This window comes from Marmota flaviventris, chromosome 17, assembly GCF_047511675.1.
Source record: "Marmota flaviventris isolate mMarFla1 chromosome 17, mMarFla1.hap1, whole genome shotgun sequence".
NCBI lineage: Eukaryota > Metazoa > Chordata > Mammalia > Rodentia > Sciuridae > Marmota > Marmota flaviventris.
Window position 1 is genome coordinate 14,711,887 of NC_092514.1, and position 144,179 is coordinate 14,856,065.

Sequence of the window (144,179 nt, forward strand, 5' to 3'; positions counted from 1 at the left end):
TCATAGGAAATAAGTCATCAGCCTTCATTGAATATTATTTCTCTCAACTAAAATGGACAAAACTCAAAACTGGGTGTCGCCACCATGTATACAGCAGCAGGAGTGCTGTCACTGGGGTTTAACCCAGAGGTGCTCTACCAGTGAGCTACACCCCCAGTCATTTTTTTTTTCTGAGACAAGTTCTTATTAAGTTGCTGAGGATGGCCTCAAATTTGTGATTCTCCTGCTTCAAATTCCCATGACTCCAGCATTAAAGTTGTGCATCACTGTAACCAGTTTGAATGTTGCCATTTTTAAAATATTTTTTTTGGTTGTAGTTGGACACAATATCTTTATTTTTTTATGTGGTGCTGAGGATCCAACCCAATGCATCCCACATGCTCAGCGAGCCCTCTACCACTGAGCTACAACCCCAGTCCTGAATGTTGCCATTTTTAAACATAATATTCTCAGACCACAAGAGAAGCTACTGCAAATGCCAGCACAAAGGTGAGCCGGAGGGAGAAATGCCATCCTTCCTGAAATGAAACAGTCTCAAGAGTGCTGCGCCGAAACAGGAACCCAGACATGTCAGATATATTGGTTTGGAAGCACAACTCCCATGTCCTCATGTCAACTGTATAGTATTCAACTTTCTCCTTATGACCCTTGCTGGCACTATGCCTTAACAATAGCCCCCTCCTGGTCTGGTTATTCCTCTCAGTGGAAGGAAGGGAACACAGGGATGTGGGAAATAACTATATCAAGAACATACCTCCAAGACCAGTCAGTATAGGAGACAGTTAAAATAAATCTTAAGAGTAGGAATAGCTAACTAGCAAATTCATGATTAATTCCTCTATTTACATTTGTAATGGTCCACAATTTTCCAAGTATTAACCCAGAGGTGCTCTACCAGTGAGCTATACCCCTGGTCATTTCTTTCTTTTCTTTTTTAAGGCAAGGTCTTACTAAATTGCTGAGGCTGGTCTCAAACTTGTGATTCTCCTGCTTCAACTTCCCAAGTCTCCAGGATTAGAATTGTGCATCACTGTGACCAGTTTGAATGTTGCCATTTTTTCTACTTCATGAAATAGGTGGGGTAGGGAGGGGGAGCATGGGAGGAATAGACAAACTCTAGATAGGGCAGAGGGGGAGGGAGGAAGGGGGCAGGGGGTTAGCAATAATGGTAGAATGTGATGGACATCATTATCCAAAGGTCATGTATGAAGACATGAATTGGTGTGAACATACTTTATATACAGAGATATGAAAAATTGTACTGTGTACATGTAATAAGAATTGTAATGCACTCTGTCATTTATTTTTTTAAAAAAATAAATTAAAAAAAAGAAATAGGTGATATGAAATTTAAAAATACACTAGGTACACACCTGTAATCCCAGCTACTCAGGAGGCTAAGGCAGAAGGATCATAAGTTTGAGGGCAGCCTGAGCAACTCAGCAAGACCCTGTCTCAAAATTAAAAAGGGCAGGAGATAGAGCTCAATGTGAGTACCCCTGCCAGTGCAATTCCCAGTACCCTCCCCCAACAAAAAAAGAAATTAAAAAATACTCATGGAAACATAAAGCACTTGTTTATTATTATTGCTATAATCAAGGCAAAAATCTCTTAAAACAATCAGCCTTGATAATGGAAATATAATCAGAACCATTACTCATAAATTTACAGTTTGTTCTCTGCTGTTGAGACTTCACTGTTTCATACACACTAACAATAACAAGACCTTGACTACACAAGAGGAAGAACAAAGAACTTGGAAGTTACAAAGCATGGCTTGACCACTTTCCTAGTTCCTGACTTCAGACTAATCACTTACCCTCTTTGAACCTGTTTCATCATGTGTTTAAAAAAAGTTAGAGAGGGGGCAGAATAACCCTACCCACCCACACAGAGGATCAACTGAGATAATACAGGGGAGAACATGGAGGAAAGTGTAAACTCTAAAAATTATACAAAAATACAGTATCACTAAGCAAGAAGGGGAAGTGATCATCAGTTTATGGAAGCCTGAATGACAGTCACCAAGAATCTTAAATCCTGGGAAATCCTGGGATGTGGCAAAGGACCTTAATGACCAAGTCCCCAGACTAAGGAAGTATCTGCCTTGACAAGCCATTTAATATGGACCCAACTGTAACCTAGAGACACTGTCAGTTTTATTTTACCTTAATATACATTTGTATAGGTAATAATAAAAAGGCTATTACACAACAATTCAGTGAGTTTTAACTAGTTTCAAGAATATCGCATGCAGTTACAAATGAGAGGTAGAAAGACACTGTATTAAAGACCTAAAAATACAAACATCATATAAATAAATGTTCAAATTAACTGCTGGAATTTCATACAGATAAATAAAGTAGAAATTACATTACTTTGTCAAAGTAAAGGAAATCCATGTTTGTTTGTTTTTATCAGTACATTAAAATTAGAGTAATGCCGAAGAGCTTCTGCACACTGTCAGTTCAAAATATTTTATGTAAAAGGCTTAAAATAATAGGATTAAAACTGGTGAATGGTTTATTTCAAGTATTCAAGCAGGTAAGTAAAAGAAACCAAATAATATACAACATATGAAACATTCCTAGAAGGATGTTAACTGCCTGCTTTTCCATTACAAGCTATTTGGTGAACTGTCAGGATTAACATTAAAAATACACGTTAGGCTGGAGAGAGCTGCCATTTTCCTAAGAGAAAACAAACCTAATTTTTCACTAACTTCATGTAGAAACTCCACATCACTAACAAGCCTTTGATCACCAACTTTGTTTTGGCCCTATGAAAATTCTCAAGAGTATCTCTTGATTCATGATAGTTTTTCTAATACTGTACAAATAAACCTATTCTTTAATAAACCTAAAGTCACAGGCATCAATGCACATTTTGCATGCACAAGGAAAAATGCAAACAAAGTAAACATCAGCAACTCAAAATATTACTAAGAAGATCTGTAGGTGTAAATAAACAAATAAAAAATGCAAAGATTCACATGAACACAAGTTTTGATCATTTAAAAGTTCAATAGAGATTACATGTGAATTCTGGAAAGGGTATATATATATAATCAAGTAAAATACTTTAAACAAGTCCATTGTGCCTCAGTTAGTTTTAAATTGCAAAATCCAATACACAGTTGTTTTAATAAATTAGTGCAATATGAAAGATTTTGGAAGAATTAACGTATGTCCATACTAGATCAAATTGAAGATTTCAAAATTTCTTCCAAGAGCCATCTTTTGATTCTTCTTAAACTATTTCTTCCTGAGCTGTTGAAAGATGCATGCTCAGGTTCAGACAAACTCACCCCAAACATCAAACTGTCTGACGAGGTGTATATTCTTGCTTGTGTACACCTCAGCAAACACATGGCATTTCATACATTGCTCTATGAACTAAGTGAAGTGCCACTTGCCTTATTTCATGTTTAATTATCCATAATAATAAATGATAATTCTAGTTCTAAGGTATGTTTATTTACCAAGTTCAAACAGGGAGCAAACTGGAATACTCCTGCTTCTGCTTCTACAAAGAAAAAGGGAAAAGGGAATATCTTCTCCAGTAAGGCAGATTTTCTACAGACATGTAGTTTTTGGATTGTTTTTCCTTTTTGAAATTGCTGCTTGTTCTTTGGTAGTCACCAGTTAAACTAGTTTCCTGGGGATGGGTGACAGAACCAAGCTGTAATCTCAAATGTATCACCTCATGCTCCCACGCCGGTCCATGGACATGCCTGCTTCTCACACAGTCACAGTGCTACAGCAGAGTGCTGACAATCTTCTTTCAATACTAGATTTATCTAGAAATAATTTTTTAAAAAATCAGAATTAAAAGTACTTATATTTTCAAAACCAAGGAAAGAACAACTAAGGGGAAAAAAATCACTAACTCTATTGGAATCATTGTCTCTTTTCAATCTTTTCCCTGAAGGTAATAGAATATATTTTCTTCTATCTGGTAATAGTTTAGATACATGATTTTTAACTTAGTGGTAAAATTCAGAGAAGCACATCGCATAGAGAACATTTGGATTTTAACATCACCTTCTCCTCGAAAATCAGATTGCTGGTCTTATATCTGATAAGTAGTAATATCCCCTGGAATCCTATCCATCTCTAGTACATATCCAGTACAGTATCATTCTCCATTACATATTCTATACAGTATCAATCTGCAGTACATAGGCTCTTTATAGGATTCTTCAGTCACTAAGCCCAGGATGCTTAAGAGAGTTATGTTCAACAATAAAAACAACATTCTCCTACATACATGAGCACACACTTGCTAAAAAGGAATGCAGAGTAGAAATCTAAAAACCATCTGTAATTTACACGCATAATCTCCAATCCTCAAAACTCTGCAAGGTAGGCAATGCTATCCGCATCATATAGTATAAGAAAATAACACAATAGAAAGGTTAAATGGTTTACTCAAGTTTGGAAATCCAAGATTCAACCCAGGCAGTATGTTTATAAACCTTAAGCTCTTTTGTTTTAATATTTTTTAGTTGTAGGTAAACATAATATCTTTATTTCATTTTTATGTGGTGCTGAGGTTTGAACCCAGTGCCTCATGTGTGCTAGGCAAGCACTCTACCACTGAGCCACAACCCCAGCCCCCCTAAGCTGTTTTTATTATATACTGCAAGAGACAACTAAATTGCCATCAATAAATATAATGGTCTTTCCTTATCCCCAACGGATATATTCCAAGACCCCCAATGAATGCCTGAAAGCATCAAGAGTATCAAACTATCTAATAGCACTGCAATACTAAGACAAGAGATCTGATAACCAAGAGAGCTGCTAAGTGACTAAAAGGTAGGTGGCATATCTAATAGCATGGATAGGCTGGACAAAGGGAAGGAGCAATTTATCACACTATGGATTGTTTGTTTCTGAGTTTTCCATTTAATATTTTTACACCTTGGTTGACCTTGGGTACTGAAAATGTGGGAAGCAAAACTGTAGATACTGGAAGACTACTGTGTAGGTCAGCTTACATTTATGTACATTTTCAATATCTGCAGGGTCTTGTAGAATCTTAGTTAGGCCTTCCAAGAGAAGGGCTGCCTTATGGTAACGATAAACAATATCTTCAGTCTGCTGAAACATCTCATCCAGGGCTGCAGACTGAACCTGGAACCAGTCAACAAAAAATTCTCAAATTTTCCAAGAAAATACAAATTCATCTTAGCAATGCAGCTTTTAAATAGCATCTACCTAAAATTAACACATTTTGATGAAATGCTATAGCCTACTAAACTATACAGAACTTAGATTCATCAGGATGAGCTACTTAAAGTAAACTTCATTAAAAGATTGTTACAGTAATATGATGAAATGATGTTAAAAGTCATTTGTTGGCTTCTTTTTCTAGTCAAAAGAATTTTCAGGTATGTGTAGTTATTCATTCATAGATAATTACTGAGCACCTACTAATGCCAGGCACTCAGCATATACATAAAGGAGTGCTCACAGTCTAAAGGAAGACACAAGTCTGCAAAACATGCATTTCTTCCTTTCTTTGGTACCAGGCATTGAACCCAGGGGCACTTGACCATCAAGCTACATCCCCAGCCCTTTTTTGTATTTTATTTAGAGATAGGGTCTCCTGAGTTGCTTAGGGCCTCTCCATTGCTGACGCTGGCTTTGAACTCAAGATCCTCCTGCCTCAGCCTGAGTTGCTGGGATTACAAGTGTGCGCCACCATGCCGGGCCAAAATATGCATTTCTAATTTTAAGGGACAAGTCTTATTTCAGGAGAAAGCATCAGGATGGTATAGAATACACAGGAAGTCCACCTAACCCTGCAAGAGGATATCAGGGGAAGCCTCCAGAAGATAATGTTTAGGCTGAATCATAAAGAGGAGCAAGAATGAGCTGAGTAATGGGAAAGGTGGGAAGAGGTCTTTGCAGAAAGAGAGAATGGTAGTGTTATTCATACGGGTTTTCCCAACAGCGTCCTTATGTTCTCTTTGATCACTAAATGCCAGAACTCTCAGTAATCTAGTATTCTAATTGTTAATATGCTCTTTCAAAAAATAATTTAAAGACATTTATAGTCAACCAAATAAAATAGATAAAGAAAATCAAAGCAATGAAAACGAAAGAGAAAAATATAACTAAAATGTAACTGTTGATACCTCTAAGCTTCCTAAGCAACTAGGGCAAAAAGAAGAACCTACTTAAGTTACAGGGCTGTTATTATCAGAAAGGAAAGAAGCATTATAATTCCTTATGAGAGGACATTTTTCTGGGCACAAAATTCTTAAAAAGTCTTTTTTTAGGGGGAGGGGGGTTGCTGGGGATTGAACCCTGGGGCACTTTACCACTGAGTTACATCTCTGGACCTTTTTATTTTTAATTTGGAGATAGAATCTCACTAAGTTGCCCAGGCTGGCCCCGAACTTGAGATCTCCTCATTAGCTGGGATCTTTTTCCCTGTTAAGAATACTGAATAATAGAATGCATCCTCATCAGAAACACTCTCTTCATTGGCCTTATGAACTCTTAATTCAGTGTAGAGTAATACAATGCATATTATTCCTATCAACAGTTTAGAACAATAAAATGGATATTATTCCTGTCATTTTATATTCTTGTTATTTTCATGTGACTATTCATTTTAATCGCTTTTGAAATAAGACTAAGAGTATAGTAATAGTACAATTCAAAGTACACAAATAGGTAAAATCAATTACATTACTATGGTTAAAAAAAAAGATTAGTCAAAAATAAACTTTCCCCACTTAATCACTTATTTAATAGCTTCTATTTTTATCTATGCTTCATAGCAATTTTTCCCCAGTAGAGAAAGAAAACAAATTATTTTTGATATTATAACCAGACAATTAGAAAAGTAGATTTTACTTGATGCTTGTACTTTAATAAGGTCAGTTAAGTGGAATCTGTGCCCATGAATTTTTATACTGGTTAACAAAGCAGTATATTTTCTAACAGTTTTACTAAGCTAAAATTTCTTAAATAATAGAAAATGTAGAAACAGGTCCAGTTAATGCTTTTAAATGCAAACTACTAAAAGATGACACCATGCCTAATCTTAGCAAAGTTTAGCAGGAGATATAAAAAAATTCTGGGCTGGTGATGCAGTGATAGAGCACTTGCCTAGCATGCACAAGGCCCTGGGTTTAATCACCATACCACAAAAATAAAAAGAGAAAAAAGAATTTTATCAAAAGTGGTAGCCAGACTTAAGGAAGTTCATTAAATATATTATATTAAATGTTACTTCAATGTTGGTAAGGCTGGGCATGGTGGCAATGCTTGTAATCTCAGCACCTTGAGAGGCTGAAGCAGGAAGATCACAAGTTCAAAGCCAGCCTCAGCAATGGAGAGGCACTAAGCAACTCAGTAAGACCCTGTCTCTAAATAAAATACAAAATAGGGCTGAGGATGTAGTTTAGTAGTTGAGTGCCTGATACCCTCAATTCCCAATACCCTCCCTCCACTAAAAAAAAAAAATGTTAGAGAACTTCAATTCCTCCTTTTGTAGGATGTTATCACAGTAATAATTATAATACTCTGGATTCAAAAGATACTCTTAAAGTACTGCCGTGCTATACAATATTAAACCTTAAAAAAGGTTACCATTTCCACAGCACAATTATAGATGAGTTTCTCTGCAGTTACACTGTTGATTTCATCAATAAATCTCTGTTTGTCAGAGAAGAAGTGAGTCAGCTTTTCTGTGATTTTTTTGCACATGGTGATGCAGAATTTATATCGCTCATTCAGATTTTTGACAACTGGAAAAAAAGTTGAGATGAGAACTAATTTTAATTTTCCTTTAGAAATGATGACACAGTGACACACACCTTTTGTGCTGATTTAAGGAAAGTAAAATTATATGATCACTGAAAGGAAGGATTGGAAATCTGGTTCTATGATCTCTATTTCAGTATGAAATGACAAAATAAAGTCCTTACAACCTTTCTGTATCAAATACATGGTGAAAAACAAAACATCAGCATATTTTTCCCTATTAGGATACTGAATAGCACAGTGCCTCTCTCTCCATTGGACAGGAAGGGACGAACTCCAGAACTCCTAAAGCCACAGCTGCCATACCTTGTTTCACGGCCGAGGATGGGCTCAGCTTCCCAGACTTGATCTGAGCTTTGGCAAGATGCAGGGAAGCTGCAAGCAGCTGTGCTGCTTTCATGTATAACACCAGCTGTTCTACCCGCCTGTACCAGGAAGACAGGAATAGAGAGTTACCTTGAGAACCAACCCACCAGACTTGGGGCTCCAATATCAGGCCACCATTCAAATATCCTTTCTATAAGCATATCCTCCTCCTAGGTTTTTTAATGCAAATATAACCCCTGAAGGGAGAAGATTTGACATGAAGACAGATGTGTGAACTTTGACTATAATAGAAATGCTCAGATAAAAATCCACACCATCTCCCAATAAAGGCAAGGCTTAAATTATAAAATTCTCTTAGCTCATACAGTGACATCTTACACAATAAAGTAACTTAGAGATTCCTTTGAAGATTTTAATAATATTTGACCTTCAGTAGCTGACAATGCCAGCAGCTCAGGCACAAAGTTACAGAAAGCATGAATATAGCAATGAAATGACAGGCGGTGGCACATACCCCCAGTCTTTGCTCAACTGGCTGATCTGGTCCACAACCACACTCTCTTGAATCTGGTACAAGGACACAGCAGATGTGCACAGCTCAGGGTTCCCCCCCCTCACAGCTGTTAGGTCCAGCACACACTCCATGAACATCAGCATCACATTCAGATGGCGTAAGGTATCTGTGTGTTCTCGCTGCAGCAAAGACACTGTCTTAGAACACTCTAGATAAAGAATTTCTGTATATAGCTGGGTATGGGGGCACACACCTGCAATTCCATCTACTTGAGAGGCTGAAGCAAGAAGACAAGTTTGAGGCCAGCTTGGATAACTCAGAAACAAACAAACAAAAGGACTGGAGATAAAGTTATGCAATTCACTGGTAGAGTGCTTGCTTAGGCCCTGAGTTCAATCCCCAGTACAGGGGGAAAAAAAAAGTTTGACTGTATTTTTTCTATACATAGTGTTTTTCCATACTTATGAATGTCAGAATGATCAAAGGAAATTGACATTTTTAAATTTCAAAAAGCTGGTAAGAAAACAAAAATGAAACCAATGTGGGTTTGTGCAAGTGTTTATGTATGTTTTAGAGCATTCACATAAGTTAGCTCCAAAAAGAGCAAGACACTGTGCTTTTACAAAAGAATTAAAAAAAAAAAAAGATAAAATCAGTATATTCAAGACAAAACAGATATCAAGACTGCAAGGACAGCTACTTGGGAGGGTGAGACAAAAGGTTCAGAAGTTCGAGGCCAGCTTGGGCAACTTATGAAACCCTGTCTCAAAACAGAATTTTTAAAAATGGGCTGAGGATACAATCTCATCAGTGCTCAGTAGGAAAATACCTGCCTAGTCTATGTAAGGCCCTGAGTTCAATTTCTGGTACCAAAAAAAAAAAAAAAAAAAAAAATTAAATGCAAGGATACTCTGCACACTAAAATCACTTTTTAAAATTTTTTGAGATGGGATCCCTGCTATGTTGCCCAGGTCGTCTCTTATCTCCTGGGCTCAAGGAATCCTCCTAAGTAGTTGGCATTACAGGTATGTGCTAGTATGCCTAGCTCTTAAATCACAATTCTTCATAGTTCAGTGAGTTGTTATTGTTATTTTAGTTTCTATTGATTTTTCAGTCAATAGTAGATTCCTAATACCAAAGCTCTAATTTTCTGTGTTCTTTTCAGTTAGTTAAAGAGAGGAGCATAGGAAGACAGAACAGCAATCTGAGGGATGCTGTAATTTTAAAATATGTACTCAATTTTTGCTTTGAGATTTTTGTTTAGTTGTAAATGTATTTTGAAATCTAAAGCATGGCCTAAAAGTTAATTGAATAACTTATTCTCCTTTTATGACTAAAAGAAGATAATAGTTTTCTTAGATACAGGAGAATAAACCATTCAATTTTTGAGTCTCTCTGCTCTGTGACAACATATTGTCAACTATATGCTCCAACATGTTCAAACATGTACTGGAATGTAATTTATGTCTAATTAGATGTAGACTAAAAAAAATACTCAGGTTTATTTTTTCCAACTTTAGATTGGACTAGATACATCTTCAAAATTACTACCACAAAATCTCTACTAAAAATTTGCATGCAATATTTTGTAATTTTTATGTGAAAAGTTAATTCTTATTCATACAAAATAGAAATATTAGAGATCCTAAATGGAGAAAAAATTTGCTCTTTAGTTGGCCCAGAAAGTTGATCATTTTAATTTAAACCTCAGGCTAAGTTAAGACCTCAGGCATTCAGGGACTGAGGACAGACACATCATCCTCCAGAGTGTTTTCCTTGAGTCAGGATTGAGGAACTAAGCATACACAGCTCTGAAATCATAAAACATACTCTGGTTCTGGATTTATGCTCACATATTTCAAGTTATATACAATATGTTTCTTTTCTGGAGAAGTGGACCCACAGAGAAAAGGTACTAATCTATAAATATGAGCATCCAGTCCATTTGGTAGGTATATTACTTTATTAATGAACAAAATATGTCATTACTGGTTTACTATTATTGTTAAAAATTTTAAATTAGCTGGGCGCCTGTAATCCCAGACTCAGGAGGCTGTGGCAGGAGGACGGAGAGTTCAAAGCCAGCCTCTACAACTTATCAATGTCCTAAGCAACTCAGTGAGACCCTGTCTCTAAACTTAAAAAAATACAAAGAAGGGCTGGGAATGTGGCTCAGGGGTTAAGTGCCCCTGGGTTCAATCCCCAGTGCCAAATAAATAAATGATGTTTTATTTTTAAAATTTAAAATAATAAATCAATTATGCCTATTTATTTTTATCAAAGAAAACTTTGAGAATAAAAGCTTACTTTTTAGGACACAGATTATGCTTTAAAATATTATAAATAGTAAATAAACTTTGGATAAAAAATTGAGAACACATAATGTGTCACTTCCTATGAACATGGTTGCTATGGATGAGTGTAGCAACATTATTTTGAAAATATAATATTAATGTTTTTCAAATAGAAAAGAAAGAAGCCAGACATGGTGGTGCACTCCTGTAATCCCAACAGCTTGGGAGGCTGAGGCAGGAGGATTATGAGTTCAAAGCAGCCTCAGCAACTTAGTGAGGCCCTGTCTCTAAATAAAATATAAAAAAAGGCTAGGGACAGGGCTCAGTGATTGAGTGCCTCTGGATGTCTGTAAACTCAGCAGCTTGGGAGGCTAAGGCAGGAAGTTCAAGGGCAGCCTCCGAAACTTAACAAGACCCTGTCTCAAAATAAAAAATTTAAAAAAGAGCTGGGGATGTAGCTCAACAATAGAATGCCCCTGGGTTCATGTTCCCAGTATGGGGGCGGGGGGAGGAGCATAATTTCAGAACTGCTCAATTTATTTTATCCTTTTGTCACCACTAGAACACTCACATCATATCAACATTATATTAACACACCACTGTAGTCTTTTCTCTACCTCCATCAGTGTCTCCTCTGGCAGTTCGGGGGCTTCAAAAGTGATAAGCCCCTCTAGGCTGGGGGGTGAAGCACCATAAGGCACATATCTCAGGCTGGGAGCTACCTCTGCTCCCGGTGGGGAAGAGCCCAAGCCCGGGCCAGGTGGGGAGCCCACACACACACGGCCACTTGCAGAGCACAGAGAGCCTCCTGAGCTGCTGGACCCCACTGCAAGGAAACATAAAACACAGCACAGCGTCCTGAGTTAGGTCACAGAGGGGCTTTTACACCCACTGCTCCTCTTATTTACTGAACAAAACCTACTGAGTAATAAAGTTCAAACAAAAGTCCCTTATCCCCACCCAACTTTACCATATGAATAGTTTTTAGTTTTCCATGTTCACTTACAATCCTTGTCTATGTGTATATTATAGATATCAGAGCTAGTTTTCTTATATTCTACTCTAAAAAATTTGTACCATAAACATTTTTCCTGGTTGCTCCATCAGTTTCATAATTATAAGATTCAATAGATATATAGTAATTTATAATCTTTATATATGTGAAGTTTATCTGGAGTCATTTATACTATTTGATTTTTTTTTTTCATGTTACAAATATCACTGCAATGAAATTAACCAAGTTTTTCCTTCTTTCAAATGACTTCTATGTGATAAATACTCAATAGTGGTATTATAAACAAGAAAGGAATTACCACAGATGAATATTATAAACATTTTTACAGCTTTTCCTAAGAATTGCCACATTATTTTCTATAGCAGCTGTAAGCACATATATCCCACTAAAGCTTGACAAGACTGGGTATTAAGTTTTTAAAAATGTCACTACAATTAACAGATATAAAATGTTACTGTTTTAAAATGGCATTTTCTTACTTATCGTATAAAATTATAAATATTTATAAAACTAAGATTTTAATTCTACCTATCTTTTTTTGTTGATACTAATATCCTGATTAGCAACTTATTTAGAATAAGAGAACTTAAATAACACAAAGCACAATATATATGATGGTATTATATACTTTGAGTCCAATCTAAATACTTTCTTAATTTCTCTATTAATAAACTACTTATAGAATATGGATAATAATAAAAATATATTAGCCTATCTAAACATAATGTGTCACTTCCTATGAACATGGTTGCTATGGATGAGTGTAGCAACATTATTTTGAAAATATAATATTAAGGTTTTTCAAATAGAAAAGAAACAGTGGAACCCAAAGTTCAAAAATAAAACTTAAGCTTCTAGAAAACTAAATAAACAATATACTAAAATAAGATTTCAAAATATAAGTTGAGAATCACTATGGTTAGACAGCTGCTTCTTCATGGATCAATTGTTTATATTTTATATTATATATATTACATATGAACATACAAGCATAATGGATATTTCTAGATTTATATATATATATATAATGTAGCACTTTTACTTTACGAAGTCCCCCCATCCAAAATGCTGCCTCATTTAGTACTTATAACCCTTGTTCACTGGCAAAGAAACTGAAGACCAAAGAAATTCAGTGACTTGTTTAAGTTGTAACACTACATTACCCTCAGAATACCACACTCCAAATACTTGCCACAGATTGAATAGGACTCACCTGAGGTGGTTCTTGTTCGTAGGACCATATGGGTACAAGTGGGGCCTGTGGCGCTGTGTGGAGGAGACCCCACAGTGAAGAGGACAGCCCTAGAATTTGTAGCGGTTCCTGCGGGTGGTGCCAGTACAACACCACAGGCTCCTGCAGGAGCTACAATAAAGAGTTTACAAAATGTCAGGTTACCTTGACAGTGTATTTACTATCTGCAGGTGGAATTACAGGGAGACTTTAACTTTTATATTAGTTTTCCTTAGCAAAAGCATTTATTACTCAAAATCAGAAAATATGATGCCACACTTCCATTAAAATATTATTATCTCAGATGTGAATCTTCTTCATACCAAAGTCTAATATTTAGTTACTTTTGTTTTGTTGTAGTGCTGGAGATTAAACCTAGGACCTTGAACACACTAGAAAAACACTTCACCACTGAGCTACATCCCCAGCCCTTTTTATTGTTTATTTTGAGACAGGGTCTCACTAAATTGCTGAGGCTGGCCTTGAACTTTACAATCCTCCAGCCTCAGCCTCCATAGTCACTGGTATTACAATTGTATGCCACCTTGCCTGGATCATCTCCAGTCCTTCATAGTTACTTCTGAATACTTCTAAAATACATGAACTGCCAAGTCACACCTGTTGAAGATAATTTGAAAAAAGCAGAAACTGAGAACTGGGAATACAAACGTGAAGTCAAAGTGAAATGGTGATCAGAAATATCTATTGTAATACAGCTTCAGAAAAACACAAAAAGTTGAGACAAGTATAGAACAAAAACCTAACATCTGTCAGGATTTGAAAACAAGTAGGACAGATGTCAAAGGGACTGAGGGACAAAGTTTGGGCTACATGAAGAGTTGGTGAAAACCCCTTCATCTATCAAACAGGCAGAATCAATAAAATTATTGATTTTTACATTCAACCATTACATTTCTGGGAACACAGAATGGAGGCAGGATTAATTTAATCATAAAAAGCACTGAACAAAATACAGAACAAGATTTCCTCAGTGCCCATCTTATCTACAGTACACAACAAAATAAGAGCACATATCAACAGAGGTAGAAAGAGCTCATAAAGCTCAATTCACAATAGTTAAATTATGGAACCTACCTAAGCCTTTCAACAGATGAATGGATAAAGAAAATGCAGTACATAAAAACAATGGAATATTACTCAGCCATAAAGAAGAATGGAATTATGGCATTTGTCAGTAAATGGATACAACTAGAAACTATCATGCCAAGTGCAATAAGCTCATCCCCAAAACGCAAAAGCCAAATGTTCTGATATGCAGATGCTGACTCACAATAGGGGTGGGGGGAAGAGGAGTTTACCAGATTGGACAGGGAGGAGTTGGGGGAAAGGAGGGGGATGGGAATGGGAAAGACAGTAGAATGAATCAGACATAACTTTCTTGTTCATATATGAATACACAACCAGTGTAATTCCACATCATGTACAATCACAAGAATGGAAAATTATACTCCATATATGTATGTCAAAATACATTCTACTGTTATATATATAACTAAAAAGAACAAATAAAAATATATGAAAAAAGTGGGAGGAAGCTCATAAAAATGTCATGGGGAGCAAGGAAACAATAAGCAGAAATTAAAGACCACCTACTGTTACAAAAGATGTACCTTCTCTTTATTTAATGTTCCAAGAATTTATTTAAGGGATGTTCATGGGTAGATTTTAAGACCCAGTGGCACAATTTTTTTCTGAAGGTCTCAAAGTTTTCCTATTTTCAATAGTTTTTGTTTTACAAAACAGAAACTTCATGGTTAGAAAACAGAAGTTTGTAATTTCAAATGATATAACAAAATTCATGTGCCAAAAAAAAAAAAAAGAGAATACAAATTATCAAAGATGCATTTTATGCCTAAATATTCTTTAAGAAAAACTTAGTTTCACATCTATTAACCCGGACTTAAAACTATAATGCACACTCACATGGAACTAGTAAGCTCTGTAAAATTCAAATTTATATGTAAAAGAGAATAAGACATAATATGGTCACACTCAGACAAGCTGTTTTCCAACTATTCTAACTCCTGGTGACTTGGTGACTTTTGGCAAAAAACACTAAGAAAAAAAAAATGATTCCATATTCTCAGTGTGAAGAGCTCCACAACCAGTTCCTCAGTGAAACAACTATACTGATGAAATGTTTTTAAGAACAACCACTTAAGGCTAGGGGTATAGTTCAGTGGTAGAGTCCTTAGCCAGCATGAGAGAGACCCTGCTTCAAATTCATAGACTGCCCAAAATAACAACTTAAAGTGTCTAGAAATTGTCCTTGAAGACATATAGGAAAAGACATTTATTCAAGAAAATTCATGTCTACACATCCAAGCACAATGACACATGCCTGTAACCCCAGTAACTTGGGAGGCTGAAGCAGGAGGATAACAAATTCAAGACCAATCTCAGCAATTTAACGAGACCCTCAGCAACTTTGTAAAATCTTGTCTCAAAAAATAGGTAGGTAGCAAATGTGCCCCTGGATTCAATCCCCAATAAGCTGCAAAAGAAAAGAAGCGAAGCACAAGCACATCTCAGCAATAATTGTGTCTGGCCTCTACTCACAGGGTGCAAGTTCTGGCCCAGGCCAGTGGACTAGGGCCCTTAAACACGCACTTCTGCTTATTTATCTAGCAGAGGCAAATCAAGAAGACCAGAGGCTTCCATCTCTGTCTAGCACCAGGCTTACAAAGCTGGGGTGTCCCTCCAAGACAAATGAGCAACTGTTATTCCTAGCTCCAGAGCAGTGGTAGAGAGGTATTCCCCAATGCTGGGGAGGCAGGGAACAGAGAATTCTGAAGCTCTCTCCAGGGCACCTGACTTTGTTTGAAATAAGAGATTCACCTAAGGGTGCTATCAAAAAGGATGAAGATTTGGGTGATGAGCAAGTAAAAGGAAGCTGGTAACTCCATGAGAGCAACAACTAAATAACAGACCAGCTGGAAGTTTATCAGACCAGGGAAAGATAGCCAAGAACCCTCCTGCGGTACATACAAGGTTCAAATACTATCCTCAAAGACTATTCCTACAAATTGGCTAGAATTTAACTAGACCTGTGAAACAATTTATCTCCCAGGGCACTGTTAAAAACAATTAAGCAATCAACTGGTAATTAGTGGAGGCAAACAGTTGAGTGTGATACCATGAGAGGTGAGAGATCACAGAACAAAAAGAATCCTGCTAGAACTGTGAAGAAAGGCCAGGTAGCTAAGTGGTAGACCACCTACTGTGTCTAACATGTGTTTAAGTTCCTGGATTCAAATCCTAACACTGCAAAACAAAACCTGAAATTACTGTCTACTTAGCCAAGGTTGTACCCTTTAAGGATTGACATCAGGCTGCATAATGCAAGACTTCACTGAAATAGTCCACCATGACTAAACAAATAAGAAAGGAAAAACCTAAGCTGGGGTGGAAGAGAGCCACATTTAGAATTACTACAAAATATTACATAAAATGTTCAGTTTTCAACAAAAATTATGATACAAACAAGTTATTAGGGGCTGGGCTGTGGCTCAGTGGTAGGGTGATCACCTAGCTTGTGCAAGGCCCTGGGTTCGATCCCCAGCCCACATAAAAATAAATAAAGGTATTTTTCTAAAGTTATTAATAAAGTATAATCCTACACAGAAAAAAAAAGAAACTACCTGAAGTCTAAAATGTCAAACTAATCAAAGACTTCACAGTAACTATTTTAAACATGTTCAAATATTGAAAGGAAATCAAGGTTTAAAAAGTAAAGCAGCCAGACATGGAGGCACATGCCTATATTCCTAGCTACTCAGGAGGCTAAGAGCTTTGGCAGCTTTGTGAGACCCTGTCTCAAACAAAAAAATAAATTTTAAGGGCTGGGTGTGTAGCTCAGTGAAAGAGTGCTCCTGGGTTCAATCCCTAGTACCACAAAAAAATAAAAATAAAATAGAAAGTAAACGTATGTATGATGATAATGTCTCATCATTCAGAAAAAATAGAAATTATTTTTGAAGTAGAAAGTCTGGAATTTAAAAATACAGCCATCTTCCCTTATCCACAGTTTTGCTTTCTGTAATTTATTATCAGTCAATTGTCCAAAAATGGAGAATAAACAGTTCATAAGTTTCAAACTGCTCTCCACTCTGGGAAGTGTGATGAGATCTCATGATGTCCAGTCTAAGATGTGAAACATCCTTTTATCCAGCATATCCAGAGTGATATACTACCCACCCATTAGTCAATTAACGGTTATCAAATTCACTGGTGCAGTATCACAGTACTTGTGTTCAACTCTTATTTTATTTAAAAGTGACCCAAAAGTGAAAGAGTAGTCATGCTAGCCAAAGAGAAGCCATGAAGTTCTTCTTTCAAGAAGAATGAATATACACCAAACCCCCAGCCCCTGCCAAAAAAAAAAAAAAAAAAACCACTAAGATAGCGAAAGAGATAACCATGTTTCACATTTTCACATAACTTTTATTTGTTATAGTTGTTCTGTTTCATTACTGTTATGGTTAATCTCTTACTGTGCCTACTTTATAAATTAATCTTGGGTATGTATACATAGGAAAATGGGACACATGGGGTTTGGTACTACCTGAAGCTTCAGGAATCCACTAAAGGTCTTAGAATGTACCCCCAGCTGCAGATAAGGGGAGACTACTATATAATAACATAAAATGAAATTCACTAAAGGGCTCAGAAGCAGATTTCAACTGGCAGAATAAAGAATCTCTGAATTTAAAGGCAGATCAATGAGAACTAGGTAATCTGAAAAACAGAGAAAGAGAACATAGTATAGTTGACCTCTGAACAATATGGAGTTTGTGGGGCAGCAGAGCACCAACTCTCACACAGCTGAAAATCTGAGTGTAACTCCTGACTCCTCCCAAACTTAACTAGTAATAACCTGCTATTGACTGCAAGTTTTACTAATAATATTAACAGTCAACTAACAAATATTTTGTACATTACATGTATTATATATGATGAATAATATGTAGGAATGACAAGAGATTACTTTGTTGCTTTTTTTTTTTGAGAGAGAGAATTTTTTAATATATATTTTTTAGTTTTCGGTGGACACAACATCTTTATTTTATTTTTATGTGGTGCTGAGGATCAAACCCAGTGCCCCGCGCATGCCAGGCAAGCCACATCCCCAGCCCAAGAGATTACTTTTTACATTTAATTTTTATTTTTTACTTGACATAATATTTGAACTTATTGAATGGGGTACAGTATTATAATTCTATACATGTATACAATGTGTTATGATCAAATTAGGCTAATTAATTAGCATTTCTATCTCCTCAAATATTATCTTTTCTGTGTGTTGAGAACCTTCAAATTCTTCTCTGGTTATTCTGAAATGTATAATTAATTGTTGTAGACTACAATTACCCTACTATGCCAAAGAACATGAGAACTACTCTCCCTGCACCAAACTGTATTTTGGTATCCATTATCTGCCCTCTATCTTCCTTCCCACTACTCTCTCTATTCTCTAGTGATATCTATGCTATTCTCTATTTCTATGTGATCAGCTTTGAGAACATGCAGTATTTCTGTCCTTAGCTTATTTTACTTAACATAATGTTTACTTGGGTTGCCAAAAAAGTAGGGATTTCATCCCTTTTACTGTTGAATAACACTGAAATATTTTCTTTATTCATTCAACAATCAATGGAAACCTATGCTGATTCTGCATCTTTAGTACTGGGAGAAGTGCTGTAATAAACATGCAAGTACATATGTCTCTTTGGCATACTTATTTCATTTCCTTTGGATATTTAGCCAGTAGTGAGATTGCTATGTCATATGGTAGTTTTCCAGTTTTAAGGAAACTCCATCCTGTTTTCCACAATGGATGTACTAATTTACATTCCCACCAATAGTGTATGAGAATTCTCCTTTCTCTACATCTTTGACAGCATTTGTTATTTTTTATATATTTATTTATTTTTGTGGAGGGTGAGGTTACTAAGGATTGGACCAGGGGAACTTCACCACTAAAAATTATATCCCAAGTCCTTTTCTTTTTTTTAAATTCTTCATTAATATTTTTTTTTTTGGTACCAGGGATTAAACCCAAGGCACTCAACCACTGAGCAACATCCCCAGCCATACACACACACACACACACACACACACACACACACACATATAGACATACACATACACACACACACACATATATATTTTTTTTAATTTAGAGACTGGGTCTCACTGAGTTATTTAGGGCCCCGCTAAGTTGCTGAGGCTGGCTTTGAATTCATGATCCTCCTACTTCAGCCTCCTAAACTGCTGGGATTACAGGTATGCACCACTGTGCCTGGCTCAAATCCTTTTTTTAATAATTGTTTTCATTCTGAGACAAGATCTTGCTAAGTTACCCAGGCTGTCCTCAAACTTGCAATCCTCCTGCCTCGGTCACTGCAGTCACTGGATCAGAGACATGGGCCACTGAGTCCAGCAGCATTTGTTACTACTTGTCTTATTGATAACAGTTATTCTATCTGGGCGAGATGTTACCTCACTGTAGTTTTGGTTTGCCTTTCCTTTATGATTAGTGATTTTGAGCAGTTTACCTCTCTTTTGAGAATTTTTTATTCAAAAATTTGCCCTATTTAAAAAATTGGATTATTTAGGGTCTTTTGCTATTGAATTGTTTGAGTTCATATTATTCTGAGTAGTAACTCCTTGCCAGATGAATAGTTTGCAAATATTTTCTCCCATTCTGTAGAGAACTAGGTATTACTGTTGTTTCCTTTGCTGTGAAGGGTTTCTTAATTTGATAGTAATCTCATTGCTCTTGATGCCTGTGTTTTGGGGGTTCTTCTTTTTAAAAAAAAATGTATTTTTTTCTTGTAGTTAGACACAATACCTTTATTTTATTAATTTTTATGTGGTGCTAAGGATGGAACCCAGGGTCTCACACATGCTAGGTGAGTGCTCTACCACTGAGCCACAACCCCATCGCTATTTTTAGGTTCTTATCCCCCCCCCCCAAAAAAAAAATTGCCTATAACAATGTTTTAAATTGTCTATTTTCTTATGCTAGTTTTAGTTCTTACTTGTTTAGGTCCTTGATCCATTTTGAGTTGATCTTGTGTGCTGTGTGTGCTACTAGGGATGCCACACAGGGCCTTATGCATGCAAGGCAAATGCTTTAGCACTGAGCTACACACTCCTAGCCTTTTAATTATTTTGAGACAGTCTCTCTAAATTGCCTAGATTGGCCTCAATCTTGTGATCCAACACAACGGACATGAGTTGATATGTTGTATATGGTGAGAGGTAAGAGTCTAGTTTCATTCTTCTGCACATATATTTTTTTTTCTTCTGTTGGTACTAGATTTTTGAATCTAGAGGTGCTTTATCACTGAACCATATCCTTAATCTTTTTTATTTGTTATTTTGAATAGGGTCTCACTAAGTAGTTGAAGCAGTCCTTGAACTTACAATCTTCCTGCTTCTGCCTTCCAAATCTCGGGGATCACAGGTGTGTGCCACTGCTCCTAGCTTGTATATCTAGTTTTCCAAATACCATTTATTGAACAGGCTATCCTTTCTTCACTGTATGTTCTTGGCACTGCAATATGCAATTCACTGGAGAGACAAACTGCTCAGGTGAAGATGATTACAGCAACACAGTAATTTAAGCAGATATTCATAATAGTTAAACTCACTGCAATAGTATCAAGTAGCTATGAAATTATTAAAGTAGTACCGTATATGCTATAGTTAACTTTATGCTTTTTATGATTTAATACTGCATTTTTATGTTTGTTTATATTTCTCTCAATAGTAAAGGCAGCCTTGTACATTTTTTCAGTATCTTTGATCAGTTTTAACTTTTCAAAATAGATTGTGTATATTTTATGGTGATAAATGATAAAATAGACTTTTATATACATGTATTTTATGCATTCATGCTACACCTGATTTAATTTTTTCAATATTTTTAGGCTACATGATTTGTCTTTTAAGTTTTTATCAAACTGTTGTAAATCTAAAAAAAAAAAAAAAAAATTTGTGTATATGTGTATAAATGGACCCAGATAGTTCAAAACTATGTTGATCAAGGGCCAACTGTACAGTGAACAGAACCTTGGAGAAACATGAGACACAATTGAGTATACCAATATAAAAATAATGAGAATTTAAGAAGAAACAGGAATAGAAAAAAATATCCAAATAAAGAATGGCTAAATACTTTAAAAATTTGATAAAAACACTAATCTACATATCAAAAAAGTTCAAGAATTTCCAAGGAGAATAAAAGCAAATACCCAAAATCATCACAGTAACCAGTGAAAGACACAAACCTTGAGAATAGAAAGAAAAAAATAATTTGTCAAAAAAGAAATCAAATAAGAGTAACAGATAACTTATGAGCAGAAACTGTGGAAGCCAGAAGGCAGTGGGATGGCATATTTAAACTACTGAAACAAAAAACTATCAACCATGAATCTTCTTTTCCTCCAGTAGTGGGGATTAAACACAGGGCTCTTACTAAATTGCAGAATCTAGCCTCAAACTTGAGATCCTCCTGAGTTGCTGGAATTACAGATATGCATTACCATGACTGACTGGGAATCTTTTATGAATCAAAACTCTTTCAAAAGTGAAACCAAAAAGATATCCCAAAATGTCTAAACAAAAGCTGAGATAATTTATTGCTAGCAGACCTGTTATTCTAACAAGAAAAACCAAGGAAAGTTCTTCAAGCCTAAAGTAAATGACCCCAGAAAGTAATTTTATCTGAGTGAAGAGAAACAAAAGAACACAGATAAAGGTAAATATATAATTATAAAACATTATAACTGCATCATTTTCTCCTTTATTCTCTTACTATTTAAAAAGCAACTGTATGATTTAAAAAGCAACTGTATAAAACAACATATCTATCTATCTATCTATCTATCTATCTATCTATCTATCTATCTATCTAATTGCATTGTTGGACCTAAATAGAAATGGAATATAGGAGGCAGATGGGAGCAGAGCTTTCTTGCAGTAAAAAAGTGACACCAGATGACAACTCAAATCCATAAAAGCAAATGGAGAGAACAAGAAATGGTAAATAAGAAGGTAAGATAACTATAAAGAAAACCATGTTTTCTTTTCCTACGGCAGCTTCTTTAAAAGACATAACATACAAAGTAATAATATAATAATGTATCACTGAGTTTCTATATAATAATAACAATAGCACTAAAAAAAGAAAGCAAAAATATAGTACTTAAAGAGGGAAGAATTATTTAGGAGTAATGTTTCTGTTTCACTGGAATCCAGTTAGTATAAATCTTAAGTCAACTGTGATAACTTACCATGATTATTATAAGCCCAAAAGCAACTAGGAAGAAAAGAACTAAATCAGGCACAGTGGCACATGCCTGTAATCCCAGTGTCTCAGGAAGCTGAGGCAGGAGGACAGCAAATTCAAGCCCAGCCTCAGCAATTTAGCAAGATCTTGACTCAAAATAAAAAATAAAAAGGGTTGGGGATGGGACTCAGTGGAGAGCATTACAAAGCATGTGTGAGGAGGCACTGGGTTCAATCCTCATCACCACAAAAAATAAATAAAGATACTATGTCCATCTACAATTTTTTTTTGGGGGGGGGGTACAGGGATTGAACTCAGGAGCATTCGACCACTGAGCCACATCCCCAGACCTATTTCGGATTTTATTTAGAGATAGGGTCTCAATGAGTTGCTTGGTGCCTCACTTGCTGAGGTTGGCTTTCAACTTGAGATCTGCCCGCCTCAGCCTCCCGGGCTGCTGGGATTACAGGCATGCATCACCATGCCTGGCCACTCTGTCATTTTAAATAAAGGGCTGGGGATGGAGCTTAGTAGTAAAGCATCCCTGGATTCAATCCTAAAAGGAAGGAAGAAAGGAAGATAGAAGTGACAAGCATCATTAAGGGGACCAAAATATGAAACTAGGAAATATTCACTTAATGCAAAAGGAAAAAAAAAAGAAAAAGAAAACAAGCCAGGCGTGGTGATGTACACCTATAATCCCAGCAACTTGGGAGGCTCAGGTAGGAAGATCACAAAGATCAGCAACTTAGTGAAGCCCTAAACAATTTAGCAAGACCTGGTCATAAGATAAAAAATTAAAAGGAGCTGAGGATGTGACTCAGTGGTTAAGCACCCCTGTGCTCAAGCCCCAGTACCAAAAACTGAGAAAAGAAACCAAAAAGTAAAATGTATAGGTAAAAACAACTGTGTTGATGATACTAACATGTAAACAAATTAAATAATCTAAACAACAGGTGGAGATTGTCAGATTAAGGAGACCCAACTCTGTGTTTACAGAGGACATACTTTAGTGTCAACGATACAGCAAGGCTGAAAGTAAAAAAAAAAAAAAATGGGAAATGACACCATGCAAACAACCATCATAAGAATTACACCGGCCTTCTCTTCAAAAACCTTGCAGACAAGAAGAGAGCACTGTGAAATATCCCTTTGGATTAGAAACCACATTCAATCAGATATTTTGTTGGCCCAGGTACTTTGTCCTTTAGATATTCAGAAGTGAGTCAATTTAAAAATCAGAGAAAATAAGAACAAAGAAGTTACAATAGACTCCAAATTTTAATATACATAATAATTACCTAGGGATTCCCAGAATCCATCCGCAGAAAATTTGGTTAAGCAAGTCTAGGTTAGGGTCTGGAACATCCATTTTGTTTTTGTTTTTGTTTGTGATAAATAGTTCACAAAATCTAGATGTGAGTGTCTATGGATGTAACAGTCCCTAAAACAACTATGAAAGGTTTAGAGATCTCAGTAATCAGACCTTTATAGGATCAAGTTGCTGTCAAAGAAATGCTCAGGAGTACATGTGTTTTTAGGCTAACTTTGGCCTATAAAATCTTACTAATAAAAAACATTTTTGGAAGGAATTTCTTCCAATTCAAAGGCTGCTGATCATCAAGATACCAAATAAGCCTCTGTCATCATAGATATGAGAAATGACTGCCAATACTTTAAGATTATACATCTGAGTTGTTTTAAGCCACCAGTTTGTGATGATTTATCACAAGAGTAATAAGAAACTAATGCATATACTTACAAATTACCTACCTAAAAAGAAACTAGATTTTTCTTACCTATATCCATAGGCCGTTCTGTATTTAAACTATCAGTGCTGCCCTGGTGTCCACCTAAAGATGCCTTTACTTGTTGATCTGATAACTTCCCAGTACTGACAGATCTAAAAAGAACAGTGATGCTATTAATGGGAAATTCACTTTTTAAAAATAGAAGGGTTAATAGGACATTATAAAGCAAGGACACAAAAAAATCGATGCCAAACAATTCAAGGTAAAGATAAACTTCCATAACAAAAAAGACAGGGGCCGGGGTTGTGGCTCAGCGGCAAAGCGCTCGCCTAGTGCATGCGAGGCCCTAGGTTCAATCCTCAACACCACATAAAAATAGATGAATGAAGCAAAGGTATTGTGTCCAACTATAAGTAAAAAATAAACAAATAAAATAAAAGACAGAAATAAAATGTTCAAATTCAGGGAAAAGCTCTGTATTCACACAGTTATAGTAAGTTTTCGGACCTTCTGAAGTACACCATGTGCATTAACAATCATATAGCTTATGCTGGCTACTAATGTAGTCTGGTTGCTTTTATAACAAAAATGTACTTATTTTGCTATTTCAGTTTTCATTTTTAAGATTAGAGAAGAAACAATATCTTACCTGCCAAACACTGCTTTGTTCTGTTGTTCAAATCGATGCCTCTCACTTCCTTGTACCAAAAGGCAATGGGAACATTCCCATGGGTCGTTCCCATCTTTGGACTGCCCTTCAGCAGGCCCATGACGAGTAACCAAGGCTAACAGGTTGGAAGATGCTTGTGTTTTAGGGATTTTGAAAGGAGCTGTGGTCTAAACAAACATATGTAAACTAGTTAATATGATGTATAAATTTTGGCAGGCTTTTAAGTTAGTCAGACTAGATTCAAACATTGGCTCTTCCATTTACAGCCTGTGTGATCTTGGACAGTTCTTTAAGCTCTCTAAATCTCAATTTCCTTTTCTGAAGATTAATGAGATCATGCACATAAAGCATTCAACAAATATTTACACAGTGCCTGGTGCATAGTAAGTAAGTGCTCATTAAAATTATGGTTATCTTATATTCTTTCCATAAAGTACTAAAGCAGTTCATGATCTACAAAAAGATTTAAGGAACACACCTTAGTAGGAGAACCAATGATTGTTGGTAAAGGAGTTTTAAAGAACCAATCAGAACTCCGTGGAGAAGATCCCATATGCTTGGTGGGAGATGTTCCAAGGCTGCCAGGCCGACTGGGCTGAGGTGAGTAGTTGTATCCAGCCCCAGTATGGGATGGGCACACAGGGTCAGAGTGCTGTTTTCTTAGCTTCTGTTTGTTCTGATAGATGTCAGTAAGGGTAGGGGCGCTCTGCAGTCTAGCACCCAATAAGAGAGACTGTGGTGACTGAGCCTGTGGCACTGGAGAACCTACCAAGAAAATGAATGAAAAGGTTAACCAATAGTGAAGTATACAGCAAAAACTTGGGAAACAAGAGGGCAAGTTTTAAAATGAGAATTCTGATGAATGTCTTATTCTTTTTAAAGTATTTTTAGTTGTAGATGGGACACAATAGTTTTATTTATTTATTTTTATGTGGTGCTGAGGATCAAACCCAGTGCCTCACACGTACTAGGCAAGTGCTCTATCTCGGAAATACATGCCGGGCATGAGATGAAATATATTGATGATGAATATATGAGCTATTTTTGTCAAGAGCTAACAACTCAGATTAATGCAAGGTCTAAAGGGATTATGTAGTAAATAGTTAAAGTTAATGAAAACAACAAACGGCAACATTAAATTTCTGTTCTTGTTTTTTTTGTTTGTTTTGTTTTGTTTTTTTTTGGTACTGGGGATTGAACTCAGAGGCACTCAACCTCTAAGCCACATCCCCAGCCCTATTTTGTATTTTCTTTAGAGACAGGGTCTCACTGAGTTGCTTAGTGCCTTGCTAAGTTGCTGAGACTGGCTTTGAACTTGCAATCCTTCTGCCTCCTGAGCCTCTGGGATCACAGGCATATGCCACAGCACCTGGTTATTGGTTCTTTTTAGTTATCTATAATGATTCATTTTAACATAGTTTTAAACACAGAATATAATTTGCTCTAATTCAGTCTCCAGTGCTTCCCTTTTCCTTCTTCTCCTTCCTTCCCTGTTTCCTTCCCTCTATTCTATTGATCTTTCTGCTATTATTATTTTTTTAATTAGTGTCTTGTGGATTCACATGAGATTCACTGTGGTATATTCATATACGTACATAGGAAAGTTAGGTCAGATTCATTCCACTGTCCTTCCCTTATTCCATCCCTCTCCCTCCCTCTCAATCCCCCTCCTAAACTCCATGATCTTCTGTTTTGATGGAATTCCCACCTCCCCCCATCTTTTAATTTTCCCCCTTTTTTTGGATTAACTTCCACATATCAGAAAAAAAAATTCACCCTTTAATTTTCTGAATCTAGTTTATTTCATTTAGCATGATAGTCTCCAGTTCCATCTATTTACCAGCAAATGCCATAATAAAATTTCACTTTCTAAATTATCATCTGTAACAATGACCAAAATTTATCTAATTGTCTAATTCCTTTGACTATTTTCTTTATTTTTTTAATATATATGTTTTTATGGCTTTACTTTATTTATTTTTAATGTGGTGCTGAGGATCGAACCCTGTGCTAGGCAAGCACTCAAGATTCTAAAAATCAGGGGCTGGGGTTGTGGCTCAGTGGTAGAGCGCTCGCCTAGCATGTGCGAGGCCCTGGGTTCGATCCTCAGCACCACTTAAAAAAATAAAATAAAGGTATTATGTCCATCTACAACTAAAAAACATTTTAAAAAAAGATTCTAAAAATCAGGATAGCATTGGAAATATTTCTTACCAATGCTGTCCTTTTGATAAGGCTAGAAATACAAAATAAGTCCATTCATAATAAAATTCAAATTTCTAATATACCAAATGTATTTTCCTACCTGAAGAGTTTCTACTTATGGATTCATGGCCCTGAGAATGTCCACAACAGCACTGACTAAACTGCTCAGGAATGGTACCAACTATGAAGTGAGACATGGAGAAAAGAAGAATAAATTATTCAAAAAACTAATTAAGAATGGAAACAGGCAATGCATGCAAAAATTGCTTGGTACATAATTTGCAAAAATTATCAAAAATTTAGTTGAACCAGTACTTACTGAATAACCAATATGCTAGGCAGTAGGTAAGCTAAGATAAAAAGTACCATATACATCCATCCTTGAAACAAAATCATTAGGAAAAAAGTCTAAATAAATAAATAAATGTCTATATAGACATGTAAGAGTTTATACAAAGTGCTTGGGGATTGTGGAGCTGCAGGACACAGATGACAGCCCAGCAGCTGTCCCTATGGATTCACATTTGTCTGAAGCCAGGCTTCCCCCAGGGGTCAACAACTGATTCAGGCATGTTGAGAGTGGGTCATAGAATTCCTCTGACAGACCAGTGCTTAGGGCTATTCCCATAGTATGGTTAAAACTTTCTTAGACCTATGCTATAGTCTCAGACTTTTCTTGCCTTATTGTCTCCCTTATTACCCTCCTTTCCCAGGTGTCAGACCTGAATCTTGGTCTGAGGACCCTCCCTGGCTCCCTACTTCCCTCAGCCTCTTACATACCTAATACCTTCTTTGCATCCACCTTCCCGAAAACCCAAACTGACACAGAGGGAGAATCCGGGACAGTACCAGGGAATTTAAACAGACAAGAGACATACCTAAAACAAGAAGGAGCAATGTCCTTGTGATAAAGCAATAAGCAGAGATTAGATACTAAGGACCTTTTCACTGACATGCAAGGATAATCTTTGTCTTTGGAGACCCTGGAGTGCCAAGATTTTGTTTAAAGATTTTTCAGCTGAAATCACTGCAACAAGTGATAAGGCAATTTAAACATTACACACACACACACACACACACACACACACACACACACCACACACATCATCTTGGGGTTCCTGGGGGACTACCTACAACCCTGCTCTGTCTACTAAGATTTCAGCAGCTTTAACTATAGATGGGGCTCCTCTGTACCATCTGTTCTTCCCACTACCTCATGGTGTTTCTCACAGATACTGCCCTCAGTGGCTTTGTTCTCACACATTTTCTGAGTTTGAGCATTTTGACTCTTACATTTCACTATTTGGTCTCTTTGGTTTTCGGCTTGGTAGGGTTTCTTTTGTTGCTTTGTTTAAGGTTCTGTTTCCAAAATCATTTTCTAGGCAAAATGGGGAGATATGTAACAAAGCTGCTACTATACTCCTATTAGAGCTGGAAGGTTGTGTAGTGAATGTGACTCAGAGATGCAATGTTAATTCTCATGTGTCTGAGCAATAAGAAAGATAGGCATTTTATGCACTTTAATCTAGAGTTTCTAACATTGTATTTGGATGCCAAAGCCAATGAGGATGCTTTTGACATGTAAAATTAATTTATATTATTATATTTTCAACATCAATCCTAACAGATTTATGTAGAGATTCTCAAGGAGGAACTGGGAATAGGGTAGTGGAGGAGGGATGGCCTCAAATCAGCTCAGAATCACTGCCATGATGAATCAATGTCCCTAAAAATAATATTTCATACCAAATTTGTTACAGAGAAGATTAAAAAACAATTGCTTTAAACTCTCCTTACCCAAAGGGGAAGGTGAATAGGCCTAGAAGACCCAATAGACAGTCTTCGTCCAACTGTCTGAGCTGTGTCTGCTGGTGCAGGGGAGCCAGATCCCAACCAGAGGAAGCCCATGGGACTGGTGTTAGACCTTCGTACCACAGCAGATCTAAAGAGAAAAAGAGAATTATTCCTTCTCTGGCAGGTTCTAGGATTTCTTCTTTATTTCTGTTTTTTTTCCCCCTCCCTAAAATTTTCTAACAATAAGCCACAAAGAAGAGCTTTTAAAAACAGGTAACAGTCACATGGAACAAATATAAAATATAAAATGATATAAGGTAAAGTCTACCTATCCCCACTGATAAATTCTAAATATTTTCCCAATCTACTGGAAAGGTTACCACTGTTTTTTATAGTGTATCTTTCCTGAGTTCCTTAATGTACACACAAGCACTTTCACCTTGTTTCAACACCAAAGGTGATATATTACATACCAATTATTTTCTTTTTTGGGTGGGGGGCAGTTACCAGAGATTGAACTCAAGGGCACTGGACCACTGAGCCATGTCCTCAGCCCTATTTTGTATTTTATTTAGAGACAGGGTCTCATTGATTTGCTTAGCACATCACTGTAGCTGAGGCTGGCTTTGAACTCACAATCTCCTGCCTCAGCCTCCCGAGGCGCTGAGATTACAGGCGTGTGCCACTGTACCTGGTTACCAATTATTTTCAATCTTGTGGGTCCTAGGTCCAAAGATCCCAGAGCATTTTGTTTATGTAACCTTATGTATTGATCTTAATGTATTCAAAATAAAATTCAGAAATTTAAAATTTTATAAATTCACTAAAAATAATTAACATTACATTTAATATAATATTATGAAAATATGTATTTTTCCAAAACAAATTAGCATGACATTATTATACATTTCTGCAAATCTCTAATATCTGGTTTAACAGAAGACATTTGGATTCTCACAACTGATTCTGCAGTCTGTTACACAATATGTCATTCTAAGGTAAGTTTTCCATGAAGAAGATCCAGCCTAACACACATATGTACAGAAAAAGGAAGGAGTATTTCAGTCTTTTCAAATCAATGATACTCTTCTTTTTGATACTAAACCAAACCTCAATAAGTGTTGGTTTTATCTAAAAGATTAGTTTGGTTGCAATGGGGAATCTGAAACTATCTCCTTGAACTCTTTCTTTTTTTAACAAGGGATTGAACCCAGGGGCACTTAACCACTGAGCCACATCTCTAGCCCTTCTTTATATTTTATTTAGAAACAGGGTCTTGCTGAGTTGCTTAGGGCCTAAGTTGTTGAGGCTGGCTTTGAACTTGTGATCCTCCTGCCTCAGCTTCCTGAGCTACTGGGATTACAGGTGTTATGGGCCAAATTATATGTGCCTTGACCAGACAAAATCCATTTTACCCCAAGACTCCATTTAATAAAAGAAATGCTTCTCCTATGAGAAAACACTGCCTCTGCCACCTCCTGCTGAGCACACACATAACAATGTATGGCAGTTAAAAAATTTTTATGTATTATTAAGAAATGCATTTCTAAGATGTTGTTTTTTTGTTCCCATTTTTCTTGGGCAGTATACTATACCCCGAACTGGATCATTCAGACCTACTTCCTAGGCTGCTATGATGTTGACTTACTGGTAGCTTGTAGGTTTTGGCTATAAAGAAGATACCCTGCCTTGTGCAAGGGGTCAAGGGGAGCAAAGTCGACTTGGTCACTGTCCCTTGGCCTGCAAACGAATAAAGTCCCATGTCCTGCTTCAAGACTGACTCGGTGATTTATTTCAAACATACCACAACATTTAGTCAGGGTTATGGCTTCCAGGCACACAGGGATTTAGAGGTGCTCTCCTTTCTAGTTGTGGGATCTCTTGGTCTTCTGAGGGTCTAGGCTTTCTGTAGTGACCGATTTGAGCCTGCCCATGAGGGAGGATGTGCAACTGCATGTGTTTGGAGGTACCTCATCTGTTCTCTCCTTTTGATGTTTCGCAGGGTGTATGAGGAGATCCAGGGCTGTGACCCAGAGGGCCGATAAACAGACTGTGATCTTCATGGTCTGACATCTGGGTATTGGAGGAAAGAGTGTCTTATCCATGCTCTGTCTCTTACCTAAATCCAGAGAGCCAATAAATAGACCATGGTGACTGTCTGGTGTCTGGGGGATGGAAGACAGGATATTGGTCTGTTTGTACATGTCTATCTCTGTTGGTCCACATCTGTTTCTTGTTTGTTCATGAATTTTTGCCTATTGTTTTAATTGTTAGCCTTGTCATGGGAAATCTAATCCAAACCTGGCCTGATTACCAACTGAGAAAAAAATGGTTAAAAAGCCCTAGCTCACTAAAGCTTACATTGGAAAGTGAACAACTACTGACAGACTCAGCAGGGGACCAATCTGAAAACTTCTCCCTGGCTACAGCTCAGGGAGAAAAATGATTTCAGGGTTGTCTTTCTCTGTCACTCTCTTTCTCACTCTCTCATGCTAAAATAATTAACGGCCATATCATTTTGTCTAGGAAAAAACTCTCAGGCCTACATTTGGCTTTTGCCTCTTAGTCAACCCCAGATATTCACAGAAAACTCCCAAACCTTAAAGGATTTGCAGTCATGAATACCTCTCAACTATTAGAGGCAGCCCAAAGGTTTTTCAACAATCATGACAGCCCAGCTGATAAAGCTGCACAACACCAGGATAAAAATTTTGGTGGCTGCTGTCCAAGAGACCAGACAAACCATTTTAGAATCAGATTTGATAGAGAGAGAGAGAGAGAGACAGACAGACAGACAGACAGACAGACTGACTTCTGGGCCCCTATGAGTCCACAAGCCCTCATTTCTTTTTTTGAACTCTTTTCACCTCTGATGAGCAAGACCACAGAGGACAGAGGCCTGGTAGGCTTTTAAAATTCTGTATTTTTTGAGCTCATCATTTTGATCCAGCATGCCTAGGTTAATGTGTTTTTCTGATCAGACCTATTTTATCCAACTATAGAGGTTCTTTTTTACATTCTGCTTCATTCAGAGGCCAGTTTTTTTTTGTTGTTGTTGTTTTTTTCCAGATTTGGTATATCCATTGGACAGAATAGGCACAATGCCTAAATCCAACGGAAATGTTTTATTTTGAAATCCTACGAAAAATAAATAAATGCACTCTGTCACAAATCATATTCATCTTCATACTAGCCCAGTAGCAAAATGTAATGTTTAAGCTTCTTTGCACAGGAAGGAGCCCATGAAGAAAGAATAAAGTGTCTAAAACTTTCTAAAGTCACAGGCCAATTTACAAGGGTTAGCTCTCAATCTAATAGGTTGGTGTGAGTATACTATGCATACAACCAGAGATATGAAAAACTGAGCTCTATATAGGTAAAAATTGTAAGGCATTCCACTGTTATGTATAAATTTAAAAATTAATTAATTCAAAAAAATAAGCTACAAGGCCTTTGTTTTTTGTGTGTGTGTATGTGTGTGTATATATTATACATACATATATATATATATATATATATATATATATATATATATATATATATATATACACCAGTTAATTTTCATGTCTACATGTGTTTAGAAAATATAAAATGGTTTTAAATTGCTTTGTGCCATCATTGGGAAAAAGGTAACGAAGAGTTAGAAGTCCCAACAGGTATAAACAAATAAAAGTCAAGATATCTTTAAAGTTACTAACTCACAGTTTGTATTTTTTTTTCTAGATGGTCAAACAACTGATAAATTGTTGATGTCTACAAAATGTCTAATATCCATTGTTTCTAGGATTTTTCTTCAATAAGGAAGAGATGGCTGATGCTGTTCAATACACTTGTCTGATATCTTGGTTTTTAAAAATAAGTAAATTAGATTTGACACACCTGAGATTAATCATAAATGTATTTGTTAAAAACATCTGATTAATTTACAAAGTTAAAATACTGTTACTCTTAACTCCTTAAATTCCATAGGGTAATATAATTAAATATTATTGGTATTTTCACAAACTGATAATAAAAAAATGTTCTAGGTATTAAAATATATTTAATAAAATATGGGAAAAAACACTTCTAGGTAAGAAAGTCTTTATGTGGTAAAAATAAAGTTGTAATACATCTACATAAACAAGAGAGTCTAATTAAGTGATAAAAAGGTCTGTATAAATAAAAGGCAAATTTCAAAAAAAAAAAAAAGGTTTGTGTGTAACTAAGTTGATTATAAATAACACAAATCAGTTAAAGCTCCAGGTTTTTCCCCAAGATCAAATATTAATGTACTAATATAAACCAAAGTTTAATCTGTTAAAATAACAAGAATTTCTTAAAACATTAATTTACTCCTAACATTGTGTCTGTTATATTTCATTCTCTAGAGCAACTAGTCTGAAAAAATTAGGGTTTGTACAACTCTGATTAAACAACAACTATTATTTTAGAGTATTATACATTACAAAGTCTAAATTTTCTTTAAAAGCTAAACTAGGTTAATAAAAAACATCAATGTAATTATGATGCTATTAATCTTCTTTACATATTAAATGTATTCATATCTTCCAGGTATACACGTCTTTAAAGTAAAAGGTTTAAAAGAGCATTTGGGAGCATTTATAAAATGGTATCTAAGAAAGAGGCAAAGATCAGTGGTTGAGTGCTCACCTTGCACATATGAGGCACTAGGTTTAAACCTCAGCACCACATAAAAATGAAATAAAGATACTGTGTACACCTACAACTAAAAAATAAATATTTTTTTAAAAAGAGCATTTTATCAAGCTGGTGTTCTCCAAACTGAAGTAGTCTGTAATTGTAATTTTAGGCTTATAAAAATAAGAAGTTTAATTGGAGATTTAGTTATATCATTTAATATTCTGTAATCAATGTTCTGTGATCAAGGGGATATAAAAAATTTAAAGGTATTTTCAAAAGACAATGAGAGATTGATCTGTTTAAAGGTTAAAAATGTAAAACAAAAATATTTTGCCACTTTTCCACACAAAAGAAAAACTTAAAAGCTCTCTCAGCCTTTGATTCATGTTTTAAATATAATGTTATATTGTGTTAACTAACATTTATATAGACTCAGGAAACAATATTATGTAAACTTTATAAAATGGATCTAAGAAAGAGGCAAAGATCAACTTCAGAACTAGAACGCTTCACCTAAGATTTGTGAAGAACCCCACCTTACCGGAGTAAAGGTTCTGCCTCCCACCTTACTACATGTTAGAATGGCTTCAAAATAGGCCAGGCTTCAGCTCATTTAAAGTTATATTCAAAAGATTGATATTTATTGTAAAAATTATTGTGATCTCAAACAGGGGATATAACATATAACCAGCCAAGGTTCAAGATTGTATACAAACTAAATATGCTTTTAGTCTTGTTAATTTCATTTTAAATTTTCCTTGCAAACTTTAACTGCTATCTGCTAATGCCTTATAATAACCTAAGTTAATGTGAGATATTAGGCCATCATCTATAGACAGTATATAATGCTAACTTCCAGTACTAATACAGACCCCAATTAAATAAAAGGGGTAAAAAATGACTGTAAAGCTTTAAACATTAAATTTAAAGCCCAGTATTCATACATTAAGACTTGTAGGACTGGGTTGCTGGATGTTTAAGACCAAGGCTTAAAGATTAAGGTTAAAATAAAAAGGGCCAACAAAACCAATATTTGGTTCTTGCCCTCTGAGTCAGCTTGAATCCAGGGGACAAAGGAACTTTTCATCAACTCTGGGTCACATGAACCTCCCAATCAGGGAGATTACTAGGACCCCCAAAAAGAAAGCTAATCAGTGCCCATACTGCAAAAGAGGAGGATAACTGGAAAATGCAGACATCCCTGACGCTTCCAAGGGAAGCCACATGGTCAGCAAAACCTTGAGTTATCCTGGTGGATGGCACTAGCAGAACTAAAGGCTGCTCATAAGTTCCCCAGAGTGACCCACAAGGGAACAAGTAACCCCCAAGGAAAAAGGTTAATTTGACCAGCTTCATCTTAAGCACCTAACAAAAAAACAGTTAAAACCAAAACACAGCCATTCCTGGACACTTATAAAACTACAGTTATCTTAATGTAACTTAGAATGTACACTTGGGTTAGCCCCCCCAAGAATAAATGAGACTGGAGGTGACAAAAGAGATTCTTAGGCAGGAGTGCCTGATAACTATCAAGAAAAACTGCCAGAGTCAGGAGTTTTTAGTCAGTTTAAGGCCTACAGATCTTCCCAACCTCCTACACAGATAGGCTTAATCAATGTTTGCTAGTATAATTATCTAGCCCTAAGTAACAAAGATAAGGGACCCCTATTAACCACACAGGTTGTGACAATAAAATATTTTATAAAAATCAGATGACATTAAGCAATTTAACCAAATGTTGTGTTTACTTTCCTGATAACTCTGGCAATGTTAAAGATTTACTTCCCAAATAAAGGCCATGTTAGGCTTTGTTAGGCCTTGTGATGGGAACAATTTCTCAGCTCTTCCACATCCTAAGGAAGAGATTATTGATTTCTATCATCTTTGTGATATTCATTGACATGTTCCAGATGCCCCAACATTTAATCTCATTTCAGTACTAATGTCTTTTTGTTTCTCTCTCATAGAAGCACCCACCCCTAGATGACTTTACAACCTGTTCTTCCCGAACCAGACTTTTAGCGTGGACCCCTTGACTGAACTGATTTCTAAAAGGGGACTCCAAACTGATTGCCCCACCCCACATCACCCCCCTCTCAGCTCAAAGCAGCAAGAGCAGTCATCGCCCTTTTCTCTACAGCATGAAAAATTCCCTAAAATTAGGAAAAGTAGACAAAAGAAAACAAAAATTAAAGAGTCAGTCAGTGTAGATATGTAATCAGATCAGATCACAAAAATAGAGGCCAGTTTGAGTCCAAAAATTTAGAAATTGCCTCTGGGGGATTAAAATGTTAATGCCTCCAGAGCCTTTCTTCCACACTCACCAAGATAACCTGCTCCTGTTGCTAAGTCTCTACAATAGGTTCAACTTAAAGCTCATAAATTCCTTTGAGAAAACCAGCCCCAAGAGACTACGTATCTCCAACAACCATTCTAGCCAGAAGACTAGTCTACATCAAATGGTTCCAAAAAAGAAGAACTAATATCCAGCTGGAGGGGACCTTATTCAGTTACTACCCCAAAGGACTCATAGCATGGTTTCACACCTGAGTCAAGACAACAAAAATGTCTCCTGCAGAAGATGGACAGCCCTCTGAGACCCCAACCACCCTCTAAAGATAAAACTGAAAAAAAATGATAATCATGTTTTTCCTCTTGTTCAGATTATGTTACAAGGCCCAAACTGCTAAAACAACATATTTTGTTAGTCAAGTAATATATATATATGTGTGGACATTATAATCCCTTACATAATCAGAAGGTAAATCAAGGGTTTGATTTTTTTTTCCAGAAAAGGGGAGAATGCTATGCCTTGACCAGACAAACTCCATTTTACCCTGAGACTCCATTTCATGTAAGAAATGCTTCTCCCATGAGAAAATCCCACCTCTGCCACCTCCTGCTGAGCACACCCTGTCTGACAATGCAGGGTGGTTAAAAAATGTTTCTGTTATTCTTATACAATGTATTATTAAGAAATGCATTTCGGGCTGGGGTTGTGGCTCAGTGACAAAACACTTGCCTCACACATGTGAGGCACTTGGATCCAAACCTCAGCACTACATAAAAATAGACAAAATAAAGATATTGTGTCCATGTATAACTAAAATATATTTTTAAAAAGAAAGAAATGCATTTGTAAGATGTTCCTTTTTAATTCCCATTTTTCTTGGGCAGTGTACTGTACCCTGAACTGAATCATTCAGACCCACTCCCTAGGTTGCTATGTATTGAATTACTGGTAGCTTGAGGGTTTTGACTGTAAAAGAGATACCCTGCCTTCTGCAAAGGGTCAAGGCGGGCAAAGTCAACTTGGTCACTTGGCATACCAGTGAATAAAGTCCCATATCCTGATTCAGGACTGCCAGTGATTTATTTCAAATGTGCTACAACACAAGAATACGGGCCACCATACCCAACCTCTGTGAACTCTTGCACTGTTACATTAAACTTCATTGTTCTGCAAAGTATCTTTCACTCTGAATGAACCTTTTATCTGTTCAATGATTTTTTTTAAATTTTTTATTGTTGGCTGTTCAAAACATTACATAGTTCTTGATATATCATATTTCACAATTTGATTCAAGTGGGTTATGAGCTCCCATTTTTACCCCGTATACAGATTGCAGAATCACATCAGTTGCACATCCATTGATTTACATATTGCCATACTAGTGTCTGTTGTATTCTGCTGCCTTTCCTATCCTCTACTATCCCCCCTCCCCTCCCCTCCCCTCCCCTCCCCTCCCCTCTTCTCTCTCTGCCCCCTCTACTGACATTCGTTTGTCCCCCTTGTATTATTTTTCCCCTTCCCCTCACTTCCTCTTGTATGTACTTTTGTATAACTCTGAGGGTCTCCTTCCATTTCCATGCATTTTCCCTTCTCTCTCCCTTTCCCTCCCACCTCTCATCCCTGTTTAATGTTAATCTTCTTCTCATGCTCTTCGACCCTACTCTGTTCTTAGTTACTCTCCTTATATCAAAGAAGACATTTGGCATTTGTTTTTTAGGGATTGGCTAGCTTCACTTAGCATAATCTGCTCTAATGCCATCCATTTCCCTGTAAATTCTATGATTTTGTCATTTTTTAATGCAGAGTAATACTCCATTGTGTATAAATGCCACATTTTTTTTTTATCCATTCATCCATTGAAGGGCATCTAGGTTGGTTCCACAGTCTAGCTATTGTGAATTGTGCTGCTATGAACATCGATGTAGCAGTGTCCCTGTAGCATGCTCTTTTTAGGTCTTTAGGGAATAGACCGAGAAGGGGAATAGCTGGGTCAAATGGTGGCTCCATTCCCAGCTTTCCAAGAAATCTCCATACTGCTTTCCAAATTGGCTACACCAATTTGCAGTCCCACCAGCAATGTACAAGTGTACCCTTTTCCCCACATCCTTGCCAGCACTTGTTGTTGTTTGACTTCATAATGGCTGCCAATCTAACTGGAGTGAGATGGTATCTTAGGGTGGTTTTGATTTGCATTTCTCTGACTGCTAGAGATGGTGAGCATTTTTTCATGTACTTGTTGATTGATTGTATGTCCTCCTCTGAGAAGTGTCTGTACAGGTCCTTGGCCCATTTGTTGATTGGGTTGTTTGTTCTCTTATTGTCTAATTTTTTGAGTTCTTTGTATACTCTGGATATTAGGGCTCTATCTGAAGTGTGAGGAGTAAAGATTTGTTCCCAGGATGTAGGCTCTCTATTTACCTCTCTTATTGTATCTTTTGCTGAGAAAAAACTTTTTAGTTTGAGTAAGTCCCATTTGTTGATTCTAGTTATTAACTTTTGTGCTATGGGTGTCCTATTGAGGAATTTGGAGCCCGACCCCACAGTATGTAGATCGTAGCCAACTTTTTCTTCTATCAGACGGCGTGTCTCTGATTTGATATCAAGCTCCTTGATCCATTTTGAATTAACTTTTGTGCATGGCGAGAGAAAGGGATTCAGTTTCATTTTGTTGCATATGGATTTCCAGTTTTCCCAGCACCATTTGTTGAAGATGCTATCCTTCCTCCATTGCATGCTTTTAGCCCCTTTATCAAATATAAGGTAGTTGTAGTTTTGTGGATTGGTTTCTGTGTCCTCTATTCTGTACCATTGGTCCACCCGCCTGTTTTGGTACCAGTACCATGCTGTTTTTGTTACTATTGCTCTGTAGTATAGTTTGAAGTCTGGTATCGCTATACCACCTGATTCACACTTCCTGCTTAGCATTGTTTTTGCTATTCTGGGTCTTTTATTTTTCCATATGAATTTCATGATTGCTTTCTCTATTTCTACAAGAAATGCCGTTGGGATTTTGATTGGCATTGCATTAAACCTATAGAGAACTTTTGGTAATATCGCCATTTTGATGATGTTAGTTCTGCCTATCCATGAACAGGGTATATTTTTCCATCTTCTAAGATCTTCTTCTATTTCTCTCTTTAGGGTTCTGAAGTTTTCATTGTATAAGTCTTTCACCTCTTTTGTTAGGTTGATTCCCAAGTATTTTATTTTTTTTGAAGATATTGTGAATGGAGTGGTTGTCCTCATTTCCATTTCAGAGGATTTGTCGCTGATATACAGGAATGCCTTTGATTTATGCGTGTTGATTTTATATCCTGCCACTTTCCTGAATTCATTTATTAGCTCTAATAGTTTCTTTGTAGACCCTTTTGGGTCTGCTAGGTATAGAATCATGTCATCTGCAAATAGTGATAATTTAAGTTCTTCTTTTCCTATTTTGATGCCTTTAATTTCTTTCGTCTGTCTAATTGCTCTGGCCAGTGTTTCGAGAACTATGTTGAACAGAAGTGGTGAGAGAGGGCATCCCTGTCTTGTTCCAGATTTTAGAGGGAATGCCTTCAATTTTTCTCCATTCAGAATGATGCTAGCCTGAGGCTTAGCATAGATTGCTTTTACAATATTGAGGTATGTTCCTGTTATCCCTAGTTTTTCTAGAGTTTTGAACATAAAGGGATGCTGTACTTTGTCGAATGCTTTTTCCGCATCTATCGAGATGATCATATGGTTCTTATTTTTAAGTCTATTGATGTGGTGAATAACATTTATTGATTTCCGTATATTGAACCAGCCTTGCATCCCAGGGATGAATCCTACTTGATCATGGTGCACAATTTTTTTGATATGTTTTTGTATCCGAGTGGCCAGAATTTTATTGAGGATTTTTGCATCTAGGTTCATTAGAGATATTGGTCTGTAGTTTTCTTTCTTTGAAGTGTCTTTGTCTGGTTTAGGTATCAGGGTGATGTTGGCCTCGTAGAATGAATTTGGAAGTTCTCCCTCTTTTTCTATTTCCCGAAGTAGCTTGAAAAGTATTGGTATTAGTTCCTCTTTAAAGGTTTTGTAAAACTCTGCTGTATACCCATCCGGGCCTGGGCTTTTCTTAGTTGGTAGTCTTTTGATGGTTTCTTCTATTTCCTCAATTGATATTGGTCTGTTTAGGTTGTCTATATCCTCCTGACTCAATCTGGGCAGATCATATGACTTAAGAAATTTATCTATGCCTTCACTATCTTCTAATTTATTGGAGTATAAGGATTCAAAATAATTTTTGATTATCTTCTGTATTTCTGAAGTGTCTGTTGTGATATTGCCTCTTTCATCCCGTATGTTAGTAATTTGAGTTCTCTCTCTTCTTCTCTTCGCTAGCATGGCTAAGGGTCTGTCGATTTTGTTTATTTTTTCAAAGAACCAACTTTTAGTTTTGTCAATTTTTTCAATTGTTTCTTTTGTTTCGATTTCATTAATTTCAGCTCTGATTTTAATTATTTCTTGCCTTCTACTTCTTTTGCTGTTGTTTTGCTCTTCTTTTTCTAGGATTTTGAGATGAAGTATGAGATCATTTATTTGTTGGTTTTTTCTTTTTTTAAGGAATGAACTCCAAGCAATGAATTTTCCTCTTAGAGCTGCTTTCAATGTGTCCCATAGATTCCGATATGTTGTGTCTGTGTTTTCATTAATCTCTAAGAATTTTTTAATTTCCTCCTTGATGTCTTCTATAACCCATTGATCATTCAGTAACCTATTGTTCATTCTCCAAGTGATATATTCTTTTTCCTTCCTTCTTTTTTTTATTTTTTTATTTTTTATTGTTGGCTGTTCAAAACATTACATAGTTCTTGATATATCATATTTCACAATTTGATTCAAGTGGGTTATGAGCTCCCATTTTTACCCCATATACAGATTGCAGAATCACATCAGTTACACATCCATTGATTTACATATTGCCATACTAGTGTCTGTTGTATTCTGCTGTCTTTCCTATCCTCTACTATCCCCCCTCCCCTCCCCTCCCCTCCCCTCCCCTCCCCTCTTCTCTCTCTGCCCCCTTTACTGACATTCGTTTGTCCCCCTTGTATTATTTTTCCCCTTCCCCTCACTTCCTCTTGTATGTACTTTTGTATACCTCTGAGGGTCTCCTTCCATTTCCATGCATTTTCCCTTCTCTCTCCCTTTCCCTCCCACCTCTCATCCCTGTTTAATGTTAATCTTCTTCTCATGCTCTTCGACCCTACTCTGTTCTTAGCTACTCTCCTTATATCAAAGAAGACATTTGACATTTGTTTTTTAGGGATTGGCTAGCTTCACTTAGCATAATCTGCTCTAATGCCATCCATTTCCCTGTAAATTCTATGATTTTGTCATTTTTTAATGCAGAGTAATACTCCATTGTGTATAAATGCCACATTTTTTTTATCCATTCATCCATTGAAGGGCATCTAGGTTGGTTCCACAGTCTAGCTATTGTGAATTGTGCTGCTATGAACATCGATGTAGCAGTGTCCCTGTAGCATGCTCTTTTTAGGTCTTTAGGGAATAGACCGAGAAGGGGAATAGCTGGGTCAAATGGTGGCTCCATTCCCAGCTTTCCAAGAAATCTCCATACTGCTTTCCAAATTGGCTGCACCAATTTGCAGTCCCACCAGCAATGTACAAGTGTACCCTTTTCCCCACATCCTCGCCAGCACTTGTTGTTGTTTGACTTCATAATGGCTGCCAATCTAACTGGAGTGAGATGGTATCTTAGGGTGGTTTTGATTTGCATTTCTCTGACTGCTAGAGATGGTGAGCATTTTTTCATGTACTTGTTGATTGACTGTATGTCCTCCTCTGAGAAGTGTCTGTTCAGGTCCTTGGCCCATTTGTTGATTGGGTTGTTTGTTCTCTTATTGTCTAATTTTTTGAGCTCTTTGTATACTCTGGATATTAGGGCTCTATCTGAAGTGTGAGGAGTAAAGATTTGTTCCCAGGATGTAGGCTCTCTATTTACCTCTCTTATTGTATCTTTTGCTGAGAAAAAACTTTTTAGTTTGAGTAAGTCCCTTTCCTTCCTTCTTTTATCGTTGATTTTCAGTTCCATTCCATTATGATCAGATAGGATGCATGGTATTATCTCTACTCCTTTATATTGTCTAAGAGTTTCCCTGTGACATAATATATGATCTATTTTTGAGACGGATCCATGTGCTGCTGAGAAAAAAGTGTAACTGCTTGATGTTGGGTGGTATATTCTATATATGTCAATTAAGTCTAGGTTATTAATTGTGTTATTGAGTTCTATAGTTTCCTTATTCAACTTTTGTTTGGAAGATCTGTCCAGTGGTGATAGAGGTGTGTTGAAGTCTCCCATGATTATTGTATGGTGGTCTATTAGACTCTTGAACTTGAGAAGAGTTTGTTTGATGAACATAGCTGCACCATTGTTTGCGGCATATATATTTATGATTGTTATGTCTTGTTGGTGTATGGTTCCCTTGAGCAGTATGTAGTGTCCCTCTTTATCCCTTTTGATTAACTTTGGCTTGAAATCTATTTTATTTGATATGAGTATGGATACTCCTGCTTGTTTCCGAAGTCCATATGAGTGATATGATTTTTCCCAACCTTTCACCTTCAGCCTATGTATGTCTTTTCCTATCAAATGCATCTCCTGTAGGCAGCATATTGTTGGGTCTTGTTTTGAGATCCATTCTACTAGCCTGTGTCTCTTGATTGGTGAGTTTAAGCCATTAACATTTAGGGTTATTATTGAGATATGGGTTGTTCTTCCAGCCATATTTGTTTATTTATGTTACTAAACATGGTTTGTTTTCCTCTTTGATTATTTTCCCCACTTTAGTGTCCTACCTCCCACTGTTGGTTTTCATTGTTATTTTCCATTTCCTCTTCCTGTAATGTTTTGCCAAGGATGTTTTGAAGAGATGGTTTTCTAGCTGCAAATTCTTTTAACTTTTGTTTATCGTGGAAGGTTTTAATTTCATCTTCCATCCTGAAGCTTAATTTCGCTGGAAACACAATTCTTGGTTGGAACCCATTTTCTTTCAGTGTTTGAAATATGTTATTCCAGGATCTTCTAGCTTTCAGATTCTGTGTTGAAAGATCAGCTGTTATCCTGGTTGGCTTATCCCTAAATGTGATCTGCTTCTTTTCTCTTGTAGCTTTTAAAATTCTCTCCTTATTCTGTATGTTGGGCATCTTCATTATAATGTGTCTAGGTATGGGTCTCTTATGATTTTTCACATTCGGCGTCCTGTAGGCTTCTAGGATTTGGGGTTCTTTCTCATTCTTCAAGTCTGGGAAGTTTTCTCGTATTATTTCATTGAATAGATTGCTCATTCCTTTGGTCTGAAACTCTGTCCCTTCCTGTATCCCAATGACTCTTAAATTTGGTCTCTTGATGTTATCCCATATTTCTTGGATGTTCTGCTCATGGTTTCTTAACAGTCTTGCTGAGCTGTCTATGTTCTTTTCAAGTTGAAATACTTTATCTTCATTGTCTGATGTTCTGTCTTCTAAGTGTTCTACTCTGCTGGTAGTATTCTCAATTGAGTTTTTAAGTTGGCTTATTGCTTCCTGCATTTCTAGGATTTCTGTTTGTTTTTTATAACCTCTATTTCCCTGTATAGTTGATCTTTTGCTTCTTGGATTTGTTTATGTAATTCATTGTTGAAGTGATCTTTCATTGTCTGATTTTGCTGTCTGATGTCTTCCTTGAGACTCCAGATCATCTGAAGCATGTATATCCTGAATTCTTTATCTGACATTCCATCTGCTGCAGCTATTACCTCTTCTAACGTTGAGTTGACCTGCATTGCTTGTGGTCCTTTCTTTCCTTGTCTCTTCATACTGTTCGCGTTCCTTTCTACTTGGTGAAACTGTTGTGCTATTGAATTTTCCCCCTATATATTTATATTGGTCTTCTATAGTTGCAAAGTCTCCCTCGCAGGCACGGGCGGCGGCTCTGCCCCTCCTCCAATTGGGGCAATGTGCCTACCGCGCCTGCAGGCCACTGGGCCTGCTCTGATGGTCGGTAGCAGGTCCGCCGACCTTGCAGGCGCGGGCGGCGGCTCTGTCCCTCTGCGGGCCGCTAGGCTTGTTCTGTCAGTGGTCGCAGTTCTGCCTACTTTGCAGGCGCAGGCAGTGGCACTGCCCCTCTGCAGGCCTCTGGGGCTGTACTGCCAGTGGGTCGCAGGTCCGCCTACCTTGCAGGCATGGGGGGGGGGGCGGCTCTACCCTTCCTCAGGCCACTGGGCCTGTTCTGTCTCTCGGTTGCAGGTCTGGCCTGTTCTGATGGTGGTCACAGTTCCGTCTACCTTGCAGGCGCGGGGGGGAGGGGGCGGCTCTGCCTCTCAGCAGGCTGCTGCTCCTCTTCTGTCGGTGGGTCGCAGGCCCGCCTACCTTGCAGGAGTGATTGGAAGCTCTGCCCCTCCGTGGGCCACTGGGCCTTTTCTGTCGGTGGTCACAGTTCTGCCTACCTGGCAGGCGCGGGGGGTGGGGGGTGGCTCTGCCCCTCAGCAGGCCGCTGGGCCTGTTCTGTGGGTGGTCACAGTTCCCTCTACCTTGCCGGCACAGGGGGAGGGGGCGGCTCTGCCTCTCAGCAGGCCGCTGCTCCTCTTCTGCCGGTGGGTCCCAGGCCCGCCTACCTTGCAGGAGTGATTGGAAGCTCTGTCCCGCCGCGGGCCACTGGGCCTTTTCTGACGGTGGTCACAGTTCCCCTACCTGGCAGGCACGGGATGTGGGGGGCGGCTCTGCCCCTCAGCAGGCCGCTGGGCCTGCCCAATGATTTTTTTTAACATTCATCATTTAGATAATAATGGTTCATTTAATTATGCAGATATTCCAAATATTTAACGTATAATGTCAAAAAGTCACATTCATACCAAAATGTCACCATCAATGTTAACAGTAATGTCTGGCAAGACTCTTCTGATCACAAGATCTTTTGATCTTCAAGATCACAGGGGTTAATATAAGTTTTCCAAAATTCTACTTTTTACTTGAATGCTCCAATTTTATCATTGACATTTATTGTCACTTATGCCACTACATGGCATATGCCTGTAATCCCAGCAACTCAGGAAACTGAGGCAGGAGACTCACAAGTTGAGGCCAGCCTGGGTAATTTAAGACCCTGTCTCAAAGTGAAAAACAGAAAGGACTGGCATAGCTCTGTGGTAGGGTATCCCCAAGTTTAATCCCTAATATCACCAAAAATTTTAAAAAGACATTTATTGTCACTTGTTTTCTCCAAAGTAATAAAACTTAGTTTATGTTTACAAAACAACTGCTAGAAACATATCATAGTTTGTCAGTCATTCATTGAAGTAAAAAGAGTGCTCTATAAAAAAAATGATTATTTAGCTTACAATCATACCAGTGCTTTTCCTAAAACTATTGTAATAGCAAAAGTGCTTTATATGCACATTCTATTCAATGATTGTGGTTTTCAATGAGAATTAATTTAGTCCTTTAATAATTTGTCAAGGACATTCCTTTATAACACAAGTATGTGGTGGTAAAGAGCCTAAAGACTGACAGTACAGTTGAGTGTCATCACCCTGGTTCAAGTTAAGGCACCAGCAGTATTACTCATCTTTGTTTTCTGCATCATCAGTGCATGTATCATGCAGTGAAAAAAGGAAACAATGTCCTAGCACTATTATGAAAACACTGTTAACCTCATGGGTCACTGCTTGATATACTATAACCATTCTTTTTTTTTTTTTCTTTTTCATTTTATACTATAATATAGTAATTTTTCTGCCTCAATACAGAGCTTCCTTACCCTTTTGGAACAGAAGATACATAGGAATCCATTGTCTTAGATGAATTATAGCAAATCAGTGAGCAGTTGGTGGGCAGTTGGCTTCTTTTTCATTCTTTGCTATCATAACAGTTAATAACTTTTTATATATACAATTTTATATTCATAGGCTATATATCTAGAATATGTAACTGACTAGGTACATGTATATGTACAATAAGTTACCAGAAGTTGAAGTGCTAATTCCTCCACTCTACTTGAGTTCTCTGAGATTCAGGTCTCTCTGGGGCTAGAGGCACAGTGATTCTCATTCTGTCAGAATCCTTGATTACATGCACATTTACGTCTGCCTGCTAAAGCAGGAACCCTTCCTCAGTCCTCTTCATTTCCAAAAAATTTACTGGAAACTGTCACCAATAAATATTTTTTTTTCTTATTTTGCTTATTTTTGTGGACTCAGACTTTGTTATTCTTTTACTATCATCTTAATGGGGTCTCAAAATGGGAAATAAACAATATATAAATAATTTACTGCAATTTGGGATTTCATTTTTTAACAAGCTCTTTCTCAAATTCTCAAAAGTAATTATACCTGTGGGCAAATATATTTATATATTTGAAATTAACAGATTTTCAGTAAGAAAAATAAAAGGTTTTTAAAGAAACAAATTTTAAAAAAGGAATCCAGACACTGCCTTACCTTGGAGAACCATGCGGATTTGTGCCAGAGCTGGCAGTAGATGTTAGATTCTGTTCAATGCGTTGATAATTCCTTATTTGAGTAGGAACTGGAATTGGAGCTGTTTCACTGGGAGGTGACACAGTTGGTTGACACTCCCTGCCACCATAATTTATCAAAAAAGGAAAGAAGTATCAGAAAGACTGCTTTTCTTTCATTTGGCCTGTCAGTGATAGAAAATTCTAGAAAGAGCCAAAATGATCACTTCTGTGTGTGAACAAGAAATAATCTTGTTAAAAATTAAAAAATCCAATACACATCCACACCAACATCCACACATATATACATCTTCATCTATAACTCTCTTGGCATTCATGTGCATATTAAGAACTAAGAATTCTATCACAAACCTGGGGAAAAATTCCCTTACAACAGGCAAAGTCAGCAAGATTTTCATCCACTCACAGTGTGCTTTTCATTAACATATGAAAGGAAAAAAATTCTATGAATAAGAATTCAAGAGCAGAGATGACTGGAATGTTTACAAGTCATGCATGGAGTAAACATTCTCAAGGAACTCTTCTTAAAGACTGAAAATATTGTATAACTCTCAAAACATAGAACTACCAGGAAGTCCACATTTTATAACTCTCAAAGCGTAGAGATGATCTGAGGTCTACATTTAACTGTCAGTTATTTGGTTTCTTTAATAGCTTCTTACTTTTCATAAATTCAGAAATAGTATGTCCTCGGACGACTTTCAACTTGTTTTACAACATATCCAGAAATATATTAAGGATAATACTGGGCCTTAAGAAAGATGATTTATTTCATTCTTCTATCCTACAATTCTAAAAAAGAGACATGCATCTCACTTTTTCTCAATTATAATTCAGACATAACGAGATTAAGCTGGGCACAGTAGTGCATGCCTATAATCCCAGCAATTCGAAAGGCTGAGGCAGGAGAATTGCAAGTTCAAGACCAGACTCAGGAACTCAGAAAAACCCTGTCTCAAATTTAAAAATAAAAATGACAGCCAAGTGTAGTTCCAAGTACCAACAAATTAAAAAATATATGTATATTAATATATATACACACACACACACACATATACACACATACCCAATCACACAGCTGTCATTCAAACAAACAATATGGTTATTTTCTGAAGTATTACTTTAGAACTTTTTGTGCCATTAAAAAGTATTTTATATTGAAATAACAATTTCATCTGTAGCACAGATGTTAGTTGTTTTTCAATATTTATTTACCCATTATTTCTTATTAACAGAACTCAGAATGTATTGATGTAATATGTATCTAGTTAAATGACATCATATCCCTAACTCCCTTATAGCCAAGGGTAGCCACATGTTTCTTAGCCAATGAGATGCAAATGGAAGTATTTTGTGCATTATTCCTTCTTCCTGCCCAGAATGTAAGTATGCTTGCTGGAGCTTTAGCAGCTACCTTGGAACCACAAAGAAAAGGTCAAGAGAACTCAAGATATTTAACTCAAGATATTCTCTTTCACAGAAACAAAGGCAACAACTATTGATCTTGGCTTTTTTATTTATTTTTTTTAGTAATATACAACACCAGGATACACCCTGAAATTATCACAAAAGCATGGAATACAATTCACTCCAACTCAGTCCCCAGTACTTCTCACCCACATCTAGCTCCCCTCCCTCCACTCAATGGATCCCTCTTCAATCCATTTACATTGTTTTTAAATTATTGTCCTGTGAATACACCCTATGCTGGGACCCACTGTACACATCCACACACATAAAAAAGTTCATCAGATTCATTCCACTGTACTTCACTTTTCTTTTCCCTTCTTTCTCCCTTTGCCTACTCTACTTATCTTTCCTCTATTTTGATGAAATTCTCTCTCTCCTTTTTTTTCTTAATTCCCATCCCCTCTTTTCATTTTGGATTAACTTCAACATATTATAGAAAATATTCAACCTTTCAAGTTTTGGGAACTGGCTTATTACACTTAAGGTCATGATGTCATTTTTCATTATGGGTAATATTCCATTGTGCATATACATCACATTTTCTTTATCCATTCATCTGTTGAAGGGCACCTAGGTTGGTTCCATAGCTTGGCTATTATGAATTGTGTGACTATAAACATTGATGTGGCTGCATCACTGTAATATACTAATTTCTAATCTTTTGGATATATATGGAGGAGTGGGATAGCTGGGTCATATGGTGGTTCCATTCCTAGTTTTTTGAAGATTCTCCATACTTCTGTCCAGGGTGGCTGTACTAATTTGCAGTCCCCACAAACAATGTATGAGTGTACCTTTTCCCCCACATTCTCAGCAATATTATTTGTAATTGCCATTCTGGCTGGAGTGAGATGAAATCTCAATGTAGTTTTGATTTGCATTTTCCTAACTGCTAGAGATGCTAAATATTTTCTCATATATTTCTTCTTTTGAGAATTATTTATTTTCCATTGCGGGGAGTTACCGGACATTGAACTCAGGGGCACTTAACCATTGAGCCACATCCCCAGCTCTATTTTGTATTTTATTTAGAGACAGGATCTCACTGAGTTGCTTAGTGCCTCACCATTGCTGAGGCTAGCTTTGAACTCACCATCCTCCTGTCTCAGCCTCCCAAACCACTGGGATTACAGGCATGTGCCACTGCACCTGGTTCTTTTCCATTTATTGATTGGGTTACTTGTTTTTTTGGTGTTGAGTTATTTGTACACTCTGGATATTAATGCCCTAATTGAGGAGCAGGTGGCAAAGATCTTCTCCCATTCTGTAGGGTCTCCCTTCACACTCATTTCCTTTGCTGTGCAGAAGTGTTTTAATTTGATGCCATCCCACTTATTTTTTTTTTTTTTTAGAGGGAGAGAGAGAGAGAGAGAGAGAGAGAGAGAGAGAGAGAGAGAGAGAATTTTTTTAATATTTATTTATTTATTTTTTTTAGTTTTCGGCGGGCACAACATCTTTGTTTGTCTGTGGTACTGAGGATCAAACCCGGGCCGCATGCATGCCAGGTGAGCACACTACCGCTTGAGCCACATCCCCAGCCGCCCACTTATTTTTCACTTTACTTCTTGCTCTTTGGTAGTCTTCTTAAGAAAGCTAGTTCCTGTACCAACATGTTGGAGAGTTGGACCTACATTTTCTTCTAGCAGTTACGGGGTTTTTGGTATAATTCCTAGGTCTTTGCAGGGTGAGAGAGAGGAGTCAAATTTCATTCTTCTACATATGGATTTCCAGTTTTCCTAGCACCATTTGTATAAAAGGCTACCTTTTCTCCAACATACATTTTTATGTGGATTTCTTTCCATGTTTTCTGCTCTATTTCATTGTTCTTCATGTGTATTTTCTTGTCAGTACCATGCTGTTTTTGTTTCTATAGTTTGTAGTATCATTTAAGGTCCAGTATTGAGATGACTCCTGCTTTGCTTTTCCAAAGACTACTTTGCCTATTTTGGGTTTCTTATTTTTCCAAATGAATTTCAGAATTGTTTTTTCCAGTTCTGTGAAGAATATCATTGGAATCCAGACCAGGATTGCATTAAATCTGCATAGTGCTTTTGGTAGTCTGACCATTTTGACAATATTAATTCTGCCTCTCCAAGAACATGGGAGGTCTTTTCATCTATTAAGACCTTCTTCAATTTCTTTCTTTAGTGTTCTATAGTTTTCATTGTAGAGGCTCTTCACCTTTTTTTTTTTAAATTGATTCCCCTTTTTTTGAGGCTACTGTGAATGGGATAGTTGTCCTAATTTCTTCTTCAGCAGATTCATCATTTAAGTATAGGAACACGATTGATTTATGAGTAATGATTTTGTACCCTACTACTTTCCTGAATACATTTATCAGTCTCAGAAGTCTTCGGGTGAAGGTTTTTTTGGTTTTTGTTTTTTGGGGGGCAGAGGTGTCTTCTAAATATATGATCATGTCATCAGCAAATAGAGATGATTTGAGTTCTTTTCCTATTTGTACCCCTTTAATTTCCTTCTCTTGCCTGATTGCTCTGGCTAGAGTTTCAAGGACTATGTTGAATGGGATTGGTGGAAATGGGCATCCCTGTTTTGTTCCTGTTTTTAAAGGAAAAGCTTTTAAGTTTTTCTCCATTCAGTACTATGTTGGCCTTGGGGTTTGTCTTATATAGACTTTACAAATGTTGAGGTAAATCCCTCTATCCCCAGTTTTTCTAGCGTTTTAAACATTAATAAGTGCTGTATTTTGTCAAATGCTTTTTCTGCATCTACTGAGATCATTATGTGATTCTTGACCTTGACTCTTTCATTTATTAATTTCTATATATTGAAGCAACCTTAGCATCCCTGAAATGAAACCCACTTGATCATGATGCACTGTTTTTAATGTCATCTTGTATGTGGATTGAAAATATTTTATTAAAAATTTTTGCATCTATGTTCATCCAGGCTATTGGTTTAAAATTTTCTTTCCTTGATGTGACTTTGTGTGGTTTTGGCATCAGGGTGATACTACTTCATAGAATGGGTTTGGCAGAGTTCCATTCTTTTCTATTTCATGGAATTATTTGAGGATTGGTATTAGTTCTTCTTTAAAGGTCTGGTAAAATTCAGCTGAGAATCCACCAATCTTGAGCTTTTCTTTGTTGGAAGGCTTTTGATAGGCCACTTCAATTTTGTTTTAGGGGACAGATGAGGCAAGACACCAAAGACAGCAAAAAACAGATTTATTTGGCTGCAGCCAAATTCAGAGGACAAAGCTCTCGCTGTAATCAATAGCCCTGAACCCCAAGTTCAGGGGATTTCAGAACTTTATACCCAGTGTGTAAGGGGAAGGGCTCAGAAGTTCACAATCTACAGAAGTTCACACAAAGGCAGCTTTTTCTTTCACCATTCTAGGCAAATTAACCCTTCAAGGACATTGCTTGAGAAGGGGAGAGCTTCTTCTCCTCTTTCTTCCCACCCCCTGCTAGCTGTTACTGTGTTACATCTCCTCTTTGAAATGTAAACATTTCTGTTAAGCTAGGAAAGGCTAGAGGCCTCATTAAAAGAAACTGTTTCCCTTATCATATTTTGCATTTGTAAACACACTCTACAAACTATTATATATAGTTCTATACTACTATATATAATAGTTTGAGATAGTTACTATACTAGATAGTCCATAAATGTTTGTGAAAAAAATAGTAAAGAGGTTTTCATTTACTTCTAAGAATTTTTTTCTCCCCTGATTTCTCTGCTATCCATTCATCATCACTAAACGCTGTATTATTTAATCTCCAGGTATTAGAGTGGTTTCTATTTTTTATCTTATCATTGATTTCTAATTTCATTCCATTACAATCTGATAGAATGCAAGGTTATTATCTCTATTTTTTATATTTAAAAAGATTTATTTTGTGACCTAAAATATGATCTATTTTAGAAAATGTTCCATGTGGCCAGGCACAGTGAAGCACGCCTGTAATCCCAGCAGCTCAGGAGGCTGAGGCAGGTGGATCACGAGTTCAAAGACAGCCTCAGCAATTTAGCAAGGCCCTAAGCAATTCAGTAAGACCTGGTCTCTAAATAAAATACAAAAAAGGCTGGGAATGTGGCTTAATGGTTAAGTGCCCCAGGGTCCAATCCAGAGAGAGAGAGAGAGAGAGAGAGAGAGAATGATCCATGTGCTGCTGAGAAAAAAGAAAATTCTGTGAGGGATGTAATATTCTGTAGATGTCTGTTCAGTCCATATTATTAATTGTATTTTTTGGTTCTGTAGAATCTTTGACTTCTCTTGATGTGAGCAAACTTCAGTGTTTAACCACACAACAGTCAGGACCCAGTTGTTTATAGTCAAGTGGAAATACTAAGTGATTCACCAATTAGTGTGCTTCTATATGCTCTATTTTTCATTTAGGTATTTCCATTAAGTATCTTTTTACACAATGTTTAGTATTTTCAATATCTGCCCATCTCATTCTGAGCTTTGCCTGCAATGGTTTGTTTTGTTTTATTTTGTTTTGTTTGGGGTGGGGGGGTGGTACCAGGGATTGAACCCAGGGGCACTTAACCCCTGAACCACATCCCCAGCCCTTTTCATTTTAAGACAGGATCTCAGTTTGCTGCTTAGGGCCTCACTAAATTACTGAGGCTCACTTTAAATTTGCAATCCTCCTGCCTCAGCCACCCAAGCTGCTGGGATTATACGCATGCACCACCTTGACTGGCTAGTTTGCCTGCATTCTAAAAGCAGGGGGAAAAAAGAGAAAAGAAAAACAAATATCCACCACCTGAAACTTTACTAACCAGCTCTGGTGCCTATAAGACAATACACACACAACCTAAGTTTCTTCATTAAAAATAAAAAGACAATCAGTACAACCATCAGTTATCAGATACAAATAAACAAGTGGTATCTTTCTATTTCAACTTAAGAAATAAATAAAAACTTGTTTGAACATTCATTCTCTAGAAGTACACTGGGAATTCTTTTAACTTACACATTGTCAAGTTCTAATATCTCCCCCATACTATTAATCTCCAAAGCAAAGTTAAGAAACTACATAAAGGTACCCTACGATTATAAACCCAGCAACCTCATAATTCAAAGTACCTCTCTCAGAGAACCCCAGTGAGCTTCTCTAATGACTCTAATTCATCTCCCTATCAGCATATGAAGAGAACAGCCATAGTCAGTATTTTGTAAATGTTGTCTAAGTCTCTGGACAGGACCTGCAAACAGGCTTGCTCAGAATCTAGACAGTCTTCCCTAGTTTCCGGAATATGTAAGAATTTCAAGCAACTCAACAACAAATCCAATTAGAAAATGGGTGAATGGGACCTGAATAGACATTTCTCAAAAGAAGATATCCAAATGGTCAAATATATAAAAACATAATCTGATGTCACTAATCAACAAGAAAATACAAATAAAAACCACAATGAGTGTCTAAAATAAGAAAAAGTAGGCCCAAATCTCCCACCATGTCAGCCTAGGATTTGACTTTCTTAACAAGACTCCTAAAGCACAAGAAATAAAATCAAGAATCAATAAATGGGATGGATTTGGGGCTGGGGTTGTGGCTCAGTGGTAAAGCACTTGCCTAGCATGTGTGAGGCACTGGGTTTGATTCTCAGCACTATAAATAAATAAATCAATAAATACCCATCAATAACTAATAAAAATATTTTTTAAATATTCTCTTTTATTGCTGAGTAATATTCCATTGTTTATAAATGACACATTTTTAATCCATTCATCTACTGAAGGGCATCTAGGTTGGTTCCACAATTTAGCTATTGTGAATTGTGCTGCTATAAACATTGATGTGGCTGTATGCCTGTAGTATGCTGTTTTTGTCCTTTGGGTATAGATTGAAGAGAGGGATAGCTGGGTCAAATGGTGGTTCCATTCCCAATTTTCCAAGGAATCTCCATACTGCTTTCCATATTGTCTGCACCAATTTGCAGTCCCACCAGCAGTGTATGAGTGGTACCTTTTCCTACACATCCTCACCAACAAGTATTGTTGTTTGTCTTCATAATAGCTTGCCGCAGCCCGGCTGGCTGGGCAAAATAACCGGGGGTGACGAGCAACTTGTGTAGATTGATACAGCAGGAGTGGGAGCCGTTTATTGTAAGAAAGGAGGGGTATATATACATTACACACAGCCTATCTTAATTAACATAAACTAGATACAGCAGTCAACCAATAAGGAATCTCCACACTTATTGGCTTGCTGGCGTTACTTCACAAACCACTCCCTCTGGCAAAATGCCAGGCGCCATCTTGACTTGTTTACAGACCCTAACAATAGCTGCCATTCTGACAGGAGTGAGATGAAATTTTAGAGTAGTTTTGATATGCATTTCTCTAATTGCTAGAGATGATGAGCATTTTTTCATATATCTGTTGATTGATTGTATATCATCTTCTGAGAAGGGTCTATTCAGGTCCTTGACCAATTTATTGGTTGGGTTATATGGGTCTTTTTTGGTGTTTGGCTTTTTGAGTTCTGTATATACCCTAGAGATTAGTGCTCTATCTGATATGTGAGGGGTAAAAACTTGCTCCCAAGATTAGGCTCTCTATTCACCTCACAGATTGTTTCTTTTGCTGAGAAGAAACTTTTTAGTTTGAATCCATCCCAATTATTGAGACTTAGAAGAGATAATGCTAAGTGAAGTTAGTCAATCCCAAAAAACCAAATGCCAAATGTTTTCTCTGATATAAGAAGGCTGATTCATAGTGGGGTAGGGAGGGGAAGCATGGGAGGAATAGATGAACTCTAGATAGGGCAGAGGGGTGGGAAGGGAATGGAGAGGGCAGGGGTTAGAAAAGATGGTGGAATGTGATGAACATCATTATCCAAAGTACATGTATGAAGACACAAATTGGTGTGAATATACTTCGTACACAACCAGAGATATGAAAAATTGTGCTCTATATGTATAATATGAATTGTAGTGCGTAAAAAAAACTAAGAAAGAAAGTCACAAATAAATAAATAAATGGGATGGATTCAAACTAAAAAACTTCTTCTCAGCAAAGGAAACAATCAAGAATGTGAACAGAGAGCCTAGAGAATGGGAGAAAATCTTTACCACATGCACCTCACATCGAGCATTAATCTCCAGGATATATAAAGAACTCAAAAAACTTAATGCCAAAAAAACCAAATAGCCCAATAGGCTAAGGAACTGATCGCACATTTCACAGAAGAAGAAGTACAACTGATCAACAAATATATGAAAAGATGGTATAACATCTTCAGCAATGCAAATCAAAACTACTCTAAGATTTCATCTTACCCCAGTCAGAATCGCAATTATCAATAATACAAACAACAATAAATGTTGGCGAGGATGTAGGGGGAAAAGTAGACTCATACATTGCTGGTGGGAATGCAAACTGGTGCAACCATTATGGAAAACAGTATGGAAATTCCTCAAAAAACCTAGAATGGAACCACTATTGGACCCAGCTATCCCACTCCTCAGTTTATACCCAAAGAACTTAAAATCAGCATATTACAGTGATGCAGCCACATCAATGTTTACAGCAGCTCAACTCACTATACCTAAACTATGGAACCAACCTAGGTGCCCTTCAACTGATGAATGGATGAAGAAAATGTGGTATATATAAATACGATGGAATATTACTCAATCTTAACGAAGAATGAGATTATGGTATTTGCAGGTAAATGGATGGAGCTGGAGAATATCATGCTAAGTTTAATAAACCAATCCCAAAAAAACAATGGTCAAATATTTTCTCTGATATATGCATGCTAATTCACAATAAGGTAGGGGCTAGGGAAGAATAAAGTTACTTTAGATTAGGTAGAGAGGAATGAAGGGAGGGGAGGGGTTATGGGGGTAGGAATGAAAGTAGAATGAATCAGACATTATTACCCTATGTACATATATACCTACATGACAGGTGGGATTCTACATAATGTACAATCAGAAAAATGAGAAATTACACTCAGATGACATATGTATGGTATTAGAAAAGTGCATTCTACTTTCATATATAACTAATTAGAATAAATAAATTTTTTAAAAAAACCACAGTGAATTAACTGTGGGAGACCAACCTTACATGTGACTGAGTCACACTCCCCGGCTGGGTGTTGAGGCGCTCAGTCACAGAAATGTGGCAGAGCTTTCCCCACCCTTCTTGGGTACGAGGGTCGGTGTTTCATGCATGGGTGTGTCTTGCTATAGCTGCATGGGTGAAGCTATGCTCACCTGTTCCTTTGTAATATAATCCCTTGCCCTGTTTAGGATAGAATCTTCCATGGAAGTGCCTTGTGTGTGTCTCCTTCTCTTACTGTGCCCTTGGGTGTGGCCTACCCAGGTATCAGTCAACCTGCTGACAGTGGACATCATGAAGATAGATTCAGCCCCCTGAAACCTGACCCCTTGCCTCATTTGAATAGTTTTTCCTCAATAAAAGGGGTCAGCGCATGCTCTCACTCTCTCTCTTTCTGAGGACCCTTAAGGTCAGAGGAGCCGTCATAACAACCCCAAAGAAAAAGGTAATTGTGTCTCTTGTATGGTTATTTCGTGCAGCCCAGTTAGCCCAGTTTAACTGGAGTGACCCCCTGAGCCTTTTAGTCACTAGAACAGAAACCCGGCAGTTAACATCTCACCCAAAAAAGAATGATTATTGTCAAAAAGACATGTATTATCAAAAAAAAAAAAAAAAAAAAACAATAAATGCTGGTAAGGATGTAAAGAAAAGGAACTCTTATATACTACTAGTGGAAATGTAAATTAGTAAACCATTATAGAAAACAGTATGAAGTTTCTTTAAACAAATGAAATAGAACTACCATATGACCCAAGAGTACCACTACCGGTTACATACCCAAAGGAAATGAAATCAGTACATCAAAGAGACATTTGCACTTGCACATTTACTGTAGTACTCACTATTCACAATAACCAAGATACAGAATCAACCTAATTGTCCACTGATATGTCACTGGATAAAGAAAATGCAGTACCATATACACAATGGGACATTATTCAGCCATCAAGAGATGAAATCCTGTCACTTATGGAAACAGACGGAACTGGAGGACATCACCTTAAGTGAAATAAGTTAGGCACAGGAAGACAAACACTGCATGTTCTCACATGTGAAAACTAAAGGTGATCTCAAAAAGAAAACAAAAAGAAAAAAAGAGTGAGAGAACAGAATTGTGGTTACCCGAGTCTGAGGAGAGTACGCAGGGGAGGGATAGTTGGAAATAGGATGGTGAATGGCTACAGAGGTACAACTGGATAGGAGGAATAATTTTTATGTTCTAAAGCACAAAAGGATAACTATGGTTGACAATAATAAATTGAACATTTCAAAATACTTGAGAGAGGAATCTGGGTTTGTTTCCTGTCTGTTCTGTTTGGTGTGGCATGGTACTAGGGAATGAACCCAGGTCTGCCTCTGAGACATATATCCAGTCCTCTTTATTTTTTATTTTGAGACAGGGACTTACTACATTGCCCAGTTGGCCTCAAATTTGAAATCCTCCTGCCTCAGCCTCTAGAGTAGCAAGAATCTCAGATGTGCACCACCATGCCCAACAAGAGAGATTTTTGAAAGATCTCAATACAAAGAAATTATATAGTTCTGCAGTTATAGGTATGCCAATTGCCCTGATCTGATCATTACATATTGTATACATGTTTTGAAGTGCCACACTGCATCCCATAAATACATACAATGAATTCATTCCAATATAGAAACTACACTAATTTTTAAAAAGAATAAAAGAAAAGAGTCTTCTCTGAATTTCCAGTTAGATAAGATCACTGCTACCATTTTTCTATCTAGCTTTATATGAACCATCATTCAACTCCATGAGCCCAACGTGAAAAGAGAGGTCTATGTATGTCCTGAGTCTCCAGAAGTCCTGCAGTTTAGATGGTTTACTATGAAGACTAAGCAGTCTGACCACAGAGTAGCACAATCACATATCATTCTATCTACTCTCAAGAATACTGAGCTGCAGAAAAAATCAGGTGAACGGTCCAGCAAGAAAAAACAGGGGCTGTGTTTGCAGGTGGCCTTCATCAATGGCTGGTAACAACTAGTCTCATAATTCTGATACACTAACTTCATGCCTTTGCCTACTTTTTGCCTGGATACACAAGGAATAGATATTATATTCCAGTTTCTACTGGACACTGTCATATACACAATGAAGAAACCATTACCAAGAAATGTTTCTTTAGAAAGAAGTTAAAGGATTATTCAAATAGGAAGAGAAGATGAGAGGAATCAAAAATTATTCAAGAAGAAAAAAGAGCAGCAAATCAAAAGCAGCAAAAACTAGCACTGTGCAATTAATGCCTTTATCCTCTAAAAAGGCAGCAAACAAATTTGTATAAGACTTGTTTACCTCCATGGAACTCACACCATGTACCAAGGGACCTCAAGATGCCACTGCTATTCAAGGGATCCCCTAGAGTACATCAAATTTTTTAAAAAGACACACGGAGACCTAACTACTATTACTAATGTAAACTAAAAGTACCAAGTTGTTTGAATGGAACTTCTTAATAAATTGTTATATTCCTATTAGCCTAGAAACATCACTAAAAAAAATTACTGAGACATTAAGGGAACCTCTAGTTGAACCTATTTTACAATAAACTAACATCCCACAATTCCAAAATTCCTAGACTCAAATTTGGAGCTCTTTTTATACTTTTTTCTGTTTTTCCTATTAAAAAAAATTCCTTCAAAGTAGTAAAAAGCATGTTATGGTTTACATATGAGGTGTCCCCCACAAAAGCTCATGTGTGGGAAAACACAGAAAAAGTTTAGAGGTACAATGACTGGGTTATGAGAACTTTAACCAAATCAGGGCATTAATCCACCTGAATGGATTAATTGAGCAGTAACCATAAGGAGTATGAGGCTGGAGGAGGTAGGTCACTGGGGGCATGCTTTTAGGGTACGCATTTTGTCCCAGAGCTTTCTCTCTGCCTCCTTGTTATCATATTCTGAACTGCTTTCCTCTGCCAGACCCTTTTGCCATGATGTTCTGCCTCATCTTGAGCCTAGACAATGGAGTTGGCCATCTATGAACTGAGACCTCTAAAACATGAGCACCAAATAAACTTTTCCTCCTCTATGTTGTTCTTGTCAGGTTTTTTGGTAATCTGACCAAAAAACTCACCAAAACAGAGCATCAATACTATTTAGAAGCAGTGTAGCAAGATTTCATGACTACCTGGTAAGCATTCATGAGTGACCTAGGAGCCATGTATCATCCAGCTGGCATCCAATGAAGGTGAGTAAGCATCAATAATGCCAAGTACATGTATATAGGGTAACAATGGCTGTCTTATTCTACCTATATACTTGTATGATTACACTGCTGGTGTGACTCTGCATCATGTATAGCTAGAGAAAGAAGTTGTGCTCCATTTGTGCACAATGTGTCAGAATGGATTCTACTATCATGTATAACTAATTAGAATATATATATATATATATATCAAGAACAACTTTCTATACCCTTTTTAAAGACAGATGAAATGAAAACCTCAGAGGAGGAGGTATTAAGTGGAACATTTTACTACTAATATTTCCAAAAGAAATAACTATCCATCTAAGTGTTGCTCACAACACTGCCTAATTATATTTTATAGCACTAAGCAATACTTTCCTGAAATGGCAGGCTAATTTTGTGCCTAATAATGCCAGAACACTGTAGGCCAAAAACTTTAGGTCTTCAAAGACTTGTGAAGGCTTTAGTTATACAACATGTGCGTGTTTGTCCTCAATTATGTTCTCTAATGGATGCTAGGAAGTAAAATTCTATATATTGAATTATGTTTTCCTAATACAAAATTCTATATCCTAAATTATATTTTTCTAAATAATATTGTAAGACTAGAACTACTGCCAAGCGCGGTGGTGCACACCTGTAATCCTAGCAGCTGGGAAGGCTGAGGCAGGAGGACTGCGAGTTCAAAGCCAACCTCAGGGCTGGGGTTATGGCTCAGTGGTAGAGCGCCTGCCTGGCATGTGTGAGACACTGGGTTCAATCCTCAGCACCACATAAAAATAAATAAATAAAATAAAGCTATTGCGTCCAACTACAAAAAAAAAAAAAAAGAATTTTTTTTTTTTTTAAGCCAGCCTCAGCAAATGGTAAAGCACTAAGCAACTCAATGAGACCCTGCTCTAAATAAAAAACAAAACAGGGCTAGGGATGTGGCTCAGCAGTTGAGTGTCCTCGAGTTCAATCCACTTTACCAAAAAAAAAAAAAAAAAAAAAAAAAAGACTGGAACTACTGTTTCTAGGAATTTTTCTCACTCTTAGACAAAAATCACTCATTTCAACAAAGTATTTCCAAGAAATTTCAACGAGCTAGGCTCTAGGAGAAGAATTAAATATACCATGTTATGGTTTAAATCTGAAATGTCTCCCAAAAACTCGTGTATTAAAGCTTGGTGGCCACTGGGAAGTGGTGGAAGTTCGAGGATGTGGAGCTAGCTGGAGGAGGTGGGTCACTGGGACATGTCTTTGAAAGGTGTATTTTGTCCCTAGCCCCTTCCCCTCCCTCTCTCCTTCAATCCGCTTCCTCACTGCCATGAGGTAAGCTGCTTTGCTCTACCAATCCCTCTGTGCCACAAAGCTCTGTTTTACCACTGGCCCAAAAACAACAAAGCAAAGCGACTATGCACTGAAATCATAAGCTAAAATACACTTTTCTTCCTTTAAGCTGACTTTCTCAGTATTTTGTCACAATGAGAGATATATTAGCACATACCACTACTAAAATTACAGAGATTGTCAGGCAATCCGAACCACTGATATGGATACAAAATCTTAATGGTTTCAAGAAAAATCTGTTTTTCACCTGTATTGACTATTTTAATCTTGTATACAGCATAACTTTTAATACTCCCTTTCTACTTCTGTTTTTAATTATATTTAACATGTTATGAAAGAATGCATTATTAATATTTTTCAAAGTATTCATAACCTCTCTCTGGACCCATTTCTACATTCCATTATTTACCTCCCACCCTGCACAATTCTCTGGAAAACAGGTTGAAAAGCAGTTCCCATTTGGGACATGCTGTCCTCAGAGTGGGGGGTGAGAGAGTAATGAATGGCAGGACAGAAGCCTTCAGGGCCACTGAAGTTCTGCCTTCACTCTTATTTCCTCAGCATGTCCCAAATAGGAGCTGATCTTCCAACCAGCAAGCCAGAAAGAAGGTAAATGAAGTAAAGTTACAGCTGATCCACAGTTGGAAGTAATATGAATAAAAAATAAGCTCCTGTTGCAAGCCAATGAAGTTTTGGGGTCAATACTATAGCAATAACCTAACAAACATCATATCTTTGGTATCAAAGCCCTCCATTCCCACTCTTTTAAAAGCTAAGAAATCCTTTATCTTACTATATTCACATCTCTCTTGTCTAATTTCCGTTACTGACTTCACCACTGTGGCCCAGGACATTTAAAACCTCAGTTCAACCTTTCAACACTTCCTTGTTGCATGAAACAAGTGTTTGAAGATAAAACATATATAATGCCACTAATATAAAACATGCAAAAGTACTATATACTATTTATAGATAACATATAAACACATTGTTTTGACTGACCTTAAGATATTTTTACCTCTCTTAGCTGTTTAAAGGCAAAATTTTAAATCAGAAGAGAATTGAGGGGTGACTATATAGGTAATATTGTGGGGGATAGTGAGGAGTACTGGGAATTTAACGCACTGAGACTCCACCACTGAACTACATCAGTCCTTTTTATTTTTTATTTTGAGGCAGGGTCTCACTAAATTTCTTAGACTGGCCTTGAATTTGCAATCCTCCTGCCTTGGCCTCCCAAGTCACTAGGATTCCAAGTTTGGGCCACCACACCTAGCTACAGATTAAATATATATCATTCTTCATACTCTACTTTTCTCCATACTTTGCTTAAAATATCACATTTTGAAAAGAATGATAACACATGATGCCAATAAGATGGAGGACTAGGAACCTACAGGTTCCTCATTTCTCCATGGGGACAATAAATAGCAATATGTATAATAAAGCATTTTGGGGGAAACTTTAGAAACTAGTTATGGGGTAGCAACACCCAGTTGAGCGCATAAACAAGAGGAGATGGTAAGGAGAAGATAAGAAAGTTCACATTTTGTTTGCCCTAATTCCTCCTACCTCCAGGCATGTTTAGGCAGGATCAGGAGAATATTAACCCAACTCCTAGCTCTTCCTGTAAGAACTTGCACCTAGCATTATGGCTTATATGGGGACTGTCTGAGGAACTGGTTTCTATCTTGCCTGGCTCAGAGTATAAATGGAAAAGGTGACACAATTTGATTACCAGATGGGAGGCCAGTGAAAGCAGAGGCAAACTCCAGAGTACATTAGAGCAGCAGAGACTGTAGTTCTGAAAGCAGGCACAAAGGAGCAAGAGATTAAAAGCAGAGGAATATAACACACATGAAACCAAAACACCCTAAGAAAAAAACAGGAAATTAAAACAGTCAGAAACAACACGTATAAGGGCTGAGACTGTAGCTCGGTACTACAGTACTTGTCTAGCATGCACAAGGCTCTGGGTTCAATCCCCAGCACTGCAAGGAAAGGACAGGAGAGGAGAGGAGAAAAGAATGCTAGGATAAAAGCACATGCACAACCCCACAGAAAACATACCCCAGAAAAGGTCTGTGGTCTTAGAATCTCTAGCCAGGCTAATTGATAAATATTTTTCCCTTTATAATGCAAGTTCATAAATATTAAGAGAGGAGACTGTCTTCAACCCAATTTTCAACAAAAGATTACAAAGCATACAAAAAAAAAAAAAACAACGACAAAAAAAAAACCACAGAAACATGATTCAACCAAGGAACAGATAAAGGTCCAGAAATCAATCCTAAGAAAATATATCTATGAAGAGCCCAAGAAAAAATTTAAAGTAATAATCATGAAGTTACTCAATGAACAAAAAAAGAAAACAGGTAGATAACAAATGAAATCAGGAAAATGAAGCTTGAAACGAAATGAGAAAATCAAAAAGAGAAAAGAAAAACTATTAAAAAGAACCAAATGAAAATTGTGGAACTTAGTGAGATCCTGTCTCAAAAGAAAAATACAAAGGGCTGGGGATTTGGTTCAGTGGTAAAGCACTTCTGGGTTCAAACCCCAATACCAAAAAAAAAAAAAAAAAAAAAAAAAAAAAAAAAAAAAAAAAACTGAAAACAGGATCTTGAAGAGATATTTATACATTCATTCAGCAGCATTATTCATAATAATCAAGAAGTAGAAGCAACCCACATGTCTATCAATGGGTGAATGGATAAACAAAGTGTCTTTTATAATGCAATATTTTTCAGCCTTATAAAAGAAAGAAATCTGTCACATGCTACAACATGAATGAATCTTGAGGACAGTACCTTAAGTGAAATAAGCCAGTCACAAAAAGACAAATACTTGTGTGATTTCACTTACATGAGTTATCTAAATTAGTCAAATTCACATAAACAGAGGGGAGGGAGAAATGGGGAGATGTTGTATCATTTAGTAAGCATCAAGTTTCAGTTTTGTGAGATGATAAAATCCAAAAGACTGGATGCACAATATATATATTTAACACTACTGAACTGTAATCTTAAAATGGTTAATAGCATAGATTTTGTGTGTTGGTTATCACATCATTTTTTCAAAGTGATAAATTTTGAAACAAAATTAAATTAAATTAAATCAAATACCAAAAGTTCTATAAACTTGCAAAAATAACAAAATACAAAACTTTTAATAAAATACAAGCAAACATACCCTCCACACACCAAGAACTCATTTGAAGCACGTCTGCCAGTAGTTCCCATTGGCATGTCATCTAAGAAGAAAGAGAAAATTACAATCAGTTCTGTTATACCCCATGCTTTGAAAAAATGCAAATTTGTTCCAACATGATTATTATAAAACACTCGGAGTACAACATAAATGATCCATTTATGTTTCAATTCAACCAATGAAAATAATAGGTGAACACAGAAAATTGCACCCATCTGAATATACAGGATGTTGATCTTTCCATGCCAGTTTTACCAGCAAACTTATGGCCTTTTCCAAGGTAAACTGCCATATCTGTTGCAGTATTTAAGTATTTCTTCACCATCCAACATGTGTAGAAATTGTGCTTTTATTTTTAATTAGATTCCTTTCCATAGGTCACTGACAAGTTTTGAGTGTTACCATTTAGCTAGCCCATAAGCTCTGTGTTTTTTAAAACCTTTCCTTTTTTCCTTCACTAGGTTTGTGTAATAGTGTGTGTGTGTGTGTGGGGGGGGGCTTTGTTGTTGCTGAGATAGGGCTCTCATTATGTTGCCCAGGCTAGTCTCTAACTCAGGGAGCTCAAGCGATCTTCCCACCTTAGCCCTCCAAGTAGCTGGGGCTACAGGCATGCTCCACCACATCAGGCTTGCTCTGTGGTTTTTATTGTACCATTCTGCAAAGAACACATATATCACACTATACCGGAAATTATCATATAACAAAGTCTATCTCAATCTATCTCAATCTAATGTTAAACTACCCCATCCTCCTGAATAACTCTTTTGAATATACTATGGAAGCTGAGGACTCCTGGACACAGTAGCACATGCCACAGGCCATCTTAGTCTACTCTTACGTTTCCTCTGAATGTGGGAGTACTGCACAGCTCAGAACTCAGGGACCCTTCTTTCCCTGCCACTGTTATATTCACTAACACACTGCTCTATGTCATTTTATGTGATATGCAACAGAAGTGTTGATCAAATAATAGATGTTTACAAATAAACCATGCTGCTAACCTATACTCAAAAGAGGGAAGAATCACAAATATTCTTTTGAATAACCCTACATAGGAAGTGAGACAGATGTTTATTTGTCACATCTCAGGTCCCTATTCTCAACAAGGGTATATTCTAGAAGTGAAAGAACCTAATAATGTCAGGTAGTGATTGGAAATATAAAGGAAAATAAATCAGGGCAAGGGAACAACAAGTAGTAGGATAAAAGAAGAGTCTATTTTAAAGATATTAAATAATTCCTATAAGTAGAAAGGAAGAAAAAGGGAAAAAGAGGCAAGCCTAGAAGCTAGGTTTCCCTTGTTTTGTAGCTTTGAGTTTGGAGCCACATATTATTATAAAACAAAATTAAATCAAAAGAAAACAAAACAATCCCTAGAAATCAAAAGTAAAATAAAGCCTGGCATAGTGGCACACACTTGTTGTCCCAGGTTTAAGGCCAGCCTGGGAAATAGAACAAAGCCCTGTTCCAAAACAAGAAAGGACTGGGGATGTGGCTCCATGATACTGTATTTGTCTAGTATATGTTAGGCCCTAGGTTCAATCCCCAGGACTGCAAGAAACAAATAAAATGAAGCAAAGGAACCTAACCACAGATCATCTTGGTAGCTTAATCAACAGCAGGAAATTATTTCAAATGACTTTAAACTCAGTAATTTGTGTATCTCTAATGGATTATTCTAGAACAAAGAAACCCAGAAAGAGATTTTAAATGACTTTAGTAATTATACATTAAGTAATATTTATATTGTTATTTCAATGCAATATTGCTATTTTGAAACTCCAAAGAGAGAAAAGATTACAGCCTAAATTCACACAGATTAAAACACACACACACACACACACACACACACAGAAAAGTCCACTGCCACAAAAATTTGGAAGATAGAAAGCTAGTGGACAAGTGATATTGACCTACTTGACCCAAGAAGATAGAATTTTTAACCCCAGAAGTAAAGCAACTTAATCACAGAACCCCAAAAGGCTTGAGTAATTAGCAGTACCAGAGACCTTGAAAGTAGGAACAAAACAAACAAACAAAAAAACCCTACAGGCTTATTTGAAAGTCTATTTAGAAGCAGTTAAAATACAGTAAATTATAACATTGTAATGTCTTTAAATTTTTTTACTAAATGAGTAATTATAACTGCTCATACCCGGGTTGGGTGGGGGGGGGGGGGGACAGGTAACTATATGAGAGGATGGATATGTCAATTTTTTTCATTAGAGTACCCTTTTTACTAAATATGGATATATCTATATCATTAACATCAGATGTGTACCTTAAATAAACACAGTAAAATTTATTTTCAAAAATACAGAATATTTTTTTAAAATACAGAATTTTTAAAAAGCATTAGAATTTCATGTCTTTTCTCTAATTCAATGTAGAAAGGCCCAGACCCCACTATTGCGAAAAACTGGATGTTTCTATTGGGACAGAGTAAAACTGGGTCTCTGGATAATAGAGCACAAGGAAGAATTAAAGGCAAAGGTACTATGGTTTAAAAAGGTTAATGAGGGAAAGTAAGTAAGTGAAATTTTACACTGACAATTGAGTCCTCCTGACATACTACTTTACTGGTTCCCTTAAACAGTATCAGATTTATACTCTTTAGGCAGAAGATTGGATAAATCTTCTTTGAGGTACCTAAGTAGCCCTTCAAAAAGGAAATAGTCCAAGAAAATGCCCCAGCCATAATACCCAGTACTATCAATCAGACCTAGCTCTATACAGAGATTTCAGTTTTTAAATCCTCCATTCTTAACTATGATAATCAAACAACAAAACAGAATATTACACCTTGAAATAAGAACAATGTCAGAGCGGGGAGACAAAGGACTGAAAATTAAAAACATGACAGCATAAATGAAAAACTCAACAGAGTGGTATTAAATAAAACTTACAGGAGGCCATTGTTTTGGTCTAAGCTCTATACTAGACCCCAACCAACAACCAGGCTAAAAATAGTCACTCATGCTGAAACTCCACCAGCAACCTGATACTAAGCTTTTATCTGACCTTCCAAGAAATCAGGATTAGAGAGATAACAGTCAAATTTCCCAACCAAACTAGTTTCAAGTGGTGTGATCATAAGTTTTCTCTGCCTTAATCCTTTCACAGGAAAGGTAACCTAAGTTTTTACTCTAGGTTACCTGATGTTGACTCATCAGTTATTTTTTCATTATTCTGTCTCCCAGTCTGAGCCTTACAGGAAAAGTAACTTTGAAATAATAATTAGCTCTTTGTTTTTTGTTTCTGCTTTCTTTTATTTTTTTCATATTTTTTAGTTGTTAATAGGCACTTATTTTATTTACTTATTTTTATGTGGTGCTGAGGATCGAACCCAGTGCCTCACACATGCTAGGCAAATGTCTGATCTACCACTGAACCACAACCCCAGCCCTGTTTCTGCTTTCTTCAGCCCTTTTCTGTCTCTAAAATCAAGCTCCTCTGCTCAGTTTATAGGAACAACACATTCTGTTTCATGCAACAAAGTGTTGCTCGATTCTAGAATTGAAAATAAATCCAATTAAGAAAATTAAACTAAATTGTTGTAATTTTATCCTTTGATAGGATTAGAACATTAATGATATTTCCTAAAATATAGAGTATTAAGTCAAACAGATAGAAAATCATGGGCTGGGGCTGTAGCTTAGTGGTGGAGCGCTTGCCTAGCATGTGTGAGGCACTGGGTTCAATCCTCAGCACCACATAAAAATAAATAAGTAAAATAAACGTGTTATGTCCATCTATAACTAAAAATATTTTTAAAAAATAAAATAACACCCTAGGAGAGTACAGTAAGAAGAAGTGACAGCATACAGAATACTACAGGGATACAGCCACAACAATGTTTATAGAAGCACAATTCACAATAGCTAAACTGTGGAGCCAACCCAGATGCTAGCGGTAAAAAAGCCCAATGGGTCCTATTGCTTAGTTCAGGACCTACAACTCATCAACACCTCCATTAGGCACATACATCCTTTGGTTCCCAACCCATACATCCTGCTGTCTCAGATCCCCCACACTGCCACCCACTTCTTGGTCACAGATTTAAAGGTATCTTTTTGCCTTTAACCTGGACTGTCCTTCCTCAGGGATTTTGAGATAGTCCACACCTCTTTGGACAAACCTTGGCCTCCGACCTTCAATCTTTTCACCCCCAGTGCCCCAAATCCACCCTTTTGCAATATGTTGAAGGCTACAGAGGCCCTCAGGGACTATTATCGTCTGGCAAATCTCCTTGCCCACCTGCGGGGAGGAAAGCACCCCACCACAGCCTTTAAGGCTATGGTAGCCCTCAGGGACTCCCTCCTTGGGCAGATTCCTAAAGTCCTAGTCCTCTCACCTTCAGGCTGCCAGAGAGACACTTACCCTCCCCTTCCTCTCTGCATGCCCTGCCTCTCCCCCTCTTTCCAGCCCTGGGAGTATCCGGCCTCTCCAGGAGGGGTCCCGAAAAGCCTTGGCCAAGGTCTCCCACGGTTCTGGCTCTGTCCAGGACAAGAGCTTCGACTGTCAGGATTTGGTGACGACCAATCTCTGCAGCTCGAACCTGCCACTTAGGCACTCCTGATTTTTTGGCTCTAGCAGGGAGGCCACTTTTGCCAAAAAATCAGTTTCCTCCTTCTCTGTGTCCTCTTCCCTCCTCCTTACATGGGTAATGTGTCCTCTCTGCCAGTCAACTTTCCCCTACAATGACTTTTGGATCAAATATAGCACCCAGGCCTGGCTCACTTATCCCTTAGACAACCAAAGCAGATGACACCTTTTTGGATCCCTGGATCCCTCCATTCTAAGGGATCTCTACAATTACTGTGCAAAAAAATGGGTAGAAATCGCTTATGTCCAGGCTTTCTTCTTGCTCTGATCTAACCCTGCTCTCTACACCTCTTGCAAACCTCTACAAATTCTTCTAGCCCATCCAAAGGGCGCTCAACAGATGACACAGTTCTCCTACTTATATCGGGCCACTCCCCAAAAGGCCCAAATAGCAGTAAATAGGTCACACATCTAGGGTTCTCTATCTCTCAAGGGAAAAAGGTCATTACAGTAGACAGAAAACAGCTTATTGTGTCTATACCTACACCAAAGACATACTCTCCTTCTTGAGTTTGGCTGGGTACTTCAGGGCCTGGAATTTCTCCCACCTTGCCAGGCCGCTCATCTGGCCAAGGGCCCCCAAGATGAACCCCTACCCTCAGCGATAGGGAAGCCCTTTACAATCCTTAAAAAGGCCCTCCTGGGCTGGGGATGTGGCTCAAGCAGTAGTGCGCTCGCCTGGCATGCGTGCGGCCCGGGTTCGATCCTCAGCACCACATACAAACAAGATGCTGTGTCCACCAAAAACTAAAAAATAAATATTAAAAATTCTCTCTCTCTTTAAAAAAAAATTATTAAAAAAAAAAAAAGGCCCTCCTTCGGGCATATGCCCTGCATCTCCCCGACCCTTCACCCTCTATGTACATGAAAAACAGGGACAAAGTCTGGGAGTTCTGGGTCAGAAATATGGTCCCACATTTGCACCAGTGGCCTACCTATCCAACCCCACCGTCAGGGGCTGGGCCCCATGCCTCAGAGCCCTAGCAGCAGCCCATGACCTCCAGAAAGAAGCACACAAACTTACCTTTGGCTCCCGGGCTACGCATCTTATCTCCTCACCATCTAAAGGATTTCCTCACTTACAAGGGGCTACAGTCACTTCCTCCTTCCAGGGTTCTATCCCTCCTTGTCTCATTCCTTGACTCTGCCTCCCTCCTCCCATTTTCTCCCTCATAAGATCCCGTCCACAAATGCCTGAAGGTATTAGAGTCGATTTTACCCTGCCCTACCACCATTTCTGAGGGACCCCTGCCCTCTTATATACGAAAGGGTTGAAGTGGCGGGTTATGCTGTCATTTCCCTCTCATCCATCATAGAGGCAAAATCTCTCCCACCCAATACCACCAACCAACAAGCTGAACTCATAGCTGCCACAAGGGCATGTGAGCTAGCAGAGGGAAAAACCCTCTCCCTATATACAGATTCCATAACCTGATCTCCCACGCAGCCATTTGGAAAGAAAGAGGGCTATTGACCACCAGAGGGATAGCAGTCATTAATTCCACACTTATTTCTGGCCTACTCCAGGCTGCCTTCCCAACTGGGAATAATCCATTGCAAGGGCCATCAAACTGACTCCTCCCTTACTACTATGGGGAATTCCAAGGCCAATCAAACGACTCAATCAGCCACCCTACAGAGTTTTACCTCCTCTCGGCTACTCTTTGTTACCACGGGGGATCGGCCCAAAGATCCCCAACAACTCTTCCGGTTTCTTCACTCTCTATTCCATTCAAGTCCACAGAGTCTCACTACTTTCCTTCACTCCCTTTTCACCCTTTCCCCACGTGATAAGACCCTCCTCCAACAGATCACTTCCGCTTGTCAGATCTGCCAGAGAACCAATACCAATATCCATTAAAACCTAAACCTTTCCCAGCTTGTGGTCATTCCCCGGCTGCAGACTGGCAGATTGATTTCACCAACATGCCCCAAGTAAAAAACATAAAATACCTTCTTGTATTGGTAGATACTTTTTCGGAGATGGGTAGGGGTTCTGTAGGCAGTTCAGGAGACGCCAGAATGACGCCTGGCATTTTTGCCAGAGGGAATGGTTGAAAGGTGACCCTGCTCCGGGATTAGGGTGGCTCCTGATAGGATTAGGGTGGATCCAGGATTAGGGCGGATCCTGCTGCCTTGGTGCCCCCTACTTTGGAGTTCCCCGGGTTCCGGGAGAATTGGCGTGTGGAGCCTGGTGGAGGGAGTGTGTTACCGGGAAGTGTGTGTAGAGTGCCTGTGAGAGTTTGGGAATAAAGAGTTGCTGTTTGAACCTACAAGGCTTTGTGGTGGCTCAGTTATTTGTGCCCAGCCAGACTGCTGCATTTGGTGGCCCGTGCGGGGAAAGCTTGAAGCTTGGAGGTAAGTGAAATTGCTCGCCCCTGAGGAAGAGCGAAAGAATGGGTGACCATAAAAACAATGTGTTCTTGTTTTGATTTATTTCAAGTTAACTTTCCCTAGTACTTTCTTAGGCAAACTGGGGAAATGGTTGACTCAAGGTTTGAAATTGTTAGAGGAAGGAGGCACCCCAGTAAGAACCAAGAACAGTTAGGGCGTATGTTGATACAATACAAAAATGTAGCCCATGGCTTTTTAAAGAGGAGTTGTTGAATATATCACAATGGGACCATCATGGTATCCTGTAAAAATATTTTTATTCAACAAGAAAGAGATGGCTAGTTCTGTTTACTACACTTGTCTAAGATCTTGGATTTTACAGACATCTGATTAATTTACAAAGCTAAAGTGTTGAAACATCAACCACTAAATATAAAATCAAGTACTCTTTACTTATTAAGTTACATAAGGTAATATATTTAAAATATTATAAAATAAAACATGTGTGTTTTCATAAATTGGTAAATGGAAAAAAAAAGTTTAATATTGCTTTGTGTCTGTGTCTTTGCTGAAACAAGGTTACTAAGAGTTAAGATTCTATCAGGTGTAATTTATATACAAAGAGTAAAAGAAGTTTCAATTATAGTATTATAGTACCATAAAAAACATAAAAATATTTCATCTTATTAAAGTGGAGTAATTTGTCTAAATTCAGAAATTTTATAAAGGTTGTTTCAGAATGTGAATTTATAAAAAGGGTTAATGGCTAGAAAAGAGATATAGAAAGATTCAAGATGTAGAAATATATTTTAATTGGATGGTTAAAGGAAAAAGAAATGTTTCTAGATGAGATAATCTTTGTGTGATAAAGTAAAAAGTTATAAAATGTCTAAGTAAGTTGCAAAAGGCTTTAAAAGGTTAAATTAAAGGTGGTTAAGATGCCTTCATGGCAGAGGAAAGATTGCATCATTCGAAGCCTAGTTAATCTTAAAAGCAATACTTAAAAAAAAAAAAAAAACAAAACATGAAAATGGAAAGATAATAGGATAAAAGCAATTTGGATAAAGAAGATTAAAAATTTAAAGTGGAAAACTTTAAAGACAAAAGTACAGAAAGGTAAAAAAAAAAGAGAAAGAAGATGTAGGAAGACAAGAATTTTAAACCCACAAAATAGGAAGCAAAAAAAAAAAACCAAAAAACTAGGAGGAAAAAAAGCAACTAATGATGAATGTACAAACCTTAGAAGAAAACTAGAAGATAGAAACATAAAAAAAGGTTAAAAATGTCAAATAAAGGTATTTCAGATAAAAAATGCAAAAAGCTAAGACAACTATTAGATACAGACATTCAAGATAGAAAAAAATAAGAGAGAGAACTTTAAAGTCAAATATTGGATAAAATAGAAGAACAAGGAGATTATTAGTAACTTTTTCAAAAAGCCCATCAACTTTAATTTCTGGTGGTGCAGAAATTAGAAGTCTCAGATGAGGGTGTTAAAATTTATAGACAAGAGCCAATTTAGAAAACATTAAACTAGAAGGAAATTGGTTTAAAACCGCATCAAAAAATTAAAAGGACTAAAGTAATTCTAAAAACTAAGGCAAAATGCTTTTGGAAGACTTGAATTTAAAAGGATCTTTAAATTTCCAAAGGATGTATATAGGATATTTTGAAACATCATCCCTGAAGAAAAATCAGTTAATGTTTTACTTAACAGGAATCCCATACAATCCACAGGAAACAAAGCATAGTTGAAAGAGCTCATCAAACTATTAAAATGTACTTATTAAAACAAAAAGAGGGAATTGGAAAGGGGTATATATTCCCCAAAGATAAACTTAAAATAACCCTTTTTACTCTAAACTTTTTAAATTTGGATTCATCAGGGCTTAGTGCTGCAGAAAGGCATATGTGTCCAAAAAATGTACATAAGCCCAAGGTACTTTGGAAGGATATTCTAACAGGACAGGTCCTGACCCAGTGATTGTCTGGAGTCGGGGGTCTGTTTGTGTGTTTCCACAGGGAGAACAGCAGCCGATTTGGATTCCACATAGATTAACTAAAGCGATTTCTACAGACTAAAAAGAAGACAATTTGGCTCAAATCCATAACAGCTGATATTCAGAACTCCAGTTTGGCTATTCTTACATCTGCGACAGTGATCCTCCCACACCTGGAAACTAATGAATAATGAACACCATTAAGGCCTATTTCCAATGTAAGAAACCTTGAGGCTTACTTGTGGGAATACCTTCAGACTCATATGCAAGTTATAGGAAGAAGGATATCATAAGAAGAGTCAAACCCAGGTGGTAACCAGGATGCTTTTTTTCCCAATATCTATTTTATTATTGCCTTTTCCCACATCATGAAGTTCTATTTTATTTTTTGAGCTCATACAGACCTAGGTTAATATTTTGCTGATCAGTTCTATTTTTTGACTATGGAGTTTTTAAACATTGCAATGGAGATTTCACCTGTGAAAAGCTACAAGGACTTTACTATTATGTTATGTGTTGTATGTATTGTGTTATGTGTGCACACTTCTGTTTTGTGTTGTATGTCTGTATGTGTGTACGTCCATATATATGAGGAGTGCTCATGAAAAAATGGATCCGAATATTTTTTTTATTCACGTGATTTAAATGGTTTAATTTAAATTGGGTAAACAGCTGTTGAGGATTGTTTTAATATGTGAACAAAAAAGGAGGTTAACAGATCTGTTTATTTTTACCTTTCCTTTTCATTATATTTAATAATTCTGTTCAGGATAATGTAAATTGTTCAGAAAATTGTTTTCTTATTGCCTGCTGGAATGTTACATAATTTTTTTTTTTTTTAGCCATTGTTGCCAGAATTCCTATCTTCATCCCAGTGCCGGTGAAGACAAAGATAAAACTAAGCTACAGCTTCTTCGAAAGCTATCACAGTAAACTGTATAAACTGATGCATCAATGAATAATAACTCAGCAAGTGATGCTCAATCAAGGAGTCGATTTACTTTGGGAGGAAATGGACATATTAATACATTCCTCTGCTTTAAACTGCTTGCAGAACTTCCATGGACTATGTATCACTTGCAAACATTGTGAACGATCTGTTGGTACAGTGAATTGTGGTATTGCTGGGGTATCTTTGCTGATGGTGTCATCGGTGGTACAATTTTTCCAATAAGAGCCGTCATTTGGCTTGGTGCCATGGCATTTTGCATCCTCCTCCCTTTCTGCTTGTGATGGTCTAAAATTTGGGGGCCAACAGAGGTGAGGCAAAGAACCTCACCCCCCCACTGGCACCAAGGCCAAATTTGGGGGCCAACAAAGGTGAGGCAAAGAACCTCACCCCCCAACTGGCACCAAGGCCAAATTTGGGAGCCAACAGAGGTGAGGCAAAGAACCTCACCCCCCCACCCCACTGGTGCAAAGGCCTATCCACAAGTATGGCTGTATGCTGGACCGGTAGCCAATGACGGGTAAGATCCAATTACAATGGTACCAACCTAAGACAGGAGGCTGACGCCTTGAGGTCAGCTCATCCGATGACGGGTAAGGACCATATGTAGTATTGGACAACCTAAGACAGACACGGTCCCTAAGCCACATGCTTGTTGCTTAATTAAACAGAAGGGGGGAGATGTTGAGAGCCACAGTTTAGTCAGAATGATGCCTGGCATTTTTGCCAGAGGGAATGGTTGAAAGGTGACCCTGCTCCGGGATTAGGGCGGATCCTGCTGGGAATAGGGCAGCTTTGGGATTAGGGTGGATCCTAAAAGTAGCACCCGCTACTTTTGAGTTCCCTGGAGTTCCCATTGAGTTCTCACGGGGTTCCGGGAGAATTGGCACCCATAGCCCAGTGGAGGGAGTGTGTTCCCGGGAAGTGTGTTTAGAGTGCCGGTGAGAGTTTGGGAATAAAGAGTTGCTGTTTGAACCTACAAGGCTTTGTGGTGGCTCGGTTATTTGTGCCCAGCCAGACTGCGGCACTTAATTCCATGGTGAGCTTGGTGAGGGTCTCTTTAAGGTACCAATTGGTCCTTTCAACCTTTTCAGAAGCCTGGTGGCGGTAAGGGCAAGGGAGTGATAACACGTGAGCCAGTCCCTGAGTTATCTGCGAGGTGAATTCTGGGCCATTGTCTGATTGGATAGAAATGGATTTATGTGAGTAAGCAACAGATCAACTACCATAGAGGCCCGCTTGTTAGAAGTGGGAAAGGCTTCAACCTATCCCCAAGTCTTGCTGGTATGGCTACAGTGATTAAAGTTGCTTTTCTGTCTTTCAGTATTACTATTGTTTGTTTGGGGCAAACAGGCCAGACCTGTGTTTTGTGGACCCTAAATCCTCACTAAAGTCAGCTCTTTAGCCTAAGACTCTAGTAACACTAGCACAAAAAATAAATTAAAAATTAAATACTTTCATATAGGAACATATAAAATGATGTATCAGAAAACATTAAAGAGCACATAACATGGTGGGACGCTTCATCATGTACAATCAGAGAAGTGAAATGTTATGCTGCAATTATGTACAATGAATCAAAATGCATTCTGTGTCATATATACCTAATTAAAATAAATAAACAAATTTAATTTTTAAAAAGCATTAAAAAATTAAAGAAACTTAAACAATGGAGACACAAACATCTTGATGATAATTTAACACTGTAAAAATCCTAACTATCCTTGAACAAGTCTATTGAATCAATGCAAAATCCCAAAATGGTTTTTTAAGGCATTTTTTATGGAAGCTGATACTGAGAAAAGCCAATTGCCAGAGTGATTCTTAACAATACTATCACTCCCTTACCACCATTTCCAGATCACACATATGCTTGACACACAAATATAAAAATTATTATAAAATAATACAAATAGACCAATGCAATAGAATGGAGAATCTCAAAAGAAATTCAATCCTATATTCAAACCTGAAATGACAACTCTGTCACTGCATGATCAGTGGAAGAAAGATAGAACATTCAATAAATAATACTGATATAATTACAGATCCCTACACCTTACTCTATTTACAAAAATGAATTCCAGGTAAAGTTAAATATGAAAAAAACTAAAAACCTTCAGAAGGAAATATAGGAGAATACCATTCTAACATTGGAGCAGCAGGATAAAGATCACCGGTACAATTTGCTTGTACCAATATTTTATAGAGTTGGAAGTTGTCCCCATCTAGTGTATCTACTTAGAAGAAATTCTGGCACATGTATACAAGGACACCTATTAGAGTACAATTTAAACAGTGAAATGGCAGAAATAATCTAATATAAATCAGTAGGGAAATGGGCAATCTGGGCTTTAGTTGTGCTATAAGATTCAAATATGAACAAAACACAAACAGTATGTATCCAGATCTATAATAAAAACAGGAAAAAGCAAACTAGAGAAGTAAGCATTCTATAAACCATTTACTTAAAACTATGAAAAGATTATCTGTATATGGGGTAAAAATGGGAGCTCATAACCCACTTGAATCAAATTGTGAAATATGATATATCAAGAACTATGTAATGTTTTGAACAGCCAACAATAAAAAATTAAAAAAAAAATACTATCTATTATATATGAATACATATTAAAGGATAAAAATATCTATAGGAAGAATATCTGTCTAGAAAAAATAGAAAGTAGAAAATGTGAATGTTCCTATAGAATTTTTATACCTTTAGGGAAAACATTTAAAACAAATATGGCAAAATGTTGACATGTATAAAAAGCAGCATAGGGGGGTGGGGTTGTGGCTCAGCCACAGAATGTTCGTCTAGCATCTGTGAGGCACTGGGTTCAATCCTTAGCACTACATAAAAATAAATAAAATAAAGGTATTGTGTTCAACTACAACTAAAAAGTAAATATTTTTTAAAAAAGCAGCATAGCATGGGGGAGGTAACTTGAGTGTTATTTTCTGTTTAAAATATTTCATAATTTTAAAAGTTTTTAAAATTTTTGTAAAGAAATCAAACCACTGTAGTGGATGATTTTTAAGGGTAACTTATGATTCTCACAGCTCTGACTATAAATTGTACATATACTTGCTGTGGTCCATGTTTTCCCTCCCTGGGTAATAAAATCCTTAAGTTAATCTGGGGATTTTGACCTTTGCAATGATGAACACAACACCTGGCAGTACCTATGAAATAAGTATTTGACAAACAACTAAATAAACCTCTTAATGCAAACTTCTGCATATAGTTAGTACTTAGTACTACTCAACTGCTAAAGGAATCAGATCTTCTAGCTTCGCTGATCTATTCTTTCATACTCAAATCATGGTTTTCATCTAACACTTTTGTCTAATTTCTCTCTCTTGTAGATTTTCTGGTACACTTTACTATTCCAAAGAACACTGACTATACTTATAGTATAAATCTTCATTCTAGTTCCTTTATAAAAAATTCTTTCTATATATTTATGAAGCTTGTTCCTGAACTTACTCCTGAATGTATTTCCTAAAAGACTCCAATCTTAGGTTTTGTTCTTAAATGAGTTATTCCTTTAATTCCTTCCCTTAAAGTTAATTTTACTTATTATGATGGCTTCTCTCTTTTTTTCTGTTTGGATACAAAATTTGAGATAATTTCTTATAAAACTTTCATGTAACTTCAGCATCCAAAATTGTTTTATAGATGACTGAACAGATCTTAGAAAGGCAAGTGAGTAATTCTAAGAACTCAAACAACTAAATAAAATGCCCATTTGAAAAGGTGTCCTACACAAGAAAGTGTGATACACAGGTTAAAAACTGCTAATTTAGCAAATTAAGAAATATAATGTGTACAAGTAGAAAGATTCTCACATGAGTGGTCTGACGAGATGTTGTGTGGTACCAAAACAAAGTCATCCGTGTCACAAGAAGAGTTCTTGCTACTAGTACTGGCAGAATCTTTAGACACTTGTAGATAGTTGGGAGGACCCAATGGTGGGGAGGATAAGTTTTCTTCCTGAATATGCTGCATATCTGGAAGGGACTAAAATTAACAACATAAAATTAAAACTGGCCTAATAATCAAATGCAAGTCAGATTAGCCATTAGATTAAGGAATTTTTTTTTTTCATGAAATGGGGCACAAAGTTGAATTCATCCTAAGATTTAAAAAAAAAAATCTCTCTGGAAAGTTTTTCTTTTAGAAGAGCACAGTTTAGAAGTATTGCCATAAAGACTTCTAAAATATTTTCCAAAAATGATACTTAAAAATACAACTTATCACATGTACCTATCTGCCTCTTGTGAAGCCTTTGAGGTGAATTTTTAATCACTGAAATATCTCCTGCCCAAGCTTGTGGCCCAGCAAAGCAGATACTCAATAACTATTCACTTAATAACACAAAATGTCCAGGGACTTTAAATTAATCACATCTTGCAAACAAAAACAAGTTCTAAATCTGCCGTGAAGAAAACATGATAAACAGGAAGTGAAAGACTAACATATTATGTAAGATAAAATAGATAAGTCAATAAGGGTAACTATGTTAGACTAGAAATTCATTTACACTCACAGAAAAAAATATTGGAAAACTTTACAGGTGTGGGTGTGTTACTTTTGTTTGTATTTTGTTATGAGGTGAGGTAGTTTGTGGAAGACAGGTCAGGAAGAGAAGAAAAGCAGAGAAATCTATTTAAGCAAATACTTAGGTATCACTAGCTATGTACTTTTCAGCAATTGCCTCAATCAAGTTCTCTCGTGATAGCTCTGAATGTCTTGATTATACAATGGTTTTCTAAAAAATTGAATTTGCACTACATCATGCTGTTAACATCAAGCTTTAAATGCCCAATTTATTCCTGCTGCTCCTCTGAATATCACCATGCAATGAAATCAGTCTCAAAGCATCTTATTACTTCCTTTTCTGTATGTGACATACTTAAAATCTTTTTGAAGACTTTATATCTGAAGGTAATAAGAAAAGGCAAGAGGAGTTCAAAGCTTTCCACTTGTTATCTAACTCCAGCCTTATTCTGAACTCTCTTTTGCATCTAACTAAACAAAACCTCAGATGGTTAAGTAATTTTCCTGAGACCATATAACTAAAAGGCAGTCGAGTTGAGATGTGATTGCAAGTATCAAACTCCACAATTTCTTGACAGTGGGTTAAGCAAGAACTTTCTCAATTTCTTTCCCTGCTATTAATGAAAGTATCTACACCTACAAATGGTCCTCTCATTTCTCATCTTCACAGAAGAGATGCTTCCCTTTTATTCAAAACTAATCTTTCCACCTGGTCTTGCTCCTCATTCCACCACCCATGCCAACTCCCCAAGGACACAGATCAGCTCCTGACATTTTCACCCTCTCTGTTGATTCTGGCTTTTTGTACCTCTACACATAAATATGTTTAATTTTCTCACATCTCAAATGCAAATCCCCAAGGAGAGCTAGAGTTCCTTCAGTGGTTCACATTTCTATCACTTCTTATATGGGGGGTTCCTGTCTATTATACCATCTTTTTGCTAATTCATTCATTAAAAACTCAGCTCAAACAATACTCTCTTTAGACAAGCCCTCCTGAATCCTCAGTCTGATTATAATGCCCCTAATCCTTATTCCCACCTTTCCTTTTGTTGTTATTATTGTTGTTGTTGTTTTTTTTTTGTGTGTGTGTGTGAGAGAGGGGGGGGAGAGAGAGAGAGAGAGAAAGGGGGGAGAGAGAAAGATAGATAAATAGATACAGGGAATTGAACCTGGGACCACACTTACGCTAGGCAAGTACTCTATCATATGCTACAGCCCCAGCCCTCTGTTTTTCTTAACGATATTTCTTGAAGTTATTTTTACCGACTCAAATTCCTTAACGCTTATATATCCCTTAATCTACCATAATCCATTTTTTGTCTTCAACTCTCCAATAAAACTGTCTTTATTAAGCTTACAAATACTGTCAATACTTTACCACAAAAGTACTTAACGTTCTTCCCCCTCACTCCACGGCCCCGCTCTTATTTTTCCTACTACTTCATGGAGACCCCTCCTTTATCTCTATTTATTTATTTATTTATTTTTACTTGGTGCTGAGGATCAAACCCAGTGCCTCATCCATGCGAGGCAAGAGCTCTACCACTGAGCTACAGCCACAGCCCTCTTTGTCTCTTTTGTGAGTACATTTTCTCATTTGTCTCTTGAAAACCAGAAGAAAAATACAGAACTTCTCAGGGCTCTCCCACCCTTCAGTCCTTACTTTATCCTACTGACTAGTCTCTCCCCAACTTCAATTATCAAGTACTTCACATGGTGCTGGTGTGACTATTTTAAATTCTAACAAATTTAAATACAAGTCCCCAAGGAGAGCTAGAGTTCCTTCAGTGGTTCACATTTCCATCACTTCTTATATGGGGGTTCCTGTCTATTATACCATCTTTTTGCTAATTCATTCATTAAAAACTCAGCTCAAACAATACTCTCTTTAGACAAGCCCTCCTGAATCCTCAGTCTGATTATGATGCCCCTAATCCTTATTCCTACAGGCAATTGAGGTTTATATACCTTGGTGGAATTGGGAATTAGACCCAGGGTCTCATGCATGTTAGGCAAGTGCTCTGCCACTGAGCAATGTCCCTAGTTTTTTTATTTATCTATTTTATCTATCTATCTATCTATTTATTGGTGGTACTGGGGACTGAACCCAGGGGCACTCTACCATTGAGCTACATCCCCTTTTATTTTTTGAGACAGGGTCTCACTGAGTTGCTCAGGCTGGCCTCCAATCTATGGTCCTCCTGCCTCAGCTTCTCAAATAGCTAGGATTACAGGCATGTACCAGTATGCCCAGCCCCTTGCTCTGTATGTATATACTATGTATGTATGTATATGCATTTATACATATAATTTTTATATGTATAATTTACACACACACGACTGACTTACCTACCTACTGTCACCCAATTAAATTTTTTAAAAAACCCTTAATGGTGGTGGTTATATGTGAAAAGGGCCTACCCCATAGTAATTTTAAGTTTTATTATAAAGTATATATTTGACACAATGTGAGACATAATATGAAAAGCAAATTAATTAATGAATTAAATAAACAAACCAAAACAAACAAACAAACAAAAAACCCTGCACGCAAAGGTTAACCAGACCTAGTTCCACAGGAGAACATCCAGACTCAGTTCTCTAAGTGGCCAGCTCAAAGTTACCAGTGAGAAAGTAGTGGGGCCAGGATGAGGCCAGTCTACCAGGCTCCAGATAAAGTTTTGTATGTCAATACACTTCCTCTACCTTTCTCCCTGACAAGCTCCAAATCCAGAGTAGCTTTTTTTGTTTTTCTTGTGTTCTTCAAGTATTCCAGACTGACATAGGAAATATACAAAGTTCTTTCTCCTCTCTTAATTTTTCACCTTCACAGGAATATAAAGTAAGTCTTACATCCACTTTTGGTTTGGATTTACAGGGTTCTACAAGAAAGGTTTTTGCCAGTTTCAAGATTTGTCTGTTAGCAATAGGTTACTTTCCCATCTGCTTTAACTAGGAACTACTAGATTTCGCTGAAAAATAATAACAGCTGTCATCACTGCTTGAGTACTTACTGTGTACTACACACAGTAGTAAGGGCTTAAGCCTGTTTATCCTTAAAGAACCCTATTAAGGAAGTAAATTATACTCGTTTTGAATATGAGGAGGGCTCAGAGAAATTAATAGTTACTATGCCAAGTAGGAACTCCCAAACTCCATGCTCTTAAACCTGAGTTGTCTCAACTGGCTAACCACAAAATTACTTCCTTTTATGGCTTCTCCACCATTCTGCCAACAGAATTCAAGAAATTCATGTCTGTCAGGCTAACCTGAAAAATATTCACAATAGCTGACACAGAGCCTTGGACCTTCAGCTGTGTAAAAGTCTCAAGGTCACAGGCTGCAACACAGATTTGGGGGAAGGGTCAATTAAAAAAAAAAAAAGAAGAAGAACATAAGAGAGCTAAGTAAAACCCTAGGAGAGGCTAGAGTTGTAGCTCAGTAGTAGAGCATTTGCCTAGCACATGTGAGGCACTGGTTTGATCCTCAGCAACACAGAAAAATAAATAAGTAAAATAAAGGTGTTATGTCCAGCTACAACTAAAAATATTTTTTAAAAATAAAATAACACCCTAGGAGAGTACAGTAAGAAGTGGTGACAGCATACAGCATACTACAGGGACATAGCCACAACAATGTTTATAGAAGCACAATTCACAATAGCTAAACTGTGGAGCCAACCCAGATGCCCTTCAGTGGATGAATGGATTAAAAAAAAATGTGGCATAAATACACAATAGAATATTACTCAGCAATAAGAAAGAATAAAATCATGGCATTTGCAGGTAAATGGATGGTGTTGGAGAAGATAATGCTAAGTGAAGTTAGCCAATCCCAAAAAAACAAATGCCGAATGTTTTTTCTGATATAAGGAGGCTGACTCATAGTGGGGCAGAGAGGGGGTTGCATGGGAGGAATAGATAAATTCTAGATAAGGCAGAGGGGAGGGAGGGAAAGGGATTGGGCAGGGGATTAGCAAGGATGGTGGAATGTGATGACATCATTATCCAAAGTACATGTATGAAGATATGAATTGTTGTCAACACACTTTATATTCAACCAGAGATATGAAAAATTGTGCTGTATATGTGTAATAAGAGTTGTAATGCATTCCGCTGTCATTTTTTTTAAATCAATAAAAATAAATAAATAAGAAGTGGTGACAAGAGTAATCAGAAGTCCTGAGGATCAGGACAAAGTACTTAAACTGGAGGGAACAGAGTCATGGAAGAAATGGCTTGGGAACTTCAGAAGAAGAAAAGAGGTTTGAGAAGAAAATTTAAGGGGTCAGTAATCACAATCAAACCAATAAAAATATGACTCCAAGGTCACTACTCCACACTAGAAATCCTATATAATCCCAACATTTATAGTATGCAGGTAAAATAAATTTTATTGCTTATTCACCTGTAATGGGTAGTCTTTGTTTGCAAGTATCATCACCAAAATCCTATAGAGTATAAAAAGGTGGTAGTACTGTGCTCAGTGTTCAGAGGAAATGGCCCAGAGAGGTAATATTTTTTGCTGAAGCTACACAGTGAAGAAAGGAAAGAGGTTCAAAAATAGGTCCATTTGATCCAATTCTAACACTTTCTCTTAAACTTCAGCTTAATTAGTAAACACTAATAAAAAAAGAGCCTCCAGAGCAAGCTCCATTTGTGAATAAATGCAATAGCACTAATTCTGGAATTATTTCTAATAAAATGGGAACTTACTGGTGGAGAAGCAAAGCGACAAGATGGAGAGCTGCCACAGGAGTTTCCAGGGACAGAACCAGCATATACAGGCACTGGGACTGGGCAAGCTGGGGAATAAACACAGCCAAAGAGCTATATCATACTATAGTACATTACAAGCACTGCCTAATAGAATAAGCTGTCAAAATTACTACATCTTTGTGTTAATCAAAAATTTGCATTCAACTACTTACTTAATTAGTAAGCTGCCATGGAGGCAACTAAAAATTACTAGATCTTTTTCAACTTGGATATGGATAGAAAAACAACTGCTATTTTGTAATACAAAATACTAATTTTTTTATTAGCTTATATTCACTCTTTTAAGTAAAAAATGGAAAAACAAAGAGTACTCACATTTTTTTACTGGAACCTGCTCTAGAAAAGGATGGCTAAAAAATGCTTCTGCAAGGAAAAATGAGAATGTAATCTTTAAACAGACATTAATCAATGATAGCACAAAGGAGACAGGCAAGAAGGAATGGAATTATGCTGGAGCCAAAAAGTGATACTAAACAGTAATCTGAATCCACAAGAAGAAACGAAGAATACCAAGAACAACAGATATACAGATTTTTCACTATTTTTTTCTTTCTTCCCTTAACTTCTGAAAAAGACATAAAACTATATAAAGCAATAGCTATAATACCACACTGTTGAGATTATAACATAGATGTGACATATGTGACAATTACAGAATAAAGGGAGGAAGGAATGGAGCAATATCAGAAAAACAAAGTTTTAATATATACTGGGATTCAGCTAGTATTTATATGAAATAGACTATGCTAACTTACAATGCATACTGTAATCGATAAAGCAACCATGACTCAACAGCATTCAAAAAAAGAATCAATAAAGGAACTTAAACGCTATACTAGAAATCAATCTGTTTAATATATATCACCCCATCAACTGACAACTCTCAAAAATAAACCCCCAATCTTTCCTCCGTAATTCAAGTGGCTTCTGACAGCTGCACTTAGATATCTAATGATTATCTTAAATGTGACATATCCAGCTGGAACCCCTCTTCTGATCCCCACAGTCTTGCCCTATCCATAATCTTCCCTAACTCTGTAACCAACAACTCCACCCTTACAGCTGCTCTGGCCAAAATCCTCAGAGTTGTTGCTGAATATTTTCTTTGTTTCACACCCCACATTCAAACCATCAGTAAACACTGTTGCCTCTGCCCTCAGAAAAACGCAGAACCCAGCTTCTTCTCACAACCTCCACTGCTATTATACCAGCCTAATAAGCTGTCAAAATTACTACATCTTTGTGTTAATCAAAAATTTGCATTCAACTAAAAATTACTAGCTCCATTTTGTCTCACTTGGGTAACCAAGAATGTCCTGAAGAGTCTCCCAGCCTCTGACCTTCTCCTCATACACAGTCCATGCTCAAGAAGCAGCCAGATTTATTCTTTTAAAAACATTAGTCAGATCAATTTCCCTCAACTCAAAACCTTCCAATGGCTCCCATTACACTTTTAGACAAAAGCCTGTCTTTAGCCGCTTTCTAGTTGTTCCTCAAGCTTCATGCATGCTTTCTACTCTAAAACTTTGAACGGGCTATTCACTCTGCCTGAACAGCTCTTCCCATACCTATCCTCATAGCTCACACTCATTTCAAGTTGATCAAATCATTTAAATGCCACTTTCTCAGTAAAGACCTTACTTCTGACCTTAAAATTTCAATCCTCTGTCCCTATTATTCTCATAGTACCTTGTACCTTCTAATATAGTATGCAATTATAGTTTATAATTTGTCTCCCCCCAATAGAATATATGCTAATGAGGACAGGAATTTTCTTTAATTTGTTTATCTCAGTACCTAGATTATAATAAGGACTCAATAAATATCTACAAAATTAGTGAAAGAAAATAAAGAGGGGCAGAATAATAAAATGATAAAAAAAGAAAATTTAAATTAACTGTAATTTGCAGAATACAACAGACACTACGTGGATGTGTAACGATGTGATTCTGCAATCTGTATGCGGGGTAAAAATGGGAGTTCATAACCCACTTGAATCAAAAGTATGAAACATGATATGTCAAGAGCTTTGTAATGTTTTGAACAACTAATAAAAAAAAGAGAAAATAAATAAATAAATTAACTAATTTTCTTCTGACATCTTTATAGTATCAACTTTCAATCTCTTCAGAATACATAAAAGTAAAATTAGAAAGCACACAAAATTTGAAACTATTACTTACCAAAATCCATTCTGTCTTTTTGGTTTCTCTGAAGCAAACCCAAAAGGAGATTAGCCAAATAAGGTGAAGTTTCTCTAGGAATACTGGGGAAAAGGAAAAAAACAACCTAAGTGGTAAGTTTATTTATATTAAATACATTATTTTTGCCTTCATTATGGCAAATATGGAAAATGTATATGCAGTTTCACAAATATAAAAAGACCACAGCAAAGCATAATATTTTGGTGGGAGAGGGTAGAGCATTACAATAGCCCTTGAGAAATAACATCAATTATGACTATTATTGTTATTGGTTTAGAGTATTTACAAGAATAAAGCACTCCAGAAGCACAACACCAACATCTCTGAGTTTTAACACAACTTGCACAAATAGTTACTATGAAGCTCTCTATTAGAAAAAGAGCCACATCCAGTTTTGTCTGGAAAGGGGCAGAGCTTAAATAAGTACAAGTAAGAATATAATATCTTTGGGGCTGGGGTTGTGGCTCAACGATAGAGTGCTCGCCTAGCACATGCGAGGCCCTGGGTTCGATCCTCAGCACCATATAAAAATAAATAAATAAAGATATTGTGCCCAGTTAAAAAATATTTTTTTAAAAAAAGAATATAATTCTTTAATATGAAAATGGCAAAGCAATGGAAAAATGAGTAACAGTAATATAGCAATAATGAAATAAAAACCACAAAAGAATATTAAGGCAAATAAAAAAAAAAGATAGCTAGCTTTGCTGGGGTATAATTCAGAGGTAGAGCACTTGCCTAGCTTGCAAGGGGCTCTGGGTTCAATACCCAACATCAAAAGGAGAAGAAAACAGCCAATTTCACTAATGAAGAGAATAATGCAAATTAAATTATTATCTACTTTGTCCTACTCCATTTATGAGGCATCAAGTCTGGAAATTCAACATTACACGTTGGTAAAAATGTGAGGAAAGGGGCTGGGGCTGGGGCTCAGTGGCAGTGGGCTTGCCTAGCACATGTGAGGCACTGGGTTTGATCCTTAGCACCACATAAAAAAATAAACAAAATAAAGGCATGATGTCCAGCTACAACTACAAAAAAAATTTTTTTAATAATTTTAAAAAATGTGAGGAAAAAAGCTTACATGGCTATTTCATCTGGGACAGCCTATTTGGAAAGCATACCTTTCAGTCCAATAATTCTATTTCTAGGAATCCATCCTAAAGAAATGCACCATGATATTGTGTACATACAAGTGCATGCCACACACACACACACACACACGCACACACACTAAAGTGTGCTTGTAGCAACCAAAAAATGAAAACAATAAGGACCTGATTAAATAAAATATGGAACACCTAACTATAGGACCCTAGATTGCCATTCAAAAGGATGCAGTATCTCTCTATATACTGTCATTGAATGTATATACTAATGTATATAGTAAGAAATACTAAAGTTAAGTTTCAGAACAATTCATAAAATACAGTGTAACTTGTCTTGAACTATATGTGTATGTGTAAACATACTCATAAATGAGCAAACATGTATTAAAAAAACTCCCACATAAAAGATTCAGAAAGACCCAGAGCAAACTCTCGTTAATCCTACAGAACAGGGCAAAGCATAGACAGGAATTTACTTTCTACTTTATGCACATTTATTCTGTCTGCCTCCCCACAAAGAACACATTTAAAACTTCTGTAATTTTTTATCTTAAATTTACTTTATATTTAAAAAACAAAAAATAAAATGGTCCAGCACTATACAAGTACCTCCACTGTGTTAGCAATTTTCTAATTTCCTGCCATAACATCACTGTCAATTGAAAAAACATTCACAGAAATACATAAAACACCTAGGGTTCAAATAAATAACACAATGCTCACAAAGAGTAAAATTCTACATAAAACACCTAGGGTTCAAATAAATAACACAATGCTCACAAAGAGTAAAACTCAGTGTAATCTAAATACATACCTAGGCATTAAACTCCTGTTTTTTTCATAAAACATCCTTAGGTCTTGAGGACTATTGGCCTGTTAAAAGAAAGAAGGGTGGGGAGCTTAGTTTCCTGACAAAAGAGGTGATGTGGGAGGGGATTTTAGAACTTCCAAATCATATGATCAATATTTGTATTCTTGAGAACTAGAATTTTAACTTGAAAGCCTTGAATTGCTGAAGGATTAGTCATTAAGGAACTGTGCAAATTCTACACATGGATATACTGTACCTTTTCTAAAGACAAACTGTTAAAGTTAAGAATTGTTATTCTAGGGCTGGGAATGAAACTCTGGAATTACACCTGCCTAGCATGTGCAGTGTCCTAGGTTAGATTCCCAGCACTGCAAAACAAACAAGCAAACAAAAAAATCTACTATTCTGGAGGTTACATGGTCTACCCAAAAGGTAAATTATTATTGTGTAAAATAGAAGTGTATTTAACTTAGGACCTTCAAAGAATTCAAGGAAAGGAACTAAGTATACTGGCACTATCCAAAATCTCCATAGGAATAAATAGCATCCTTATAGCAAGAGCTGCAGGATTAGTGAAACTGACTCTACATACAAATTAGATTGGAAAATTAGAAATTATTAAAATGGTTTCACTGATTTTGTTTAAAACATTTTGGGCAAATAATTTCACTTTGTTCCAAGTTTTCAGATTAAAAAAAAATCTTTGTAACTAAGAAATTATAACATCGAAATATGAACTCAACAAAATTCATCATAATTATTATCTGTAAGGCCACTTCTTTACAGGATGGTAGGGAAAAAGAAGAAAAACCCAAAGTAATTTACAAAAAAACCTCAACAATTAACTCCCTCTCACCCAACATTGTCAGAGTTGGAGATAGGATTTCCAAGGATCTCCCAGATCAGCTCCAATCCTCACATGGATTCTAAGACCACAAAACCAGACTAAGCAGAAAGTGCTTTTGTCAATATTCACACCCACCTCCCACCACTGCTAGACTCCAGCCAGTTTTCTCTAGCCTGGAAAACATCCTCCAGCTTTCATGCCCAGTCTAATTACAAAAGGCAGGCAGATAAATGAAAAGCAAAAGATGTTCTAGCTGACCATAGCAGTTTCTTCCTGGAACAAAATCAAAGTAAGTCACAAAGGATCCCAAAACACTGCTTTCAAGGTATTCATTTTATAAGTCAAAGGCAACTACAAAATGAGAAGATTCCAAAACTGAGGACATAAAGAAAAAATCAGGCTACCTGAAAAGGTGGTTTTCCAACTAGGCATGGATATATCACTGTTCCTGTGCTCCACAAGTCTGCCTTAGCATCATAATGTTGAGACATAATAACTTCACGAGCCTGAATATAGAAAATTGAAGAAACATGAATGAATGTTAAATACATAATTAACATGCATGTATTAGTTGATTGGCTATGGTCACACTCGTAACTACTTAAAAAATTAACACACTGTGGTATTTCTCTAATCAAATGACACTGCAATGAATTTAGATCGACATAATTATGAGGTCTTGAGATTTGCTAGCAAATCTCAAAAACAATGCCACATTCTAAGGAGAAACAAATATTTCTACATATTATGATGGACACAAAGTACAGTAAAAGTATTAAAATAAGAAGGAAAAATACACACCAATTATAGTACAGAACAAAGATTCCCTCAAAGTTATGAGAGGTGGAGTGTAGGTAATGAGATTAGGGAGAAGGTAACTGGGTTGTCTGAAATATTTTAATTTCTAAACAAAGCTCAAGCCAAACATGGCAAAATATTAACTTCATTAAATATGGATGGTAGGTTCACAGGCATATGCTACATTTTTCCCTACATTTTTTCTGCATTTTGAAAGCTTTTCCAATTACAGAAAAATTATGATGTAAAACACAATAATAAAATGTATCTTAATGGGCTGGGTTTGTGGCTTATTGGTAAAGTATTCACCTTGCACGTGCGAGGGCCTGGGTTCGATCCTCAGCACCACATAAAAATAAATAAATAAAAATAAAGGTATTGTGTCCAACTATCACTAAAAAAATAAATATTTAAAAAAATAAAATGAATCTTAGAAGCAAAGGCTTTTCTCTACTACTTGTTACAGGTATTTTTCCCACTTCTCATAAAATAAAGAGATAGGGGTATACCACACTAGCCCAATTAGAAGAATATAAACCTATCTTATATATAGAACAGGAACAGACATTTATTTATGTCACATAATTCTGAAGTTCCAGAATTAAGTTATTTCTAAACTTAATATTTCACATTAGGTCTATACATATAGCTCAGCAATAGAGCACTTGCCTAGCATATACATACGGGGCCCTAAGTTAAATTCCCAGTACCAAAAGAAAAAAAAATGTTTTTCCCATTAGTTTAGAAGTTTCATAGCCTACAACTAACAGATATAATAATAGGTACATGAAAGCATAAAGAGAAAAGATAAGATTTTTATCATTAAGTGTGGGGCTGTCTACAGTTCAGGGATCTTGTCAAGACAGAAAACATGGAGAAAATGGTATTAGCAGAAGAGGTATTTTTAAATATTCCTAAGAACTATGTCAACTATTGCATCTTTATACTTAATGAATTTTTATTTTCAACTTAATAGGGTTTCTCTCTTATTAGTTATAAAAATTATTAAAAAATAAAGGCAAATGGACAAAAATGACTTAATTTCATAGCCCACTATGCTAAAGCAAAAGATAACTGCAGTACTGGTACTATAATTAACATCAATAATAGAAATAACAATGTTCAACCATATATAAAAATCAATATTACTCATAAACAAGCATTATATTTAAATTTCAATGCTTATGGTTCTGAGATGCAGGGAAGACAAGGGGAGTGGGGAAACAGCCCCAGTGAGGCCCACAGTTCAAGCCAGGGAATCAAGGAGCAAGAAGGACCCACAGAGGCTCAAGAGAGGAGCCAGTCCAGGGAATGGACAGCCAAGTGCCTGCACTGGACCAGGGAGCTCAGGACGGTGGACAAGGCTCAGGAGGAAAGGCAGGGGATCCAGCAGGGTTTAGGCCCAGTGCCACTGCTAGGTGTCAGGGTTCCTGGTGCTTCCCCAAGGGCCTAGGTAGAGTAAATAGCCCAGTTGAAGGTCAGGGTTCTGTTTCCCATAAGGTGCCCTGGCCCAGATGAGGATCAAGGGCCATGGACCAGTCCAAAAGGCCTGGCAAGGGCCAGGGGCCAGGAGGAGTGTGATGTGAGGACACAGTGGGGGGTCTCGGTGGGAGCAGAGAGGGGCAAGAGCCAGGACCCAATCAAGGAGCACAGGTAAGGGACCGACCCAACCAAAATTTATTAGGGACACAAAGAGCAGGAGGCCCCTGCTCAAGAAAAAAAGTGGTAGGGGAAGAAGAGGTGGGATCAGCGCTAGGATGAGGAGAGAGAGCGCTGTGAAAGGGCACAGAGGGGATCAAGCTTCGGGGCCAAATAAAGGGGCACACAAGTCAGACATGACATGAAGAGACACCAAAGGAAGCAACACAACCCAAGTAATGCAGTAAGGAGCTCAAGCTTGTAGCTAGGCCATGGGAGTATAGAGTGAAGGGTCAGTGTTAGGAAGGGCTGGGTTGGCTTAGGGGCAGCTTGCAAGGCTAGAAGGCAGGAGAGGGAAGGGAGGGGATCACCAAGGGCAAGGGCTTCATTAGGCCCAAGTCCACTTCCAGTTGTCAATTTTGGACAGCAAAGGGGGCCCAGGCATGGGGCAGGGCTGTGTTGCCCATAGGGATTCATCAGGACCCAGAGGCCAGCCAATTTTACTCCTTTGCCAGGACAAAAGAAGGGCAATGTGAAGGATACATTTTGTCCAGGATTGGGGGGAGTGTCAATGGGGAGCCAGTAACCATTGGAGGAGATAAGGCTAGGGAGAAGCAGGGGGAAGGCAGGATACTGGCAAAAACAAAATACCTCAGTACAAGGGGAAAAGAGGGGAGGAACAGGAGGGGGCCAAGGAAGGGGTCTGAAATCAAGGAACAGGGACAGGTTCCTCAAGAAGGGCAACCAGGGCCTCCAACAAGGAGCCAGGCCCAAGATGGGGAGCCAAGTGCTGGGACCCAGTACTGGGACCTATGAAAACAGACAGGGCTGGAGAGGGGAGAAAAGAGAGCAAGGGTAGTGTGTGTCACAGGGAGAGGAGGGTTCAAGGCCCAGGTTCACTGCTGGGTGTCAGGATCTAGGAGCAGGGCCTGGGCAGGGAGAATCCAAAATCCCATGCAACGGGCACAGCTACGTTTTCCCAAAGGGAGCCCACAGGGCCAAATGCCCAGTTCCAGTCCCCTGGACCTTGTGAGCATCCTGGGGAAGGGATCTTGAAAAGGGGCCCAGCAGGAACAGGGACAACAGGAGAGATGAAGGATGGTACAGTGTGAAAGGAAAAAGAAAGGGTGTTCATGGGGTGTAGGCCAGGACTCCAGAAAGGAGCCCACACTAGGGACCAACAGGAAGGCCCAGGGGATGGAGAGGATGAGCTGCACAAGGACCATGAGACAGAGGGAAGCTCAAGGGGCACCTAGGGGTGCCCTCTGGTGGGCCCAAGCAAGGGAACCCTAGTTCGGATCCAACATGAAGAAACTCCACGCTGTGCAAAGGGACATGAGGAAAGTGTCGGGGGCTCAAGGGGGCACATAAGACAGGGACAGGAGCACCAAGGGCCTGCAACAGGGAAGGCTGGGTTGGGGTAGGGGCAGCATGCAAGGACAGAGGGCAGGGGAGAGAAGGCATGGAATCACTTATGGCTGGGTTGGAGCAAATCCCATTTTAAGTGCCAGGCCACAAGTTTCAGGCAGTGAAGTGGATTCATGCGAGTGGAAGGGCTATGTTTCCCATAGGGAGCATTCAGGGCACAGAGGCGAGCCAATTCCGCTCCTCTGCCCCAGGTAAGTAGATCCACAGAGAGGGTACAAAGGAGGGGCCAAAGAATGTACTGTGAGGGGATACCTGGTGTACAGTAGTTTGTGGGGGGTGGGTCAGGCTGCCAGGACCCATTCAAGCAGATAGGCTAGGGAGAATCAGGCGGTGCAGAGGGTCTGGGAAGTGCCAGGATATCACAAAATGAGAGTATCAGAGGGGAGGCACAGGAGGGGGCTGGCAACAGGGGCCTGAAACCAAGGAACAAGGAAAGGGAAATAAAGAAGAGTACCAAGGGTCTCAGGCAAGGAGCCAGGCCCAATAATGGAGAGCCAAGTGCTAGCACCTGGTCCTGGGTGAATGAAAAGAAACATGGAGGGGGAGTAGTGGGATGCGAGAAAGTGGAGTGGGTGGCACAGAGAGAAAAGGGTGCAAGTCCCGGGTCCACTGCAGGGTGTCAGGGATCGGGAGCACGGCCCCAGCTAAGGGAAGTCAAAGGACCCAAGGAAGGGTCAGGGATACGTTTTCCCAAAGGGAGCCCCCAGGGCCAAGAGGCCAGGTCAAGTCACCAGGCCCAGGTAAGCATCCTGGGAAGGAGATCATGAAAGCGGGCATGGCAGAGACAGAAGTGACAGGGAGGCCAAAGGAGGGCACAGCCAGAAGGGCCACACGATTGGTGTGGGTGGGGTGGGCACCAGGACCCCAGCAAGGATCCCAAGTAAGGTTCCTAGAGAAGGGCCCAGCAGCAGAGAGAGGAGAATGCTGAGCTGGTAAAGCAGGGCTGCACTAGGGTACTGCGGTCCAGGAATGCCAAGGGGAGAAGGGAAGCAGCACCAGCAAGGGACCCTCAGACAATACCCAAAATACAGTGAGCAATAAGGGCCACCAGAGGCTCAAGCGACCAGCCAGGCCAAGTTAAAGAGAACCAAGGGCCAGGGCTTGGGCAGGGGGGTCATGACACTGGAAAAAATTTTGGAGGGAAGGCATGGGATCCAGCTAGGTGCAACCAGGCTCCAGGCCCAGGGCCACCTCCAGGTGTCAGGTTTCCTTGTGGAGGACCAAGCACCCAGTGAGAGTAAGGGGCCCAGGTGAAGGACAGAGCTCTGTTTCACATAAGGCACCCTGGCTTATATTTGAATCCAGGCCCAGGGACCTGGCAAAATAGGCTAGAAAAGGGAAGTAGGCCAGGAAGAGGGGGATGAAAGTGCATGGTAGGGGATCATGGTGGGTGCACTGTACTACAAAAGCCATGACCCAAGACAGGCTCCCATGCAAGGGACCCACCCAACTGATTGAGATGAGTGACCCAAGGAACAGGATACTTGCAAGTTCCCGAAAAATGCTCAAGGGGAAGGGAGGTAGGAGATGCTTGAGGACCAGGAGACAGTGGGAAGCGCAAGGGTAACCTAGGTGAGCCTACTGGGTTTCCAAAGTAAGGGGCCGCAGGTCAGTCACAACACAAAGAGACTCCATGCTATGCCCAGGGACACGAGGAATGTGGTTCGGGGCTCAGGCGAGCACCCAGGCCTGGAGACTGGAGCAAATAGGGTCAGGGTTAAGGAGGGCTGGGTTGGGGTAGGGGCAGTATGCAAGTTGAGAGGACAGGGGAGGGAAGGGAGGAGATCACTCAGGGCTGGGTAGGAGCAAGTCCCATGTTAACTACCAGGCCTCAAGGTACAGGTGGTGAAGGGGACTCAGGTGAATGGTAGGGTTGTGTTTCCCATAGGGATCATTCAGGGTGCAGAGACCAGCCAAATCCACTCCTCTGCCCCAGGTGAGTAGATCCTCAGAGAGGGACCTGGACCAATGAGGGGCAAGAGGGTACTGTGAGGGGATACCTGCCATGCACAGGTGTGGGGGGAGGTCAGTGTGCTGTAGCACCCATTTGAGGAGACTAGGCTAGAGTGAATAGGGGTAGCTGAAGGTCTGTACAGGGCCAGGATACCACAGCATGAGGGGAACGGGTTGAAGGCAGGGGGAGGCACAGGAGGGGGCTGGAAAAAGGGGCCTAAAACCAAGGGATAGGAATCAGGTCCTCGAGAAGGGCAGCCAGGGACTTAAGCAAGAAGACAGGTCCAATAATGGAGAGCAAAGTTCTAGCACCCGAGCTCGGTGAATGAAAAGAAACACGCATAGGGAGGAGCAAGAGGGGAGAAAGCAGAGTGGCTGGCATGAGGGAGGAGAACTCAAGGCCCAGATCCAGAGCAGAGTGTCAGGGCTCAGTAGTAGCGCCCAGGTTGAGGGAGGTGAAAGTGCCCAGGCAAGAAGTAGGGCTATGTTTTCCCAAATGTCAAATCCTCTGGCGGCCAGGGACTCAAGCAAGGGGCAGGGCCCAGTAATGGAGTGCTAAGTGCTAGCACCTAGGCCTGGGTGAATGAAAAGAAACATGGAATAGGAAGGGGGAAAGGGGAGTGGCTGGCACAAGGAGAGGAGGGCTCAAGGTCCAAGTCCAAGGCAGAGTTTCAGGGTTCAGGAGCAAGGCCCGGGCTGAGGGAGGAGAAAGTGCCCAAGCAAGGGGCAGGGCTATGTTTTCTCAAAGGTCATATCCTCTGGCCCAGGTAAGTATCCTGGGAAGGGGATCAGAAAATTGGGCATGGCAGAGATAGAAAGGACACAGGGGCAGAAGGAGGGCACATCATGATGGGCCGCAAGACTCGTGTGGGTGGGTTGGGAGCCAGGAGTCAAGCAAGGAGAACAAGCAAGGGACCAAGAGGAGAGCCCAGGCCAGGGGAGAGCAGGGAACACCGGGCCAGGAATGCAGGCCTGCACTAGGGTACTGTAGTACAGTGAAGCCAATGGGAGCAGGGAAGCGGCCCCAGCGAGGGGACTTCAGACAATGTCCAGAAAAGCAGTGAGCAAGAAGGGCCACCAGAATATCAAGCCAGAAGCCAGTCAAGGGAACAGAGAGCCAAGGGCCATGGCTTCAGCAGGGGGCTCAGGACAGTGGAATACATTTGGAAAGGAAGGCAGGGGATCCAGCAGGAGACAGTCAGGCTCCACGCCCAGGGCCACCTCCAGGTTTCAGGATTCCTGGTGCTGGACCAAGCACCTAGGGTGACCATGGGGCCCAGATGAGAGGCAGGACAGTTTCTCATAAGGCACCCTGGATCAGATGAGAATGTACTGCCAGGGTCCTGGAAAAAGAAGGGAGCCAGAAGAAGGGCAATGGAAGGGCATGCAAGGGGTTGGGGTGGGTGCACATAGGGGTGAGACCCAGGACCAAGCCAACCCAGGCAAGGGAACCACCCGATCAATGGTGATGGGGGACACAAGGAGCAGGAGAACTGCAAACACCAGAAAAAAAGCATGAGGGGAAGGGGAGTAAGGGGCTGCATGAGGACCAGGAGAAGCCAAGGGGCAGATAAGGGAGCTCGCTGGCAGGCCCCAGCAAGGGGCTCCCATGTCAAATGCAATACTAAGAGACTGTTTGCTATGCCAAGGGCCATGAGGAACACGGTCAGGGGCTCAGAAGAATGCACAGGTGCAGGGAATGGAGCACAAAGTATCGGGGTAAGGGAGGGCTGTGCTGTGGTATGGGTGGCATGCAAGGCCAGAGGGCAGGGGAGGGAAGGGAGGGGATTGTTCAGTACTTGGTTGGATCAAATCCATGGTAAGAGTCAGGCCTCAAGGTTCAGGAAGTGAAAGGACTCAGGTGAGTGGCAGGGCTTTGTTTTCCATAGGCAGCATTCAGGCACAGAGGCAAGACAATTTTGACCCTCTGCCACAGGTTAGAAGATCCTCAAAGAGGGATCTGGATCAAAGGAGGGACCAAAGAGGGTACTGTGAGGGGATACCTGGTATGTGGAAGTGGGGGTGAGTGGGCTGCAGGACTCATTCCAGCAGCACAGGGTAGGGAGAAGTAGGGGGAGTGGAGGGTCCAGGCAGTGCCAGAATACCAGAGCATGAGTGGATAGGAGGGGAGGAATAGGAGGGAGCAGGCAACAGGAGCCTGAAACCAAGGGACAGGGAAAGGGTCTTCAAGAAGGAGGAGAACAGCTCAGGGTCTCAAGCAGGGAGCCAGGCCCAGTAATGGAGAGCCCAATGCTAGCACCTGGGCCTGGGTGAATGAAAAGAAACATGGAGGTGGAACAGCGGAAGGGGAGAAAGTGGAGTTGGTGGCAGATGGGGAGAACGACTCAAGGACCAGATCCACTGCAAGGTGTCAGGCGTCCAGAGCAGGGCCCTGTTTAAGGGAGTCCAAAGGGCCCAGGCAAAGGCAGGGCTATGTTTTCCAAAGGAAGCACCCAGGACCAAAAGAAGAAATCAAGTCGCCTGCCCCGGGTGAGCATCCTGGGAAGCGGATTAGAAAAGTGGGTGTGGCAGGGACAGAAATGACAGGAGGGCCTTAATAGGGCACAGCCTGAAGGGCCGCAGGATGGGTGTGGGTGGGGTGTGGGCCAGGACCCCAGCAAGGAGCCCAGGCAAGGGACCTAGAAGAGGGTCCAGTCCAGTGGAGAGCAGGGAACTCTTTGCGGGGAAAGCAGGGCTGCACTAGAGTACTGCATTCCAGAAATGCCATGAGGAGCATGGAAGCAGCTCCAGTGAGGGGCCCTCAGACAATGCCCAGAAAAGCAGTGGACAAGAAGGGCAACTAGAGGCTCAAGTGAGAAGCCATGCCAGGGAACAGAGAGCCAAGGGCCAGGGCTTGTGCACGGGGCTCAGGACAGTGGATTACATTTGGGAAGAAAGGCAGGGGATCCAGAAGGGGGCATTTAGGCTCCAGGCCCAGGGCCACTTCCAGGTTTCAGAGTTCCTCGTGCTGGACCAAGCCTCCAGGGAGAGCAAGGGCCCCAGGCGAGGGCCAGGCATTGTTTCCCATAAGGCGCCCTGGATCAGATAAGAACCTATGGTCAGGGTTCTGGCAAAGGAGGCCAGGAAAATGAAGGGGGCCAGAATGAGGGTGACAGGAGGGCACACAAGGGGGTCAGGGTAAGTGCTGATAGGGGTGAGACGCAGGACCCAAGCCAGGTGCCCAGGCAAGGCACCCACCCAATCAATGGTTATGGGGGGCCCAAGGAACACGAGACCTGCGAATGTGACAAAAAGGTACAATCGAAGGGGAGGAAGGGGCTGCATGTGGACCAGAAGAAGCCAAGGGGCACTTAGTGGAGTTCGCTGGCAGGCCCAAGCTGTGGGCCCCAAGGATAGACCTAACATGAAGAGACTCCCTTCTCTGCCAAGGGCCATGAGGAATGCGGTCAAGGGCTCAGGCAAATGCCCAGGCCCAGGGACTGAAGCAAAAAGGGACACAGTTAGGGAGGCCTGAGTTGCAGTAGGGGCAGCATGGAAGACTATAGAGAAGGAAGGGGATCGCTCAGGGCTTGTTTGGAGAAAGTCCATGTTAATTGCCAGACCTCAAGTTTAAGGCAGTGAGGGGGACTCAAGTGAGCGGCAGGGCTGTGTTTCCTATAGGGAGCATTCAGGGCACAGAGGCAAGCCAATTTGGCTCCTCTACCCCCGGTGAGTAGATCCTCAGAGAGGAACCTGGACCAAATTACGGGAGGGCAAAGAGAGTACTGTGAGGGGATACCTGGTGTGAATAAGAGGGACGGTGGGCTGCAGGACCCATTCCAGCAGAACATGGTAGGGATAAGCAGAGGTTGCGGAGCATCCAGGCAGTGCCAGCATACAACAGTATGAGGGGATCAGAGGGGAGGCACAGGAGAGGGGCAGGCAAAAGTGGCCTGAATCTAAAGGAGAGGGAAGGGTCCTCAAGAAGGGGGAGAATGGCTCAGCATCTCAAGCAAGGAACTGCGCCTAGTACTGGAGAGCAAAGTTCTACCACCTGAGCCTTATTGAATGAAAAGAAACTTGGAGGGGGAGCAGCGGGAGGGGAGAAAGTGGAATCGGTGGCACAGGGAGAGAATGGCTCAAGGCCCAGATCCACTGCATGGTGTCAGGGGTGGTGATAAGGGTCCCAAGTAACAAGAGGCCAAAGGTCCCAGGGATGGGACAGGGCTATGTTTTCTAAAGGGAGCCCCCAGGGCCAAGATGCCAAATCGAGTTGCCTGGCCCAAGTGAGCATCCTGGGAAAGGGATCAGGAAGGCGGGAATGGCAGAGACAGAAAGGACAGGAGGGCCAAAGCAGGGCACAGCCTGAAGGGCCGCAAGATGGGTGTGGGTGGGGTGAGGGCCAAAACCTCAGCAAGGAACCAAGGCAAGGGACCTAGAAGAGGGCCTAGGCCAGGGGAGAGCAGGGAAAGCTAGATTGGGAAGGCAGAGTTGCACTAGTCCAGGAGCAAGAAGGGCCACTAGAGGATCAAGTGAGAAGCCATGCCAGGGAACAGAAAGCCAAGAGCCAGGGCTTGAGCTGGGCGCTCAGGACAGTGGATTACATTCAAGACGGAAGGCAGGGGATCTAGCAGGGGACTTTCAGCCTCCAGGCCCAGGGCCACCTCCAGGTTTCAGGGTTCCTGGTGCAGGACCAAGCCCCCAGGGAGATCAAGGGCCCCAGGCAAGGGCCAGGGCATTGTTTCCCATAAGGCACTCTGGAGGAGATAAGAACCTATGGTCAGGGTCCTGGCAAAGGAGCCCAGAAAAACAAATGGGGCCAGAATGAGGATGATGGGACGGCATGCATGCTGGTGGGGTGGGTGCCCATATGGGCAAGACCCAGGACCCAATCCAGGCGTCCAGGCAAGGGACTCACCCAATCAATGGTGATGAGGTCTCAAGGAGCAGGAGACCTGTGAATGCCAGAAAAAGGTGCAATGTGAAGGGGAGGAAGGGGCTGCATGAGGACCAAGAGAAGCCAAGGGGCACCTAGGGGAGTCCACTGGCAGGCCCAAGCAAGGGGCCCCCAGGTCAGACCCAACAAAAAGAAACTCCTTGCTCTGCCAAGGGCCATGAGTAACACAGTTAGGGTCTCAGGTGAACACCCAGCCCCAGGGATTGAAGCACAAAGTGATGGGTTTAGGAAGGCCTGGTTGCAGTAGGGGCAGCATGGAAGGCCAGAGGGAAGGAAGAGGGTGACTCAGGGCTGGGTTGGAGCAAGTCCATGTTAAATGCCAGGCCTCCAGCTTCAGGCAGTGAATAGGACTCAGGCAAGTGGCAGGGCTGTGTTTTTCATAGGGAGAATTCAGGGCACAGAGGCGTGCCATTTCTGCTCCTCTTCCCCCAGGTGAATAGATCCTAAGAGAGCTACAAGGACCAAAGGACGGGCCAAAGAGGATACTGTGATGGGATACCTGGTGTGTGGAAGCGGGGGTGGGTCAGGCTGCCAGGACCCATTTAAGCAGCATAGGCTTGGAGAAGTAGTGGGGCAAAGGGTCCAGGCATTGCCAGAATACCACATCATGAGGGAATCAGAGTGGATGCACAGGAGGGGGTTGGTAACAGGGGCCTTAAACCAATGGACTGGACCTCGAGAAAGGCAGCCAGGCACTGAGAAAAGGAGCCAGGCCCAGTAATGGAGAGCCAAGTGCTAGCACCTAGGCCTGCGTGACTGAAATAGGACATGGTTGTCTGTGGGAGCTCTTGTACCTCTACAGCCTGGGGAGATTGGACTGGCTCCTCCCGGCAAAGTCCCTTCCCACCTTGGTGTCCAGGCTACATTTTATACTGCCTCAGCCCATGCAGAGGAGAATCAACCCCTCCAGTAATGAGATCTCTTCCACTTGGGTGCCCATAGGGGCATGTCTCATAATCAGGTGCAGCCAGGGTAGAAGGCACCAGCCCCTCCAGGCAGCATACCACTTTCACCTGGGTTTCAGGGGGAGCTCATATCTAGGTACAGCTAGAGTAGCAGGGAATCGCCCCTATAGGCAAGAGACCCCTCACACCTGGGTTTGTACAGGGGGTTCCTATAGAGCTGGAGCCAGAGTAACAGGGACTCATCCCTCTAGGAGGGATACCCTTTCACCTGGGTGTCTGGGGGAACTTGTATACCTCTGCAGGCAGGGTAAAGGGGATTTGCCCATCTAGGAAGGAGACGCCTCCCAACTGGTTGTCTGGAAAGTTAGTACAGCACTCCAACTAGGGTAGAGGGGACTCGTGCCTCCAGGCAGGAGACCCCTCCCACCTGAGTGTTGTGGGGATCTTATATACACCTGCATTCAGGTGAAAGGGGACTCAACTCTCCAGGTGAAGACCCCTCCACTCTGGATGTGGAGGGAAGCTCATATACCACCACAGCTAGGGTAGAGGGCACTTGCCCTGCCAGGTGAAGAACCCTCCCACCTGGAGTCTGGGGAGCTCCCATACCACTACAGCCAGGTTAGAGGGGACTCAAATCTCCAGTCAGGAAGCCCCTCTCACCTGGGTGACTGGGGGAGCTCCAATACTTCCCATCCAGGTTAGAGGGGACTTGCTCCTCTAGTTGGGAGACGCCTCCTGTGTGGGTGTCCTGGGAGTTCTTATATGGCACCAGCCAATGTAGAGGGGACTTTCCCCTCCAGGTGGGAGACCCCTTCCACCTGGGTGCTGGGGTCTTGTATAGCTTGTATAGCACTAAAGCCAGGGTAGAGGGGACTCACCCCTCCAGTTGGGAAACCACACCCAACTTGGTGTCTGGGGAAGTTTGTATACCTGCACAGCTAGGGTAGAGGGGATTCCTTGCTTTAGGCGGGAGATCCTGCCAGGGTGTCAGGGGAACTTTTATCCTACCAAGACCAGGTAGAGGGGATTCGCACTTCCAGGAAGCATACTCCTCTCACCTCAGTGTCAGGGGGACCTCTTGTACCTCCACAGCTAAAGTAGAGGGGATGCACCCCTCCAGGCTCCAGCCACCTGGGTGTCCAGGGAAGCTCCTATATAGCCTCAGGAAGGGTAGGGGAAACTCACCACTCCAGATGGGAGACCCCTCCCACCTGGGTGTCAGGTGGAGCTAGTATACTGAGCAAGCCAAGGTTGAGGGGACTTGCCCCTACAGGTGGGAGACCACACCCACCTGGGTGTGGGTGGAGGAGCTCATATACCATTGTAGCCAGGGTAGTGGAGACTCGCCCCTCCAGGAAGGAGACCCCTCCCACCTGGGTATACCTGGGAGTTTGTATAAAACCTTAGCTAGGGTAGAGGGGACTCGCCCCACCAGGAAGGAGATTTGTCCCACCAGGGTGTCAGGGGATCTCATATACTACAGCAGCCAGGGTAGAGGGTTCTTGCTCCTCCAGGCGGGAGACCCCTCCCACCAGCGTGTCAGGGGGAGCTCTTATACTGTAGCTGCCAGGGTAGAGGGGATTAGACCTCTATATTGGAGACCCCTCCTAGCCAGTGTAGAGTGGACTCGCCTCTCCAAGTGGAAGACCCCGCCCACCTAGGTGTCAGGTGGAGCTCATATAGCCCAGCAGCCAGGGTAGAGGGGAACTCGCATCTCCAGGTGAGAAACAACTCCCACCTGGGAATGGGAATAAATCCTATATATCCTTAGCCAGGCTAGAGGGGACTCGCCCCTCCAGGCGGATTTCCCTTCTCACCTGGGTATCAGGTGGAGCTCATATACACCAACAGCTATGGTAGAGGTGACTTGTACCTCCAGGCAAGAGATACCTCCCACCTGTGAATGGGGTTAACTCTTATACTGCCTTACCAAGGCTAGAAGGGACTCGCTCCTCTAGGTAGAAGACCCCTCCCACATGGGTGTCTGGCGAGGGGGGATCCTATACACCTGCACCCTGGGTAGCAATGACTCACCCCTCAGGCGGGAGATCCCTCCTACTGGGGGTAGGAGGGGGCTCTTATACCCTCGAAGACAGGGTTGAAGGGACTCGCCCCTTCAGGCGGGAGACCCTCCCACCTGGTTGCAGGGGAGTTCCTATACCACTGCAGCCATATTAGTGTGGACTTGCCCTTCCAGGCAGGAGAGCCCTCCAACCAGGGTGTCATCTGGAGTTCATATACTACTCTAGCCATGGTAGAAAGTACTTGCCCCTCCTGGCGGGAAACCCCTCTCACCAGAGTGTCAGTGGGAGCTCATATACTGCCATAGCTAGAATAGAGTGGACTGGATCCTACATGCAGGAGACCCCTCCCACCTGGGGTCTGGGGCAGCTTGTATACCTCCACAACTAGGCTAGATGGTACTTGCTACTCCAGTCGGGAGACCCTTCCCACCTGTGTGTCAGGGGGATAGTCCATAAAATCACAGCAAGTGTAGAGGGGACTTGCTCATCCAGGTGTTAGACCCCTACCCACCAGGGTGTGTGGGAGGGAGATTCTATAGAGCCACAGCCAGGGTAGAGGGGACTCTCCCCTCCAGTCCTGAGTTCTCTCCCACCTGGGTTTCAAGGGCAGATATTATACCACTGCAGCCAGGGAAGAGGAGACTCACCCCTCCAGGAAAGAGACCCCTTCCACCTGGGTGTCCTGTGGAGCACCTACACTGCTGAGCCAGGGTAGAGGGGACTCCCTCGTCTAGACAGAAGAACCCTCCCACCTGCATGTCAGAGGGAGTTCCTATTCCGCTGCAGCCAGGGAAGAAACAACTTGCTCTTCCAGTCAGGTGACCCCTCCCACTTGGGGGTCTGGGGGAGCTTGATTACTGTAGCAGCCAGGGTAGAGGGGAATCACCCCTACAGGTGGGAGACCCCTCCCACCTGTGTATCTGGGAGAGCTGGTAAACCCCCTCAGGCAGGGTAGAGGGAAGTCACACCTCTAGGTGGGAGACCCTTCCCACCTTGGTGTAGGGGGCGGAGCTCCTATACCACTCCAGTTGGGGTGGAGGGAACTCTATCCTCCAGATGGGAGCCCTCTTCCACCAGGGGAGCTCCAATACCACTGCATCAGGGTAGAGGGAACTCTGTCCTCCAGACAGGAGTCCTCCTCCACCTGGGTGTCCTGGGGAGCTTTTATCCCACTGCAGCAGGGTACAGGGTACTCCAGGCCTCTGGCCGGAGATTCCTTCCAATTGCATGTCAAGGGATGTCCTATAACACAGGAGCCAAGGTAGAGGGGACTTGCACCTCTAGCGGGGAGAACCCTCCCTCCTGGGTTTCAGCAGGGAGTTCCTATACCACTGCAATCAGGGTAGAGTGGACTTTCCCTTCCAATCGGGATAACTGTCCCACCTGGGTCTGCATGAGCTCCTACACATCTGCAGCCAGGGTAGAGGGGACTCAACCCTCCAGTTGAGACACCCCTCCCATCTGGGTGTCCAGGGGAGCTTGATTACTGCAGCAGACAGGGTAGAGGGAACATGCCCCTGCAGGTGGAAGACCCCTCCCACCTGGGTGTCATGGGAAATTTTATATAGCAAGAGCTAAAGTAGAGGGGCCTTGCCCTTCCAGGTGAGATACTCCTCCCACCTGGTGTCGGGGGAGCTTGTATACTGCTAAAGCCAGGGTAGAGGGGACTCACCTGTCCATGCGGAAGACCACTCCCACCTATGTGTAGGGGGGCACTTGTATACCGCCTTAGCCAGTGTACAGAAAAATTGCCCCTCCAGGTGGGATAACCCTCCCACTTGGGTGTCTGTGAGAGCTTGTATACTGCCACAGCCAGGATAGAGGGGACTCATTGCTCCACGCAGGAGATCTCTCCCACCTAGATGTTTAAGGAAGCTTGTATACCTCCACAACCAATATGGAGGGGACTTGCCTCTCCAGTCAGGAGACCACATAATCTAGGTGTGGGGGGAGCTCCTACACCTCCAGAGCCAGGGGAGAGTGGACTTGACTCTCCAGGTGGAAGATCCCTTCCACCTGGTTGTCAGGGGAGTTCATATACTGCCACAGGCAGGGTAGCGGGGACTCACCCCTTGAGGTAGGAGAGCCCTCCCACATGGGTGTAGCCAGGAGCTCCTATGCCACTAGACCAGGGTCAGAGGGATTCACCTCTCCAGGCTGGTGACCCTCTCACCTGGGTGTCAGGGGAATATCTTTTATCACCGCAGCCAGGGTTGAGGGGACTAGCCCCTCCAGGCAAGAGCCCAATCCAACCTGTGTGTCAGGCAAAGCTAGTAAACCACTGCAGCCAGCGTAGAGGGGACTCACCCCTTCAGGTAGGAGACCCACCCACATGGGTGTGTGGTGGAAGCTTCTATACCATTGCAGCTAGGGTTGTGGAGACTCTTCTCTCCAGGCAGGAGACCCTTCACATCTGGGTAAGGGGGGTGGAGCTGCTATACCAATCAAGCCAGGGAAGAGGGGACTTGACCCTCCTGGTAGAAGACCCCTCCTACCTGGGTGTCAAGGGGAGCTCCTATACCATTGTAGTCAGGGTAGAGGGGACTAGCTCCTTCAGGAAGGAGACATATTCCACCTAGGTGTCTGGTGCTGGGGCTTGTATACCCGTCTAGCCAGGGTAGAGGGGACTCACCCCTCTAATTGGAAGTGCCCTTCCACCTGGGTGATGGGGAAGCTCCTATACAGCTGCAGCCAGGCTAGAGGGGACTAGCCAGAGATGCCTTTCACTTGGGTGTCAGGGGGTACTCCTATACCCCCACAGCCAGGGTAGAGGGGACTTGCCTCTCCAGGTGGGAGATCACTCCCACCTGGGTGTTGCAGGGAGCTTGTATACCAAGTTAGCTAGGCTAGAGGGGACTGGAGGTGTGAGTCACCTCTATCCTGGCTGTGGATGTTTTGAGTTCCCCAAAACACGCAGGTGTGAAGGGTCTCCCGTCTATAGTGGTGAGTGCCCTGTACCCTGGCTGCAGCATTATAGAAGCTTTCCCCAACATCCAGGTGGGAGATGTCCCCACATCAAAGAAGAAGTCTCCTGTACCATGGCTGCTGGGCTTTAAGAGCTTCCCCTACACCCAGGTGGGAGTGGTCTCTCATCTGGAAGGGAGAGTCCCCTCTATCCCAGTTGTGGCAGTATATGGGGAGAAAGGGGAGTAAGGGAACCTGTGGCACAGGGAGAAAAGAGCTCAAGGCCTAGATTCTCTGCAGGGTGTCAGGATTTAGTAGCAGGACCCAGGCTGAAGGAGGCCAAAGACCCCAGGCAAGGAGCACTTCTACCTTTTCCCAAAGGAAGCCTGCATGACTAAACATCCCAGTTTCAGCCCCTGGCTCTGGTGAGCATCCTGGGAAAGGGATTTGGAAAAAGAATCCAGAAGGAACAAGGACAACAGGAGAGCTGAAGGAGGGCACAGTGTGAAGTTCTGGAAGAAGGGTGTTTTTTGGTGTGGGCCAGGACTGTAGAAAAGAGCCCAGGCTAGAGATCTAGAGGAGGGCCCATTCTAGGGGAGAGCAGGGAAGGGTGGGCCAGGCAGGCAGGGGTTGCACTAGGGTTGTGAGATGCAGTGAAACCAAGGGAAGCAGGGAAGCAGCCACAGTGAGGCCCACAGTTCAAGCCCAGGGAAGCACAGAGCGAGAAGAACCCCCAGAGGCTCAAGAAAGGAGCCAGTCCAAGGAATGGAGAGCCAAGTGCCAGCGCTGGGGCAGGTGGCTCAGGATAGTGGACAGTGCTGGGGAGGTAAGGCAGGGGATCCAAAAGCAGGGGTGAGGCACAAGGCCCAGTGCCACTGCCATGTGTCAGATTTCCTGGTGCTGCCCCAAGGGCCTAGGGAGTACAAGTAGCCAAGTCAAGGGTCAGTGTTCTGTTTCCCATAAAGTGCCCTGGCCCAGATGAGGATCAAGGGCCAGGGACTAGGCCAAAGGGCCTGGCAAGGGCCAGGGGTCAGGAGGAGTGCTATGCAAGGGTACAGTGTAGGTCGCAGTGTGTTTAGAGAGGGGCAAGAGTCAGGACCCAATCAAGGATCCCAGGTAAGGGACCAACCCTGCCAAAAGGTATCAGTGACTTAATGAGCAGGAGGCCCCTGCTCCAGGAAAAAGTGCTAGGAGAAGGAGAGTTAGGATTGGCACTAGGATGAGAAACAGGGGGCTGCACAAAGGGCACAGAGGGGAGTGCACTAGGGGGCCAAATCAAGAGGCACCCAGGACAACACTACAGGAAGAGACACCACAGAAAGGAACACAATATGAGTAATGGATTAAGGAGCTCAGGCTGGCAGCCAGGCCAGGGGACTGTAGGGTGAATTGTAAGGATGAAGGAGGGCTGGGTTGGCTTAGGGGCAGCTTGTAAGGCTAGAGGGCAGGAGAGGAAACGTAGGGGATCACCCAGATCAAGGTCATTACTAGGCCCAAGTCTACTGCCAGTTGTCAAATTTGGGCGTCAAAGGTGGCCTAGGCCAGAGGCAGGGCTGTGTTGCCCGTAGGAATCCTTCAGGGCCCAGAGGCCAGCCAATTCCACTCCTCTGCCCCAGATGAGCAGATTCTCAGAGAGAGACAAGAACCAAAGGAGGGAAATGTGACAATTCCCTTTGGTCCATGATGGGGGGGGTGTCTGTGGGGACCAGCAACCATTGGAGAAGACCAGGCTTCGGTGAAGCAGGGGAAGGTGAGGGTCCTGTAATAGACAAAATAACACAGTACACGGGGAACAGAGGAGAGGCACAGGAAGGGGGCCACGCAAGGGGCCTGAAATCAAGGGACAGGTACATGGCCCTGGAGAAGGGTGAGTGGGGGCTCCAGCAAGGAGTGAGTCCCAAGAATGGGGAGCCCAGTACCAGGACCCGGTCCTGGGTCCCATGGAAACAGACAGAGCTGGGGAGGGGAGAATGGGGAGGAAGGGTATTGGGTGATGCAGTGAGAGTAAGGGTCAAGGCCCCGGTTCTCTGCTGGGTATCAGGATTGAGGAGCAGGGCCTGGGCAGAGAGTCCAAAGTCCCAAGCCAGGGGCACAACTTCGTTTTCCCAAAGGGAGCCCACAGGGCCAAATGCCCAGTTCCAGTCCCCTGCACCTTGTGAGCATCCTGGGAAAGTCATCTTGAAAAGGGGCCCAGCAGAGACAGGGATAATAGGAGGGATGAAGGAGGGTACAGCGTGAAAGGCCAGAGGAAGCATGTTGATGGAGTGCAGGCCAGGACTTCATAAAGGAGACCACACTAGGGACCAATGTTGTAGGGACAAAGGAGGCAAGGCACCAAAGATAGCAGGAAACAGTTTTATTTGGCTGCAGTCAGGTTCAGAGGGCACAGCTTTTGCTGTAATCAATAAATCCCCTGAACCCTGATTTCAGGCAGTTTCAGAATTTTATACCCAGCATGAAATGGGAGGGGTTCAAAAGTTCACAGTCTAAAAAAGTTCATATAAAAGCAGCTTTTTTTTTTCACTTTTTTTGGGCAAGTTAACTGTTCAAGGAAAACTCCTGAGATGGGGGGGAGAACTTCTTTTCCCCATTTTTCCTCTCCCTGCCAGTTGTTAACATGAAGCCCAGTTGGTAACATATCTTAAAACATGTAGACATCTCTGTGAGGCCCAGCTCAAGGACAGCAGCCTTGTTTGCACATTTCTACAATCTACTATACTGGATATGTTTGTGAAAATCTAGTAAGGGGTGACCAGCATCTGGAGTGCTGGTATCTTCTTGGCCAGTGGCCAAGTAAATCATGGCAATAGGAAAATAGGAAATTAGTATACACTGAACTCTTTTGCAGAGACTCTTTTGCTGAGAGTCCTACAAAGAGCCATGGTGAAGAATGCTGGAGAAAACCAGTTAAGACTTTTCTTTGGAGGAAGGGATGACACTTCAATACAAGGAGAATAGAGGGGAGGCACAGGAGGGGGCTCAATAAAGGGGCTTGAAATCAAGGGAAAGGGACAGAGTCCTGGAGAAGGATGGCCTCAAATAAGGAGCCAGGTCCAGTAATGGAGATCTGAGTGTGTTGTTCCGGGCAGGGGTCCCATGCAAACAGACAGGGCCATAGAGGGGAGGGAGGGGAGAAAGGTCCACAGGTAGCACAGGGTGAGGAGGGCTCAAGGCCCAACTGCACTGATGGATTTCAGATTTGGGGAGCAGGGCTCGGGCTGAGGGAGGGCAAAGCGTCCAGAAAAAGGGGAAGGGCTACATTTTTGATAAGAGAGCCCACAGGGCCAAAGGCCAGACCTAGTCCCCTGGCCCTGGTGAGCATCCTGGTAAAGGGATCAGGAAAAGGGGCACGACAGGGACAGTGACAACAGGAGGTCCCTAGAAGGGCACAGCAGGAAGTGCCTGAGGATGCCTGTTGATGGGGTGGGGGCCAGGACCCCAGCAGGGATACCAGGCTAGAGACATAGAGGAGGGCCCCATCCTGAAAGAGCAGGGAAGAATGGGACTGGGAAGGAAGGTGGCACTAGGGTTCTGTCATGCAGGGAATCCAAGGGAGTAGGGAAGCAGCCCGAATGAGGGGCCCCCGAAGTGAGGAGACAGGCCAGGAAATCAAGAGACAAGGGTCAGGCCTGGGGCTGGGGGATCAGGACAGTGGACATGGCAGAGGACGGAAGGCAGGGGTTACGGTACTGGGGAGGCAGGCTCCAGGCCCAGGGCCATTGCCAGGACTCAGTTTTCCAAGAGTAGGACCAAGGGCCCAGGGAGAGCAAGAGACCCAAGCTAGTGACAGGGCTCTCTTTCCCATGAGGTGCCCTGCCCAGACAGGAGCCATGGGAAGAATGATGGGAAGGGAGAGTGGGGGGTGGTGGTGGGTGCAGAGATGGGCAAGAGCCAGGACCCAAGCCAGGATCCCAGGCAAGGGACCAATCCCACCAACAGAGCATTAGAAACCCAAGAAGCAGGAGGTCAGAATTCCAGGGGAAAGGGCAAGTGGCAGGAGAGGAAGGGTTGGTGCTAGGATGTGGAAACAGAGGGCAGAGAAAAGGGCACTCAGTGGTGTGCACTAAGGGGCCCAAACAAGGAACTCCAGGTACTCCCCAAGGCAAAGTGACAACTTGCGATGCCACACAACACGATAAACAGGGACCAGGGCTCAGGCAAACAGCCAGGTCCGGAAACTGGAGCGCGGAACCTCAGGGTTAGAGAGGGCTAGGTTGCAGTAAGGGCATCATGCAAGGCTAGATGATAGGGGAGGGAAGGGAGATGATTACACAGGGCAATGTCAGTGGAAGGCCCAAGTCCACTGCCAGGTGTCAAGGTTTGGAAGGCTAAGGGGGCCCAGGAGAGAGGCATGGCTGCATTTCCCATAGGAGGCCTTCAGGGCCCAGAGGCCAGCCAATTCCACTCCTCTGCCTTAGGTGAGTAGAACCTGTCAGAGAGACCAGTACCAAAGGAGGGCCAAAGGAGGGCATTTTGAGGGGATACCTTGCATCCAGAATTGGGGTCGGGGTCGGTGGGTGCCAGGATCCCTTTGACGTTTCCCAGGCTAGGGAGACACAGGGGGAGGGGAGTGTCTGGGCAGTGCCCGGATACTAGAGTACATGGGGAACAGAAGGGAGGCCCAGGAGTGGGCCAGAAAAATGGGCCTGAAAACACGGGACATTGACAGGATCCTCCAGAATGGTAGCCAGGGATTCAGCAAGGGAAGAGACAAAAGAATGGAGAGCCAAAAGGCAGGACCTAGGCCCATGTCTCATGAAAACAGACAAAACTGGGGAGGGGAGAGAGAATAGAAATGGGAGTAGGTGGCGCAGGGAGTAGAGGGCTCAAAGACCAGGTCCACTGCTAGGTGTTAGGAATGGGGAGTAGGGCCCTGGTGATGGAGGCCAAAGGGCTCAGGCAAGGGGCAGGGCTACATTTTTCCAAAGGGAGCTCAAAGAGCCAAAAGGCCAGGTCAAGTCCCTGGCCCTGGTGTGAATCCTAGTAAAGGGATCAGGCAAAGGGGCAGGGACAGGGACAGGGACAACAAGAGGTCCAAAGAAGGGCACAGCAGAATAGGCCAGAGAACATGGCTTCTTGGGTTGGGGGCCAGGACCCCAAAAGGAGACCAGGATAGGGACCTAGATGTGGTACCATGACAGGGAAGAGAAGGAAAGGGCAGGACAGGGCAGATGTGCATAGCTAGGGTTCTGCAAGGAATGGAATCCAAGGGAAGCAGAAAATCGGTGCAAGTGAGGGTCGCAAAGTCAAAGCCCAGGGACACTGGGAGCAAGAAGGGGCACTGGAGGCTCCAGGGAGGAGCCAGGCCAGGGAAGTGAGAGCTGAGGGTCAACGCTGGGGCAGGCAGCTAAGGACAGTATACAGGACCAGGGAGATAGGCAGGGGATCTGAGAGGCGACAGGCAGGCTCAAGGCCCATGGCCACTGCCAAGTGTCCAAGTTCCGTTTTCAAGACCAAGGGCCAAAGAGAGCAAGGGGCCCAGGTGAGGGGCAGCGTTCTGTTTTCCAAATGGTGCCTTGGCCCAGATGAGAATCCAGGGCCATTGAACAGGCAAAGGGGGCCTGACAAGGGACAGGGCCCAGGAAGAGGGAGGGCATGGCGCTGGGCCACGGTGGGTGCAGAGAAGGCCCAGAGCCACAACCAAGCAAGGAGACCAGGCAAGGGTCTCACCCCACTGACCAAAAATGAGTGACCCAAAGAGCAGGAGGCTCCTGGGGTCATCCAGTTAAAACACAAGGGGATGGGAAGAAAGGGTGACATGAGAAGGAGGAGTCAGCTGGAAGCACAGGGCAAAGCAAGAGAAACATGCTAGGGGGCCCAATACACAATGACACCAGGCAGAGGCACAGGATGTCAAGTGACTCAGGCACACAGTCAGGGGCTCAGTTGAATGTTCAGGGTCAGGGAGGGCTGGGTTGGTGTTGTAGAAACACTGAAGGCCAGAGGGCAGGTGAGGAAAGGGAGGGAATGGCGCAGGGCATATCTGGTGCAAAGCACAGTTCCACTACCAGGTGTTAGGTTTCTGGCAGCGAGGGGGATCAGGCAAGGTAAGGGCTGTGTTTCCATAGGGATATTTGAGGATGTAGGGCTCAGTATTCTGCCCTGGCTGAGTAGATCCTCAGAGAGGGAACAGAAGCAAAGGAGGGCCAAAGGAGGAGACTGTGAGGAAATTCCTTTCGTCTGGATTTGGGGAAAATCAATGTGAAGATGGACCCAATCAAGGAGCCCAGTCAAGGCAGAAGCAGTGAAGGGAAAAGTCCGGACAGTGCCAGGATAGCACAGCAGAAGGAAAACAAAGGGGAGGCATATCAGGGCCCCGAGTAAGGGGCCAGAAATCAAGCTACAAGAGCAGGGTCCTCAAGAAGGGCAGCAGGGGCTCAAGCAAGGAGCCAGGACTAGGAATGGAGAGGGAAGTGCAAGGGCCGGGGCCATAGGCACATGAAAATGGACAGGCCTAGTGAGGGGAGGGAGGCAAGGCAGGGGCCTGGTGGAGTAAAGGAGGGAGACTTAAAGCTTGGGCCCACTGCAAGGTGTCAGCATCTGGGAGCAGGACCCGGGCTGAGGGAGGCCAATTGGCCTATGCAAGTGGAAGGGCTATGTTTAACAAAATGGAGCCTCCAGGGCCAAGAGGCCTGGTCTAGTCTCCTGGCCTATGTGAGTATCCTAGGAAAGAAATCAGGAAAAGGGGCCTAGCAATTACAGGGAGGACAAGAGGGCCAAAGGAGGGCACAGCGTGAAGGGCCAGAGGTCTGGTGTGGGTGGAATGTGGGACAGAATACAAGCACAGACCCCAGGTTAGGTACCTAGAGAAGGGCCCAGGTCAGGGGACAGCAAGAAAGGGTGGGGCCGGTAAGGTGGTGCTGCACTAGGGTACTGTAGTGCAGGTAATCCAAGGGGAGCAGGGAAACAGCCCTAGAGAGGGGCCCGCACACCAAGCCCAAGGATACACTGAGCAAGAAGGACCATCAGAGACTCCATTGAGGAGCCAGGCCATGGAATGAAGAGTCAAGGGCTGTGTCAGGGGTCTCAGGTAAGTGGAAAAGGGTGGGGAGAGAAGGCAGGGGATTTAACAGGGCAGACACAGGCTCCAAGCCCAGGGCCACTGCCAGATTTCAGGGTTCTGGGGGCAGGACCAAGGGCCCATGGAGAGCAAAGGCCCCAGCCCAGGAGCAGGGCTCTCTTTCCTATAAGGCACACTGGCACAGATGAGAATCCAGGACCAGAGACTGGCAAAGGTGGCTGGCAAGAGAAGGGGGGTAGGAAGAAGGCAATTGGAGGGCTCCAAACAAGTTAACAGTGGGTGTGGAGAGGGGCAAGATCCAGGAACCAAGCAAGGAGTCCCGGATAGCTACCGACCTGACCCAAGATGATGAGGATCCAAGAAGCAAGGGACCACACAAAGGGAAAGAAGGGAAGCAGAATGGGTCATTTGAGGATGAGGAGATAGGTGGTAGGTGGGGGGTCGGCACAAGGGGCACCAGGGGAGTGAGTTAGATATCACAAGAAAGGGGTCCCCGCGTCCGACCCCACACAAAGAGATACCATGTAAAGCCATGTGACACTATCCCACACAATGAATGAACACAGTCATGGGCCCAGGCAAGGAACCAGGCCTGAAGACTGGAGCACAAAGGGTCAGGGTTTTGGAGGGCTGGGTTGGGTCAGGGGCAGCATGTAAGGGGAGAGGACAGGGGAGGGAAGGAATGGGATCAAGAAGAGGAAGGTCCGCACAAGGCCCACGTCTATTGGCAGGTGTCAAGTGTTCTGGCAGCCAAAGGAACCCAGGTGAGGGGCTGGGCTCAGTTTCCCATAGGAAACTTCAGGTCACAGAAGTGGGCCAATTTCACTCCTCTGCCCCAGGTAAGTAGATACTCAAGGAGGCACCTGGACTAGAGCAGTGCTAGGGAGGTTACAGAGAGGAGAGTGGGGAGCTTGTGGCATACAGGGAGGAAGGCTCAAGGCCTAGGTCCATGGATAGGTATCAGGGTTGGGGAGCAGGACCCGGGTTGAAAGAGGCCAAAGGGCCCAGGCAAGGGGAAGGGCTACATTTTCCCTTAGGGAGCCAGGGGGGCCAATAGGCCAGGTCCACTCCCCTGGTGTGGGTGTGAATGCTGGGAAAGGGATAAAGAAAGGGGGCTTGAAATGGACAGGAACAAAATGAGGGCCAAATAAGGGCACAGCGGGAAGGGCCAGAGGATGGGAGCTGGTGGGCTAGGGCCTGGAACTCAAACACGAACCCAAGTTAGGACCTAGAGGAGGTCCATGCCAGGAGAGAACAGGGAAGGGCAGGGCTGGGCAGGCGGGCAGCACTAGTGGACTGCATTGAAGGGACACCAAGAGGAACAGGGAAGCAGCCTAAGCAAGAGGCCCACAGTCAATTCCCAGGCATGCTCTGGGAAACAAGGGGCATCAGAGGCTCCATCAAGGAGCCAGGACAGGGAATGGAGAGCCAAGGGCTGTGGCTGGAGCAGGGTGCTCAGGACAGTGGACAAGACTTGGGTGCGAAGGCAGGGGAGCCAACAGGGGAAGGTAGGTACAGGCCTAGGGCCACTGCCAGGTGACAGGGTTCTGGGTGCAGAATTAAGTACCGAAAGAGCATGGGCCTAGGCAAGGGGCAGAGCTCTGTTTCCCATATGGTGCTCTGGCCCAGATTAGAATCCAGGGCCAGGGACCTGGCAAAGGATGCCTGGAAAGGAATGGGGAATGGAGGAGGGCAACTGGAGGGCAGGGTGGGGAATATTGGTGGGTGCTCAGAGGGGCGAGACCCAGGACCCAAGCCAGCAGCCCAGGAAAGGGACCCAGAAGACCAATCATGAATGAGAGACCAAAAGAGAAGGAGACCCACAAGTGCCAGGGGAATTCGCGAAGGGAAGGCGATGAAAGGGTTGCACGAGGACCAAAAGACAGAGAAAAGTGCAAGGGGCACCTAGGGGACCCTGCTGGCAGGCATAAGCAAGAGACCCCCAGGTTAGACCCAATACAAAGAAACTCCATGCTACTCTAAAGGACGTGAAAAAAGTTGTCAGGGGCTCAGGCAAGCAGCCTGACCCTGGGACCTGAGAGCAATAGACCAAGGTTAGGGAAGGCTAGGTTGGGGTAGAGGCAGCATGCAAGGCGAGAGGGCACTGGAGAGGAGGGAGGGGATATCTCAGGGCTGGGTTGGAGCATGTCACATGTTAACTGCCAGGCATCAAGTTTCAGGCAACAAAAGGGACACAGGCTAGTGGAAGGGCTGTGTTTCCCACTGGAAGCATTCTGGGTGTAGAGGCCAGCCAATTCCACTCCTCTGCTCCAGGTGAGTAGATCCTCAGAGAGGGTCCTGGACCAAAAGAGGGGCAAAAGTGGGCACTGTGAGGTGATACCTGTGTTGCAGAGTTTGGGGTGGGGTCAATGGGCAGCCAGGACCTATTTGAAGAGCCCAGGCTAGAAAGAATCAGGGGGAGCAGAGGGTCTGGGCAGTGCCACAATACCTCAGCATAAGGGGAATAGAGGTGAGTCATAAGAGGGGGCCAGTAAAAGGGGTCTAAAACCAAGGGACATGGATAGGGTCCTGGAGAAGTGCAGCCAGGGGATAAAGCTAGGAGCTGAGCCCAGTAATGGAGAGCAAAGCACTAGCTTCTGACCTGGGTGAATGAAAAATGACATGGTTGTTTGTGAGAGCTCTTATACCTATGTAGCCTGTGTAGAGCAGACTGGCTCCTCTAGGCGAGAGACCCCTCCTACTTTGGTGTCCAGGCTAGCTTTTATTGTGCCTCAGCCAGTGTAGAGGGGACTTCCCTCTCCAGGCAAGAGACCCCTCCCTCCTGGGTTTGTAGGGGGGCTCCTATACAGCTGCAGCCAGGATAACAGGAACTCACCGCTCCAGGCAGTAGAAACCTTTAAGCTGGATGTCTGAGGGAATTCATATACCTCTACATGCAAGGTGAGGTGAACTCGCCCCTCCAGGCAGGAGAACCCTACCTCCTGGGTGTCTGGGGGATGTCGTATACCACCAGAGCCAGGTTGGAGGAGACTCGCCCCACCAGGTCAAAGACTCTTCCCACCTTGGTGTCAGGGGTGGTCATATTCCACAGCAGCCAGGATAGAGGCGACTCGCCCTTCCATATTGGAGACCTCTCCAATGTGGGTATGGGGGGCTGCTCTGACAGTGCTGTAGCCAGGGTAGAGGAGACTCACTCCTCCTTGCTGCAGAACCCTCCCAACTGGGTGTAAGGGAGAGCTCCTACACCACTGCCTCCAGGGTAGAAGGGACTCATACCTCTAGGCAGGAGACCTCTCCCACATGGGTGTCTCAGGGAGCTCCTATACAGCAGAAGCCAGGGAACAGCCAACTGGCCCCTCCAGGCGAGAGACACCTGCCATTTTGGTGCCAGGGCAAGGTTGAATTCTGCCTTAGCCAGGGTAGAGGGAACTCACTACTTCAGGTGGGAGACCCATTTCACCTGGTTGTCAGGGGGAATACTTATTCAGCTGCAACCATTGTAGATGGGACTCTCCCCTCAAGGCAAGTGACCCCTCCCCACTGGGTGTGTGGGGGAGCTCCTGTATCTCCAAAGCCAGGGTGGAGGGGACTCACCCCTCCAGTCAGGAGACAACTAAAATCTGGGTTTCAGTGGAAGCTCCTATAACAACACAGGCAGGGTCCCAGGAACTGTACCCTCTATGCAGGAGACTCCTCCCAACTGGGTGTCAGGAGAGTTCCTGTACTGCAGCAGCCAAGTACAGAGGAATTGCCTCTCCAGGCTGTAAAATGCCTTCCACCTGGGTATCTCAGGTAGCTTGTATATCAACTTAGCCCGGGTAGAGGGAATTTGTCCCTCCAGACCTAGTGTGGGTGGAGCTCATATATCACTGCAGCCAGTATAGAGGCTACTTGCTGCAACAGGCTAGAGACACCTAACACCAGGGTGTCAGGGGGAGGTTGGATACTGCTACAGACAGGATAAAGGGGACTCGACTCACCAGGCAGGAGACCCCTCACATATGTGTGTCTGGGGAATTTTGTAGACTGCCACAGCCAGGTTAGAGGGGTCTTGCCTCTCCAGGTGAAGACCACTCCCACCTGGGTGTCAAGGGGATCTCCTATATCACTGCAGCTAGGGTTGAGGGGAATTGCCCTTCCAGGCGGGAAACCCCTCCAGCCTTGGTGTTCAGGGGGACCTCCTTAACCGCCACAGCCAGTGTGGAGGGGACTCGCACCTCCAGTCAAGGGACCACTCTAACTTGGGTGTCAGAGGAGTCCTACACTACAACATTCAGGGTAGAATGGACTCACCACTACAGGCGGGATACCCCTCCCACTTGGGTGTTGGCAGGGGTGGTGGTGGTGGTGGTGGTGGTGGTGGCTCATATACCTCAGCAACAAGGGTAGCAGGGATTTACCCCTCCAGGGGAGATACCCCTCCCACCTGGGTGTCTGGGAGCTCCTATACCACCACAGTCAGGGCAGAGGCTTTCACCCCTGCAGGCGGAGACCTCTCTCACCTGGGTGTTCAGGGAGCTTTCATAGGGCACCAGCCAAAGTAGAGGGACTCGCCCTTACAGGCAGGAGACCTCTCCAACCTGGGTTTCCGGGGGAGCTTGTATACCGCATTAACCAGGGTAGAAGGGACTTGCCTCTCCCTGCGGGATACCCCTCTTACCTGGGTGTCTGGGGGAGCTTGTATACTGGCACAGCCAGTGTAGAGGTAGAGCTCATATACAGCTGCAGCCAGAATAGAAAGACTCGCCCCTCCATGCGGGAGACCACTTCCACCTGGGTGTCAGGAGGAGCTCCTATACCACTGCAGCCAGGGTAAAGTGGACTCCCTGCACCAGGTGCAGCCAGGGTAGAGTGGACTTGCTCCTCCAGGCGAGAGACTCCTCCCACATTGATGTCAGGGCTAGATTGTATTCCTCCTTAGGCAGGGTATAGGGGACTCACCCCTCCAGGTGGGAGACACCGCCCATCTGTGTCTGTGTGTGGGGTGGTGGAGGGGTTCTATACAACTGCAGCCAGGTAGCAGGGACTGGCCCCTCCAGGCAGAACACTTGTACCTGGGTGTAGGGAGGAGCTTGTATCCTGGAGCAGCCAGCATAGAAGAGACCCAAGCCATGGTAAAAGGGACTCACTCCTCCATGAGGGAGACTCCTCCGACATGGATGTCTGAGGGTAGCTTTTACATGTCCGAATACAGGGTTGAGGGGACTTGCCCTCTAGTCGGGACACCCCTCCTAACTGGGTGTCCATGGGAGCTCATATAGCACTGCAGGCAGGTTAGAGTGGACTCGCACCTCCAGGCCAGAGACCCCTCCCAACCTGAGTGTTTGGGGGCAGCTCTTATACCATGGCAACCATGGTCAAGGTGCTCACACTCCAGGCAAGAGACCCCTCCCACCTGTGTATGAGAGGGCTCGTAAGCCACAGCAGCCAGGGTAGAGTGGACTTGCCCCTCCATGCGGGAGACCCCTCCCACCTGGTTGTCCCAGGGAGCTTGTATACCACAGCAGCCAGGGTACCAGGGACTCACCACTCAAGGCGGAGACCCCCCCACCTGGGTGTTGGAGGGTGCTTATATACTGGCCCAGCCAATGGAGAGGGGACTCATCCCTCAAGGCAGGAGACCCCTCCCACCTAGGTGTCCTGGGGAGCTCCAATACTGCTGCAGCAAGGGATCTCATGCATCCAGGCAGGAGATCACTCCCACCTGGCTGTCAGGGGATTCTAGCCTCCTGGTGGGAGACTCCTCCCAATTGGTGTCATAGGAGCTCCTATACCACCTCAGCCAGGGTATAGGGGACTTGCCCCTCCAAATTGGAGAACCCTCCAATCTAGGTGTCAGTTGGGGGCTTTTGTATCCCTGTATGCCTCCACAGCCAGGGTAGAGGGAACTCACCCCTCCAGGCCAGAGACCCTCCCACCTGGGTTTGTTGGGGAGCTCCTTTACTGCCACAGCCAGTGTAGAGGGAACTCATGCCTCCAGGCAGGAGATCCCTCCCACCTGGCAGTCAGGGAAAGCTAGTATACCACTTCAGCCAGGGAAAAGGGGACCTGCCCCTTCAGTCAGGAGACCCCTCTCACCTGTGTGTCACAGGGAGCTTGTAGACCACCTTAGCCAGGTAGAGGTAAATTCACCCTTCCAGGCAGGAGATCATTCCCTCCTTGGTGACCAGGAGCTTGTATACTGCATTAGCTATGGTGGAGGGTACTAGCTCCTCCAGGCAGGAGAACCCTCCCATCTTGCTATGGGGGGGTAAGCTTCTATACCCCTGCAGCCAGTAGAGAGTGGACACACCCCACTAGGTGGGTAACTCCTAAACCCTGGCTGTCAGGGAAGCTCATATACCACAGAGGTAGGGAAAAGGGGACTTGCCACTCCAGGCGGGAGAACCCACCCACCTGTGTGTGTGTGAGGGGGAGCTCTTATACCACTACAGCCAGGGTAGTGAGGACTCACCCCTTCAGAAAGAAAACCCCTCCCACTTGGCTGTCATGGGGAGCTTGTATACCACTTTCACCTGGGTAGAGAGGACTCGCCACTCCATGTGGGAGACCCCACCCACCAGGGTGTCAGGGAGGAGCTCCTATACAGTTCTAAGCCAAGGTATAGGGCATATGCCATTCCAGGCAGGAGATCCATCCTACATGGGTGTTAAAGGTTGCTCTATACAGCTGCGGCAAGGGTACAGAGACTCGCCCCTCCAAGCTGGAAATGCCTCCCTCCTGGGTGTTGGAGTGGGCTGGTATACCCCTGCAGTGAAGGTAGAGGGAACTCGCTCCTTTAGGCTGCAGAACCCTCTGACCAGGATGTCAGGGTGAGGGAGAACTTATACCATTTCTGCCAGGGTAGTGGGGACTTGCCCCTCCAGACAGGAAACCCCTTCCACCTGGGTGTCTCTGGGAGCTTGTATACCACCTTAGCCAGGGTAGAGAAGACTAACCACTCCAGGTAGGAGACCCCTCTCTCCAGGGTGTCAGGGAGAGCCCTTATGCCACAGCAGCCAGGGTAGAGGGGAATCGCCAGAAGATCCCTCCCACCTAGGTGTCTGATGGGGGGGGTTCATATACAGCTCTAGCCAGGGTAGAGGGGAGTAACCCCTCCAGGAAGGAGACCCCTCCCACCTGGGTGTTGCAGGGAGCATGTATACCAACTTGGCCAGGGTAGAGGGGACTGGAGGTGTGAATCCCCTCTACACTGGCTGTGGAGGTACATGAGCTCCCCGCCGAAACCCAGGTGGGTGGATTCTCCCTCCTGGAGGGGTGATTCACTTCTACCCTGGCTGTGGCTGTTTTGATTTCTCCCCAATATTCAGGTGTGAGGGGTCTCCCACCTAGAGGGGCAAGTGTCCTCTATCCTGGTTGCAACAGTCTAGGAGCTCCCCCCAAAACCCAGGTGGGAGGGGTTTCCTGCATCTAGGAGGGAGTCCCTCTACCCTGGCTGCTGGGCTATAGGAGTCCCCTGAAACCCAAGTAGGATTTGTCTTCCATCTGGAAGGGTGAGTCCTCTCTCTCCTGTCTGTAGTGGTATATGGGGATAAAGGAGAGTCAGGAGAATGGGTGGTGGGGTGAGAGGAGGGATTATGGCCCAGATTCACTGCAGGGTATCAGGATTGAGGAGCAGGCCCCAGGCTGAAAGAGGCCAAAGCCCCCAGGCAAGGGGCACTGCTACCTTTTCCCAAATGAAGACAATAGTGCCAAATATCCCAGTTTCATCCACTGGCTCTGGTGGGAATCCTGGGAAAGGAAACTGGAAGAGGAGCCCAGCAGGGACAAGGACAACAGGAGGGTGAAAGGAGGGCACAGCATGAAGTGCTGGAAGAAGGGTGTTTGTGGGGTGCGGGTCAGGACTGCAGAAAGGAGCCCAGGCTAGGGACCTAGAGGAGGGCCCAGGCTAGGGGAGAGCAGGGAAGGGTGGGGCCCGGCAGACAGGGGCTGCTCTAGGGTTCTGAGATGCAGGGCAGACAAGCAGAGAGGGGAAGTGGCCCCAGCAAGGACCACAGTTCAAGCCGAGGCAAGCATGGAGCAAGCAGGACTCCAAGAGGCTCAAGAGACGAGCCAGTCCAGGGAATGGAGAGCCAAAGTCCAAAGCTGGGGCAGAGGGCTCAGGACAGTGGACAGGGCTGGGGAAGGAATGTAAGGGATCCAGCAGGTGGGAGGCAGTTTCGTGGCCCATCACCAGTGCCAGGTGTAAGGGTTCCTGGTGCTGCCCCAAGGACCTAGGGAGAGCAAGTAGTCCAGTCGTGGGTAAGGTTTCTGTTTCCAATGAGGTGCCCTGGCCCAGAGGAGGATCAAGGGGCAGGGGCCAGTCCAAAAGGCCTGGCAACAGACAGGATCAAGGAGGAGTGCAATGTGAGGGCACAGTGGGGTTCGTGGTGGGTGCAGAGAGGGGCAAGATCCAGGATCCAATCAAGGAGCCCAGGTAAGGGACCAACCCCAATGAAAGGTATTAGGGACCCAATTATCAGGAGGCCCCTGCTCCGGGAAAAAGTGCTAGGGTAAAGAGAGGTAAGACCAATGTGATTCTGCAATCTGTATACAGGGTAAAATTGGGAGTTCATAACCCACTTGAATCAAAGTGTGAAATATGATATGTCAAGAACTATGTAATGTTTTGAACAACCAACAATAAAAATTTTTAAAAAAAGAGAGGTAAGATCAGCACTCAGATTAGGAGACAGACTGCGATAAAAAGGGCACAGAGCTGAGCGAGCTTGGGGACAAATCAAGGGGTGCCCAAGTCAGACACAACAGGAAGAGACACCACAGAAAGCAATGCAACCAGAGAAATGCAGTAAGGAGCTCAGGCTGGCAGCCAGGTCAGGGGACTGTAGGGTGAAGAGTCATGGTGAGGCAGGCCTGGGTTGGCTTAGAGGCTGCTTGCAAGGCTAGAGGGCAGGAGAGGGAAGGCGGGGGATTGCCCAGGGCAAGGTCATCACTAGGCCCATGTCCACTGCCAGTTGTCAAGTTTGGACAACAAAGGGAGCCCAGACGAGGGGCAGGGCTATGTTGCCTATAGGGATACTTCAGGGCCCCGCGGCCAGCCAATTCCACTCCTTTGCCCCAGGTGAGTAGATCCTCAGAGAGAGACCAGGACAAAAGAAGGGCAATGTGAGGGATACCTTTTGTCTGGTATTGGAGGGGTGTTGGTGTGGAGCCAAAAACATTGGAGGAGAACAGGCTATGGAGAAGCAATCATAGGGCAGGGTCCTGGCAATGACAAAATACAACAGTACAATGTGAACAGAGGGGAGGAACAGGAGCAGGGTCAAGCAAGGGGCTTGAAATCAAGGAACAGGGACAGGGTCCTTTAGAATGGTGACTGGGGTCTCCAGCAAGAAGCCAGACTGAAGAATGGGGAGCCAAGTGTCAGTACTCGGTACTGGGTTCTATGAAAACAGATAGGGCTGGGGAGAGGAGGCAGGGGAGTAAGGGTAGTGGGTCCTGGAGAGAAGGGCTCAAGGCTCGGGTTCACTGCTGGGTGTCAGGATCAAGAAGCAGCGTCTGGGCAGAGAGAGTCCAAAGACCCAGGCAAGGGCCACAGCTATGTTTTCCCAAAGGGAGCCCACAGGGCCAAAAGCCCAGTTCCAGTCCCTTGGACCTGGTGAGCATCCTCGGAAAAGGACCATTAAACGGGGCCCAGCAAGGACAGGGACAACAGGAGGGATGAAGGAGGGTACAACATGAAATCCAGAGGAAGGGTGTTGATCGGGTGCAGGCCAGTACTCCAGAAAGAAGCCCAGGCTAGGGACAAAAGTAGGGCCAAGGCCAGGAAAGGGCAGGGAATTGTGAGGCTGGGCAGGCTGGTGACAGTAGTGTTTTCAGGTTCAGAGAAGCCAACGGGTGTAGGGTATTAGCCCCAGCAAGGCCTGCAGTCCAAGCCCAGGGAAGCTCGGAGCAAGAAGGGCCCCACATGCTCAAGTGAGGAATCAGGCCAGGGAATGGAGAGCCATGGGCCAGGGCTTGGGCAGGGGGCTCGGGACAGTTGACAAGACTTTGGAGGGATGACAGGGGATGTGGCAGGGGGCAGGTAGGCTCCTGGATCAGGGCAACTGCCAGGTGTCAGGGTTTGGGGTGAAGGACCAAAGGCCCAGAGAGAGCAATGGGCCCAGGCAAGGGTCAGGTCTCAGTTTCCCATAAGGTGCCTTGGCTCAGATGAGAATCCAGGGACAGGACCTGGCAAAGGAGGCCTGGCAAGTGAAGGTGGCCAGGAGGAGGGCAGTGGGAGGGCAGTGGGAGGGCAAGGTGGTGAGTCTCTTTGGGTGCATGGGGGGCAAGATCCAGGACCCAAGCCAGGTGCCCAGGTAAAGGACCCACCTGACTGACCATGGATGAGTTAGCCAAGGAGCAGGAGACCTGTAAGCACCAGGGGAAAGCCCAAGGGGAAGAGGAGGAAAGCTGTGTATGGACGAGGAGACAGAGAAAAGAGCAAAGAGCACCCAAATAAGCACTCTGGCAGTCCCCAGGTTAGACCAAACAGGAAGAGATTTCATGCTATGCCAAGTGATATGAGGAACATTGTCAGGGGCTTCTGTGAGTGCCAGGCCTGGGGACTGAAGCACAAAAGGTTAGGGATAGGGAGGGCTGAGTTGGGGTTGGGGCAACGTGCAAGGCCAGAGGTCAGGGGAGGAAAGGGAGTGGATTCTCAGGTTTAGGTTGAAGCAAGTTGCATGTTAAGTTCCAGGCCTCAAGTTTCAGGCATCAAAGGGGACTCAGGCAAGCTGCAGGGCTGTATTTTGCAAAGGGAGCTTTAAGGATGCAGAAGCGAGCCAATTTGGCTCCTCTGCCCAAGTGAGTAGATCCTTAGAGAGGGACCTGGACCAAAGGAGGGTCAAAAGAGGCCAATGTGCAGTGATACCTGGCGTGTGGGGGTTTTGGGGATGGATGGATGGCAGCCTGGATCCATTCAAGGAGCCCAGGCTAGTGAGAAGCAGGGAAAGCAAATGGTCCTGGAAGTGCCAGGATACCACAGCATCAGTGGAACAGAGGGGAGGCAGAGGATGGGGTCTATAAAATGAGGCCTAAAACCAAGGGAAGGGAAAGGGACATCGAGAAGGGAACCCAGGGCGTCAAGCAAGGAGCCTTGCCCAGTAATGGAGAGCCAGGTGCTGCATCTGGGGCAGGGTGAATGAAAATGGATGTGGATGGGGAGGGGAGGGATGAGAGAAATCTGAGCAGGTGGCAGAGCAGGAGGAAGGCTGAAGGCCCAGGTTCACTGGAGGGTGTCAGGATTGGGCAGCAGGCACAGGCTGAGGAAGGCTAAAGGGCCCATACAAGGGGCAGAACTACATTTTCCCAAAGGGAACCCACAGGGCCACGAGGCAGGTCAAGTACCTGGCCTGGTGAGCATCCTGGGAATGGGATCAGAAAAGTGGGCCTGGGAGAGACAGAAATGACAAGAGGGCCAAAGGAGGACACAGCCTCAAGGGCCGCAGGACGGGCTTGCATGGGGTGGGGGCCAGGACCCCAGCAAGGAGCTAAGACAATGGACCTAGAGAAAAGCCCAGGCCAAGGGAGAGCAGGGAAGGCCAAGACCAGTAAGGCGTGGCTGCACTAGGGTACTGCAGTACAAGGAAGACAAGGGGAGGAGAGAGGCAGCCACAGTGAGGGGCCCTTGGACAAAGCCCAGAAAACAAAGGAACAAGAAGGGCCACCAGAGGCTCAAGCAAGGAGCCAGGCAAGTGAATGGAGTGCCAAGGGTCAGAGCTTGGTCAGGGGGCTAACGACAGTGGACAAGACTTGGGAGGGAAGGCAGGGGATCCAGCAGCGGGCAATCAGGCTCCAGGCCTAGGACCACTAACAGGTTTCAGGGTTCCTGGTGCAGGACAAAGCATCCAGAAAGAGTAAGTGGCCCAAGTGAGCGGCAGGGCTCAGTTTTGCATAAGGTGCTCTGGCCCAGATTAGAATCCATGGAGAGGGACCTGGCAAAGGAGGCCTGGTTATGGAAGGGGGCCAGAAGGAGGGCTATGGGAGGTAAAGTCTGGGGGTTATGGTGGGTGCATGGTGGTAGGAGAGCCAGGACCGTAGCTAGATGCTCAGACACAGTATTCACCCGACCAACCTAGACGAGGGACCCAAGGAGCATAAGACTCAGGAACACCAGGGGAATTCTCGAGGGAATGGAAAGGATGAGATGCACGAGGACCACGAGACAGAGGGAAGCTCATGGGGCACCTCAGGGAGCCCTCTGGTGGGCCCAAGCAAGGGGCCCCCAGTTCAGACCCACATGAAGAGGCTCCACACTATGAGAAGGGGCAAGAGGAAAGCATCAGGAGTTCAAGGGAGCACACAAGATGGGGACAGGAGTGCCAACAGTCTGGGTTAGGGTAGGCTGGATTGGGTTAGGGGAAGCATGCAAGGCCAGAGGACAAAAGAGGGAAGGAAGGGGATCACTCAGGGCTGGGTTGGAGCAAGTCCCATGTTAAATGCCAGGCAACTAGGCGAGTGGCAGGGCTGTGTTTCCCTTAGGGAGCATTCAGGGCACAGAGATGAGCCAATTCTGCTCCTCTGCCCCATTTGAGCAGATCCTCAGAGAGGGACATGGACTAAAGGAGGGGCCAAAGAGGGTACTGTGAGGGGATACTTGGGTATGGAAGTGTGTTGTGGGGGTTGGGCTGCCAGGACCCATTCTAGCAGCATAGCCTAGGGAGAAGCAAGGGAGCAGAGCGTCCTGGCAGTGCTAGGATACCATAGCATGAGGGGATCAGAGGGAAGGCACACGAGGGAGCTGGCAAAAGGGGCATGAAACCAAGGGACAAGGAAAGGGTCCTCAAGAAGTGTAGCCTGTGTCCCAAGCAAGGAGCTGAGCCCAATAATAGAGTGCCAAGTGCTACAACTTGGGCCTGGGTGAGTGAAAGGAAACATGGAGAAGGAGCAGCAGGAGGGGAGAAAGTAGAGTGAGTGGCACAGGGGGAGAAAAACTCAAAGCTCAGTCCACTGCAGGGTGTCAGGGGTCAGGAGCAGGGCCTGGGCTGAGGGAGGCCAAAGGGCCAAGCAAAGGGCAGGGCTACGTTTTCCCAAAGGGAGCCCCCAGGGCCAAGAGGCCAGGTCAAGTTGCCAGGCCCCTGTGAGCATCCTGGGAAAGGGATCAGGAAAGCAGGCATGGCAGAGAGAGAAAAGACAGGAGGGCCAAAGGAGGGCACAACCTGAAGGCCTGGCAAAAGGGGTCTGAAGCTAAGGGACCTAAAGGAGAGACTAGGCCAGGGGAGAGCAGGGAAGACCTGGCCAGAAAGGCAGCAATTCATTAGGGTACTAAGGTACAGGACAGCCCAGGGGAGCAGGGAAATAGCCCCAGCAAGGGATCCCTGAGACAATGCCCAGAAAAGTAAAGAGCAAGAAGGTCCACCAGAGGCTCAAGCGAGAAGCCAGGCCAGGGAACTGAGAGTCTAGGACCAGGGCTTGGCAGGGGTCTGAGGACAGTGAACAAGATTTGTGAAGGAAGGCAGGGGAACAGCAGGGGCAGTCAGGCTCCAGGCCCAAGGCTACCTGCAGGTTTCAGGGTTTCTGGTGCCGGATCAAGCACCCAGTGAGAGCGAGGAGCCCATGCAAGGGGCAGGGCATTGTTTCTCATAAGGTGAGAATCTACAGCCATGTTCCTGCAAATGAGGCCAGGAAAAGAAATGGGGGCAGAAGGAGGGTGATGGGAGGGCACAGCAGGGCATCAGGGGATTGGGGTGGGAGTTCATAGGGGTGAGACCCGGACCCAAGCCAGACGCCTTGGCAAGGGACCCACCTGATCAATGGTGATGGGGGACCCAAGGAGCAGGAGACCTGAGAGCACCAGAAAAAAGCTTCAATGGAAAGGGAGGAAGGGGCTGTGTGAGGACCAGGAGAAGCCAAGGGGCACATAGGGAATCCTGCTGGCAGGCACAAGCAAGGGGCCCCCAGGTCAGGCCCAACACGAAGTGACTCTTTGCTATGCCAAGGGCCATGACGTACATAGACAGGGGCTCAGGTGAAAGGACCAGGGACTGGAGCACAAATGGTCAGGGGTATGAAGGGCTGGGTTTGGGTAGGGAGGGCTGGGTTTATATAGGGGCAGAATGCAAGGCCAGAGGCCAGGGGAGGGATGGGGGGGATTGCTCATGGCTGGGTTGGAGCAAGTCTATGTTAAATCAGGCCTCAAGGTTCAGGCAGTGAGGGTACTCAGGCAAGTGGCAGGGCTGTGTTTCAAATAGGGAGCATTCAGAGTGCACAGTTGAGCCAACTCTGGTCCTCTGCTCCAGAGAGAGTCCTGGACCAAAGGAGGGGACAAACAGGGTACTGTGAGGGGATACCTGGTGTGCAGATGTTGGGGGGTTGGGCTGACAGGACCCATTCAAGCAAAATAGGCTAGAGAGAATCAGGGGGAGCAGAGGGTCCGGGAGTTCCAGGATACCACAGCATGAGGGGATCATAGGGTAGGAACAGGAGGGTGCCGCCAAAAGGGGACTGAAACCAAGGGACAGTGTAAGGGTCCTCAAGAAGTGTAGCAAGAGTCTCAAGCATGGAGCCGGGCCCAGTAATGTAGAGCCAAGTGCTAGCACCTGGGCCAGGGTGAATGAATAGGGACATGGAAGAGGAGAGGCAGGATGGGAGAAAGTGGATTGGGTGTGATAGGGTTCAAGGCCCGGGTCCACTGCAGGGTGTCAGGGGTCTGGAGCAGGGCCCAGGTTGAGGGAGGCCAAAGAGCCCAGGCAAGGGGCAGGACTATGTTTTCCCAAAAGGAGTCCTCAGGGCCAAGATGCCAGGGCAAGTCACCTGGCCCAGGTGAGCATTCTGGGAAGGGGATCAGGAAAATTGGCATGTCAGAGATAGAACGGAAATGAGGGCCAAAGGAGGGCACAGCCTGAAGGGACACAGGATGGGTGTGGTGGGGTGGAGACCAGGACCTGAGCAAGGAGATCAGGCAAAGGACCTAGAGGAAGGCCCAGGCCAGGGGAGAATAGGGAATGCCATGCCAGGAAGGCAGGTCTGCACTAGAGTACTGCTGTACAGGAAAGCCAAGGGGAGCAGGGAAGCAGCCCCAGCGAGGGGCCCTCAGACAATGCCCAGAAAAGCAAGGCAAGGGCCAAGGCATTGTTTTCTATAAGGCACCCTGGATCAGATGAGAATCTAAGTCGAGAGTCCTGGCAAAGGAGGCCAGGAAAAGGAAGTGGACCGGAAGGAGGGCGACAGAAGGACATGGCAGCGGGTCGGGGTGGGTGCGCATAGGGGCAAGACCCAGGAATGAAGACAGGCGTCCAGGCAAGGGACCCACCTGGTCAATTGGGATGAGGTACCCAAGGAGCAGGAGATCTGCGAGTGCCATAAAAAGTGCCAGGAGGAGGGGAGGAAGGGGCTGCATGAGGACCAGGAGAAGCCTAGGGGAACTAAGCGGAACTCATTGGCAGGCCCAAGTAAGGGGCCCCCAGGTCAGACCCAACATGAAGCGAATACTTGCTAAGCCATGAGTCATGTAGAACGATGTCAGGGGCTCAGGCGAACACTCAGGCCCAGGGACTGGAGTGTCAATTGTCAGAGTTAGGGAAAGCTGGGTTGTGGTAGGGGCAGCATGCAAGGCGAGATGGCAGGGGAGGGTAGGGAGGGGATCACTCAGGGCTGGGTTAGAGCAAGTCCATGTTAACTGCCAGGCCTCAAGGTTCAGGAACTAAAGGGGACTCAGGCGATTGGCAGGGCTGTGTTTCCCATAGGGAGCATTCAGGGTGCAGAGGTGAGTAAGTTCCCCTCCTCTGCCCCAGGTGAGTAGATCCTAAGAGAGGGACGTAGACCAAAGGAGGGCCAAACAGGGTACTGTGAGGGTATACCTGGTGTGCAGAAGTTTTGGAGGTGGGCTGCCAGTACCCATTTGAGCAGCACAGGCTACGGAGAAGCAGTTGGAGCTGAGGGTCCAGGCAGTTCCAGGATACCACAGGTTTGTACAGGGGGCTCCTATAGAACTGCAGCCAGGTAACAAGGATTCACACCTCCATGCAGGAGACCCTTTTCACCTGATGTCTGGAGGAACTCATATTCCTCCGCAGGCAGGATAGAGGGGACTCACCCATTCAGGCTGGAGACGCCTCCCAGCTGGTCTTGGGGGAGCTAGTTCACTGCCCCAACCAGGGTAGAGGGTACTTGCGCCTCCAGGAGGGAGAACCCTCCCACCTGAGTGTTGCGGGTATCTTGTATACTGTTCCAGCCAGGTTAGAGACTCCACCAAACTGGTTGTCTGGGGAAGCTTGTATACCTGCACAGCTAGGGTAGAGGGGACGCCCTCTCCAGGTGGGAGACCCTTTCCACCTGGTGTCCAGGGGAGCTCCTATACAGCCATAGGAAGTGTAGGGGAAACTCGCCACTCCAGTTGGGAGATCCCTCCCACTTGGGTGTCAGGTGGAGCTAGTATACTGTGCCAGCAAGGGTAGAGGAAACTCGCACCTCCAGGTAGGAGACCCCGCCCACCTGGGTGTGGATGGAGCAGCTCATATACCTCTGTAGTCAGGGTAATGGGGACTCACCCCTCCAGGAAGGAGACAACTCCCACCTGGGTGTAGCTGGGAGCTTGTATAACACCTTAGCCAGGGTAGAGGCGACTCAACCCTCCAGGCAGGAGACTCCTCCCACCTCGTTGTCAGGGGAGCTCATATACCACAGCAGCCAGGGTAGAGGGTTCTTGCCCCTCCATGCAGGAGACCCCTCTGACTAGGGTGCAGGTGGAGCTCATATACTGCTGCAGCCAGGGTAGATGGGACTTGCCCCTCTATACTGGAGACCCATCTCACGTGGGTATGGTGGGGCGGGGGCTTGTGTACCGCATATCCAGGGTAGAGGGTACTCACCCCTCCTTGCGGGAGACCCCGTCCACCTGGGTATGGGATTAGGAACTCATATACCACTGTAGTCAGGATAGTAGGGACTCGTCCCTTAAGGGAGGAGACACCTCCCACCTGGCAGTAGCTGGAAACTTGTGTAACATCTTAGCCAGGATAGAGGGGACTTGCCCCAACATGCGGGAGACCCCTCCCACCAGGATGTCAGGGGGGAGCTCGTTTACTGAAGCAGCCAGGGTAGCTGGGACTCCTCAGTTTATAATGGAGACCCCTCCCATGTGGGTATGGTGGAGAGGGCTCGTGTACAGCCATATCCAGGGTAGAAAGGACTCGCCCCTTCATGCGGGAGACCTCTCCCACCCACCTGGGTGTCTGGGGGAGCTCATACACCACTGCAGCCAGGGTAGAAGAGACTCACCCCTCCAGGAGGAAGAACCCTCCCACATGGGTGTCAGGGGAAAATCATATACACCTGCAGCCAGAGTAGAGTGGACATGCTCCTCCAGGCGAGAGACACCTCCCATCTTGGTGCCAGGGAGAGCTTGTATTCCGCATTATTCAGGATAGAGGGAACTCGCCCCTCCCAGCAGGAGACCCCTCTCACCTGGGTTTCAGGGGGAGCTTTTATACCTCTGCAGCCAGGATAGAGGTCACTCGCCCCTGCAGGTGGGAGACTTTTCCCTCCTGGGTGTCCTGGGAGCTCTTATATGTCACCAGCTAAACTACTGTGGACTCTCGCTCTTCCAGGCAGGAGACCCCTTCCACTTGGATGTGGTTGGTGAGCTTGTATACAACAGCAGCCAGAATACAGGGGACTCACCTGTCAAGGCGAGAGACGCCTCCTACCTGTGTGTCAAGGTACCTGTATACCACCACAGCCAGGGTAGAGTGGACTCCCCCCTTCAGATAGGAGACCCCTCCCATGTGGATGTCAGCAGGAGCTCTTATACTGCCTCAGCCAGGGTAGAGGTGACTCGCCCTTCCAGAAATGTGACTCCTTCCACCTGGGTGTTCGGGGGAGCAACTATACACCCACAGTCAGGGTAGAGGAGACTCTACCCTCTAGGCTGAAGACTTCTCACACTTGGTTGTCAGGGGAACTCCTATACCATAGCAGATATGGTAGAGGGGACTCACCCCTCCAGGCGGGAGACCCCTGCCACCTGGGTGTGTGGGGTGAAGCTTTTAAACCCCTGCAGCCAGAGTAGAGGGGACATGCTCCTCCAGGAAGGAGACCCCTCCCACCTGGGTGTCAGGGGGAGATCTTATACCACCACAGTCATGGTAGAGGATATGTTCCCCTTTAGGCGGGAGACCACTCCCAACTTGGTTCCTGGGGAGCTCCTATTCTACCACAGGCAGGGTAGAGGGAACTCTACCCTCCAGACAGGTGACACCTTCTATCTGGGTGCCCTGGAGAGCTTCTATAATGCTGCAGCCAGCATAGAGGAGACTCACAGCTCCAGGACAGAGACCCCTTCCACATGGGTGTCAGGGGGAGTCTACCACTGCAGCGAGGGTAGAGGGGACTCACCCCTCCAGGTGGGAGACCACTGCCACCTGGTGTGGGGGGTGAAGCATTTATATCCCTGCAGCCAGACAGGAGATCCCTCCCACCTGGGTGTCAGGGGGAGATCTTATACCACCACAGCCATGGCAGAGGGTACTTTTCGCTTCAGGCGGGAGACCCCTCCCACCTGGGTGGCTGGGGAGCTCCTATACCACCGCAGGCGCAGTATAGGGAACTCTACCCTCCAGATGGAAGACCCCCTTGCATCTGGGTGTCCTGCAGAGCTCCAATACTGCCACAGCAAGGTTAACGGGAACACACCAGTGCAGGTGGAAGACCCCTCTAACATAGGTGTACTAGGAGCTCTTACATGGAAAGAGCTAAAGTAGAAGGGATTGCCCTTCCAGGCGGGTTACTCCTACCACCTGGGAGTCAGAGGAGCTAGTATATGGTGAAAGCCAGAATAGAGAGGACTCTCCTGTCCATGAGGAAAACCACTCCCACCTGTGTGTAGGGGGGCACTTGTGTACCATCTTAGCCAAGATAGAGAAGACTTGGCCCTCCAGGTGGCAGACCCCTCCCATCTAAGAGTCTGGGAGAGCTTGTATACTGCCATAGTCAGGGTAGAGGGGACTCATTTCTCCCGGAGGAAGACCCCTCCCACCTGGTTTTCGGGGGAAGCTGCCATACCCCTGCAGCCAGTGTAGAGGGGACTCGCCTCTCCAGTCGGGAGACCCCATAACATGTGTACCGGGGGATCTCCTATACCGCCAGGGCCAGGGTAGAGGGGAAATGCACCTCCAGGCGGAAGAACCCTCCCACCTGGGTGTCAGGGGAAACTCATTTACTTCTGCACCTTGGGTAGCAGGACTCACCCCTCCAGGCGGGAGACCCCTCCTACTGGGGTTAGGAGGGTGCTATTATACCCAGGAAGCCAAGGTTGAGGTGACTCAGCCCTTCAGGTGGGAGACCCTCCCACCTGGGTTGGGGGAGTGACTACATCCCTGCAGCCAGAGTAATGGGGACTCGCCCCTCCAGGCAGGGGACTCCAACCTCCAGGGTGTCGTGGGAAACTTTTAGACCAATTTTGACAGAGTAGAGGAGGCTTGCCCTTCCAGGCGGGAGACCCTCAAGCCTGTAAGTCATCTGGAGCTCATATACCAAACCAGCCATGTTAGAAAGTACTTGCCCCTTCTTGCAGGAGACCCCTCCTACCAGGGTGTCACTGGGAGCTCATATACTGCCACAGCCAGGATAGAGGGGACTCACCCCTCCATGCAAGAGACGCCTCCCACCTGGGTGTCTGGGGCAGCTTGTATAACTCCACATCAGGGAAGAGGGGACTCACTCCTACAGTCAGGAGACCCTTCCCACCTGTGTGTCAGGGGATATATTGTATCAACACAGCAAGGGTAGAGGGTACTTTCTCATCCAGGAGGGAGACCCCTCCCACCTGGGTGTGTGTGTGGGAGAACCTATACCGCCACAACCAGGGTAGAGGGAACTAGCTCCTCTAGGCGGGAGAACCCTCCCACCTGGGTGTCAGGGGGAGTTCATATACTGCTGTAGCCAGGGTAGAGAAGACATGCTCTTCCAGTCGGGATTACCCTCCCACCTGGGTGTATGGTTGAGCTCCTGTACCTCCAAAGCCAGGGAAGAAGAAACTCACACCTCCAATCATGGGATCCCTCCCACCTTGGTTTCTGAGGGAGCTTGATTACTTCAGCAGCCAGGGTAGAAGGCATTCGCCCCTACAGGCGGGAGACACCTTTCACCTGGGTGTTAGGGGGAGCTCCTATACTGGCACAGCCAGGATAGAGAGATGACACCCCTGCAGGCGGAAGACCCCTCCCTCCTGAGTATACTGAACCTCTTATATAGCAAGACCTAAAGTAGAGAGGACTCACCCTTCCAGGCAGGATAACTCTCCCACCCCAGTGTCTGGAGAGTTTTAATACCCCAAAGTAGAGGGGACTCAACTGTCCATGCAGAAGAACACTCCCACCTGTGTGTAGTGGGGCGCTTATATACTGCCTTAGCCAGGGTAGAGAAGACTTGCCACTCTAGGCAGGAGACCCCTCCCACCTGGGTTTTTGGAAGACGTTGTATATAGCCACAGCCAGGGTAGATGGGACTCATTGCTCCAGGCAGGAGACCCCTCCCACCTGGTTTCAGGGTGAGATATTTTACATCAGCAGCCATGGTTCAGGCAACTCACCCCTCCAGGGGAGAGACCCATCCAACCTGAGTGTCAGGGAAATCTAGTATATGACTGCAACCAGTGTAGAGGGGATTTGCCGCTTCAGGCGGGAGACACCCACCATCTTGATATGGTAGGGGAGCTCCTATATCACAGCAGCCAGAATAGAGGGGACTCACCCCTCAAAGCAGGAAACCCCTCCAATCTGGGAGTCTGAGAGAGCTGGTACACCCTCTCAGGCAGCGTAGAGGGAAATCCCCTCTAGGTGGGAGACTCCTCCCACATGGGTATCAGGGGAAACTCTTTAACTGCTGCAGCCAGGGTAGAGAGGACTCGCCCCTCCAGGTGGAAGACCCCCCAACCTGGGTGTCAGGTAGAGCTCATATGGCCCAGCAGCCAGGGTAGAGGCAACTGGCACCTCCAGGCAAAAAAACACCTTCCACTTGGGAATTGGAGCAACTCCTATATCACCATAGCCAGGGTAGTGGGGATTTGCCCCTTCAGGCAGAAGACTCCTCCCACCTGAGTGTCAGGTGGAGCTCATATACCCCAGCAGCCAAATTAGAGGTGACTCACACCTTCAGGCTAGAGACACCTCCCACCTGGGGATGGGGGTAACTCCTATACTGCCTAAGTCAGGGTGAAGGGGAATCGCCCCTCCAGGCAAAAGACACGTCCCACATGGGTGTCTGGTGAGGGGGGCATCTTATACACTTGCAGAGAGGGTAGCAGTGAATCATCTCTCCAAGCTGGAGACCCCTCCCTCCTGGGGGTAGGAGGACACTCTTATAACCAGACAGCCCAGGTTGAGGGGACTCACCCCTTCAGGCAGGAGACCCTCCCACCTAGGTGTGGGGGTGGAGCTCACATACCAGTGCAGCCAGGTTACTGGGGACTCTCCCCTTCAGACAGGAGACCTCTTCCACTTGTGTGTCTGGGGGAGCTTGAATACTGCTGCAGCCAGGCCAGAGTGGACTTGCTTTTCTTGGAGGGAGACCCCTTCCACCTGGATGTCCTGGGGAGCTCTTATACCGCTTAAGCCAGGGTAGTAGAAACGCAAACCTCTAGGCCAGAGACTCCTCCCACCTGGGTGTCAGGGGGAGTTCCTATACCATTGCAGCCAGGGTAGAGTGGACTCGCAACTCCAGGCACAATACCAACCCACCTGGGTGTCAGGGGGAGATCCTTTACTGCCCCAGCCAGGTTAGAGGGGACTCTCCACTCAAGATTAGAGACCCATCCAACCTGGGTGTCAGGGAAAGCTAGTATACCACTGCAGCCAGGGTAGAGGGGAATGAACACTTCAGGCGGGAGACCCCTCCCATCTTTGTATAGGGGGGACCAAGTATACCACAACAACCAGAATAGAGGGGACTCGCTCATCCAAGCAGTCGGCCCATCCCACAAAGATGTCTGGGAGAGCTGGTACACTGACTCACCATGGAAGAGGGGAGTCACCACTCTAGGTGGGAGACCCCTCCAACCTGGGACTCAGGGGGACCTGGTGTACCCCAGCAGCCAGGTTAGAGGCAACTTGCATCTCCAGGCGAAAGACATCTCCCACCTGGGAATGGGGGTAACTCCTATAATGCCTTAGACAGGGTAGAGGAGACTCGCCCCTCCAGATGGAAGATCCCTCCCACCTGGGTGTCAAGTGGAGCTCATATACCCCAGCAGCCAGGGTAGAAGCTACAGGCAGCTCCATGCGAGAGACATCTCCCACCTGGGAATGGGGGTAATTCCTAAATTGCCTCAGCCAGGGTAGAGGGGACTTGCCCCTCCAGGTGGATAACCCCTCCCACAGGGGTGTCTGCAGAGGGGCGGTGGGTATATAGCTGCAGCTGGGATAGCAGTGACTCGCCTTCCAGGCACAAGACACCTCCCTCCTGGGGATACGAGTGGCCTCTTATACCCCTACAACCAGAGTTGAGGCGACTCGCCCCTTCAGGCAGAAGACTCTCCCACCTGGATGTGGTGGCGAGGAGCTCCTATACTTCTGCAGCCAGGGTAGTAGGGACTCGCCCCTCCAGGCTGGAGACCCCTCCCACCTGGGTGTTGGGGGGATCTTTTATACCACCTTAGCCAGGGTAGAGGAGACTCGCCCATCCAGGTGGGCTACGCCTCCAACCTGGCTGTTGGAGAGAGCTCATAAAACACCATAGCCAGTGTAGAATGTACTTGTCTTTCCTGGCGGGAGAACCCTCCCACAAGGGTGTCAATCAGAGCTCATATACCACCACAGCCTGGATAGAGAAGACTCGACCCTCCATGCGGGAGCCCCCTCCCACCTGGGTTTCTGTGGGAGCTTGTTTACCTCCGCAGCCAGGGTATATGGTACTCACCCCTTCAATTGGGAGACCCCTCTCACCTGGGTGTCCATGGGAGCTTGACTACTACAGCATACAGGGTAGAGGGGATTCACCCCTCCAGGCAGGAGAAGGCTCCCACCTGTGTGTCAACAGGACCTCTTACACCACCACAGCCATGGTAGAGAGTACTTTCACCTTCTGGAGGGAGATCCCTCCCACCTGTTTTTTTGGGGGGGATCTCGTATACTCCCACAGCCAGTTTCAAAGGAACTCACCCCTCCAGATGGAAGACTCCATAAACTGGGTATTGGGGGAAACTCCTAAGCCTACAGAGTCAGGGGAGAGGGGACTCAATCCTCCAGGTGGAAGATCCCGTCGGCCCGGTTTTCAGGGGTATTCATGTACTGCCAGAGTCAGAGTAGAGGGGATTTGCCACTCCAGGATGGAGACCCTTATCACCTGGGTGTAGGGGGGAGATCCTATATCACTGCAGCCTAGGTAGAGGGGACTCGCATCTCCAGGCCCGATACCAACCCACCTGGGTGTCAGTGGGAGATCCTTTATTGCTACAGCCATGTTAGAGGGGACTTACCCCTCCAGGCTAGAGACCCATCCAACATGGGTGTCAGGGAAAGCTAGTATACCATTGCAGCCAGGGTAAAGGGGAATCGACCTTTCAGGCGGGAGACCCCTCCCATCTTGATATAGGGGTGAAACAAATATATCACAGCAGCCATAATAGAGGAGACTCACCCCTCCAAGCAGGAGACCCATCCCACCAGGGTGTCTGGGAGAGCTGGTACATCAACTCACCATGTAATAAGGAAGTCACCCCTCTAGGTGGGAGACACTTCCAAACTGAGACTCAGGGGGAGCTGGTGTACCCCAGCAGCCAGGTTAGAGGTGACTTGCACCTCCAGGCAAGAGACACCTCCCATCTGGCGATGGGGGTAACACCTATACCCCCTTAGTCATGGTAGAGGAGACTCGCCTCTCCAGGTGGAAGACCCCTCCCACCTGGGTGTCAGTGAACCTCATATATGCCAGCAGCCAGGGTAGAAGCTACTAGAAGCTCCATGTGAGAGACCCCTCCCACCTGGGAATGGGGGTAACCCCTATACTGCCTTAGTCAGGGTAGAGGGGACTCACATCTACAAGCGGATAACCCCTCTCACAGGGGTGTCTGCAGAGGTGGGGGTGTGTATACAGCTGCAGCTGGGGTAGTAGTGACTCGCCTCTCCAGGCAGGAGACCCCTCAAATCTGGGTGTTGGGGGTGCTCCTATACTGCCACAGCCAGGGAAGAGGAAATATGCACCTGCAGGCAGAAGACCCCTCCCACCTGGGTTCACTGGGAGTTCTTATATGGCAAGAGCTAAAGTACGGGGGGACTTGCCCTTTCCAGCTGGATACCCCTCCCACCTGGGTGTCCGGGGAGCTTGTATACCACCAAAGCCAGGGTAGAGGGGACTCACCCCTCCAGGAGGGAGAATCCTTCCACCTGGGTGTCCTGTGGAACTCCTATACCACTGAAACCAGGGTAGATTGGACTTGCACCTCTAGGCGGTAGAACCCATTCCACCAGGATGTCAGTGGGAGTTCCTACACAGCTGCAGCCAAGGTAGAGTAGACTTGGCCTTCCATTTGGGAGACCCCTTCCACCTGCGTGTCTGAGTGAGCTCCTATCCCTCCACAGCAAGGGTAGAGGGGACTTGACCCTCCAATCGGGAGACCCTTCCCACCTAGGTGTCCAGGGAGACTTGATTACAGCAGCAGCCAGGGTAGAGTGGACTCGCTCCTACAGGTAGGAGACCCTTCCCATCTGGGTGTTGCAGGGGAGCTCCTATACTGCCACAACCAGGGACTCGCCCCTCCAGGTGGGAGACCCCTCCCACCTGGGTGTCAGGGGAGCTCCTATACCACTGTAGCCAGGGTACAGGGGATTTGCCCTTCCAGTCGGGAGACCTCTCCCACCTGAGGGTCTGGGTGAGCTCCTATACCTCCACAGCCAGGGTAGTGGGGACTTGTCCCTCCAATCGGGAGACTGCTCCCTCCTTGGTGTCCGGGGGAGCTTGATTACTGCAACATCCAGGGTAGAGGGGACTCACCCCTACAGGTGGGAGACCCCTCCAACCTGGGTGTACTAGGAGCTCTTATATAGCAAGAGCTAAAGTAGAGGGGACTCGCCCTTCCAGGTGGGATACCCTTCCAACCTAGGTATCTGAGAGAGCTTATATACAGCAACATCCAGGGTAGAGGGGACGCATTGCTCCAGAAAGGAGACTGTTCCCATCTGGGTGTCTGGGTGAGCTTTTATAGTCCCGCAGACAGTGTAGAGGAGACTCGCCTCTCCATTCAGGCGATCCCATATCCTGGGTGTTGGGGGAGCTCCTATATAGTCAGAGCCAAGGGAGTGGGGACTCTACCGTTCAGGCGGAAGATCCCTTCCACCTGGTTGTCAGCAAATTCAGATACTGACATAGCAGAGTAGAGGGGACTCGCCACTGGAGGCGGTAGACCCCACCCACCTGAGTGTAGGGGGGACCTACTATACCACTGCAGCCAGGGTAGAGGGGACTTGTCTCTCCAGGGAGGAGATCCTCCCACCTGGGTGTCATGGAGAGCTCCTTGCTGCCATAGCCAGGGTAGAGCAAACACGCCCCTGCAGGCGGAAGACCCCTACCACCTGGATGTACTGGGACCTCTTATATGGCAAGAGCTAAAATAGAGGGGACTCACACTTCCAGGTGGGATACCCTTCCCACCTGGGTGTCAGGGGAGCTTGTATACAGCCACAGCCAGGGGAGAGGGGTCTCTCCCCTACAGGCATGAGACCCCTTCCACCTGGGTGTCCCAAGGAGCACCTATACAGCCACAGGCAAGGTAGAGCGGACTCCATTCTCCAGGCTGGAGACTCCTCACACCTGCTTGTCAGGGGAACTCCTACACCCCTGCAGCCAGGGTAGAGGGAAGTAGCCCATCCAGGCGGGATTCCCCTCCCACGTGGGCATGGGTGGTGGATCTCCTATACCCCTGCAGCCAGGGTAGTGGGGACTCACCAATCCTGGCAGGAGACCACTCCCACCTGGGTGTCTGGGGGAGCTCTTGTACCACTGCAGTCATGGTAGAGGGTAATTTCCCCTTTAGGTGGGAGACCCTTCTCACCTGGGTGTCTGGGGAGCTCAAATATCACCTCAACCAGGGTACAGAGGACTTTTAGCTCCACTCAGGAGACCCTTCCCAACTGTGTGTCAGGGGGATCTCCTATACCAGCACAGCCAGGGTAGAGGGGACTTGCCCCTCCAGGCGGGAGTCCCCTCCCACCTGGGTGTTTGAGGGGGGAGCTCATATACTGCTGCAGCCAGGGTAGTGGGTACTCTCCCCTCCAGGCAGGAGACCCATCCCAAATGGGTGTCTCAAGGAAGTTGTATACCATCTTAGCCAGGGTAGAAGATACTTGCCCATCCAGGCGGAAGACCCCTCCAACCTGGCAGTTGGCGGGAGCTCATATACCACCCCAGCCAGGGTAGAATGTACTTGCCCCTCCTGGCAGGAGATCCCTCCGACCAAGGTATAAGGGGGGGCTCATATACAGCCACAGCCAAGATAGAGAGGACTCACCCTACATGCGGGAGACCCTCCCACATGGGTGTCTGGGGGAGCTTGTATACCTTTGCAGCCACAGTAGAGGAGACTCACAGAACCACTCGGGAGACTCCTCCCACGTGGGTGTGTGGAGGGGAGAAACTATACCTCCACAGCCAGGGTAGAGGTGACTCACCCCTCCAGGCAGGAGACCCTTCCCACCTGGGTTTCAGTCGGAGCTCATATACCACTGAAGCCATTATAGAAGGGACTCACCTCTCCAGTCAGATAACCCCATAACCTGGTTGTCAGGGAGAGCTCCTAAACACCAGAGCCAGGAGAGAGGGGACTAGACCCTTCAGGTGGAAGATCCCTTCCACCTGGTTGTTGGGGAGTTCATATACTGCCACAGGCAGGGTAGAGGGAGAAACCTCCCTCCTGGGTGTAGAGGTTATCTTCTTTACCACTGCAGCCAGGGTAGAGAGGATGCACCTTTCCAGGCCAGAGACCCTCCCACCTGGGTGTCAGCCAGGATAGAGGGAACTTGTCCCTTCAGGGGGGAGATCCCTCCCATTTGAGTAGGGGGGGGGAGCTCGTATAACACAGCAGCCAGAATAGAGGGGACTCACACCTCCAAGCAGGAGACCCCTCCCACGTGGGTGTCTGGGAGACCTGGTATACCCTCTCTGCCAGGGTAGAAAGAAGTCACCCCTCTAGGCGGGACACCCCTCCCACCTGATTATTAGGGAAGCTCCTTAACCGCTGCAGACAGAGTAGAGTGGACTGACCCCTGCAGGTGGAAGACCCCTCCCACCTGGTTGTCAGGTGGAGCTCATATACCCCAGCAGCCAGGGTAGAGGCAACTTGAACCTCCAGGCTAGAGACACCTTCCACCTTGGAATGGGGGTAACTCCTATACTGCCTTAGCCAGGGTAGAGGAAACTTGTCCCTCCAGGGGGAAGACCCCCTCCCATATGGGTGTGAGGTGAGGGGGGGTTCGTATACATCTGTAGCTGGGTTAGCAGCAACTCGCCACTCCAGGCGGGAGACCCCTCCCTAATGGGGGTGGGAGAGATCTCTTATACTCCACAGCCAGGTCTGATGGGACTCGTCCTTTCAGGCGGAAGACCCTTCCACATGGGTGTGTGTGTGGGAGCTCCTATATGCTGCAGCCATGCTAGTGGGGACTCGCATCTCCAGGCAGGAGACCCCTCCAACCTGGGTGTTGGGGGAACTTGTATACCACCTTAGCCAGGGTAGAGGAGATTGGCCAGTCCAGGCAGGAGACCCCTGCAACCTGGTTGTCAGCAGAAGCTCATATACCACCACAGCCAGGGTAGAAAGTACTTGCCCCTCTTGGCAGGAGACTCCTTCCACCAGGGTGTCAGTGGGAGCTCATGTACCACCACGGCCAGCACAGAGGGGACTCACCCCTCCTTGCAGGAAACCCCTCATACCAGGGTGTCTGGGGCAGCTTGTATACCTCCACAACCATTGTAGAAGGGAGTCGCTGCTCCAGTTGGGAGACCCTTCCCAACTGTGTGTCAGGGGGATCTCATATACTGCCACAGCCAGGGTAGAGGGGACTGGCCCTTCCAGGCGGGAGACCCCTCCCACCTGGGTTTCATGTGGATCTCTTATACAGGTGCAGCCAGTGTAGAGGGGACACACCCCTCCAGGAGAGAGATCCCTTCCACCTGGGTGTCCTGAGGAGCTGCTATACAGCTAAAGACAGGGTAGGGGGAAGTTGCACCTCTAGGCGGGAGACCTATCCCGCCTGGATGTCAGGGGGAATTCCTACCTTGCTTCAGCCAGGGTACAGCGGACTTGCCCTTTCATTCCGGAGACCCCTCTCACCTGGCTGTCTGGGTGAGCTCCTATCCCTCCACAGCAAGGGTACAGGGGACTTGCACTTCCAATCGGGATACCCCTCCAACCTTGGTGTCAGGGGATGCTTGATTAATGCAGCAGCCAAGGTAGAGGGGACTCACCCCTGCAGGCAGAAGACCCCTCCCACCTGGGTGTACTGGGACCTCTTATATGGCAAGAGGTAAAGTAGAGGGGACTCCCCCTTGAGCTGGATACCCCTCCCACCTGGATGTCAGAGGACCTTGTATATTTCCAAAGTCAGGGTAGAAGGGACTCGTCCTTCCATGTGGAAGTCCACTCCCAACCGTGAGTAGGGGGGCGCTTGTATACCGCCTTAGCCAGTGTAAAGAAGACTTGCCCCAACAGGCAAGAGACCCTCCTACCTGGGTGTCAGGGGAGATCCTTTACTGCAGCAGCCAGATTAGAGGGGACTCACCCTTTCAGGCGGGAGACACCTCCCATCTTGGTATGGGGGAGAGATCCTATACCACGCAGCCAGAATAGAGCAGACCCTTCCCACCTGGGTGTCAGGGGAAGCTCCTTAACCACTGCAGCCCAGGTAGATTGGACTAGCCCATCTAGGCGGAAGACCCACGTGTATCAGGTGGATCTAATATACACCAGCAGGCAGGGTAGAGGCAACTCGCACCTCCAGGCAAGAAACACATCCTACCTGGGAGTGGGAGTAACTTCTACAAAGCCTTAGCCAGGGTAGAGTGAACTCACCCCTCCAAGAGGAAGCCTTCATAACCTGTTTGTCAGAGGGAGCTCCTATATCTCCAGAGCCAAGGGAGAGGAGACTTGACCCTCCAGGCGGAAGATCCCTTCCACTTGGTTTTCATGGGAGTTCATATACTGCCACAGGCAGGGTAGAGGGGACTCTCCACTTGAGGTGGACAACCCCTCACACCTGGGTGTAGAGGAACTCCTATATCACTGCAGCCAGGATATAAGGGACTCACCTCTCCAGGCCGGAGACCCTATCATCTGGGTGTCAGGGGGAGATCCTTTACCGCCACAGCCATGGTAGAGTGGACTCATCGCTCCAGGCGAGAGACCTATCCAACTTGGGTGTCAGGGAAAACTAGTAAACCACTGCAGCTAGGGTAGAGGGGACTCACCCCTTAAGGCGGGAGACCCCTCCCATCTGGGTGTCTGGGAGAGCTTGTACAGCCCCTCAGCCAGGTTAGAGAGGAGTTATCCCTCTAGAGGGGACACCCCTCCCACTTGGGTGTCAGCGGGAGTTCCTATAATGTTGTAGCCAGGGTAGAATGGACTTGTCCTTTCAGTTGGTAGACCCCTGCCAGGTGGGTTTCTGGATGAGCTCCTATTCCTCTACAGCAAGTGTAGAGCAGACTTGCCCCTCAAATTGGGAAACCCCTCCCACCTGCGTGTACTGGAGGCTTGATTATTGCAGTAGCCAGGGTACAGGGGACTCACCCCTCCAGATGGAGACCCCTCCCACCTGGGTTTCAGGGGGAGTTCTTACTCTGCTGCATCCAGGGTAGAGGGGACTCGACCTCCAGGAGGGTGACTCCATCCACCTGGGTCTCCTGGGGAGCTCCTATACCGCCAAAGCCAGGGTAGAAGGGGACTCACCCCTCCAGGCCAGAGACTCCTCCTATCTGGGTGTCTGGGGGAGCTTGTATACTGGCACAACCAGAGTAGGGGTGACTCATTGCTCCAGGTGATTGACCTCTCCCACCTGGGTGTCAGGGAGAGATGGAATACCCCTGCAGCCAGTGTAGAGCAGACTTGCCTCTTCAGTCGGGAGACCCCATAACCTGGGTGTCAAGGGAGCTCCTATACCGTCAGAGCCAGGGGAGAGGAGACTTAACCATTCAGGCGATAGATCCCTTCCACCTGGTTGTCAGGGGAGTACATATACTGTCACAGGCAGGGTAGAAGGTACTCCCACTGGAGGCGGGAGACCCCTCCCACCTTGGTGTAGAGGGTACCTCCAATACTTTTGTAGCTAGGGTAGAGGGGACTCACCTTTCCAGGCTGAGACCCTCCCAACTGGGTGTCAGGGGTAGAACCTTTACCATCACAGCCAGCGTAGATGGGACTCACCGCTTCAGGCGTCAGACCCACCCAACCTGGGTGTCAGGGAAAGCTAGTAAACCACTGCAACCAGGGAAGAGGGAATTCGCCCCTTCAGGCGGAAGACTCCTCCATTCTTGGTATGGAGGGGGGAGCTCGTACACCACAGCAGTCAGAATAGAGGGGACTTGCCTCTCCATGTATGAAACCCCCTTCCACCTGGGTGTCTGGGAGAACTGGTACACCCCCTCAGGCAGAGTAGAGGGAATTCACACATCTAGGCAAGAGACGCTTCCCACCTGTGTCAGGGGGCGCTCCTTAACTGCTGCAGCAAGGGTAGAGTGAACTCGCACCTCAAGGCGGTAGAGGGGACTCTCCCCTTCCAGAAGGGAGACCACTTCCACTGGGTTGTCAGGTGGCGCTCATATACCCCAGCAGCCAGGGTAGAGGCAAGTCACATGTCTAAGTGGGAGACCCCATTCACCAGGGTGTCAGGGGGAGTTCATATACCGCCACTGCTATGATAGAGGGGACTCGCCCCTCCATGTGGGAGACCCCTTCCCACCTGGGTGTCTTGGGGAACTTGTGTACATCCATATCCAGTGTAGAAGGGCCCTGCTGCTCTAGTTGAGATACCATTCAACCTGTGTGTAAGGGGGATCTCGTATACCGCCACAGCCACTGTAGAAGGAACTTGCCCCTTCAGGAGGGAGACCCCTCCCACCTGGGTTTCAGGGGGAGCTCTTATTCTGCTACAGCCAGGGTAGAGGGGACTCGCCCCTCCAGGTAGGAGACCCCTCCCACCTAGGTGTCAAGAGGAGTTCCTACACTGCCAAAGCCAAGGTAGAGTGGACTTGCCATTCCAATCGGGAGACCACTCCCACCTGGGTGTCTTGGTGAGCTCCTACACCTCTGCAGTAAGGAGAGAGGGGACTATCACCTCCCATCAGGAGACCCTCCCCACCTGGGTGTCTGGGGAAGGTTGATTACTGCAGCAGCCAGTGTAGAGAGGACTTGCCTCTACTGGTGGGACACCCCACCAACCTGGGTGTCGGGGGAGCTCCTATAGTGCCACAGCCAGTGTAGAGGGAACCCGATCCTGCAGGCAGAAGAACCCTCCCACCTGGGTGTCCTGGGACCTCTTATATGGCAGGAGCTAAAGTAGAGGGGACTTGCCCTTCCAGGAAGGATACCCCTCCCATCTGGGTGTCAGGGGAGCTTGTATAAAGCCAAAGCCAGGATAGAAGGGACTCGCCTTTTCATGCAGAAGACCACTCCCACCTGTGTGTAGGGGGGGCCCTTGTAGACTGCCTTAGTCAGGATGGAGATGACTTGCCCCTGCAGGTGTGAGAATCCTCCCACCTGAGTGTCTCGGAGATCTTGTATACTGCCACAGCCAGGGTAGGGTGACTCATTGCTCCAGGCGGGAGACCCCTCCCACCATGGTGTCAGGGGGAGCTCATATACCCCTGCAGCCATGTAGAGGGAACTCACCTCTCCAGTCGGGAGACCCCATAACCTGGGTGTTGAGGAGAGATTTTATACAGCCTGAGCCAGGGGAGAGGGTACTCAACCCTTCAGGTGGAAGATACCTTCCACCTGGTTGTCAGGGGAGTATATATACTATCACAGGTAGGGTAGAGGGGACTCCTACTCGAGGCCGGAGACCCCTCCCACCTGGGTGTAGGGGGGATCTCCTATACCACTGCAGCTAGGGTAGAGGATACTCGTCTTTCCAGGCCAGAGACCCTCCCACCTGGTATCAAGGGGAGATCCTTTACCGCCACAGCCAGGATAGAGGGTACTCACCCCTTCGGGTGAGAGACCCATCCAAACTGGGTGTCAGGGAAAGCTAGTAAGCCACTGCAGCCACAGTAGAGGGGACTCACCACATCCAGCAGGAGACTCCTTCCATCTGAGTATGGGGGGGGCTCAAATACCACAGCGGTCAGAATAGAGGGGACAAACCCCTCGAAGCAGGACACCCCTCCCACCTGGATGTGTGGGCGAGTTGCTACACAACCTCAGGCAGGGAAGAGGGAATTCACCCCTCTGGGCAGGAAACCCTCCCACCTGTGTGTCAGGAAAGCTCATTAACTGCTGCATCCAGGGTAGAGTTCACTTGCCCCTCCATGTGGAAGACCCCTCTCACCTTGGTATCAGATGGAGCTCATATACCCCAGCAGCCAGGGTAGAGGTATCTGGCACCTGAGGCAAGAACACCTCCAAACTGGGAATGGGAGTAACTCATACCACCTTTGCCCCAGTAGAGTGCACTTGCCCATCCAGGTGGAATACCCCACTTGTCTGGGTGCCAGGTGGAGCTCATATACCCCAGCAGCCAGAGTAGAGGCAATTTTCACATCCAGGAGAGAAACACCTCACACCTGGGAAAGGGAGTAACTCTTATACCACCCTAGCCAGCTTAGAGGGGACTCGCACATTTAGGAGGGAGACCCCTTCCACCAGGGTGTCAGGGGGAGCTCCTCTACTGCCAGAGCCAGCGAAGAGGTGACTCGCCTGTTCTGGCAGGAGACCC

General features: G+C 44.2%; 1 protein-coding gene across 1 annotated transcript; it reads right to left on the minus strand.

Moving 5' to 3' along the window:
• Positions 1–3,557: 3,557 nt before the first annotated feature.
• Positions 3,558–114,427, minus strand: LOC139702433 (serine/threonine-protein kinase ULK2-like). Its single transcript, XM_071603536.1, is given in 25 exon segments — positions 3,558–3,799; positions 5,003–5,138; positions 7,611–7,768; positions 8,091–8,209; positions 8,626–8,804; positions 11,537–11,745; positions 13,148–13,297; positions 24,284–24,387; positions 24,885–25,072; positions 25,384–25,670; positions 27,211–27,291; positions 28,908–28,928; positions 28,931–29,052; positions 46,305–46,442; positions 63,592–63,652; positions 77,350–77,521; positions 82,780–82,868; positions 83,158–83,205; positions 85,026–85,108; positions 86,970–87,028; positions 88,218–88,319; positions 108,849–108,909; positions 112,952–113,049; positions 113,726–113,786; positions 114,324–114,427. Coding segments are annotated over 25 exon segments (2,889 nt in total). The 3' UTR covers positions 3,558–3,740.
• Positions 114,428–144,179: the final 29,752 nt, after the last annotated feature.